We start from the raw sequence: 127,822 nt of genomic DNA, 5'->3' as shown, positions 1-127,822 counted from the left end.
AAAGTCTAGCGCGCACACGTCCTCCCTCGCCACCCGCCTTCCCTCTGACTCTCTCTCTCTCTGTCTTTCGCTACTTTCGCCTCCCTCGCCCTTCTCTCCGGTTTCACGGATCAGCGGAGAGAGCAATTACATCAGCGTCGGTCTGGCGGTGTGGAGATGAAGCGCTGCGTGGCTGTGGGCAAACACCTGGCCACGGTTAAAGGAGTCGGGGGGGGGGCAGATGTGCTGCAGGTTCTCTGGGCGTCTTTGAGGCCTTCCGGCGTGGAACACTGTTGTTATGATGTAGAGCGCTGAATCCCAATCGTGGGAACGGGCACGGTGTGCGCCTAAAACCAACCCTGTCACACGCAGTTAACGTTACGATCCGTCATAGCACAACTCTGCGCCGCCAAAGTTTCTGAGGCGATCCATTCCTTACCCGCGGAGTCACATCTATTTGCATTACAAACGAAAGGTCTTTGAAAGCACCAGTATAACATGCCATCTCCTATATGACTTCAAACCTGGCCTCAAAAACAAGAGAAAGTGCACGACGACACAACGGAAGGACGAAGAGGGGCCGCTCCCTGCAATCTGCCCCTGATGGTTATTCTGCTGCATTTTGAGGAGTAAAGGGGGGATAAAAAGAGTGGAAATAATGCAGAGGGTGGAGAAAACAGGAGAGAAAGAAATGAGGCTGCACCGGGAGGTCGCAGGTCTGCTCTTTACCCTCAGTCTAACCTCCGACAGACTTTAGACAGACATGTGGTTGCCATCTGGCCTGGCTCACCGTGCTGTTGCTGATTTATTCTTAAATGCTAGTTGGACTGCGCCTCTATGGGTGATTTAGCTTTATTTTATTTCCTTTAGCTCAAATGGGTTTGGCTCTTGTGTTAAAGTGTTACATTCAGCGAGGCTTTCTGACCACTAGGACGCATCGCCAATATGCCCGAGCTGGGCTAGGATCCAGGCCGTGACGACCTGAAGTTTTCAGATGACATCACGAGTCACAACAAGCTAAAATTCAGGTGTTTACATTCACTTTTATCTAGGTTTTAATCAGTGTAGCAGAACTTTACTCTGAGTGCTCCCTGCTGACCCCCCTGGTCATTCACTATCATGACAACCCTTCTTCAGCCTGGTCAAATAAGAATATCCAAATTCCTCCAAAAACTTTCCTTGAATAGAGTAGGTGGGTCTGCCTTGGTGCCCTTTCAGATTTCCCAGGATGAAAAAAAATCCTGCTAATAAAAGTTCCTTGGTGGAAAAGGTGCTGGTGCGAACTCTGATAGCTAATGTTTTCATTTGCAAAGTCAATTTTAATGGTTACACAAATCAAATGAATCTGCAAATCCATGACCTACTCAGACTCTCTATTGCAAAGGAAGACCTCTCCTACATTATTGGAGCACACAAACACCTAAAATAACCTGTAAAAACATTGTAAGGAACACCTTTTTTGGGATCCTGCAACTCATGAGCTACGTAGGATGTTGGAACTGATGAAACCAGACTTTGAGTGAAGTCTTTACTTGGTCATTATACACTCGATATCAAGAAAAAACACACAACTCCACCACGGAGGCTAAAGAAAGCAGTTATTTGGGGGGAAACTATGAGGTCATGCAGCCAGAAAGGCAAACAGAGAGCAGAGAGATGAATGACTCCTTAAAAACCACCATGGCCGATTATTCACCCGCTCATCGCAGCCGACCGAGGAGTCGGGTGTTCGGACCCGACGCAGAGCCACCTGTTGCACGCTGAGCTGTGCCGCCACCCGCTCGCCAATTAACAGCCAAATCAACCTAAACGGATTTCCGTTTGATAAATCTTTCATGATACCAGGGATTTTACACAAACGCACAGTCAACGGCGCTAATTTAAAGCAAATAGGAGGCTTGATTAAAAATTCCCCAGGCGTGGTGGTGCTGGTGGGGGGGGTAAATGCTTGAATAATTTATCAGATTTAATTGACGCGACTGTGGCGGTGTAAACAGAAATGTTTTGATGTCCGTAATACATTTTGACATGAAGATTTTTTTGGGGGGGGCAAACTGCCGCCTAAACAAACCTGCGAGTCTGAGGTGGTGGAAGAGGGACGCAAGCTTGTGTGTCGCAACGCTGGATGTAAAAATTACAGATTGCAATCATGTGTGCATGTGTAGGAGGGCAAGCTAAGCGGGGGGGGGGGGGGCACAATGACAGCAGGAGTTGGGGGGGCACCAAAGGACGATGAGAAACTGACCTGCATGGCATGTCTGGGCCCGCTGCCCTGTCCACTGGGCCCCTGGTAAACATCGCAGTTATCTGCAAACAAACAGAGTTTACCAATGACTACGAATGAATACATGAAGTTCTGATGGAATAACTGTGTTGCCCCCCCCCCCCCCTTTCCCCCCCAGCACCGTGAAGGCATCGCCACAATGATACAATGTACACTGAAATTCATGAATAGCCAACAAGAAGCACCCCCTTTGTTTGTAGGGGGTAATGTTGACTGAATTCTTAAAGGCATTATTTTGATTTGAGATGAGCGGGGGCTCATGGTAGCGTGTGTGTATGTGTGTGTGGTGGGGGGGGGGGCTACAAGATAGTCAGAGAATCATATGAGGAGGCTTGTGTAGAGGGAAAAGAGTGGACAGAGAGAAAGACAATTGGCTGGTAAGGATGGAATCACCATTCTGAATGTCATGGGAACAGACACTGAAGAAGAGTGTGTGTGTGTGTGTGTGTGTGTGTGTGTGTGTGTGTGTGTGTGCAGAGGTGGGTAGGATAAAAGGAGATAAACAGTTGCAGAGATGACAGGCTCACATCCACATGAAAATAAAAAGTCTGACGCAACAAAGCGAGATACAAAGATACACAGCAGAATCTGATGTCAGCAATCCAGACAGCAACTCAAAGTAACCCCGGCAGCCCGCAGGTACGCTGGGTAATTGGCACCGTTTGTTTCTTCCAACCCCTTCAATTTATACCCAACAATGACAATAAAAGTCTAAGCGAAACCCACACAATGCGAAAGGAGGAAAAAGGAGCTAGGAGCAACGCTGACGCCACAACAAATGCGTTTTTGACGCCCGACAAAAGTATCGCTTCCACATCAAAGCGGGCCTCACCTTTCGCAAAGGAAAACGGGGGCGAGGTAAGTGGAGGCCCTCGCTTTATTAACTCCCAATCAATAAACATGCGCTCCTCGGCGGGGTAATCAGGAAACGCCGGCGAATGGCCTGACAATGTATCAAAGCCGGTGCTCCGAGGCAACGGCGCCGACTCTAACAAGCATTTTATTACCAGTAGCTGTTACTGACATTAGTCAAAAACCAAAAGAGATAAAACAGAATAAGGAAAGCGGAGTGGCGGGAGGGGCCCCTCGGCCCCCTCGGCCCCCTCGGCTGAGACTATGTACCTCGCATGTTTGATAGCCGCACGCTTCCTCTTTGATATGACAATAAACAGTTAAACGCATCAAATGGGCAGTGGGATGTAAATATCGGGTCGGGGGAGGGGCGACGGACCGCTCCTACAGATTTGAAGCACGTTGGATTGATGTAGGTTTAAGTTTTTGGTATAAAAGTTAAAGCTCTTCTGTATCAAAGCTTTTGTTAGCCTTGAGGGAGCAAATAGAACCTTTGGAGCTCAGTAAAATGAAAATACAATCTTACAAGTGTTATTCAAAATCTGTACTTCTGTACAACAGAATTAACAAATTGGTTCAACACCAAATTCTCTACTTTTTTGGCTGCTGAAGTTTGAGTCTCTAAATTCAACAGACTTTCCTCGACTGTTGACCTTCAACCTTTAAAGAACAGTTTGGAAAACACATATTGGGACATTTTTTAGAGGTTAGCTCGTCTGTTAGCTCGTCTGTACTCCATATTATGACCCCCCGCCAAAATAAAGCTTGAACTAGTTGCCCTTTGTTAGTGAATGCAGATCTGGGGTTGTATGGAAGCTACGTTGCCTTTCCACATAGAAAATGGTGCAACTGCCAACATTTGCAAAATTAGAAGATTAGAGAAGAAGATGCAAACGATGGGGTTAGATGGAGATGCGCTGTGGCGACGCCGGAGGGGAACAGCCAAAAGTAGTGGAAGAGTCAGCACTTGGCTCGCTGAGCTTGCCTCAAATAGACTAGAAAAACAGGAAATCCTCAAAGAAAGAACCTAATTTTAGCCCAATTAAGCATATCGTCTACTTAAGTAATTGTGTTTATGGTTTTTCTTCTTCTGTCTAGGCCTGGAATGCTGCATCTCATTGTCTGGTGTTAGTGGTTGTTCGAGGCCAATTTTACACCGCAGCAGGTTAGCTAGGTGAGCTGTCAGCTAATTTGTTTGTTTCATTCTGAGGGCATAGCTGATATTAAAAGGAAACCACGAGCGGCGCGGCTACGGGAAAAGGAGGACGGAATGGGGGGAAAAGAGCACGGAAGGGGAGGGTGGGATGAGTTTACAAGCCCCAGGTACGGTGAATGAATGAGTGAGAGGATGCAGAAGGAGGCGGTGAGGGAGAGAAAGAGGGAGAGAAGAAAAAAAATCTAATCCAAATAATTTTCACCCCGTGGGCGTTTAAATGCAAATCACAGATCAAAGAGGTTTGGAATGGGAACGAGCGAGATTGGAAGAGAATATCATCAAGCCAGGGTTATATATGTATGTTCAGGATGTGAGACAGACACGCTGGACCCAGGTAATGGAGCTGACCTGCACTTGAACACCCCCCCCCACACACACACACACACACACACCACACACACACACAACCCTACTACGCCACCATTCCCTGCATGTACAGTAAACTGGAAACTACTGTCATTCTTTCCGGTTTCATAGTCCTGCCGTCAAATTGCGCTCTCACACGCATTGGCGCCACGCTGGCCCCCCCCAGGCCCCCCCCAGGCCCCCAAAACAACAACGTTCTTATGGCTTCACCTTCGCGCTGAAGAGGCTAAAGTCAGGGAGGAACTCCAAAGTCGCAGGACAACAAACAGAGACCTTGGCAGGGGGTGAACGGGGGGCGGGACGTCCAGACGATGTGACGCTTGACGGATGTGACTGGAAGAACGGGGAGAGTCGCCGCATTAATGTCTAATTAATGTCTGCCCCCCATTAATGTCTGATTAATCATTCAGGTCTGCCTCGCCCACCTGAAGCTGTCAGAACTTTTCTTGTGCTCCGACGTGAAGTGTGACAATGTTGTCATGCGCCAGACACTTTTGTCGCCTGCCTCGGACAGCGAACGCCAAAAGCCATTCATCAGCGATTGGTCGTCTGATTCTTTTGAGAAGATTATTGCGATTGTCGGGAGTTTGGGTAGCAACGGCCGACCCGCTACCTGAAATAAGCTAGAAAGCAGAACCCGACTGTTAGCTCTTGCGTTGGCCAGTCAACAGCCCTGATCGCCCAAAACCTGGAGGCCAGTCCCTTTTCTCCGAGGGCTCCTCGGGCGCCGCCTTCCTCCCCAAGCGTGGATTAGCGCTCCGCAGCACTTTGACTCTCACTGCACACAGAATTCCAAACACAGCCGGGGTTTCGGCGTGGGCCAAACAGGACCCGCCTCAACAACACCCCCCCCCCGCCCCCCCCCCCCCAGGTATTTGAATCCACAGTCCTCAACGCCTTCTCCTTCACAATCATGCATTCATCCTTCAGCTCCACCGTCAGCTTGTTATTGTCAGAAATCCTTCCTGCGCTCAATGTCACCTGCTTTGTAATCTGATTACTTTGCACCGGAATTAGTATGTATATTTAATGCATTTTTTTCTACCTCCTTTCTCCTCGCCGTCTTTTATTCTTTTTAAATCTTGATGAGTGATGTGGGGGAACAGGGACGGGGTGGGGTTGCTCTCCTTGCATGTCTGGCGGATATGCCAGGGCCGCGCTAATAAATGACAGCTGATTTATGCGTCTGTATTCTTTTATTTATAAAAAAAATACCAAGCGGGCTGATTTCTGATATTAATAATACAAGTGGATCCACTTTGATTAGGCTTCTGTGGAGAGCTGTGCATATTCAGCATTACAATTAAAGCCTCTGATGTGAAATAGGAATGACACGCTAATGAAGCGAGCTAGCGAGCCTGAACTGCGAGTGTCCAACAGCATTACGGCCCATCTCAGATGAAGAGTAATTATACCGGGAACACTGAAATGTCATTAAAAATCTTCAGTAAGTGATTTAACCCACCGTTCCTTGCTAATGCTACAGATTTCTTCGTGCCACAACCACCCTCACCACCCCAAGGTTGCTCTCTTTTTTTATTTTTAAGGCCCTTGTGTGATTCCAAGCTTCCCCATCGGAAGTTCTGTCAACGCAAAAACATCACCAGAATCTCTAAATGTTGAAAATTATGCGGCGAAACAGACGCGCGCCTGCATTGTTGTAATTTAATTGCAGAACTCAGTGGTGCCACCGGTGGTGGGTAATTGAAATCATTCCATTATAAATTCCATTATGAATTGGTAATTAAGGCCAGAGGTGATTACTGTGGATTTAAAATGATAGTCAGCTTTTTTTCCCCCTTTTTCCTATTTTCTTCTGGAGCGTAACCTCTGCAACCACCTGCACGAGATCCACCTCGAACACGTGAGAGGAGAAAGCAATACGCTGGAGATGTGTGTGGGGGGGGGGGTGATAAAGGCGAGGAACGTGTTGTTTCTAAGAGGATTTAGCTAATCTGATTCTTCTCATTCTGGTTTGATGTGCTCGTTGTTGTTGTCTTTCAAGCATCCAGGAAACAAACAATGAGATGAATCAGGGCAACATGTCGGATCCATTGTGGAGGCAAACGTGGGGCCGAGACGGTGAAAGAGGGGGCGTCTGATGCCTGTGTGCTTGTTAGATAACGCCACGGGCGAGAATTCATGAATATCAGCACTTTTTCACCATTTTGGGGGACTAATCCCGTGTTGCACTTGGAGAAATAAGCATTTCCCGTGCGTACGTTACGCCTGCGCCTCACATCCACGCCGTCTTTGTTGCTACCTTCACTTCAGGTCCCTCTGATGTAACGATGACTGAAGGTTTTATGTATCACCGACTTCCGTTGAAGTTGTGTATTGACGTGCGACAGCGTCTGGTGTGTTTGCGTCCAAACAAAGTGACCAACGGAACTCCGGCCTCATGGGAAAATTTGTCTTTTCCGACTGTTTTAATGCTTTTTTCCGTGCTTAAAACAATGAACCAAACCAGGAAACTTACCAGAAACACATCTTTGATGCCCTCTGGCACCTAAATTGGATACCGGCTGGGCAGTTGCAGCAGTGGGCGGTGGGAAGGGGGGTGGAGCCTAGTCGCCCGCCACCGAAGCCTCGTGCCGTGCCTCTGAGCTATGCAATTATTTTTTTGTGCCCAATATCAACTTGAGAGCAATGCAAATTATTTAAGACGCGCTTTTCAGGGCCCGCAATTATAATAATGATGATCTCAATTAGCGTTGCCATTGCCTCGGACTATTTAGCAGGCAATTTCGCAGCCTGGGGGCAGAGGGGTGTTCATGGGAGCTGACGTGTCGCATCGCTGGGTCAGGGAAAGACAGGAAGACAGAGAAGAAGAGGATGCACTAGTAATCAATAAATGGAGAGATCGGAGATGGTTCGGAGCTTGACCTAATTGGTCAGAGTTGATGAGGAGAGTTTGCGGGGAGGTTGAGGAACTGTCTGGCGTCCTGCTGCACTGGCTTATCAAGACGTTTGGGAGCACATCCAGTGGTGGTTCCTCAACCCTAAACCTACTTTACAGTTCTGGGTCAGCAATGGGAACTGAGAGCTACGCCATGCTAAACACAAAACCTCACCTCTCAGCTAACACTGGCAAGAACATGAATAAGGTTATTACCCAAAAACGAGGAACTATTGCCCCCCTGAAAAAGGGAAAACTCGTCCATTTTGAGTGCACTCTGTCTGGCAGTGTCTGATCTAGTGTACTGCACTGCCATAGTTTATTAGAGGAACTTGGCTCCCCCTGCACCATTCATGTGGAAAAGGCCTGCACCAGCAGCTACCCTTTCTTTTATTCATCACACTGTAAATAACTCCACTTTATGAAAAGCAGCCAGTGTGACTCACGGATACCTCTCTAACCACAAGCCATTATTATTTCATGGCTTTTGAAAGAAGGGTCTATAGCAGCCGCTCTCACACTTTAATGTCGGAGCTCCCTCTGATGTTGTGTAGTACACAGCGGCCCTTGTTGCGCTCCGTATGCGATCCCTCACTTGAATTCACAAACACTTCCAAGTGCATAAATAGCGCGGAGGAGGAGCGCCTCGCGAGCTAGCTAATGCTCCGGAACGCCATTGCTGAGGAGATAACAGGAGCCTGCCATGGCTGGTGCCTGGGACTGTCTGTCTGCGAGCCTTTATGAAAAATGCTGTTGTTTTCTGACCTCTCATGGGACATCATATGGTGGGGGGGGGGGGGGGGGGGAGAACATGCATCAGTGTTAGGAATAAATGACCAGTGGACATGACTCAAAGAGTCCCGCAACGTCTCTGGGCACCCTTTGGAACGTGTCGAAGGCTGTCGGCATACAGACGAGCTAATGGGCAACCTATTGGTCATGGTGGATTCCGTTTGAATCTCAATGAGGGCGTCGGCGTGCCGCTGCTCCATGACCGACAAGGTGTGGTAGGCCCGCCGGAGCTGATTTAGCCACGAGGGCCATCACAGCGTTTTTACCAGTCAATATACGTCCATCTTTTTTTTTTTTTTGGTGAAACGAATTTTATATCTGTGTTTCTGGAGGGCGGAGAGGAAAAACTGGGGGAATTTCTTGCTAATGCTAATGAGCAGGTGTTTTTTTTTGGATTAGCCTGATTTATTAACCGAGTTTGAAAAGCAACTTTGAAGATGAGCAGCAACAAAACACTGGTGCTTTATACTGGGAACTCCATACTGGGATGTGTTTATACATGAAAGCAGTGGGCTTGAGTCATGCAAAGGCTAAACCCATTACAGGTCCAGAGGGCTGTCCCGCTCCTCTAAACAAGACTCTAGGTGCTGCTAGCTGGAACAAAGCCTTGTAACATATACATTAATCTTTAATTGTTTTTTTTCTCCCCAGCACTTTCTTTCACGTCTCTGAAGTAGCAGCCTGGAACGTTAAAAGTGTAATGCCGGCTAGATTTCCATGGCAGCGCCTTTGTAGAATAAAAGATATATGGGGAAAACACTCTCTGATGCTGGAGGTAGACAGCTGCTTTTCAAATTTCCAAGTTTTGGTCCTTTATTTTATTCAGCAGTGAAATGCCATGAATACAGAAAATAATGTCTGTTACAATTCTCAACCATGACCTTCTAACGTCGGAGAACTTTGAACATATGGACACAGTACACGGTAATGAAAAGTACTCGAAAATAAGGAGAAATTAAAGTTGTTGGATCTCGAGCGAAAGGAAATGGAACGGAAATAAGGTCACCAATTACATAAACATATGTTTGCTACAGTCCCGATTTACTGTATACATAGGGGGGATCATATTCCCAATTATTAGAGGATAGCCGTAGAAAGGATACATGACTCAACTGCCAGACATAATGCTTCATAAAGTATGCACAGAGGTACAAGCAATAAATACACACAGTAGGTAAAGCCTTACAGCTAAGCAAAGCAGATGCAGAAAAAGCAGGTTTGCTATTCTTAGCGAGCAATGAGAGAGAAACAGTAAAAATTCAGGTAAGTCAGAAAAGAAACACTTAAGTTTTTTTTTCCTCTTAGAAAAAAGTCTGGTAAATTTATGGGTCCACCAACATGTTTTTTTTCTTTTTTTTTTACATAAGTATGCACAGTTATCAAAATACAGACAAAATCAACCCAGAAAAAATCCAGACAATCCTAGAATCTAGTGGAGGAGCAGATCGCAGTTCTGGAGGTCTTTCTGGTATTATGTGCAAGCAACTATTTTAGACTTTTCTTTTTTGACTTAATTTATACAAAACCCATGCAAATCTACAGGTAATATGCATTCTGTGGCTGACAGGTTTTATCCCTCCCGATACAGCATCTCTGAGGTAACGGACTCCTATGCATCGGACGTCCATTTGGGCTGTCCTCCCCGTGGGTTTTTTTTCTTTCTTTTTTTTTGTTGGTTCATGTTTCCAGTCCACCAAATGAGTTTTAGACATGCATTTTTTTTTAAAAATAAAAAAACCACAATATTCCCTTACAGGTAATCTATACATCATCATTCTACAAATGTTTGAGGACAACCTATTACAATGCAAATCTTCCGTATCTTGACGCGGGGGGGAGGGGAGGGGGGGTGTAAACGTCGGTTTGAAGCCACGTCCAATGAGACAAGCGCGGTAAAGTGTAACAGCTCTTGTATTCTAATAACTCGTGCAATCTGTCGTAATTGTTCGGAATTTCCTGTGCAGAGGTAGAAGCCTTTTTTTTGGGTAAGTGGGAGACCCCCTATTTTTTAAAAGATGATGTTCTCCTTATTTGGTGTCATGAGATTATTAAGAACGCCATTTTCCTGTTTTTGCTGACTCAGCTACGTATTGAAGGGATACGCTTTGCTCCTGTGTGTGTTGCGTTCGTACGACCTGCAGGTGGAGCTCTGTCCAGCTCTTTGACGTTGGCACAGTGTCTCCACTTTGGTCAAAGCCAAGCAGACTCGCTGCTGGCGGGACAAATTTCTGGAGAACGCCAACGGGAACGCTCGATGTGGGTGGTTTATCCCATACAAGAGGAGGCAGAATTTTGTGTAACTTTGGTTTACTGAAAACAGAAATGACTCTTAAAGCGACGACATTTTTTCTTAATGACATTTAGCTGCGAGGGGAACGCCAGGAAGCGTCTGGTTCGGAAGCGACCGACCGGAGCTTAAAGCAAACATCACCTAGGAGCGGCTAATTTTCACCTTCTGTGATGGCTATTATTATTTGCTTTTTAAACTAAGCCACTTCATTTCATACCACCTTGAAATCATGACTTACCAGTATTTGGCTTCACTAGATATTCTTGTTTGGTTAGCGGTGTTTTCAGTTTTTCGGATTCGACGCGGCATCGGAAACAAGACGTGACGTTAATCGGACGCTCTCGCTTAGAACAACCACGTTACCACCAGGTTAGAAATCAAAGGTAGAAAAGAACTGAAAGGAAAAACACTCCCGATGTATCAAAAATAAAATCACGACAACACACGTGTTTTCTGCACGTCCACTGAGCACACAAACGTTTTGGTCATTAATCCATTTGTACAGTTAGCTGCTCTCTACCGGTCAAATCGCCACAAAATACCTGCAGTTTATAGCTCCTTTGTTACCAACAGTATGCCGGGTGAAAGGCAACAAAGGAAAAAGATTTGACGTTCCATAAGTTACCAAATTAAGCTAGCTAGCTCCCCCCTCTCTCTTTGTACGCGGGGCTGGATGAAACAATCCCAGAGGTCATTCAAAAGGTAGTCTGAGGAACAAAAGCGTCTCTTTGTACGAGTTTAAAGTGGCAGGAGGGCCGAGAGGCTCCTGTCCGTGAACTATTGGCCATTGCTAGTGTTGGCTTTGGTTTCTAGCTGTCGCCTGTGACTGGTTTGCAGGTAGACAAAGCTTTCGAACGAGGAGGTAAAAGCAGAAGAGCGAGAAGGAGATCAAGCAGAAATGCATTTGTTTTGTAAAATGGTGCTTCACACTAACTGGGGTTTTCTTCCCTAACTGAATTTACAGTTTCTTCTACGTTGAACCACAAACAGATATCAGATGGATTCTATTTTTTTAGGATTTTTTTTTGTCCCCTGTTTGGATAGTTTTGGTACCGCGGTTCTGTTTTTGGGAGTCGGGGGAGGGGGGGGTGGCATTTACAGTCCATGGTGTCTGAAAATGATGCTTTGAAATCAAGAATGGCCTTTAAAGAAGCTGAAACAATAAGAATAGTAATTATAATACTGGTTCGTAATTGCAACATACAGGCAGTGACACGAATTTCTGAGACTACTCCTGTGCAAAATGGGAACAGAGCAACAACTCGACTTGAACCAGCAATCGTCTCTAGACGTCAGCAACTACTGATGGGGGAGGGGGGGGTTATTCACAAACATAAAATGTCTCTCTTTTTGGCAGTATATGAGCCTGCTAGCTTTCAACAGAACACGAGCTGCTTGGTTGTGTCCTGTCGTTTCCTCCGTCGTCACTCTAGTGTTCGTGGCTGCGCCATCATTGAAAGAGTGTTGGGGGGGGGGGGGGTTTGTTGGTTTTTTTTTTAGTCAGACATCTCACGCCTGTCAGGTTCGGGGATCCCAAAGGGCTGCAACAAAGAGTTCCTCTGCACTGGGCCTCCGGTCAGATGCATGCTCAATAAATAGTCCGAGTGGTGAAAGGTGTGGAGTGGTTTTTATTTTCGAGTCTCGCAGGACGTCCGTGTGGGAGAAACAGTGCGGCTGGGCGATGGGATACGCTGGACCAAAAACCGAGGCTAGTCACTCCAGGTCCTCCGATAAGTTCCCTTCCTCTAGCTCCCGGTCGTCGTCCAGCTCCGGACTGTGATTGGCCGTCGTCACGAGCGACATGGGGCAGTCATCGTCATCCATGTTAAGTGGCTCCTCCTTCACGTGAACGGGCGGCCTGTGGCACAACCACATAGATATCATAGTTGTTAAATGGGAAATTTGTTTCAATTAACGCGCTAATTTCGTTAGCTCCTTGAAATGGCGGTAGGAGAAAAATTTGGAGGGGAAAAAGGGTTCAGGCCAGGACAGATAAACATGCTGTTGCATCAAAAAAAAAGGTGACAACATCCATTACATGCATTATCTACAAGCCTCGCGTTGGTGAGACGCTAATTTGACACGATGCCTCACGTCTACTGTAAGAAAAGTGCATGAAAATTGCATGAAAAACACGGCCGTGTAAGGCAGATAAGCCGCGATGTTCCAGACATGTTTGGCATTTAAAAGTTTACTGATGACACCAGGTTGAAATACATGAAAAAGGCAAAAGAAGGGGGGGGGGGGGGGGGGACAGGCCACATGATAAATAATGGAGAATTTCTCATCCCTGAGCCCCCTGGAGCAAAGGCAGAGGAGAGGCTTTTTTATCTAGTTAATAGAAAGCGCAGCTACTCGTTAATATGCAGGGGCTGTGCGTGTCGCTCCTCAAGAGGAAAAACCGGCAGCTAGGTTCTGCCATTAATCAACTTCAGCCCGGCAGTTGGCTCGGACACCATGATCCATGTTTTTAACTCTAAATGGATGAATATCTTCAGCCGCTGTCAATAAGCGGCGATGCTTCTCGCCTCAGAACAACAGAAGAAGCGGGCGGCTTTTTTTTTTTTTTTAAAAGTGTCGGCAACTAACAAGAATAATAACGCTGTCACGCACAAACAAGGCGTAACACGATCCGGGGGCCCCGAGTCGGGAAGAGGGGTTTTGTACCGCGATGATAAATCTGACAAAACCTAATTATTCCTGACACATCGGATGCATCGGTAAAATCCCACCAGACTCCGAACGAGGGGAGAGAGGGAGACTTATCAAGTGGTGGTACGTTAGGACTCGTCTCGTAGCCTCTCTCCTGGGCCGCCTTCATCAGTGGGGGGGAGGGGGGGGTGGCTTTGAATTTGAAAAGAATTTTTAAAAGGTACAGATGGCTTTAATATTCAGAGCCAAATACTGTAAATTAATATTCTGGTGGGATGAAGAAGACACATGAATATTTCCTCCAGATTGATGGAGGTTACAGAAACACACACACACACACACACACACACACACACACACACAAATAAGTGAATATGATAATATTTGTTAACAATGTAAAATATGATGCCTGATGATTTTTGTGAATTATTTGTGATTAAAATATTTTTTTGTGTCCTTTTAATTCAAAATCTTGTGAACACCTCATATTATTATATTTGTTTATTTAGGGTTTTAGTGATTCACACAACGTATTATGTGAATTATATTAAAATAAAGAGATGAATAGATTGAACACACCCTGTCATGTGATACTGGTATTAATAAATACGCTCAGTCAGTCCAGGTCTATTCAAATCATCATGGATTAGTCACTAAAGTAGGCCAGCGAGCACTTGAACGCACCGTGACCTGGGTGAATGTGTGAAAGGCCTCTGCTGATGCTTCCGTACGCGGCTCGTTGTTGTTTGTGCGTCTTTAGAGGAGGAAATATGCAGAGCCACACTCCCGGAGCCGCTTTCTGACGCTTTATTAAAAATATGTGGATGAACCATTTAGTGCTTAATGGCCGGCTGCTATTATTGAGTCGATCAGGAGTCAACGCCGGACTTTGCGGTGTAATAAATATGAGGCGCTCCGTGTGTGTGTGTGCGTGTGTGTGTGTGTGCTCTCGAGATGCCCGCTCTCACATCAATAGAAGATTAGCACCGGCAATCATGCTGAGGTATGTCAGGGATGCAAATAAGGTCATTAGTCCACAGGTCTAATGGTAGATTCAAGGTGTGTGGAAGGGGGGGGGGCATGAGAGATGCAGCACAGAGAGGAAACAGAGGTGGGGGGGTGGGGGGCAGGGGACAATCAAAGGAATTCATAATGCCTCACTATGATTCATTAGCTAACACCAAAGCTGGGCGGTCACCGTCAGACAGCACAAGATGGAGCCGATACTCGCTCCCATTAAAAAGGTTTGTTTTTTTATTTTCAACGGTCATTTTCAGTTTTAAAATTGTTTGCAAAGAATGCTGCGGTTTTACCCCCTCCTGGGCCGCAGTAACGCTTTTTAAGTGCAGCCCTGAGGGCGTACACGAGTGGCCTGCATATGCATACGCACACGCACACGCACCGCGGCCTGAGGCGATCCGGTCCGCGGTTAAGCAGACGGCATTAACCTCTGGACGTGGCGGGGATGGAGCGCTCCGTCTAATTGCCGGATAGCTTTGGCCGTGCCGGAGTTCTCTCCTGAGGAAGTCCTTTCAAGGTGATGTACTATTTAGTTTGGTGCTACAAACCACTCTATTATTTAAACAACATCGTGGAGGCAAAAAAAAAAAGGACGGAAAAACACATTTCTTCCATTTTGAGCTTGTCGTGGTGTGTGAGGGCGGGCTGGGGGGGTGGGGGCCCAACGCGTCTCCGCGGCCATTTCTGTCTGCGTCAAGGTGGCGAGGCTGGGGGAAACAGCAAAGCGAGTGGAAAACACGGCAGTCGGCGCTGTCCGGTTACTGAAAGTTAGATGAGCTGGGGGAGCGCCAAGACTGGGATTCTGTCAAGATTTGCCCCACTTATCGCCCCATTTCAGAGAGGGGTAAACACGTCCAAATACAGGAGCGTATGGACGTGCGTCTGCGGCTGACCTCACGCTCACGTGGAGCCTGAGTGCAGTGTTTGTCCATGACAGAAGCCACGCCCACTCTGATGGACAGCATGGCGAGCCAGCGGCGTGTAATTCCTGTTTGTGTAACCCCCTCGCGTGCTACCGTCGGACTCTCCCGCTCCAGACCCCCTTTTCCCCGACATCAATTTTTAAAAATGATGTCTTTCCCTCACAGCTCCATTATACCAGAAATAGGAAATAGAGATTTTTAACGTAATTAATGCTACACGTGTTCAATATTAATGGAGAAGGCCGTGCATAAAATATGGCAGCTAACGCCCTGTAACGCAGACAGTGCTGTAATTAAAGACTAAAGTAGAATCGGGACTATTTATAGGACTGAACTAACTCAAACACCGGTGTCATTGACCAAGGCAAAGGAGCCGAGTCATGATATGATAGTGGCGACAAATGGAACCTTGCCCCCCGGGTCAGGGGATACCGAAGAAGACTGTGGATTAAATATCAGCCAATTAAACCAACAAAGGGCAAAAGGACAGTGAGCGGAGGTTTGGTATGTGCTTGGATTCCTCGACAGCATCAATAAAGGAGTTATTATCTGCTTATAACAGAAACGTAACGTTTTTCCATGCAGATATTCTAAAGGTGGCGGAACTCACATGTGTGCAGATGGGGAATATCCAGGGCTGCCGTGTCCATTGGTGTCCAAGTGGTCAAGGGATCCGTTCAGCTCCTCGTGGGCCGACTGCATCAGCATCGGCGGGCTGCCGCTCAGCATGCCGGGGGGGCTGCCGCCCAGCAGGCCGGGGGGCTGCCGCCCAGCAGGCCGGACGCGTCTCCGCCCAGGAGGCCGTGACAGCTGCCTCCCATCGGGCCCGTGGAGCCGCTGTTCATGAGGCCGGGGGTCCCCAGCAAGGGAAGGGAGGTCTCCGCCAGGGCGGCCTGGAGATGGAGGAGGTGGGGGCGGGGGCAGGTAAGAGGGGCAGGGGGACGTGACAGAGGAGAAAATGAAAATCTTAATAATTATCCAAGCTCGGTGGTGTTTCATTCTGATGGGGGCTATTTTCGCCCCCGTTACACCTTGCAGACATCCACGTCCCGCCAGCTGCCATTCATGTGCTCATGTGTGGTTTGGCTGGTTACCCCCCCCCCTCCCTTCCAGGGCGGAAGAAAAAAACTTTACCTCAAAATAATAAAAAACTCCTGACACTTTTGCCTGCTGAGCATTAAAGTTATATACAGTGATTAAATTTTTAAAGTTTTTTGCCATGAGCACCTCGCCAGCGTACACTATGAAGCCAAATCATTTATGACAGCTTAGATAAATATTAATGCACGTGCCCCCTGCATTTGCACATGCCTCTATCAATCCAGCCGGCCTGGCCGAAAGAGGGGAAAGACGGAGGGAAAGAGGGAGGAGGAGGTGCTTCTTGGGTTGACCACACGGTGGCCTTCTGAGGCTGAGGGCGCAAAGGGAAGTGAGGGACAAAAAGAAGGGGAAGAAAAACTTGTTTCTATGAGCGTGGGGCGCTAACGTGAGCCGCTATTGTCCTCGCTAACCATACGCTGGTCACTCGGCGGTTAAGTCCTGCCAGTCGGTCAGAGTGGGTGCGGGTTCCTACCTGTAAGCTGGCATTTAGCGCCGTTCCGTAGCCGAGACTGGAGGGCAGGTTCTTGACGAGCGAAGGGCTTCTGGAAAATCACAAAACAGGACGTGTCAAACGTGGAACGCAAAAAAAAAGAAGGCGGAGGACGGGCAGCGGGTCCTCACCCCGTGATCTTCTGCGACCGGCGCTTCTGGTACTCCACCTCGTCCACCGTCCACACCGCCCCCTTCACGTTCTCCACCCGCACGAAGCACTTGTGCAGGCTGAGGTTGTGGCGCACGGCGTTCTGCGGGTCAGAGGGACGCGGTGAAACATTCATCCGACTGTCCAGAATAAGGCAGTCGGGGGGGGGGGGGGGGGGGGGGGGTTGATTTTTTCCCCCCTTTCCTTTCTTGAATTTAAAAGGAAATTCTTAACATTCACGCATCATTGATTTAATTAGTAAAAACTGAGTGAGAGTGAATGCTCTTACAAGTCCTGCGCACAGTACATATCAATCAGAGTAAGTAGGCTAAAAGGAGGTAATCAGCATAGCGAATGGCTTATGGTGGTGACAGAAGTGGTAATGGCGGCCTTGATAATGGTGATGTCAGTAACCCTCTCCGCTCACGAAAGGCATTCCTCTTAATGGACACATCGGTTTAAAGATGACAGTAGCGCCAGAAGAAAGAGCGTCATCAGGAGGCCGCCCCCCCCCCCCCCCCCGCGGTGTTTCAGCACGCGCGCCGATAAGCAGGATTAAGGTGAGCTGTATCTGACATCTATATGTCCCAATAATCTGCATGTGGTGTCAAACGCGTGCTTACATGACACAATTATCTCTCAAACGTATGATGGAAAGTGTGTTTAAATTCAAACCGGGCGGGTCTGTCAGTAAGGCGCCTTAGTTTATTACAAAGGGGAGAAGGATGTATTAAAAATAGGTCCTCTTATATTAATATGACAATAATTAAAACATGCATCAGACTCTACAAATAATAACCTTGGTTTTAATATCCCTACCTCTCATATTTATCACCTCCCTGAGCGTGGTGTGTACTGCTTTTTCTCCAAGAAAAAAGGATTCTGGGAAAAAAAAACCTCATAAGCAGATCTAGCATCTGACCTGAAAATCCCAGGATTTGATTGATCTTAATGCCCATGGCTCTGAATATGATAATTTTAATATTAATGAGCAAATGAGCAGTTTTATTATGCATGCTATATAGTTAGAACTAATAAGCTTCTGGGTGAGCGAAAAAGAGAGAGTGTGTGTGTGTGTGTGTGTGTGTGTGTGTGTGTTGGGGGCTGATGAGACTGAGATATTAAACTACCTTTCATTTCTTTCTCTCCTTTTTTAAACATACATTCTCTCTGTTAATCAAATGATGTGCTGGTTGCTGATCAGCGTTGAGAAGGGGGTGGATGTAAATAGATCGCCATGGTTATCGTGCAGGCTTGGAGACATGGAGCTATTTCTGATGTCAGTGCGCCACCGCTGCCATTCTAGCTCAGCAACAATGGAACGTTTTTTTTTTAATAACCAAGATAATAATAACCACTTCTTTGAAAGCGCCCGCTTGGCGATGAGACCTGTGAACGTAGCTTGCGTAACTTCATTACGCGGCAAAAATGTGGCCGCTGTCGCTAACAAACTGGAAAAGGATGCCGGTCTTCCTGCGCGCCCTCCTGAATTGGTGATCACACACTCTTGAGCTCATTTGCATCCCAAATCCAAATTAATTCACTTTGCTAAATCTAGTGCCGTCCCAGACTTTGCATGCTGATGAACGGCTGCTCGGAGGTTTTCCCTCCAGTCCTCCGAGCGGCCACAAAAGCAAAAGGTGGCGACATTTGAGGGGGCCGGAGGATTATAAAAAAGAGATATTCTTTATCAGCGCTTCGACACACTTCTGGCTGTTCTGTGTGGGGGAGACAAACATAAATGCGGGGACAGAGAGGACGGATACACAAACGGGCCCTTTAGAATGGAGAAATAAAGGGAGCTCCTTCCACGCGTGACATGCCGATTCTCACTTTCTTCCACATGAACACACCCTTAACCCTCTCTTTGACGCAGCTCATCTGCATGCGCGCTCCTGTCTGTCCCCCCCCCAGCCGCGAGCTGGTTAACAGACATTTTTCCCCTCCTTTTAATTAACCAATGATATGCGAGAGAAGGTGGATGCCGGGGTGGGAGGTGGGGTGTCTCTCTCAACAAAAGATGCTGATGATGGAGTGGCTGCTGTATAATTAGGGCGTCAGAGCACCTCTCCTCTCCACGCCAAGCCTCCGCTATTAATTGCACAGAATTAGAAAACGATATCTGGTGCAGAATAATTCTCTCGGCCGTCACTTCCAAACAGAAAAAGCCAAAATGGTGGAGAAGGGAAAAAAGCAACAGAGGAGATAAAAGACACCCCTGAGATGATAAACAGGAAGACGTGAGGAGGAGGGGGAGACGGGGGGGGCGTCGAGGTTACCTTCCAGGTGGCGGCGTTGCGTCTGAAATAGGCGAACGTGCGCGTGAACCAGCTGTAGATTTCATTAAGGGTTAACTGGTGTTCGGCAGAGTCGATGATAGCCTGGAATGAGATGACATCAAAGAACGCTTTACTAAGGAGGCCGCGCCACTCACGGGCGCCGTGCACGCGCCGCCGGATTGTGCGAGCCGCCGTGATTCATGCCGCAATTAATTTTAATCTAATCAGGCAAAGTTAATTTATTTCCCACTCACCTGTCTTATGAGGGTTGCATAAGTAAACGGCGGCCTGACATCTGCGTTCTTATAAAACTCGTAGTTTGGGGCGATCTCTGGAAAAATAAATACTGTGTCACCACCTGAAATAATTGGCAAATTTTTATTCCTTCAGGTAGTGAATTTGCTCAAGGTTTCATCAAAATCAAAAATGGGAGGAGAAACAGTGGGAGGGGGGGTGAGAGAGAGAGAGGGGGGGGCAGCAAATCAGCATTTTCCATGTCTAACAAAATGCATTTTTAATTAATCTTTCTCATGAGAGATCTTAAACACTAATACATCCATAAAATGAGATCTGTGTAGTTAGTTAAGGGTGAAGTTGAATAATTTATGCGTCTTCACACTAAACACAGAGCGTAAATACAAACATCAAAGACCGAGCGTTTAAAATGCAAAGCTTAATACACGGAACGTCTTAATGTAATAAATATTGTATTTTCTTCCCACTGTTATTTGAACTTAATTAACAGTCATTTAATATTGATGCACAGAGGAATTTCTTGTCTATTTACATAAAGAGTGATTAAACACAGGCTTGCTTTTATAAACCGAGCAGATGTCAGACGCTGGAAAGGCTGCGGTCATGTGTGTTTATGTCAGTGTTTAGTGTGTGTGTGTGTGTGTGTGAGAGACAAGAAAGCCATTATAGGCTGAGTGCTTTTAATGCAGGAGTACTCACACAGAAATTTGCTTTTTCAACATTATGTTAAACACGAAGACATGTCGGTAAAAAAGTCAACAAGTTTCTAAATTGAATTTTAATCAAAGTCAAATCTGCAGGTGTGCCTCAAATTCACAAATATTCATCTCGCTTTGAGCTGAATTCTCCAAGAACATAAAGTCGTGTGTGTGTGTGTGTGTGTGTGTGTGTGTGTGTGTGCTGAGTAGTTGGTCCTACCTGACGACAGAGGCATGGAGTATTTGTCAGAGTGGCGTCTGCGCATGGCCCCCATGCTGGGGACGTTGGCTCCTCCCAGTACTGACGGCACCTGGGGCATGGCGGCCATGGGCGTGATGGGAGCCGTCGGCGTGGTGGGGGTCTGAGGTAAGTTGGGGGGAGACGCTGGGGGCAGGTTCTTGGACATGGTGACGCTGGACACCAGATTGAGCTGGAGGAGGACAGAGAGACACGGGTAAGACAGTGATAAAGTAGCGTGGGGGGTGGGGGGGGGTTAGTTTGCGGTTTCCCCGACAGAGCCGAGCGTCTGCTCTCCTCCTCTTTAACACAGCTGTGTTTCCACTAACAAGGCTCGTGGAGAGGAGCCAGCCCATCTCCGCTAATTACAACCACCAAATTGTATCATAAGAATTCTAATTAGAACACGCTGTTGGAGATTATTCCACGATCAGCCTCCGCGCTATCCTGACTCCCATCTCGCTTTATCTCTCCATCGCGCCCGCCCTCCCAAACCGCCCTTCCTAACCTCCCACTTCTACCCATCATTCCCGCCCGCGATCCTCTCGCACTTCCTGCTTTTGTTCCGACTGGAGCTCGCCGGGGTGCTCGTCTCCCTCGACGTCAGGGACCCACGTTACGCCGCCATTACCTCTGGCGCCCATGCCAACCGCGATCGCTAATTGTCCGGCACCCCCCCACCCCGACCCCCCCACCCGCTGCCGCCACCTTTGCCTTCGCTTCAAATCTCAAGTGAGAGGCTCTAACCGACTGGAAAATTCCTCGCTGACCTTTTAGTCCCTCTGCTAATTTAGCTGGAATGGTAATGACATTGTTACATATTCACACCAAATTGCCTTAATTGTGAGTCCACGAGTGGAATGCTCCCGTTTGTGGATTTAAAAAAAAATGCCCGGAAAGATGGAAGGGAAACGAGGGAGACGGAGGAGGGAGGCTGAGAGAGGAAGGTAGCGGCGTTCATTGGGGGCATGTGTTGATAAATATGGCGAAATGTCAAATTTGAGAGACTTGAGGGTTTTTTGGGGGATAATTATATTCCCACTTAGCTGAAACGAGCTGCTACGTGATGGGCTGGGACCAACCTGGACACGTGCACTCTCTCTCTCTCTGTTTATTCACAAATTACATTTATATTATTAAAACACAACGATAATGTAAAAGATGCATTATTATTCTCATAAATTGAGGCCTCCAGCCACTCGTGTGACATATTTCCAGCATTAGCAGGTTAGCATCGACTAAAACGACGCCGCTGGCTGAATGGGGCTACTTGTCTCCCTTTTGCACATGCACACAAGCACAAATATTATCCCAATCATAACGTTACCCCCTTCTCAACAAAAAAGCGGGGGAGTCTTAAAACGGAGGATTTAACTGTTCATTTAAGGATTCTGTCTGAATTGCCCCCACCATCAAATGCAATTAGCTGCTCTTTCATGTGTGCTTTATGTAATGCAATACATCATTAGCATCATTCATTCATATTCAGGCGTGGATTATGGGCTGCGAGTTCTTTATTGGACGAGAAGGATCGGGCTGCTGGAGTTTTGAAGATTAAGAGAAAAGCCCCAAAAAAGGAGATAGAGAATCAGAGTGTGTTGGATCAGTCAAAGAAGGAGTTTGATTCCTGATGGAATCACGAGATAATGACGCTATCTCGTGGTTATCTGCACGCGATGAGGATGAAAATGACTCTTCCTCTAAACAACCTAAACCCCTCCCAAGAAAATATGGTTATTTTTCCGCAAACGGCCCCGTACAGGAGGGCGTGGGAGCCGCCCCGGCTTCATCCTGGGTATTTACACCAACATCGCCCCATCTTCGGCTGTAATTCCCAGGTGTTTGCTGCTGAAATGACACCTCGTCTCCCTCATCATACTCCTGCCACATCACCAGCATCCAACAGGTTGTTGTGGCCATTATATCCATCACAAAGAAATGACGGCATTTACCTGAAGGACTCCGACACCTAACACACTTTCCAAACTCTATTGTCCTCTCACGCGGCGGCAGATCTAACTCCATATTACAATACGCCCCCCCCCCCCCTCGCCTTCTCATTTTCTACTGCCTGTAAGTGGCGGCTTGGGGGCTTCATTCGTAGCCGGGCTTGTTTACGGCAGCGGGAGCAATATGCACTCACGGGTTTGGGAGATGACTTGGGTTCTGAGGGACGCATGTGCAAGTGGGCCATCATCGCCTGAAGACGCTCGCGCTCTTTGGAAAGCTGTTGGAAGAAGGAGAGAGCATGTTAGGAGTAGATTAGGAGCGGGGGGGGGGGGGGGGGGGGCTGTGGGGGAGGAGGGGGGTGCAGACAGGTCAGACAAAACAAATAGCCCCTCATCTTTTTGTCAATACCAAAATTTAGGTCGGCCAAGCTCTGACAGTAACAAGGTAGTTAGGCCATAAATGAGGAGGTCCTGAGCGTCTCAAAGTCCTGTGGACTCTGTTAGGGGGGACGGGGCCCAGCCAGCAGCTGCCGAGAGGTGAAGGGGTCGTCTAAACAAGGTGCTGGCTGGCCCCGCCTCCCCGGTCCAGTTAGCGGCCCCTGGCCATCGCCTATCATCAATCTAATTCGCTGGAAGTGACAGGGACCAGGAGAAAGCCTCAGCACCCGCCCGGCAACCCTAACACACACACACACACACACACACACGTAGCAAAGGTCCGAACACAGAGAAACAGACAGGGCGTGGACGCTCAGACGCCGAGCTGGACCTCATTACGAGTGACGGGTTGTGCGAGCGAAAAAAGAGAGGGAGAGAGAGAGAGAGATGGTGAGAGTGAAAGGAAGGAGGAGACAGGACAGACAACACAAGTGCGCCGCTGTAATTGGTCACACTGGAAAGCACAAGAGTCCGCTGGAACAGAAAGCAACTTTATTCCCCACGTTCAGACAGACAACGGCGTAATTGTGCGGGAGGACTTTGGAGAGAGTTTTTCTTTTTTAACGTGCTTGGCGAGTGTTGTTTAAAGAGACTATATGTATGTATTTGTTGCTAACAGGACAGGGGGGGGGCTGTGGCCGGTGCTAAGTAATAATGCCGCTCAATCAGTGGCCTCATTATCTAGCCAGCATGACTTCTTAATAAGGTCACGCTCCACCTACTGAAAATAGTTCCCTCCTTTTGAGCTTTCTTCAGGTGCAAAGTGCAGTTAATTAACACGGCAGACCGGGAGAGATGCACTAGCTATTAATTGGGAAGGGGGGGGGGAAGAAAGCAGAGAAAATAAAGCACATGCTTAATTCAATTAAAACAATCATAATGGCTTTGGTTGTAAGGCACGAGGATTCTTTTGTTTGGAGGCTTTGTTGAATTCAGTAGGTCCTGCTCGTCTGGAACTACTAAGCCGACCACCGTCGAGGCCTTTCCATCACTCAAACTACTTTCAGAAAACAAAGTTTCGACAATGCGAGAGAAGGGAGTCACCGGCGGAGTAAATGGGACAATGGGGAGCGACTTTGTTGCCGCTCCTGAGGAGCCGAGGGGGCAAAAACTTACTTGGATTTCCAGTTGCTGCACGACTTGCATCTGGACTCGACACTGGGCCGTGCTCCTGTCATCCAGGGCGTGTTCACTGTTTAGGTGTCTGCAGGAAGAGGGAACAAAAAACATCAATATTAAACCTGAAATGATCTCTACAGGTTGATAATTGTAGTATCAACGAGGTGGGTGGGGGGGGTGTAATAATGATAATAATTCTATACTGGGACTGTTATCTATAGAATACAGTCAGGAGCCATTGTTCCACTGTGAAATGAGGTAATTAGAAGTAACATGATGGTGTGTGTTGCCATGTTTAGCATGACAATAGAGGTGCGTCAGTTGAGATGGCTAACTTCAGTGGCACCCCCCCCCTTCCTCGAGCGCGCCGCATTCTTTTGAGAATAAAAGATGCTAGCCCAGCAGAACGGCTTTGTCTCGTCCGTTTACTAAAAACAATACGCACAATTTAACACCGGCAACATTTGACACACAAAAGCTGCTCTTCGACTGAAGGTGCATTATCCTGCCGGCAGACGCATTAAACGTATCTGCTGTGTTCGCCTCATTAGAAGGAAAAAAGGGCTGCCAGACAGCCGTAACAGTCAATGAGGGTTTTTGTCTTGATTGGATTTTGTCTGTAAGACACAAAAGAGCCTCACCATTAGGATGGACCTTTATTCCCCGTAAAGCACACGTATGCAGATGCGCACACAAATATGGAGATGGGGGGGGGGGGGGGGGGGGGGGGGGGTTCTAAAGTGTTGTGATGCTGGGTAATGAGCCTCTATCCAAATGATCATTGGTGACAAACTCACAAAGCAAGCTTTGAGGACGCATGCTTATGAAATGCCAGAGCTGCCACTTTATCTCCAGTAATTATAGGTTAGCTTGCAGACCCTTCAGTGATCATTTACAGCGCTGCCTCTGGTGCAGTAGAGGGAGTTTAAAATCTCCCTTCACAGGGAAGATCGCGCAGGGTGCAGGTTCTTGTCCCCAAACCTCTGATTTCTTGTTTATCTGTGGGGGGGGGGGCTCCCCTTTTCTGCCAATCAACGGCTGAGCGGGACCCGTGTAATTACAGCACCTTTCAATTACGCCGCGCGCAGTTTTTAAAACCATTCCATTCTCATTTCTAACAATTTCAGGGCTAATGCTAGGATTCTTTTTTTTCCATTATAAAGCAAGAACGGGGTAGCATTAGGGCAGCAGTAGTGGGAGGATGGTGGGATGGATGAGGGATAGCGGTGCAGAGGGGAGGGACACACTGGCGGGGTTCTCCAGCCTGGTGCCTAATTGCTGTTTCAGAATGCACATGCAAAGAGGGGGCATTACATTAATCATTTAATCATGTCCCTTGCAGGATGAGGGAACTAATGTTGCAAATACCCTTTTCATTCCACTGCCCATAATGCTATCTTATGCGCTTGATGTATGGCATATGTCATGAATTACAGCTGCTTCAAAAGCGCGGCTCGGTCCGCTCGCCGTCCCTGAAGATACCTCATTACAAAAAGAGAGAGGGACAGAGGAGTGTGTGTGTGTGTTGGGGGGGGGGGGGGTCCTTTATGAAGTTTTCCCTCTCGTTGACAAGCAGCTTGTATTGCTTTTATTTTGTATTTCGGTTGCAGTTGGCGTGTCCTTACGACGGCACCTCCCATTGGTCACCCCCTCCCGCACCAAAACAACCCCCGCTCGCAGACACACATGCTCTTCCCCTTTGCTGGCTGGTTAGCAAGGTGATTACAGGCAGATTACTACACGCGTTTATGAAATATTCAAATGGAAGCATGTCCCACTGTGCATTAATAATGCCCCACAAAGACAAAGGGGGTGCGGGGGGACAGATGGGAGACAGAAAGAACCCCTACACTATAGGTGGAATTCTGAAACCAGCTGAAAGTGTTTGTGTTTACTGCCCAGGCCTCATTGCAGAGGAATATCGATCCCTTGGAAAGGGAATAGTCCATGTGATGGAGGCAGATCAGAGGAAGAAAAAAAAAAGAAATCAGAGCAAATAACTGCTAGTCAAGAGAGCGGTAAATAGGAGATGGAGGGGGGGGGGGATTGGAACAATAAGGTCTCAAAGGTTTTCCCTCACAGCTGTATATATGAATATGTATAGGCCGTCAACATCCACCGAGGGCCTGATAATAAATCTAGTCATGGCGGCATGCTAGCATCCTGCTAATGGCAGCAACTGGAAGTCAAAGTTGGGCCTGATGCACTAATATAAGGATCATAAACACTTCAGCTGGGTCAAACTAATGCTAACCAAGCATCAGCAGCCATACGTGATGACTGTATGCCCACACGTGTGCACAAACAAGCACGCGTGCACAGAGATGCAAACTTCCCCCATGGTGCATCAGTAATGGCCTCCATTTTAAAGGTCTTGTCACTGTGCGGAGGGAATCTCAGCGATCCGGGGGGCCAAGGGTCTGCCTGATCTGACGACGAGCGTGGGCGCGCGAGCGTGTGTATGTTAAATGGCAAAAAAATAAATAAAAATCTGGTAGCTGCCTTGTGGGTTTAATTAGCAGAGGGTTACAGACGCCAGCGCTCAGGTTAGTGCCATTTTAACATGGAGGCCGCCTCCCTGCCAGTAACAAGGAGAGCAGCTCGCTGGTGGAGTTAAGGACGTGTTGTTTGTCCAAGTGTGGCCCTTTATCTTTGTATCGCAGGCTTCAGTGCACGAACACGGCTAATATTCGGCTCCCCCTTCTCACACGAACTCAAATGGATGCAAACTCAACCGGCGCTTCCTGTAATATCATCTGGTTTTGAACTTCACAGGAGCTAATTCGGGGTGCCAGCCACCTTGCGGCTACCTTTTCCAGGTGAAAACACTTGAAAGCAAAGTGAGGAGCTATTAAATGCTGATCCTGACAAGTTTCTTCATGCGACAAAACAATAGATGACTAAACGTGTCACCGCCGCTGAGCTGAGCTCCTACGGTGAGCTGCGAGATCCCCCCCACACACACCCACACCCACACACACGCCCGACTACCTGAACATCTAAACTGTCATCTAAATCCGACACCTGCTTTATGTAACCCCGTTTAGACTCTGTCTGGATGTGTGTGCATGCGAATGTTGCGTGTGAAGCCGACTGGCGTCTCAGGAAAAACATGAAAGGACTCCGTGTGACACCGACAATCGCTGCTCCCGGGCACGCCACTGAGCAGCCATCTTTGCTCTGATGAACAGCCTCCTTTGTTGGCGCCTGTTCTTACGCGCTGCCTGGGTTACGGTGCAGACCCAGACGCCGACTCGCAGCCGCACGCGTGTCTGGAATCCCGTCTTCTTGCTTTCAAGTTCCAAATCCACCTTTGTTCCTCTTTTTCTTCGCATCCATGCGTCCTTTTGGATTGGCTTGACAGCTTACCGTGCGAATGTAGCCCCTCGCCCAAAAATACCCAGCTAAGCAAGACGCAAGTTTGACTCCGTGTTAGCGGAGCGCGCGGCGCCCAGGGCGGCCGAGGACGTCTTCTTTAAGGAAGTGCAGTGGAGATCAGGAAGCCTCCTAATCCGACACACGCTTGCCAGGTCACAGGCACATTTGTTTCCCGAGCTGCAGGGTAAACTCCTCCGCCTGGCCCGGAGCGCGTGGCCCAGGCCCGGACGGCGCCCTGCATGCGGCAAACTGGCTTTCCATAAGCACTGCTTTTAAAATCAGAGCGGCCGATTATGCCAGATGATGCCGACGGACGCGTCCTCTGTGGGCGCTGACATTGGGTATTCCGGGCTGTAGTCGTGGCACGCGCTCACCTCGGATACGTTCGCATCCAATAACAGCTGCTGCGATTGTGCGCGTGTTGATGGAGTGTGAAAATCTGTGTCTCAAAGAGTGATAAACTGTTTATTAACGTCATTTCACTCCGCAGACACACCTTTATTAGTTTTAATTTGCGAGCTGCTGTTGAATTAGCAGACGCCTGACCTAAATTGTACAGTAGCCCCCCCCCCACGGGTGGACTACTTTCTTCTTATTCTTTTTTTTTTTTAACTTTGTGCAACTTATTACAGTCACCGCCAGAGAGAAATGCATAATTTGGAGAAATGCAGCGGAACAATGCGCTGATTTCAGAGTTTATGCGAATTCACATGGACATTAACAGTCCCTGAAAAACACTCACCAGATTGTTATTTCACAGTTAATTACAAATCTAATTAGAATATTCAAATTAAAGCTTTCCTTTTCTTCTCTGGTGCGAGCAGGGAGCCAGGAAGAGAGAGAGTCAGAGAGAGAGAGAGAGAGAGGAGAGAGAGAGAGAGAGGTGGGTGAGTGGCAATGTGATAACCTGTAATCGGCAGTGCTGCAAACACCTTCTTCCTTTGATGTCCCCTCACTAACATCCAGGCAACAAAGCCGGCCAATTACAAATGAGCTAATTAACTAAATTGTTGATGGAGCATGAAGAGTTCATTCGCTCTGGTGCCTGCACCATGACAACAGTGAATGGGGGGCCTTTGTCGTGGAGGTAAGTGTGCGGCCGTGCGGGCTGCCATTAGCTTTTTTTTGTTTTGTTTTTTCCACAAACCTATCAGCCCCCCCACGCCAGAGGTGATTCATTACAGGTTGGATCCTGTCACCCGCCTGTCTCCAAGGTCAAAACGTGGCTTCTGAAAGGAAGCGCTGACAAACTTTGGTGCATTTCACGCTCAGGGGGCCCCAATAGAGAGTTAGATGCAAATGTGAGAGGACAACGTCCCCCTGGGGGACATCGGTGCACGTGTCTTACTTCAAAAACTGTCCAAAGTCCTCGCAGAGCTTCTCACAGCCGGGCCACTTGCACACTCCATGACCGTACAACGGATGGGTCCCTCCACTTTCTTCATGTAGAGAACTGAAACAGAGGAAGGGCGGCATATTTAGAGGACTTCTAGTGTGTGTGTGTGTGTATGGGGGGGGGTCAACAGGAACACACTAACACATCTGCATTAGTAAATTAACGCAGGGCCACAATATGCATCCAATAAGAGAGGGTTTGCAACTCTATCTTTATCGCCACCCATCCCCTTCCTGTATGGGGGGGGGGGCTTTCAAGTAAACATTAAAAATTCCAGACAGCCATATAATTTTCATCAGGAGATTAATACTCTGAGTAACTTCGGCTCACGGAGGAGGAGCGAGAGCGCGGCGCCGCTGCCATTTCTCAAATGGCGGCCAAATAAGTTACGACCCTGCCTAGACAGCACATCCTATTAAAGATGACAGTTTAACCTTTAGGCTCAACGCTGGCACGTACGATCTGTGTGAGGGGACACGTGTGTGGTCGCTGAGCTCGTGTGTGTGTGTGTGTGTGTGTGTGTGTGTGTGTTGTGCTGGCAGAGCTCACACTGTGTTTTACAGAGGGGCTTCCCCCACATCGATCCACGCCGTGTTAGTAAGCAGCACTCCTGACAATACTCCATGTTCGATCATTATGAGACGCCACACCCCCCCTCGGGACACAGACGGATAACGTCTTTTTCCTCCCCTACTTTGCTTCCTCTCCTCTTGTTCCCTTCCCTCTCGGCTTCTCCCTCCGTCTTTCTTCTAAAGGTATCTTTTTCAAGCCTCCTTTTAGTGGTACTGGAGAGATAGCATCTACTTTAAACCAATTACACAGCACTTCCACCTCTTCTAAGTCTGTGCCGAGCATTTCCACACACACACACACACACACACACACACACACACACACACACACACACATACACACACGCACACACACACAGCTACACTAAGTCCTTATTATAATATCGCCCAAGACAAGCCTTTGAATAATGCATGGGCCAGATACGCAGATATGTGAGCAGTCGGTGCGTTTCGTGCCGGGCGCCTTTATAAAAGACGGCGTTACAAAGACAAACATCCCGCAAACAAGGCATCGCATATTCTGTTTACATGACAAACAAGCAAGGTGATTTTCAAAAGGGGGGGGGGTGAAAACACTAAATACTTAATGTACGAGGAGGTTAGCTTGTCTTGCGTGGCAGACAGGATTGTTGGAAGTGCAGCTTCTCGCTTCTGTTTGATATCTGTGTGCAGGCTGAGCGCGCTCGCTGGCACGTGCGCCCCCCTGGGAGAGCAGGGGCTCCGTTTTTAACATTACAAAGATGCTAATAAATTACAGAACAAATAAACAAAAGATCCGACTGTCCCCTGTTGCAACAAACACTCGTTTACCTCTCTCGCTCTCGTTCCCGCTCCCTCTCTCGCTCTCTTCTGTGGTTGAGGATGGGGGACTGTCCGTTGGCGATGGAATGGTGCGAGAGGGGCGGCGATGCTTTGGCGGGATTGGAGGAGGAGGTAGTTGAAGAAGAGTTGTTGGTGGACAGGTCCAGGCCGCCGCCGTTGCCGCCGCCCGTGCTGCCGCTGCTGTTGTGCTTGATGCCATTGTCTTCCATGCCGTGCCCGTTTCCGCCGGTCACGTCTTTCCACAGCTGCTGGAGCTCGGCGGGACTCAGACCGGCTGCCAAGCACAGACGAGTGAAGGAAAGAGGTGAGACAAAACTTCATGCCTTGTGCTCAGGACACAACGATCTTCCCGCGTTGCTTCACTGACGCTCGTTTTTTTCCTTCCACCTTTGCCGGATTTTCATTAACCTTCCGTCCGATCGCTCTTTCAAGTTCACTTCTCAAAAAGACATGATGAAACACAAATGACGGCGCGTTTTCTGTCTCGCTAACTAACCCGTCCCTTTCTTTTCCTTTTTGATCGCCGCCATTTTGGAGATAAACAACAAACAGGTGTTTACTGGGTTCACAGAGAGAAAATGGAGCATCTTCTCATTCCCTCTCTCTCTCTTTCCTTCATTTCCTCTATGTCTGGCTATCACTGAGGACGGCAAACAACAATAACAAACAGCACAGAGGAAGGAAGAAGTGAGGCTGGGGAACAGGGGAATACTGAGAAGGAAAGAAAAACAACAAAGACGGGCAGAGCTAAACGAGATAAACACAAAAACGAAAGCCCCGATCAGATGAGGAGAGAGAAAGGAAAGACAATATACCACAACTAAAGACGCGGTGAGGAGAACACACAATAAGATGAAGGCAGATACAGTCAGAGATAACATAGAAGGAAAGGGTCCAAACCAAAGACGTCCCCCATGACATCCTCCCCCCTTACCTGGCGGTTGCAGGGTCTGTCCGGGCAGGGCGGCCTGGCCGGGTGCAGGCCCGGGCAGCGAGAGCAGGCCCTGCCGCTGCATGTTGAGCAGGTGCTGCTGCTGCTGGAGCTGCTGCATCTGCAGGAGCTGCTGCTGGAAGACGAGCTGCTGGGCGGCCAGCTGCTGCTGCTGCTGTTGCTATAGCGAGAGGACGAGGAAGAGGGGAGCAAGAAGAGGAGACAGGAGAGGAGGGGAGAGAAGATTACAGGCGAATTGACAGCGGGGGGGGGCACAACGCAACTCTGTTGGTCAAAGTGGGCATTGGAATCCTCCGTGACCTCAGCCAACCTCTCTGGGTCTCCTCTGTCTCTGCATCTCTTTGTGTGTGTTGGAGTCTGCGAGCACGCATAAACAGACACAAAGCTGTCCGGATACAGCGGCTCTGGAGCCTGCCAGACACACGGACGGCAATTGTGTACGATACTAAGCCTCTAGCATAATCCCCCATCCCACAACCCCCTCCACCGCCACTGATAGCTAATTGTCTCGCCTTCATTGACGATCTGTTACAGGCGGCTGTGGCAAGAGGGAGATGGCAAGCCTTAGAGTGAATGCACACACACACACACAAAGCAAAGTAACACACATGCGCTCACAAAGGTAGTGTCATTTCTGTCCCAGGGCCAGACAGGTGATTGTGTAAGCTCTGTGCAACACTGGGAATAACAACAAAATGAAAAAACATCAAGCTCACTCAGCCCGGGAGTGAATCTGTAGCCAGAAAAGCTGCTGCCAAACAGTGGGCTGTTATAAGTGCACACAGAATCACTAATAATACAGCTAATAATTGTCTGTAAGTGCACATTATTGGGATGGATGGAATAAATTCATGTTTCCCAGTCTGGAACATTTTATCAGTTCTTTCCCCTTTTTTGTCCTGCTCACACGATGACATGTTTACTTGTCTCTGCATGCTTGGAGACCTGGACGGGGGGGGGGCTGGGTGGTGGGGGGTAAAACTTGTGATGCGCTCACTGGAAAACAGGCGGCATAATGGAGTGATGGAGGGAGGTAGTTTGTCTCCCTCCACCCCCTCCTTGCACAGCCTCGAGAGAAATAAGGGAGCAATTTCTATTCCATATTTGATGGTGGGGCCTCTGAAAAACTCGATTCGCAAATCCAAACAGAAACAAAGCCACCGGGAGGTCAGCGGCGGTTTCCTGCCGGGGTAGCATAATGGGCTGCTTGAGCAGACACTGACAAAGAGAGAAACAATAATAACAAAAAAGAGGCGTGCGTCTTGGTGTGGTACCTCTTTTCTGATCAATTTAACCGTCTGGATGTGGCCCTGCACGACCCATGAGGGGCCAAACCTTGTGCGGCGCACGCATGGCTACGCAAATGTGGCTACGGATCTTAAATTCTGCGTCAGACGGGAGGAGACGGCGCCGCGTCTGACGTCCGGCTGCCTGTCACCTTGATTTATGGCCGTCTTCAGCTGCAAATTTAGCCGCGCATGGAATCAATTCATTAACGGGCTGGATCAACAAGCCTTTTGTCTCCGGTTTCCAGGGCATCGCCAGCGTTGTTGGGGTTCCTTTATGCTGAAAGGCAGCGGGCGCCATCAGCGCCATGAGCAGAGCTTGAACAGTTCACGACTGATCGCGAGAGGACACGCACACTTCACACCTGAGGGGTCGCAGGACTGATCTCAAAGCGTACCTCTTTGACTTGCTTGCCGGGGTGTTGCTGCTGGAGAAGCTGCAGATGAAGCTGCTCCTGCTGCTTCTTATAAAACTCCTGCAGATGTTGCTGCAGACACACAGGATTAAAAAACCATGAATGTCCAGATGTGTAACATTGCCCCCTATATAATAATACAGGAATGATAATAATGATAATCCAGATGTTGCTGCACTTCTGTCTATCTTCTATCAATCTTGACATTTATGTCTTTACTGCGTCTCACTGTCCTCTCCATTTGGACATTTAACCGTCCCAAAGCTCCTGAATGTGGTAACAATTCATCACATTGAGGACGTATTTGGCAGCCAGAGAGCGCCAGCTTCCTGAAATAACCCAAATGATCATATTTTTCTATAAGTAACTGATTCTTTCAGCACTCGTTCAATGGCAGCTATTTATGTGACACTTTCTTTATGTCCTGTAAACCTTAGGTGGCTTTCATGGTCTAGCCCTCAGACTGAGCAGGTTTGCTGCTACCATTAAAATAATCACATTAAATATTAATGGCAGCTATTGGGGGGGAAACTGTTGATTTCAGATGATTAATAGTCTATGTGAGGGATCTTACTCGTGATTACCTTTTCTCCAACACCGACCACGTAGCTCTTATAGCGCTGGTGCACGCGAAACAAATTAACTAAAAGCCCTCCTTACAGGCTGAAACCTAAAGTCTGACTCGCCTTAATGAAGAGGGATATTCAGAACAACTGACATCCTTAATTAAACAATTCCCCATCCCTTAATCAAATCTTTGAATGAGAAACGCATTTCAACTTTGACACCCGACTCTGCTGAGTGTGTCCTCCTCCTCCAGCTGATTCCCAACATTACATCATCCGTCGCCCATCGTTCAGCTCCTCGTGCTCAATCCAGAGTGCGCCCCGCTCCCCGGTGGACACTTGTCAGGGAATTGAACCAACGACACACCGGAGACGGTTAATTAGAGGTGACGTGAACGAGTTCGTCAATTTCAGACGCCTCTCTGTAAGCGTGTCAAGGACAAAAAGGCCGTGGACGCGTGTGGTACAAGCTTCAGGCAGGGGCGGGGGGCGGGGGGGATCGTGATGCCTCAAATTAGTTGCGACTTAACGAGGTAATAACGTTGATTGTAGGCACATATATTGAGTTTGTGCGGAGGAGGTGGGTAACAGGTCAACAACACGTGCGGGCGGTTTGCGTACCTGCTGCAACATGACGGCCTGCTGCTGCTGGAGCAACGCCTGCAGCTGCTGAGGCGAGAGGACCTGCTGCTGAAGGATCTGCTGCATCTGCTGCGGCGTGATCACCTGAGGACTCATCATGGCCACCGACACTGGAACCTGGGACACGCAGAGGGAGAGGGTGAAAACTGGCGCCGACGGAGCCGCGGCATGACGGGCAGAAGAAAAGACAAATAAGACTAAATTGGAAGAAAACGGATCATTAGAGATGAGTGTCAGGCCTTGTGGCGCTGATCTACTGGGAGTTCGGTAATTGGTAACGGTGAGGCAGGGAGAGCAGGACTCTCATGGCCACCGTGCTTGGCAGCCTAGAGGAGATGCTGAAGGACAGATGGGTGCTGTGCCTTTGTGTTGCTCCTCTTATTTGCTCTGCCTTCGCCCCACTGGGAAAACTAAGAGATTTAAATAGACATAGACCTTAATTAGCAGGACCCTTGAACTACCCTACTTCAGCGCTGCCGTTGTGAAACAGTGCAAACATGTGCATTTCAGGAAAATGTGCTAAACCTACGGTGATGAGGAGGAAGGAGTTTGTGGTGGATCATGCCTGGCAGGTTGGGAGGGTGGGGGGGGTCTAGCTTATACAATATCTTGTCAAAGAGAACTTAAAAAACACGCTCGTTGTATGTGAGGTGACGCCAATGAACAGGGGTGTCAACGACTGAACGGAGGCTAACGGCACCGTTTCCTGCGCAACCTTTTCAAATCGTTTACCCCGATGCCGAATGTACTTCTGGACGGGAAAGAAAGATTCTTGACAGACAGGTGAGGCCGCGATAGGACAATTAAAATATCAACCCGCACCTTCACGGACGCTAATTGCGACGGTATCAAGCGTAGAGCTTCCTTGACAGTAGCCGGTCTATATGGTGTGTCAAGGGGCCAATAAGACATCCCTGTCCTCATTGCCAGCTAATCAAGCGGCCTTGATTACTTTCCATGCATGTCTCTCCTCTCTCGCTGCTTCTCCCTCTTCCTCTCTGTCAGGCCTTGACACGTCCTTGTTTGGCTCTCCTCTCCTCGACGCCCACCCCCCACCCCGAGTTTTCCCCCCTCTTTGATTAGCCGAGACATTTGCATGGTCACTACACATTTTTCATTTTAGAAGTCATTATGCATTAGTGGCTCCTGATCGCCCGCCTTGACTAATCCTGATGAACTGAAAATCACAGCTGAAGGTCAACTTCCAGCCGGCCCCGCCGCACATTCATATTCATATTCAAACAAATCCTGCCTCCATTGTTCATTAGGGTCTTAGAGAGAAGAGACTCCATCTGAGGTGGGAGAGGTGGAGGAGGCGGAGGATGTTGTGGTACAGCGCTTTTCTTCTCCAGGCGCCTCTGTGCACGGGTGCAAGGAGGAGATGCATTCGCAGCGAGTGAAGCGCCGAACAAAAGACGTCAAAAGTTGCAAATTACACCGTCCATGTGCAATTATGCAAATGCTCTGCTTACAACTTCAATGTTATTAACCCTTAAAGGTACATTTGTTAGGTAAGTAATTACCCCTGCAGTCACTCCTGGTTTTTTTGTGGTGGATGCCGGGACAATGAGACACGCGCAGACCGAGAAACAACACGAGTGATGCTGTCATTAAGGCTATTAATTGGAGATGCTTCGGTTCACAAAAGAGATGCAGGATTAGACGTGGAGGACTTAACATGAACGGGGCTTTACCCAGAAAACATCAAATTTCCCGCAACGCATCGATTCGCTTTAAAGAGATAAGAACCTGAAGTCTGAGGGACAGAAGCTGCTGTGTGAAGAGAATAGAGAGAGGACGTGGCCTATGTCCATTGTGAACCGCGGCACAATGGCAATTCCAGCATTTAACGGCATGCTTTTCTGCTTGACGTATCAGAGGCTCCAAGATGAAAGAAGATAAGTAATTGCTCTCCTGGTTCTTATTCTTCACTGACAACCCATAAATTTAATTTTACACACACGTTCATTTACATTTTCGAGTATATGACATGATAATTGCAGGAATATAACACCTCCATTTTGTCGGATGCTGCACAAGGCCGTGATTGACGGGAGTGGTGAATTGGAAGGAGCAGGAGGCTGAATTGCCTCTCGCAGAAGCGATTTTGCCACGGAGGGACAAAATTAATGAGCATTTACTCCACGATGGCAGGGACGTAAACATCCACACGCTGCAGGTCGATGCTCTTTGATGGAAAACCTGTTAATGGTACTTAGCACTGTATTCCGGGTGGCTAACACCCGTCTTCCTTCGGCTACTTTGTCTAAACGCACCTCCAGCAATTACCTCCACTTCAGCGTGTGGTGCTTTATCTTCACCGCGACAAGTTTTTATGAGCAACCTCGAATTATTTAAAGTGGCAGACGAGCGCTGTATCAGAGTTCAAACTTAAACAATTAAAGCCGTCCAGTAGAGAAGAATTCCTTTTGTTCCCTTCTCTTCCATACAATTCACTTAGCAGTAATAAGCCGGGGAAGGGGGTGGTGCTGATTGGATGTCGCGTGTGGGGCTCGGGGTGGGGGTGTTATCAACGTTGGAGGTTGTTCTTGTTGCACTGGACAGGCGACTAAGCTGTTGGAGAAAGTGGTACAGATAAATGCAGTGAGGAACGGAAGGGTCCAAGACAGTAATTAGTGTGGATCCTTGGCAGGGAGAGTCGCCGCTAATTAAGCCACTAGCTTCAATTTACCCTGAGATAGAGAGAGAAAGGAGGGAAAAAGTCCATCCCCAACATCGTCCCCTACTTCGTCTCAATCTCCTAAATATGCCCAGGGGACACTGGGCCTAAAAAAAGACGAAGACCCCCCCCTGGACTTCTGACCTCTTGGCTCCCTTTGCTCATTTACTATCCAATTACTGTCAAATATGGACGCGCCATTATCGATAGCTGGTGCTCTCCACTCGAGGGCCACCGAGGCTACGGGGCCACTGACACGGCCCTCTGAAGTTCAAGTGTGCGGCCCCCAGGAAGCACATCCCCGTGTTTACGCTGCCGAATACTTGCACGCGTGAGGCGCGCTCAGAGTTTCATCTTTGGGAGATCAATATTCCAGATTGTCAGAAGTGAAGCTAAGTGGATTAGTGAATGTTTTTTTTCAATCAATTTCCGCAGCAGTTTGGCAGCAGTGCATGTGAGGGGTAATTTATCATAACATAAAGACCCATCATGTAAAAGTATCTCTGAAAAACCCTGAGGTGATTAGGATAAGCTTACCATTTCCATATTGATTTCTATCTGCGCGTAACTATTGATTGGAGGGGCTGAGCGATACAAATAACTTCACTCTCATCATTAGCCGTGACACCGTACGAGTGCTTTCAATTAATAACCGCAAATTTGGTTCAAATATCATCAAAAGTACCCCAGCTCAGAGTACACCTGTAGTAGCTGGATCACCTCCATCATTAAACGGTCGACATTCCTCAGGACCGAGGCCTCCCTGTGGATGCAGTGCTTTTTAGAAGTGCACAGAGAGGGAACTTTACTGAAAAGTGCACAAGGAAGAGTGCTGAAATAGAAAGAAAGTGAGGGAGAGGTGGTGGGGGGGGGGGGGGGGGGTGAGGCTTTTCTCTGATGTTGCAGGTAATACGGCCTCCGCTGGATCAGCCTCTTCATCAGTGACACACAGTAAATTACAAGTGCTTCAAGCAGCTCAGTGAATTATAGTTCATCACTTGGATACCCCCCCCCCCATCACCACCGGGGCCCGGGCGTATCAGATCTGCCGGTTAGGATCCAATTAACACCCTGGCCGGAATCATCTGATTGCATGTGTAAGGGCTGGTATAACTCGTTTATTGCACCCATGTATCTTCTGTCACAAGGTAAATTTGTTGCTGCAACATCAAAGGTCTGAGCTCCTTCTTCTCTCTTTTTTTGCTATCCTTCCCTCGCTCTCACTTTCTCTTGATCCTACACCTAACTCAGCTTCCTCGCCTCGGGGTTGCATTTCAACTTCTTTTGCATCACAATGATGAACCGGCTCTGTCCTCGCAATTTAGCAATCTTGTCCTGTAGGTGTTGTAAATGCAGGGAGGAAAAAAGAGGGAGGTGGGGTGGAAGTGTGTGGGGGGAGAGCTTGTTTTCTGGTTACAAAAGCAGCAACCAAGTGTGTTTGAGTTAAAATGTGCTGACGCCTTTTTCCCCCCCTCACTCTAAGAGTCAACACAAGTTTTTCTCATGAATAACATAATACCCCCCCCCCCCCCCCTTTTCCTCCCCCGTAGAGATAATTTTCTCTATTTTCAGATGCAACCAGAGGGGATGCACTGGAAAGATATATTCAGAAATGTAAATGCGAGTTAACGTCCTTTAGCCATGCGCGCTGCAGTCTGCTAACCTGTACTCTCACCTAGCGTTGCAGCCCTTTTTCCCTGCATGTGGGTGCGTTCCAGATGAAAGGAAGTAAGCAGACGAGTGAATGGCGCCGCTGAAGGGACCCTGGCTCAGTGCTGCGTGGCTCTGACCTTTAAAAGTGCAATACTTCCGCGGAACAATCCGCAAGCTGGAGCGCTATGAGTAAGTAAGGCTAAGCTCACGTCTGCAGTGATACACAAACCCACTGTGAAACGCAAAAACGCATTAAAAAGATGGTGAAAAGGAGCGTTAATGTGGAGCAGGGGTAGAAATTCACCCCCCCACAAGCTTCTAAAGACCCGTCCTGACACATGGAGACGGTGGCTGTAACAGACCTGGCAGACTTTTCCCCCTCTTGACCCCTTGAACACACTAACGCTTAAACCTTGCACCTCTTTTTTTTTAAATGTAAGAGTCTCAGTCTTCTGTTTAAACTTCCAAAGTCACTTCCAGCGACTTCCAAGTCGTAGCGTTCGCGCTGCTACGAGACGCAATGTGTTGGCGTGCGAGCGGGCGAAACAACTGTCAGACCGGTAGGCCGCAGTAATCCTCTCCGCCTCTCCTTGTCCGCGTTTCTTTATTTGTATTCCAAATGTCAGTGTATAAATGGCTTTCGGCGTGAGGTGTGTGTGTGTGTGGTGTGTGTGTGTGTGTGTGTGTGGGGGGGGGGTATTGCCAAAGAGAAGGAGGAGAGCAAGGGATGCGAGGAGCAGCAGGGAAACGGCACTGGCACGACAGGGTGTTTGTGTGCCTTGGGAGAGCCGTGGAAGCAGCACGGTGAAGGCAGGGGGATTTACAGGGAGAAATAGGTGTTTATTGAGTGCTCCCGTGGGCTTACTGTGTAATAATAGACCTGTCACATTACGCAAATGCAGAGAAGCAGCTTGTGTGTGTTTGTGAGCGTGTTTGTGGGGCTGTTTTTTTAATACACGGGCGCATGTGTGTTAGTTGCAGAGCGGGGCGCTTCTGCTTCATCAACTACTTAGGAGCAGTGATGAGCGTGCGGATAAAATTAGTCAGGCGAGAGCCTTTAGTCGCTAATACGCGTAATTAAAACTGCAAGCTGAGGCACTTAGATGCTTGTGTACTAAATAATTTACATGCCATGATCTATGGATCATTTCCCTCTCTTAAATACCAAAGACGGGAGAACGGGAGGGGGGAAACGAGAGCGGCGGAGGATTTATCAGTATCTCTACCATAAGCAGGATGTCATGGTAATACTAATCCTTTTCCCCACTTTCTGCTACGCTAATCATACAAGGGGATCAATCTGCTTCGTTCCCCCGGTGGAAAAAAACGCAGCTTGACTGCTGCAGACTCTTATCAAGCCGCGACGCTGACAACAAACTCAAACTGTACCCCGACTGGCCTTACAAGCGAGGTAAATAAGGCAACTTCATTAGCGAAGCTCCCACCAGACGTGAATACAGTCAACCTCCGATAAAAGTGGAATAAATGGAATAATGGGCGGGAAAAACCAAGGCTTTTTAATCAAGAGAGGTTCTGCAGCTGGCGGGCTGATATTTGCACAATGGAGTCGGCATCTAAAATGTCATTCAAGGAGTGAATTCAAGGGCGCGCGGTAGCATCTTCCCACAGGAGGAGGGGTGATCTTGAGCCAGAGCGCATCCTGTTTATGCCGCCCTGCGTGGAAACTTTTCAGAACAGGTGAGGGAGCTCATAAAACCTGGATCAACAGACGGATTAGTCGGGGAGCAGGAGGACATCCTTCCTGAATCATATTGATTCATGCTGCCACCATAAAGAAAGGATGCAGTAAGCAAATGTAAATATTCAATATTTACCATCTGCTGGTGTTATTAGAGGCGGGGGCCTCACGGTTATCATGCACCCACACTGTTCTCTTTCAATATTGTTCTTCCTGCCATGTATGGATCGTCCTCACTGACTATGCAGGCATCTGTAGACCGGGCTTGTTTGCTTAAACCCATTCCCTTTAGCATACAGAAACAGAAATGCCATTCCCAAGCAACAAGCTACCTATAGCATCTATTTAAGTTTCCTCAGTCAATTCTAAAACTGTTTATTTATAATTCTGATCATTTTAACACCCTTGGCGTTGTTGAATTCAATTTCCTCTTGAACTTAAAAGAGTCTGAGCCAACCTCATCTCTTTACCAGCACGTAATTAGCAAATCAGGGGTGTGACACCGGCTGTAGGTGTCGCATGTTACGGCTGTGTAGGGAAATATCAATGGGTGAGCTTAATGTCAATTTCCCTTACATGGATGAGATGCTGGGCCTCTAATGAGGCAAACCGCTGCTCCTTGTCAGTACACAAGTGGAAGACGCAAACTCCCACGCCTCAATTTCAATCAGCGTTAAAACAGAAACGCGTATATAATGACAATAACCCACCGCTGGTGAAAGCGCGGCTTTATTAAGACGAAAGTAAAGAGTGCGAGAAAGACAGAGGGTTGCAGAAAATGTGTTAGTGTATGTGTGTGTGTGTGCGTGCGCAACATTCACTGCGTGTGACCTTTTCCAATTTACCAACTCCAGAAATTGACAGCCTCACAAATCAATAAGGCAAATTAGTGTTGAGAGGTGGAAACCAAAGGCAGTTAAAATTAGCTGTTGTCGTAAGCTATAGCGCTCAGGCAAGTAATAACCAGCAGAGGAGAGTCCAGAGGTTAAATAGCACTTGAGCCGATTAGTCAAATCCAGAGGAGTTAATTATTGTCCAGTTTTATGGCTTTTACTATTGTATTTGCACCCTCTGAGGATGCTGCCTTCTGTTTCTATTGCTGTCATATGATGCCGATTCTCCGGGGGAAAGGCCGGTCCAGCTTTAGGATTCCAGTAGCAAGTGCCAGGATTGCACCGACAAATCAAACACACTCGTGGAACAGAGGAAATCTTCCTTTTGGAGGAGCATGTATTATGGATGGACTTAAAGAGATTAGACAGGGAGCTGCTTTACCTGCAGTGGACGCTGCTTGTCCTGGCTCTTTGGAGATTTCAGGCCACTGCCTGGCTGCTGCAAGAGTAATTGCCTCGCTGCTTGTAGGGCCTGAGAAGAAAAGAGCACAAGACAAAAGGGTGATGTATAAAACAGGGAGGGGGGGAGAGCAGAAAAAAGTGGAAATCAACTGGAGATTCTTCACATTTTCAGGGAGAACATCATCGGCGCTTTTACACCCTGAACGCCTCGCTGGGATTCGGTTTTAACAAGTCACGAGTTATGATTGAGAATAAACACAGCTTGTGCAGAGTGCCCAGCAGAAGAGGATGGAGAGAGCAGTGAGGCTGGAAATAAAAAAGAAAGAAACAGGCGGTAGATCCAGTCGAATTGACCTGTCTAGTGTGTGCTCAACCCACTTCTCTCTGCAAATTACTGCTACATTTGCATATTCATAATATCAATTTGAAGCCGCGGCGGCACCATGTGAAGTGTCCCCAGCAGCTGTAATTAAAGTTGACAAAAATCAACATTAAATTACATTCTGAGAGAATTAACAAGCTATGTGTTACAGAGCGCAGATGAGGTCGCCCGTAGAAAGACGTCCACAAAAACAGCCGACGGAAACAACCAGGGACTCTGTGGAGCTGGCGGAGCAGCTGAACACGATTGTGCGTCAACGCACAATACAACCAGATCACCGAGTGTTGCTTTTTTTGGTGGGGGGGTGACAAAAAACAGGGTGGCCGGTAGGAGGAGATGCCAGAGATCAACGATAAAACAACGTGACACTTCCTTCGCAAACGAGGGTGCTCATTTCACTTTCTGTGCTTGCCAGTATCCATGACAACTGCTGCCTTGACAGGGCGTGCATATGGCGCAGCTCTGCCAGCTGGTGGGAACAATGTTTGAACTAGTACATTGTGATCCAGAGCAAACAAGAAAGGACAAGAGAGAGAGACAGAGAGAGAGACAGAGAGAGAGACAGAGAGAGAGAGAGGAGGAAAAGTTGCTGTGTCTTAACCCCTCAGGGGTCGCAGCCACCCCCCTGATCAATTATGAAAAGACAGAGGTGGCGTGGAGGGGTCTGTCTGTCTGTCTGTCTGTCTGGCTGCTCTGGAGGAGCCAGGCTGAACCCAAGTAAACAAACACATTATACCAGTACTGGCCTCTAAACGCATTGATCCGTCTCCTTGGTAAGAGGAGCCCAGTCGCCATTGGCTGATGTAGCAAGTGTGCACACGAGCCAAGCCAGCTTTGAAAACCCAAACACCAGCACCTGCACCAGCAGCTCATCTTAAAATAGAACCCCCCCCCCCCAAAAAAAGATCTAATAATGCCTGCTGTGTTCAGAAAGACAAAACAAATTCCTTGGATGCAGCCAATTGCGTTGCTAATTGCGGCGCGGGGCCTAATTAATTTTACCATGATTGGTATTTCAAAGTAATTATAAGGTTTACTGAGTGCTGCACGCAGTCTTTGAGGGTGGTGTGTGTGTCTGTGTGTGTGTGTGGGGGGGGTGCTTGATGAGCGTGACCCGATGTCGCAGGAGGAAAATGTTTATCCGCGTGCGAATCAATAAAGACTCTCAAGTCTCTCGATAAATTCAAGACAGATTGTGGGAGAAGAGATGGCACGATGGGTAAATAAACCCCTGGGGAGTGTCGGGGTGGGTGTGCACAGGGTTTAAGAGAAAAAGAGCACTTTGCAAACACCACACACACCTCTGTCAACACTGGCCAAACTTTTCCAGCGTGCCTGAAACTGTCTGTCAACCCCTCCCTGCAGGTCGGCGTAGCCGTGTTTTTCTGTCCGCTGCGGTATGTGGAAGGCATGGCGGCTGAAACTGTGTGTTGTGTGTGTGTGTGTGTGTGGGGGGGGAAATCCCCTTCCTTTCACTTACACTGCCTCTGAGTATTCAACCATTAGAGTAAAAAGCATCAATTTGTGCCACCCCCTATCCCACTTCACACAGATGGCAAGCCGAGGCCCATCTCAACGTGTGGGGGGGGGGGGGTGTGTGAGGAAAAGTGCAAAATGCCAGGGGGAGTCATCAAAAGTTTGCTGGAGAGCCGGTGGAGAGGACAAAAAATGCAGACGAGTGCAAGCGCACCATCTATTTAACCTGGGTTGCTATGCAAGAAAAAATGACATCCCTCCCGTCTATTAATGCAAACATTGTATAAAAAAAACAGCACAATGTGACACATTCTTCGGAATGGGAGCGAAAGCCAGACAGATAGAGAGGAGGGGGGGGGGGCTGGGCCCTGCTATATAAATAACAAGACACTCAGAGGCATATTTGATGTTGATATCCATCTCTGAGGTTGGAAAAGGAGGAACAAAAACAAGAAGGAGGGAAAATAATACACCGGGCGACCGAGACCGCGACACGGGGATCCTTATGAAAATAAGATTCAGCCCAAATGGATCTGCTGTAATTGGTTTCAGATAGTGAGGTCAGGAGAAAGGCGATACAGGCGACTATTATGCGAAACGGACTGAGAAACAAGAATGTTTACACAGGCATTCCTCTGCTACATTAATAGGCATGCAGAGATCGCCCGGGAGAGAGGAGAGAGGGAGTGAGAAGAGACCGACAGAGGTAAAGAGGGGGGAATCGCATCCATTCATCCCTCCCCTCCTGCTCTCCTCCATTCTCTCTCCATCCCGGTGTTTAGACTTCACACAGAATGGGGGTAATAAGGAACACCTTCCACAATGTCCCTTTGTAAGGAGCATGCAAAGATCTTAAACAAGCATGAAATACATTAGCAGGCCTCCAGCCCAACCATTGCAAATCTCCAGATTGCTCACTGCGTGCGTGGAGGGGGGGGGGGGATAAGCCATCTGCCAAGAATGTCAGTCTTTCAAATCCACCTGGAGACCGCACAATATCCAGCCATGACATTGGAATTGGATATATGTGAAGGGCTGTGACATGATGTTTGGTGAGTGCAGATCGCTTCCTGCCTCAGGTCACACCGGGGGCTGTTGTTATTAGGGGGGGAAAGGCAGATATTGGAATGATGACACGGATATGAAATGCCCTCAACAGATGTCCCTTCACGGCTACGGCGAGAGGAGGAGGAGGAGGAGGGATTGTAAACACGCGCCGTCGATCGCTGATCAATAAGAAATGGTTTGTGCCGCCGTCGCCGTCTGGCTGTGATGTGCAGAGCAGATGTTTTGCCTGTTGCTTGTTGGGGGTAAAGGCTGTTGTTCAACACCAGGCTGTCGACCAGAACAGCTCCAGTTATGCTGACAGCACTGACAACCACCCACTCACACACACACACACACACACACACACACACACCCACACACACACACACACAGCACTGCAGCAAGCTTATCTATCTTTGCTTCCAGGGAAACACAGGCACAGGCACAAAAGGAAGTGTGTGTGTGTGTGTGTGTGTGTGTGTGTGTGTGTGTGTGTGTGGGATGGGGGGGCAACATTTTATCAAACTGGAAAAGAGTTGCAGGACAAGACACGAACAGTTTAAGCTGAGTAAACAAACACGGCTGATTGGAACGAGGCGGAGGAGACGGAGCTGACACCAGAATATTTACACCCTATCTTCTCAGGGGCAAGATGGATGGATGGATGGATGGATGGATGGATGGATGGATGGATATGGGATTGCTGAAGAGGACTGACAAAAGAGAAGTGGACAAGGATGAGACGTCAAACACATCAGCTGCATATAAAAACGAGGACAGTGTGAGTGAGACACGCTGGGAAGGGAAGTTCTTCAGCTCGTCTGTATATAGATTTGCAGACACAAAAACGAAGAGAGCAGAGTTTTTAGGAATGAGGACCATCTATCTCCAGAAACGTACACACAAGTGGGCAATCCTCTTTTAAAGGTCACAACTGGTGATGCTGCATACGCACTGTCCTCAGCAACTTAGCAACATTAGCAGGAAAATAAAAAATAAGCCGACAGACCATCAATATAATAGGTTGCAGTTTATCTATGCCGGGGTTTTCATTGTTTACTGTAGTCAACATTGTGTTTTTCCCCCAATATTTTGTTATAGTTGAAGCGTGTTAATAGCTTTTCATTAAAAAAGTATAACTCTTGCAGAAACAAAAGATGAATTAATTCATTAATTACTTAAGTTGCAACAGTCGACTTTCCAAAAAGGGCAAATGTCTCCACACATAGATCTGCTGTGTTTATGTGTTTAAACAAGTCAAAACCAGCCACTTCCTGGTCATTCCACAGCTCGACTCAAGGCTCCCTCCCTAATATGGGTCATCTGCTACTAATAAAGTGAGGACGGGCAGCAAACAGGTCACCGAAATTTGACAATTCCCAACTGAAACTTTCAGTTGATTTATCCAGAGGTGCGTTAAGGAGAAACTAGGAAGGACTGTTCCCAAAAAAAAAGGTGTGTGGGGGGGAGAATTTGGAAAGAATGTGTAGACGCAATGAGCATTTTAATGTACGACTCAATAAATCAACAGCGAATAGAGGAGGGGGCAAGGGGTCTGTGGGGAATCTGCTAACGTGGGCCTCAGGATGAAGGCAGAACCAGCCGGCAGAACAATGGGCTTCTGTGTGCTGCCTCTATCTCTCTCTCTTTCTGCAGCTTCAGCTTCTTCCCATCCAGGTACACACAGAAGTGGGTTATTCATTAGACAACACGCTTTGTGCTTATTTGCAGCTGAGGTTGGAAAGAGGTCCGTGTTGACAACTCTCTCCTCTCCCTCTCATCTCATCTCACATTATTCATTTCTCTCCCCTCCAACATCTATCTTTCTCCCTCTGCTCTCCCACATCTCACCCTTTTGTTTATTGATTCTCTAGATTAAGAATTCCTTGGGTGGAGGACTGTAACACACAAGCATCAAATTATTTTGGGGGTGAGCTTATTTGCCTTTCCCTTGCATCTATTTGGCCTGTGTCTGTAGACAATTATGCCTTCCCAGGCCCAGACTCAGGTGCTAATAATGAAGGACAAATAGAATCATATGTGTAAACTTCCCCCACTGATGAAAATTTATATTAACTTTCTGCCACAGTAAACAGAGCTGCATAGCTACACCCTCCCGGGAGGATTGACAAAATGAATTTGCTCACTTCTACCCCGGCAAAGGAGGCTCGTACCACGGGAAAGTGTGGCGGGGGGGTGGGGGGTTCACCTCTGTTATTTTCCTTTTGACAAAGACAAAAAGGGTCTGCTTTGCTCACCATAGATGAATTGAGTGTGATTAGATCTGCCGAGGAGAGCCCATGTCATAGACCTGCACCAGCAGCGGTTCAGAACTTGGTCCTGCTGTTTGTTAACCTTAACACCAGTTTTTTGGGGTGGGGGGGGGGTTCAATCCAAATATATTTAGACAGCCTAAAGGAAAGGAAAACTGCTGTGCATCTTAATTATGAGGCTCACAGTGATATACAGTTAGAACTGGCTACAGGCAACAATCGCAGAGTTCCTCGTTGGTAGAAGCCGAGCTGACTCCGGACAGTAGTTAGTTCCTAATGTCTTCCATATAAAATTTTGATTGCCTGGACTACTCATAGGTCCACTTGGCACCACCAGACCTTTCATTGATGACTACAAACATTGATGTTTCAGAGACTTGTGCATTAAATAATCCCTCTCAAAGGTTTTCCACAACTAAAATCATGTATAATCATGTAAAAACTTGCTTCTTTCTTAAACTAATCTGATTTATTTATTTTTTAAATGACCACTCATGAGTATAGAACTTGTGTCAAAATGGAACTACTCAAATAGACACCTCCAGGATTTCCAGCCCTCTCTACCGCTTCTCCCTGCAGGATGTTCTACAGTCTTCGCTTTGACCTGTGGTGAACCAGATAAGGTGACAGGAGGCCCATTCAGCCAGGTTTGTTATCTACAGCTGCTCTAAGAGACGTCCTTTAGGAGGAGACAACTGAGTGCCACCATAATATATTATCACAAAGAGGCCAGAGGAAGAAGAGCAGAGACAGAGAGAAGAGGCAGTTGGGTGACTCTGTGTGTGTGTGTGTGTGTTTGTGTGTGTTATCCTTCAGAGTGGGCCATAATATGAATTCCATCTACAAACTGGGGACCTTTTTGGAAGTGAGGACAAACCTCCACACTATTTAGGGGTTTAGTTGTGATGGTCGGGGTTACAGTAAGGGACTGGGGTCTGTGATATGCCAATGAGAGTCCTCACACAGACACAAGTAAAACCACGTGTGTGTTTGTGCAGGATGCGGACGAGCATTCACGTATGAAAAGTGAAAGTATGCACTTTCAGAGATGTGACACTGTACCCCGCAGCCACACACAAACACAAATTCTTTCTTCTGTGCCGCTTGATTTCCTCTTCAGGTGATTATTATCCGTCTCCTTTTCACAGTTCTGGCCGAGTGGTCGCACAGCTGGATGAATACCCGATATGAAATGTTGCTTTCAGGCGGAGGTGGTTCATTTGGAATACATGGTTTCGGGGCTTAGTGGGAGAAGACACCTGGCACAAATACAAAACAAGCTTGATGTCTCTATGGCACATAAAAAAAGTAAAAAAAGCTATACGTCTACATTTTTCCAACTCTCACTAGTGCAAGCACAGACTGAAGTGGTTTGTCATGGAGCTTGTGTCGGACTGTGTTGACAAGGCCTTATTTAGAGGCTTTTACTCCAAACACATGGCCAGAGGCGACTGGCAAACTGACGGAGGCTCTGGAGAACAAGCAGCCTCGGCGGGACGGCTTGTTTTCTAGCAGGCTGCCGATACAGATGGATGCTGCTCGAGAATGTGCTGACAAAGATGTGCCTGCACTTGAAAGAGGCGCGCAAACAAGAAAGCAGGCAGAGGGTGGTAAATAAACGGCCGCTGCGCCCTGAGAAGGCGTATTTGGGCTCCAGTGAATTGCTGATACAGACACAGCCAAGTTTACGGCAACCTTTAAGAAGGAAAACAAGCCCCCCCACAAAAATGGCTGAAAAGTCAGTGCCTGTGTGCGCACGAAAACGAGCCCGTGCACCAGCTCTGGAGTCACAGGTCAACAGTACGACTTCAGGTTAAGTGCCGACTCTAATTACCCCGAACTGGGGGTGGATGAGAGGAGGCGCTGACCTTAGATGCGAATGACCTCACCGCAGCAAAAACACACCCGCGCCACACACGTGCAAATCCTCTTGATTTTTTTTAAAGTTCTAAATATTGACACAACACAGGTTCCGTTCATCCTCCCAGGTTCATAACTCAATAAACCATCATGGCATCTCGTCAAACCTATACGTTTTTCCTTATGTAATCCATCCCAACCGAGCTCCTCCGTCTCCATTTTCTCTTTTCTCCCAGCTTTGTGCGCCTGCAGTTGTCTTGTGAATATTCCAATTACAGAGGTGTGTGTTTGACCTTTACGTCCCATGGAAGATATAGTTATCTGCCTTCCACCCTGACACTCGGCGCCTATCAATCAGCGTTGCAGCCCTTCATACTTGCCAGAAAAGGCCTAGACTGAGCCGGGTACGCATGTGTGTCCAATGTGCACGTGCGCGTGGAGAGCCGGAATGGGATTGAGGAGTTATGAGGGGAAAAAAAAGAGCCATTTTATATATATATTTTTAAATCTGCCACGAGCCTGACTGAGCTTTCAACAAACAAAGCCTTTTTCCCAGCAGCATCCCGTGTCACGCTTCCGAGGACAGGAAAGCGTGAGCGGAGTCATACTTCTTTAGTTTCATTCTGATTCCCCGCCCTTTTGCAAAGGGCTAATCTACATCTTTCATTGAATCAAGAATGGAAATTCACAAGAAATGCTTCTTTTTCAATTTCATGCTGAAGTAGCTCAAGTTAGTGGATGTAATTTCTCCTAACAAGAAAATTTATCACTCTGTCGCACACTTACTGTGGCTCTGCCAGAAAAAGGACCCCATTTCGTCTGGTTTTTTTTTCCGTTAGCTTTGATAAATGTGCCAAAAGCATGATCACTCCCTTCATAACGCTCAATACCAGTAGGGAGCAATTACAGGACTTATTATTAAAAAAAAAAAAACACAAAACCTCTGGCTCAAATTTGAATGAAAGATAAATGACATATCATTTAGGAATGTGAGGGCATTAGAAAATTAAGCCAGGACAAAGCTAAGAGAGGGATGGAATATGCAGGACCCTAACTTTCAGTTTAAAACTACTATGACAAGAGTAATAATGCACATAAGCCAAGCATATCCATTTAAAATAGGTCTAAATTCCATGTATTTGCTGTCAATCGGATGAGGACCAAACAGGTGAACGCATTTCTGAAACAATACCATGCATGGCCAAACTGTGCAGGCTAATGTATATTTATCATGTAAACCTCTGATAAATGCATATGCAGAAACAATCAAATCTTCCGGCTTTCAATTGGAGGATTTTGCACCACGGACTCAAGCGTGAAACAAATATCAGCTTAGCGCCAAGTCGAGCATGAAGCGCCGCGCCTGGCGCTGGAGGCGTGTTCTGCATATGCTGATGGGCCTCGCTTTTATCGGGGCGGAACAAGCAGCTTTCCGGTGCTATCGCTGATCAATTCTTGGGAATTGAGTCGCCCGGCGTGGGTAAACAGCCGCAGTTAGGGCTTGATGAGGAATGGCAGGCTGCAACACAGCCCGTCTGTTACTCTGGAGGAGACTCAGAACTTCAGACCTCATTATATACTATAGATTCTGTGCTGGGAATCTCCTTGATGGTTGTTTCCCCTATTAACATACATTGTAGAATATAGCAAGAACTTGATAGAGATGCCACAGCACCTTAAAACCCGAGCACGTGGCTGACCTTGGCTGATGCGCTCTGAAATCCAGCAGCTTCTGTTTAAAAGCCTGCAGTGAAGAGAGCCAAAGCCAGCACTAAGTGATGTGTCAGTCAGTTCTCCTGTTTGGAGCCTTCAATTCCCTGCGGCCTGAGCGTATTTACACCATTTGAATGAAAAGCTGTGAGTAGGGGAGGACTGAGAAGCTCTTACATTCTGTTACATATGTATACAGTGTTTGGAGGAGCGACCCTCCCCTCCCTCCTCACGCCGAAGTGGCACAACTACAAACAACTTGGGAGGATGGAGCCATTTATACACTCAAAAATGGGTCAGGGATGAAGGTAATCGGAGCGGCGTTAACAAGTGTAACGCACTCACACACAAACCTGACGATACCTAAAACCATGGACGCATTAGAAAGCTGGTGACATCCATGATGCCGCTGTTTTGGTAGCCGTCTTCACCAGATTTTAGTTTAAGCAGAGAGGGGAGAGGAGAAAGGGGGGGTTTCACACAACAAACCATCAGGCATGCGTCTCAGAGTCTGATTTGTTACTATTCATGGCTAAAGCAGAGAGGAACTGTAATACTAGACATGCTTGTTAAATTCACAACACTCCAAAGCTGCCTTCTAGCAAATCCTGTCTTTTGGTTGTCAGCTTAAGACACCCCGGCATATGCATATGTAGGATTTTTAAGCTCTGTTAAATGGATAGGGGTGTCGTGGCCTATCAAATGACTGTAAGCTACTTGCCTTTTTTTTTTTAGAGGAGTGGGGGGGGTTTAGGGTGAAAGAGCCCAAACAGGCAAACAGGAAGGCGCTACCTCTAGGAATGGGACGCACCCTTCACACATAAGACTTCCAGTTCTCCTGTTAACGCCATATTAGAGGCAAACAGAGTCATTTACGCGCGTGTTTTCAGACGGTGGCTGACAGCAACAGTCCACGGCGCCACATTAACGGCTGCCGCTCAGTTTAAGCCGACGGCAGGGGAGTGGCAACAGGCGGTGACAGAATACCTGTTTTCGATTGTGGTGGTCGTGAAAGATGAGACGCCATTCAGCGCCGCAGCTGTTAGCAAATAAATTATTGTGCAGGGTATTGAGCTGAAGCAATTGCCTGGGCAGGCCACTCAAAGGAGGCCCGGGTGTGTGTTTTTGTGTGTACGCGTGCTTGTGTATATGCCGCTGTGCCCACGCAAGTCGACTTATAGATCCAGTGCCATTTATTTCCCCGAGCTGGAGAGGGGCAGTTAGGGAGGCGTAAAAGGAAATGAGTTGTGAAGTGGCCATTGATCCTGGTGTGCTGGCGACAGTAGAACCACTGGCCACATTGTGCGAGACCGCCTGGCCGCCTCTTATTTACAGTGAGGCGCTTAACCCAAGTCCAGTTCATTTATCACTGGGCTAATGTGCGAAAACAATGTGTCAGGTCGCCCAACAGGTCAGAATCGGAACAGCTTCCATTCAAAAGCAACAGCATTAAACTGCAGGTGGGCTTCCACCTGGTTTTATGCTTTATATTCTGCATAAATCAAAGCATTTTGAGGTATCACGCCAATGGTTTTTCCACCTTCACCAGTCGACCGAACTGCTTCTTCCACAGCTCAGCTGGTTGAGCATAAAATAGCCATAAGTGTTTATTTCCGACAGATTTCACTCCGTCTCCCTCGCGCTCGCCGTCGCTCAATCTCCTCCATCCCATTCTCCTCATCTCTTTCAAGCCTTAGAGCTTGACATTTCACCGTGCTCTCGGGGGACTCCCGCACAAAATGGAGTTACTGGGAGAGTACCACTGTAAATTCCAGGAGGCCACATGTAATGTGTCTTAAACATAGATGGACGGTCCTGGTTTGGAGGAAGAGATAGAGGGGAGAGAAAGAGGCGGAGGCGGTACAGATAATAGAATCATATTGTGTTTTGTCTGGGGAAGAGTGAGCAAACAGTAGCCATGCTGTCATTCACACCCTATATCTTAGTGTCATCACAAAGAGAGAAACCACAGGGCCTATATGTCACACGTCTGTATGTACTATTCTGCTGGGACACAGCGGGGTTAGAAATGGAGGGATGGCATTTGTTGTAAATAAGTCAGGCACGGGGCTGGCTGGTAGACAGCCGCCTTCACGCTGAAAAGGGGAAATAATTTTACAGAGAGATACAGAGCGCGCTGCTTTTCTCATGCTTCCATAACCTCTACAGAAGAACCTTATCTTCACACGGATGACGATGGTTAACAAAAGGCCCCCTTTATGAAATGTTTCATATTTCAGCCCAGCTCTGGCTCCTGTCCTGGGAGGTGATTGATGCGTCAGGCCCGGGCTGGTGTCTTATTTACACAGTTGAGTGGGGCAATCTCAGGCCTGAAAGATAAACCTAATGAGCTTCTTTGTGTAAGAGTGCAAATGAGAAACACCATCCACCCCCCTCCTTCCCCTTTCCATCCAAAGGGACAGTCTGGGTGATTAGGCCTTTAAATTATCCTCAAGGGCAAAGCCCAGATTTGCATCTTAGGTGTGTGTGTGTGTAAGTGTGTGTGTGCGCACGCGCGCGCCTGTGTGTGTGTTTTGGGAAGTAGGCAGGTGAAGGGCAGAAAGATGCTTCAGGCTTGTTTGAGAGGTGAATCAGTATTTTAAATATGAATCCACAACAAACAACAAACTCCAGCTGCTGTATGAGGGAGGCCAGCTAATGAGTCTGTCAAATGAGTACACACACACACACACACACACACACACACACACACACACACACACACACACACACACACACAGACACATTTGTCATTTTGTCCTTTGTCTGTCGGCCAACTTTCTCCCTAATGATTTTCATTTTGGGGAGAATTTCATTTGCCCCTAAACCCTAAATATCACCCGTCACTGGCTGTCAGATTGCTCCTCCTGTCTTTCCTCCAGCTAAACAGCGAGGAAGGCAGGTTAATTGCTGTCATTCTCAAGTCGGACCGCTCGTGTAGCGGCAGGGCCGGCCCCTGACGCAAGATGGCACCTTGGCGTCCTTATTGTAATCCAAGTCAAAAATGCTGCAGCCGCCCAAATGAGCTGGGATGGTTGCGCTTTTGCTTCGTCATATGCGTTCCTAAGCAGGTTACTGATGCTCAAGCCTCCCTCTACGCAACGGGAGTGTCCAGGACTCAGTGTCGGGCTGAATCAGCTGACCAGGTCATGGTAGATAAGCCAGGCTGCTCAGAAAGGAAAGCACACGCCTGCCGTGGGGCAGTAGTCCTGACTATTGGCTCATCAATCCCACCGATAACCCCGGCAGGATTAAACCCGCAGACCACTGTAATCAACTAACAGCCTCATTACGGGACATTATGGTATAGATCCAAAGATCAATGCATAGCTCTCCTGTACAAGACCGTGTAGCAGCAGCTGATATTAAAATATAAGCCGGTGATAAATTGATGGTAATATGAAGTCAGCACAATTCTTTTTTTTTTAAACAATAGGGCTTTTATACTGATCATTTTAACATAGTAATTAAGGTTGTGCAACATTCATCACTGGCCCCGATACGTATCTGCAGCTGGCAAATTGCAATCAGATACAGTGGCTATCTAATCTGTGATCTCAAATCAAATTAGGTCTATTTAGACAACCTTGGGAATGAGGGTGATGAAACCCCGGCAGAAATTAGGGGTTGAAAATTCAATTGTGACACAGTAGTTATTATTCAGACGCACAGATAAGCCAACGTGCGGCTGTCACGCTGAACACAGCGACCTGCGCGACGCCGTTTCCGCGTGGATTTTTCGAGAAACGGCGAAAAACGAGAAAAAGAAGAAACCATCCGGATGTCAATAGAAGGTGTAACTTCATTGTGATCCGCGTCCGATAACCCCTCGGCTGATTCGGGGGTGACGAGAACGTGAGATGCTGCTTTTCTAATTATAGCTGCAGGTGGTATTTTGGAGCTGCTGGGTAATGGCAGAACCCAGAGGGACGGTGGAGAATTCATCAGTGCTTATTATTAATCATCCCCGCAGCAGCATGATGAGAGGCTGGAGCTCCTATACCCACCGGACCACTCAATGTCATTCCAAATATGGGTGGAAAATTACACCCAACAGCCTTCCTCCGAACGGGGCTGTGAGCAAACACGGACTTGATTTGATTTCAGCGTGAGCGCAGGTGAGAGGGCGGGGTTAAAGATCGACACAGGCGCTCCATTTCTTGCGCAACAATATGGCTTCGTTCGTTAAAGAGGAGAGAGAGCTCCGTGAAGCCTTTTTCCCTCAGAAGAGATGTGGACTGAACGCACCACAGGAAGTGTGTGTGAAGTTAACGGCGTAAGGCCGCCGTTCTTTAAAAAGCCTCCAGAGACCTGTTAGCCGGACTGCTCATTTCAATGTGTCTGTCTCTGCCGGTCTGCGGAAAGGCCCGAACCGGCCTCTTTACTAGGCTCGCACTGTCAAGAACCCGCCCACTTCCTCACAGCCCCCCATCGCCCCCCCCTCCCAACAACCATCTTATGCTAGGCTACTTTTTTTGCAGGCCTGGGATGTCTGTCGTTATTTTTTGGCATTTTCCAAATGTAGCTGCTGCATTTGCATGACTTGACTAACCAGAGTGCTCCAGTGAAACAGCAGCCACCGGCTGGGCCCCCCCAGGATGGGCGCCTACCTCTGACGGGGGAGTGTGTGTAGTCACAGAGAGACCCTGACCCAACTGACCAGAGGCTCAGCTGCTTCAGAAAGCACATGCACACGCACGCACATGAAAATTCCCATCCGACGCATCATTACAAACCGGCGGCTCCCCCCCCCCCCATCATCTACCCTAAAGCATGGCCCCCTGACCTCGTCTCCCACTGCTCTTTTGGGGAACTGTCAAAGCCATCATTCACCGTGAAAAGACACGAGAGACACTTGACTCTTTTGCTCAGCTGGTGACTGACTTTCACCCCCTCCCACACACACACACACACACACACACACACACACACACACACACACACACACACACACAGAGCAAATCACCCACATTCCACTCACTCGAGGGCTGGTGCAGCAAAAACACATGAAGGATTTTTAAAAAAGGACAAAAGTGGACGGAGAGTAGAGCAGAAAAGAGAGAAGAGCAAACATGCTTCTAAAGACGACGACATCCCAGCGGTGTTATTGATGTATCCATCTGGGGGAACATGTCTGTGGTTGCTGTGCTGCTGCTGCTGTGGTCAGACCTCCAGGAGCCGTGCACCAGTCTCCAACCAGTGCCGAGTTAGGAGGCCCTCTGGTGGATCCAGCGCCGCTATGACATACACAAAGACCGGTCCGTGCGACTCCGCACTCACTTTCACAGTTCTTCAGGCGTCTCGCACAGCCGCACGTACACACACACACCCACACAAACACACCCTGGCGTGACTAATACGAGCTTTTGTTGAAACTAAAACAGGGCCCGAGCATTGCAAAAAGCTGCCAGGAACAGACTTTGATCGCTCTGTCCGAGCGGTGAAGCTGGAGAGAAGCTGAAAGCTTCACCGGCGAAAGAGAGGCAAACGGCGATTCATCCAAAACAGCGTTCGCGGAAATATACATAGAAAATCAAACATTTTAATGTCACTCCTGGCTAATTGTTTTTTTTTTTTTCTAAAAAAAAAGCCCCGGCGCTGCTTGAAGAGAGCAGAGCGGAAGAGAGCCGGAGAGAGAGAGAGAGAAAGCGAGGGAGAGAGCATGGCAGAGAGAGAGAGTGAGAGAGAGAGAGCGAGCGAGAGAGACGGGGAGAAACACAACTTACCTGCTGTTGTTGCAGATGCAGCAGCTCGACTGTGCTTACTTCGCTGCTCGTGTCACCAGCGCTTGATCTCCCATCTCTACTGCCAGCCTCTAATTGGCTGCTGCTTAGGGTGCTCATTCCATTTTGACTCATTGAACTGTTGCTTATTGTCTCTGTGGCCGACTCCTGCATCATCATGATTTAAAACCTAGAAGTGATTAAGAGGCACCAGTTAGGGCTCTTCTTCTCACAATTCCCCCCTTTTCCCTCCTATTTTTTTTTTGTGCAAAGCTTCCATTATCAAGCCCTCAATCCCCCTCTGCAAATTAAAGCATTTAAAGAAGAGGGAGGGGGGAAGAGAAGAAGGGGGGATGCAGGAGGAGCAATTATGCATTCATTGTGTAAATGAAGCAATACAAAGAGATACACGTCCTGGCGCTATTTGAAATGGGAGGGGGGTGACCAAACGTGGTAAATGTTTCCTCTACTAAAATTTAAAGCATTTCTCTTTATTTTTAATCAGGGTTGCTTCTTAAATAAAAATGTAACTCTGATAAATTAAGCGTGTGATGGACAATAAACATAATTTCCCCTCTAAACTGAGGAGGAGACACACAGAAACACAGACAATCCCGCGCTGGCCGTGTGTAAGCTTTATTTTTAGAGTGTGTGGGATCTGAATGAAGTTGCTTAATGACGCAAGGCTAATTACGCAAAATTAAAATTTGGTGGCGGAGAGAAGTGGGAGGGACTGAAACCGCACGGCAGCGTCGCGGATTTGGCTTTAATGGCACGTACACATTTATGTTTAAACACATAAATAAAGAAAAGGCACAGCTGTAAATAAACGCAAATTTTTAACATTTGTAATCCCCCCTTTTTCTTTTCCTGCGTCAGTTTAATGAAATCAGTCAAAGGGAGGCAGGAGAAGCAAAGAAGGTGGGGGGGGGGATAAAAATCTATCAGGAATATCACTAATGATTGTGCTAAAAACAGCATAAATTATGCATATTACCTCCTCTCTCTCTCCAGTAATAAATGTTTTATCATTTCTCCCGCTCATTTAATGCTGGCTACCTTCACTGGGGGCACAGAGGAGCCCCGGCGACGTCAGCCCACACTTAAACCGCTCCTCGCAACACACGGCTAAAAAACAAAATAAAAAACACCCACGCAGCCGCGGGCGAGTGAGCGCAGCTTCGGCGGTGAACGCAACATTTTGCAGACGTGCACACATGTCATTCGCCGTGTGTGTTTGACGAGGGGGCAGACACAGGACAGGTCTTAAAGGATGTCCACAGCCAGGATAAACAGGATCCAGTCGGAGAGAACAAACAGGGCTGAGCTGTTACACAGAGCAGGGCGACAGCTGCCCGGGACACGAGTAAATAGGAAGAGGCCGGGACGAGGAGCGCTTGTGAACAAACAGGCCCCTGTTTAACGCTGCCCGCCCGCCGCCGACGGAGGAGAGGCGCACACAGAAGAGAGAGGGAAAGAGGGGAAGCGAAGAGCGAGCGAGGAGGTGACAGATAAAAAGAATGAGAGTGAAAGAGAGAAAAGAGGAGTGAGTGGGAGGGAGGGAGGAGGCTGGTGGAGGTGTGTGTGTGTGTGTGTGTGTGTGTGAGGGTGGGGGTGGTACTGGCACAATGTGACATCCAATCCGGTGATGAATCTCAGCATAAGAAACTCAAGGCTGCAGCCGAGATCAGCCGGCTAATAAGTATTCAAATTAGGCATAAATTTTACATGCCCGATGTTTAAAATATTCAGAGAAAGACTGTCTGATTGCCTTTACTACAATTTTATGAACATTTTAATGGAGCCAGGATTTCTTCTTCTTCTTTTTTTTTTTTTTTTTACAGCGTTCTCGCCCGGACCAGTGACGGATGCTGGAAAAAACTTGGAAGACGCGAGAGGAGAAACCCTTTGTTTTTCCTTTCAATACACGGTCCAAGTAAATTACGACTTTAATATTATACGTGAAATAAAAGTTGTTTGTTCCCGTGTTTATGCCATTAATGATGCCCAAATCATGAAAGCAGCAAAAAGAAAAAAAAAGGAAGTATAAACAGCAACAATAAGATCTCTGCTCCAAAGGAAAATCGGTCCGACTGCATCATAATGATAATGCAGATATATGCAAAGTCTATCCGGGAGATCAGATGGAGCTTTAACCTTAACGACAGCGGTGAGATAAATTAATTAGCCATCTAAAGGCAGCATTCAAATCTGCCAATTAGAATGTCAATTAGAAACACAGCCAGGCTGCAGTGATGAGCGGCGACCGAGCCGCTGATCTGACTGTGGGGGTGATGGACTTGTCACAGATCCACGTGCACGTGTGCGGTTCAAGTGTGACTGACAGCGACAGTGCTCGGCACCTCGGGGTGTGACTGTATAGACGCGTGTGTGTGTGTGTGTGCCACCAGCCCGTAAGCCTCTCCCCCCCCGAGGGGCAGTGGCCGTGACCCCAACTCAGCCTGTTCTACATCAACTGGGTGGGATGCTGCACCCCCCCCCCATAGAATAAGAGAATCAGCTGGGGCCCCTCATCCTGATCTCTGTCACCACAGACGCAGCCGTCTCGTCCTCACGTGTGTTTGACGTTTCAACCTGCTATTTGATGCCATGTCCTGTACCCGTGATCCTCTGATGGGGGTAAAGTTAGACTGCTAATTATCCCGATCAGAAGGGGGGGGGGTCTATATAGATGTATGTCTGCAGAGAGTGATGGTGATGCAGGGAGAGGCTGCGCTCCCCAAACCTGCCGCTGCTGATCACTGCCGGCTTCCACGTTTCCATCACGGCGGATTCCTGGGAACGGAACAAAATTTCCTGAAGAGCAAAGACAATTTCCAGCTCCAGCTTTGGTCCGTTCCTCCTGCAGCCCCCGCACCCTCGCTTTGCTAGTCGCCCTCAGCGTTAACAAATATTCACTTCTGAATCCCGCGCCACGCAATCCGACTCCCTCATCAGGTGCAAAAGTGGCCCGACGATGGCCTGAGACAGGAAAACAGCTTCTCTCCTTCTGAAAAGTGACGCAAAATAGGTGCAAACAGGATCACACATGCACACACACACACACACGCACACACACACACAGCAAAAGCACACCTATCATTAACAGGAAAGAAGCAGTCCTCCATCTTTGTTTGTGAGCCCTAAAAGCCCTTAATGTAGCCTCATTACCTGGCCTGTCTCCCATTCTATCATGTGCAGTAAACACACACTATGACACTGCCATCCATCTAGGGGGACTACACAAATGTCTGGGGAACGCACACACACACAGACACACACACACACACACGCTGATCCATCTCTTCTTTACTATAAATACGCTATAAAAAAACCACACAACAAAGACCCAAAAATATTTTTCAAAAAGTACCTTCGTTTCCCACTCGCATTTCAGACGAGCGCGTGGAATCCTTTTGGGCCGCCGGATCAAAAATAATAATCGAAGAGAATAACAGAAATTACATTTCACAGTCTGCTGGCTCCTCACAGCTCTGTGATCAAGTTGAGATATGGTCACCATTTAAAATAATCACCGATTCTTTGCTCGAGTGAAACTAATTCATCATTGCCATAAGTTACTCTGCATACAAAATAAAGAAGTAACTGGCCAAGGGCTCACATGTCCAATACGTCAAATTGCTTAATAAATCAAAATGCCACATATGTGCTGACTTAAAAAAAAGAAAGAAAGTGCTTTCAACTGCTGGGGAGTGAAACAGGAAGTTAGCCAGGAAGCCTGCGTGGATTCACACGGGTCGTACAACAGATTTATTTGATTGTGATCATAGGATTGTTTGTACTCGGGCGTGTTTTTCTCATATCTTCTGGTTGCCGACTGTCACGGCACACGACACCACGAGCAGTTTATTACAGCCCTTCAGATTCCAGTGAGGGCGTTTGGATTTAGAGAGGGAAAAAAAGAGGGAACAGCCACTTGGAGAGCTACGTTTGACAAAACCCAGTCGCCCAGATTAAGGAAGGTAGGCCAGGCTGTCGGGCTTTAGAATTAAAAGCTTCCTTTTTGGCAGTAAAGGGCTACCATAAAAGAGCATTAATGACTGCTCCTTATAAACCTGTGTATGCTAATGGTTTCTGCTCTCAGATAGAGGAATTTCAAAAGTGTTTCACATGTGAATTAAGATTGCTTTGGGAAAAAAAAGGAAAGGGGGGGGCAGAAGAAATCATATTTACAACATCAGGAGTGGGGCCGAATGAATAGAGATGAATGCGAATAATGGACTTTGCTTTCTTTTTTTTCTCCCCGGGATTACCATTATTCAAAGCAACAGGAATCAAAGGTGGTTATCTCCCGTCCAACGAGGAAAACCTCCGTCGGGTTTCAATTTTTTCATTTGAGCCGACAATAAATCGCAGCTCTGTGGTGGGAGACATTCAGACGGCCATGTTCCGAACGTCATTCCCTTTATTTGCAATGAGGAGATGGGACAGAATAAGATAATAGAGGGACTATGTGGCGTGGAGTGTTTGTGGAGTATCGAGAAGGTAAAAAGTGTGTGTTCGATTGTGCGGTCTGCACAATGTCTCCATGTAAGAGGGAGAATAAAAAGCCAGCAGTTAAATATGACAGAAAATAAAGTTAAAATCCTCAAAAGAGGATATTTATTTCCATCTGAATCCCATTTATAATAGTAATAATAAAAATAATTTAAACAGCGAAATATCTCCCAGCTCTGACGCACAACCTGGCAGGAAAATGGGAGAAGAGGAAGTGGACGTGCTACCCCTCCGATGCCTGATTCTGCTGATGCAGGAGACAGCCCCCGCCACCGCGGGCGAGCCAGACGGTGACGAAAGCCGATCAGTCAACTCTCATTTGCATATTTGCCAATTGCATTAATTAACTCGGCCCACCTAATCAGGGCTAATTGACCTATAAAGAGGGGAGGCCTCATTGTCTCATCCAATCATCTTTACCGAGAGCAGAGGAGGCTCGTGCAGGCGACTTCTGAACTGTATTTATAGACCTCGGGGAAGAAAAGGACGTTCCTCTCGTGATCGGTGGCGAGCCGCTCGGACAGGGAGCTGGGAAAACCTGGATAAAATCTTTGCAGCGGCCCCTTCAAGGCGAGAGGGGAGATATCAGAGTAGATAATGACAGTCGGATGGCCCGACTCGCAGCGCGGCGCATCCAGCGGACAGGCGCGGGGAGCCGGCCGCGGCCGCCACGGAGACATAGTTCATTGTGACGTTTCCAGTTATTTCTGGCTGATTAGGGTCATTATGTCTCCAGCTCTGATTTATGTTGTCATTCTCCCCTCGCTGTCCTGCATCGATAGATCTTAATGAATTGGTAAATAAGGGCGAAGATTGCGGTTGACAACACCGCAACATTTCTCATTCATTGCAGACAAGATTTATGTAACCAATTAGGAGCATAACAGGAGGGGGGGACTGGTCAGGAGGAAAAAAAATAATCTTTCCACGGGAAAATTACCAAAGTCTAACCCGTGACAAAATAGATAATGGCTCGTCTTTAACGTGGGCTTAGTCACCCTTTCTTCCTGCCGGGTGGGGGCTCAAACACCGCGACCCTTCGTTTTGTTACAGGAATAATATTTTGTCTTCCGCCGCAGCATTAAGCATCAAACGCTCCGATATGAAAATATTAGAATTTAAAAATAAACAAAAACAAAACATTTCCTTAATTTTCCATGAATTTCTTAGAGGACAAAAGAAAGTCTCTTTCATTAAAATATAATAAATAGAAATAGATAAAAGCGCGGATCATCAATCGTCAGGCGACGGGGCCGGGACGACCCAAAGGGCAGCAGCGAAGGTGGAGAATGAAAGCAGAGTGATTCGGGAGCAGCTCCTCTCCCTTCCAGCACATGCAAATGAGCCGGCGCTGTTTAACTGCATCATTTATGTGGATAATAGCGGCATCATCATTACGGGAACTCAAATTAAATTACATCACAATTAGCATAACAAAGTGATCGGTTCAACTTTCAAAACAAATAACGTGGCGCTGCTAATGAACGGTGTTAATTGGCCGGCGTGCATTCTAAATAAAACATGTAGGTAAACACATCTTTTAGTTAAACAATTCTAAAATTAATTTTCTCTCCATTTGTAGGAAGGGAAAATTAAAACAGGCAGGGGAGGGGGGGGGGGATCTCCTCAAAACTGGATATTGCCAGGGGGATTTGTAAGCTGAAATATAAAATGTGTAGCATTTAATTTTATTGCGCTAAAGAAGCTATTATGCAGCAGACTCTGGAGAACAATGTAAATTATCTGCCTTCAAAATGGAGTTTGGCCAATTCTCCATGTGAACTAATCACATAGCTCATTATGCATTAGGGTATTAAATTATGAAGAGGAGTCCCCTTCGCATTCCTGCACAAAGCCCTATGAAATGTTAATAATACAGCCACAATAGCCCAATAGCGTGCCTCGCTCCCCCTCATCAATATTTAAGTAAACAAATTATCCCTCTCGCCTTTGATAATTAGTGCTTCACCGATGATCGGTCTTGTGACCTCTCGACACTTCAAATCAAACATCGGTGCCACCGAGACGTCGCTCGCTCCAAAAAACAAACAAACACACACAAAAAAAAAACGCACATTCGTGAGAGACGGATAAAAAGTTTAACTGCAGTTCTGGTCGGGCTGAAAATAATACAGGACCGACTCACGCGAAGGGGGGAAAATTCCACACTGGCTGACTTCACACGCACAGAACAACACTGGGGTGCACATGCACGCGCGCCCACGCACGCGCGCGCACGCCGAGCCATTCATCAGCACTAATTAAGCAGCAGATTAACAGAGCCTGTAGAGCGGAGCAGCGCGGTGACACGGTGGGACAAACCAGCAGGGGACGGTGAGGAGACGCAGACCGGCAATAAAACAAAACCATTAAAACCAGCAAAGAGCCCGGAGTCAACTGGAGATGACACGGGAATGACGGGCGGATGGATGGATGGATGGATGGATGGATGGAGGGGTGGATGGACGGATGGATGGAGGGATGGAAAGTGCCTGGCTTTTTTTTTTCCTTTTTTTTTTTTTTTTACCTGAAGGTGAGGAGTGCCCGAGAAGTTGACCGGAGAACAGAGCGCTCGCCTCCACCACCTCCGAGGGTGTGTTGCCACGGCCACAAGTCGACTGGTGTCACCCCGTAGAGAGGAAACACTATCTGTGTCATCACTTCTGCTGTGTTTATGGGGGATGGCATCATAAACAAGCCAACCCCCCCACCCCCCACCCCCCCAACTACCACCACTGCCAGCCGCCACCCAGCCCCCGCCCCGGCTCCCCCCTGCTCCCTCTCCTCTCTCACCACCAGCGCCGTGCCATTCATGCATGCTTAAATCACCCTCGCCCCATTAAAAAAAAAAAAAAGGAAGCCCGGACGCCTTTCCTGACAATTATTCTATCATTTCTGGTTGACACCGGGCCCCCCCGTGTGGGTCGGACAAGCAGGCCCGTGAGGAGAGGCTCGTCTTGGGGGGGATGGGGGGGATGGAGAGAGTAAGAGAGGGGACAGTGGAGGGTGCCTGTGTGTGTGTGTGTGTGTGTGTGTGTGAATGGAAAGGGGGGAGTGTACAAAATGGAAATTTATGACAGAGACACGGCAGCTTCTTTCTCTCTCCACGCTGGAAATAATTAGACCATCATTTCTCATGCCTGCCGCCGCCGAAATATATCACAATTAATGGAAAACAGTACTTATCATTTCACTCCTAATTTTAATGAAAACGAGAGACGTCTTAATTATCCTGTTGGTTTCTCTCTCTTTTTAATTTACGGTGCAACCTTCAGCTTCAGTGACGCTGATTCCCATCGTTTGCGATTGAGCGGCGCGCACGCAGAGCGCTTTGGCCCGTGTGTGCAGGGTGTAGGTAGGTAGTCAAGTGTGTGTGGGTGGGTCCTACGCGTGGACGAGAAAGTGTGTGTGAGGAGATCCTCACACGGGGAGTGCTGTCTTCCAGCAGGGTGCCGCGGTCTATCCCGCCGCATCCCGGCTCTGGGTGCAGTTTCTGCTGCCCTCGCTCAGATCGTTTGTCGGTCCTAAGGCTCTCTCTCCCAAGTGTGCGATCAAACACACACACACACACACACCCACGCACACACACATGCAATGCTGGGCTGGCTCTCTACCCCTCTCTCTATGCAGCGCTGTGGAAGACGAGAGGGGAAGCGGGACTGGAGGACGCGGCTAAAAGAGGTGCTTTTCACCGCAGAGGTATGTGTCGTGGGCTTTATTCTAGCGCAGCTCCGCGCGCTTCTATTCAGCTCTTTTTGTGTTTATGTCAGTGTGTGTGTGTGTGTGTGTGTGTGTGTAAAGAGGCTGAATGGGATTAGCGAGGGCTGAGCGGCGGTCGGCTGCCTCCGCGCCGCCGCTCCGGCAGAGTGTGTGGCGCTCTTAACGACAATCAGTCCGATCGCAGCCGTAGCGTCGAAAAAAGACGTTCTGCATCCAAGAGAGTCTTAAATAGTCCCTGACAGAGGATGGAAGGAAAGAGTGACAGATAAAATGACCTACCTTTTAAACAATGAGTGTGATATCCACTCTCCTCGGTAAGAAGCATTTGAAGAAGTATTCTCAGAAGCCTGGAAGCATCAGTGTGTGTCAGAAATGAAAAGAAAGAGGGGGGAAATGCCACAGAGCGTAAAAAAAGAAGGGGAAAAGTCGGGAGAAACTAGCTTGACGGTTACTCTCAAAGACATCAGCAGAAAAGTATTTATGGCAGTATTTACAGTAGCGAGAGGGGAGAGCACCTCTGCCTGGTCACGTCTGAGAGACAGTTGCCGTTTCACTGCCGCCTAATTAAAACAAGTCCGGCAGCCCTGCTGGATTGTTTTGACGCCTGAGGACCAATAGTACACAAAAAAACCAGTGGCTTGGTTGGAGGGGTAGGGGGGCTGGTCATGGGGAGTGGAGAGGAGGGGGTGGAGGGTTGCGAGAAGTGGCAAAGGAATGGTGCGCGTGTGTGTGTGTGTGTGAGTGTGTGTAGGGGGTGGGTGGGGGGGTTCAGAAGAGGCATTTTGTGGAGGAATCTAAAAAGGGGAGACCACAAAGGTTGAGAGGTGGGGAGACCTCCACACACTCACTGAACACTGAAATCTTTTAGTTTTAAATACTTTTCAACGGGGAAGAAAAAGAGGAAAAAAAGACAGCAACACGGCTGCTAGTAGCAGCTCTGTTGATAAAAAAGGCAAATTTTCTGCACAAACGGGGCGTCAGACAGACAAACCAGCCTCCCCCGGTTAATCCCAGTTTCCCCTCTGCCGTCCCGCCGAGAGCCGAAGAGCGGATCCAAGTTAGGCTGATCCGCGCCAAGTGCGACGGATCAACATGTTACTGTAAACAACGCACAACAAGCAAATGAGCTGGAACGTTCAGGGTTAATGGTGTTTGCCGATCCTTTTGTCATTTTTTTAAATTCCCTCCTCTCTCTCTCCCCCCCCCTCTCTCTCTCCCTCACATGCCACAGATGTTTTCCTTTGTCGCTCCAACAAACAGGAATCCACTGGCGAGGAGAGAGCCGCGATCTTCCCCAGGAGAGAGGAGTACAAAGCCAAGTCTGCTTACAGCAGATGCAGAAAGCGAGTCCATCTGCCACCGGCTCCTTCTGCCACATGGGCCTTTCATACAAAAGGACGTTTATTTATTCATTATTTCTCTAAACATCTGCCCCATTTCATTTCGGCGCGCAGCGTCACGCAAATGCAACTGAAATTAAATTTGCATCCATACGCCGACCGATGACGGCATGCGGGAGCCGCAGCATGGGGTTAGCAACTTTTATGCTTTAAGGAAAGGCCCCCCCAAGGGAAGCGTGACAGATTTATTTAAGAAAAGACGATGCCCCTAACGCGGGGTAAAGACCACTTGAACTTGTAGCTCTGAGCAATGCACCAGTGTGATTTAACGGCCTCTGAATTATCTCCCAGGCTCCGCTGGAGCATATTTCAGCTGAATGATATCATTATTTAGAGACCAACACAGACCAAAAGATGCAGCAATTTCATTAGTGTCAACTGTCTGCGCTCCCGGGCGAGGAGGGTAAACACCAGACAGTCGTGGCAGAGAGACTAAGAGATGGTGAAAGCTCGGGCGAGTGAGCAGAGGGAAAAGCACAGGCGAGACAGCCAAACGGGGCTAGCATTAAACTACTGCTAATTGCTTTTAGCGTCCATATTACTACGCCAGGAATTTCTCCAGGAGCCTCCAGCCAGTTAGCTTCCCTGCAACAAGAGGCCCCCGGCTTTTGAAATATTCCCCTCACTTGTGGGATTTCCACCCTTATTTCTACGCATTTGTGACATCTCTCCCTCCTCCCTTCAGGTGTTTATCCCCTGCGTGTTTCGCTTCCTCTGCTTTCCGCCGCCAAGGTCAACAGAGACAAACGGGCCCACCAGCGTCTTGATGTGGCGGCAGGAGAGCAGTGAAGAGAGAAGGATGGTGGTGGTGGGGGGGGGGGTGCGATGTGGTGGCAGCTGGTCGCTAACACTAGCGGGGAGCGGCGCCTCGCGGAAGTCAATCTACGAGGGCGACGGATGGCATCGAGCGTCGCTGCTGCTCTCCTGCGCACAGTAGTTTACGTGCATACACACGCGGGAAGAAGCCCTAACGATTAATTTTCAATTAAAGTGCGTCGCCTCTGGGGCATTTAACAGAGGCAAGCACCCGTCACACAGGAGGTTCCCCCTGTCAGCTCTGCCAACATCACTTCGCCAGGCCACCATAAAGTGCATGCACTGCCAAAAGGTCTGCCAATCAGCAGACGCCCGTCCTCCAGTCACGTGACTCCTTCCATTAACCCTTTAATAACCATTATTAAAGAACCTGCACGCTGAGGATAAAAATTAAAGGTGGAATTAATTCCCGCATGACCTTTTGAAAGACACAGCAAGCAAATGAGGATCACAAAGCAGAGGGGGGGGATGCAACTACTCGATTCGGGGCCGTCCAGTTACTGGCGAGGGGGTCAACTTGACTATCGTCCCGCATTATTACATCACAGTTGCACGAATGTTTCACAAGCACGCTTCATAAACCACTTTGTCCTCCCTGCAACTAAATAAAGAAATAATTATAAAGTAAACAGGAATGAAGGAGCTGGAGCCTTTTGGGCCACGTTGATGACGGAATATGGCCGGAGAGTAGAGACCACTTTGGTCTGGTGATTATATAAGTGGTTGGAAGGCAGCACCATTTTAATATACTGTACTTAAGCACCAGGGGTATCCATGGCAACTTCCTCGGTGCGGCGTATTCAGAAAATCCCTAATGAAATGCCTGTTAAGTGGCTGATAATGACAGTGTCCAAATATATTTGCATATGTATTTTACTGGAAAAGTGAAATAAGTGAATCAAAGTGGGGGGGTGGGTGATTTTTGTTATTCAAATAATTTATTTGTTGTTTGGGGGGGGGGGGGAATCAATTTTTTATTATTACTGCCAAAAGAGTCTGATGATAAAAACTGTATTATTACGCAGTAAAAACTGACTCCTTATACAACGTATACATGGAAAATAAATATAGGGGTGATGGGTGTGAATCCAGGCCTCATTGCCTTCCTTTTGGAGTCTCCACATGTGATTTCCATTTGCTGCTTTGGATCCCTGCCCAACAGGACATCCCCGAGAGAGTGTTTGCCTGACTCAATATCAACAGCCCGGGTAAGCAGCCAGGGGTGGGGGTCCCTCTGGCCGAGTCCTGCCCCAGGTTCCCTATTGAAAATAAACCACTGTGCATTCGCTTGGACCCAGAAATATCAACATGCGCCGCGAGAAACCACGTACAGCACTCAGCGGCGATCCACTGGCGCCTCTCCAAAGCTTACTGATACCTGCGCCTCCCCTCCAGCTGCTTCTGCCGCCGCCGCACACAGACAGCAGGCGGGCGAGCATTAAAGTATACATTACAGCTGAAAAATAAAAAGAGATCGAAATGACAGAAGTCAGACAGTTCAAGCTGACCGGGCCTCTTGAAACGAAGGAGCTGGCAGACTAGCGACAGACACTCGAGGTTAAATTGGCCCTCCTGTGCCCCCCCTCACCACCGCCACCACAGCTGCTACCACCGTCTCAACCACCACGTCCAGAAAAAGGCTTTTCTTCAAAAGTGCATTTGAATTCAACAAGTTGTCGAAATCAAAGGCTCGGCAGAAGCGGGCAACTTTAAACAAGCAAGCGCTCACAGCAGTTTACCTGTTAGGGCATAAAAGAGCCGGGCTGTGGGTGTTATCATATAGTCAAATTGGATGGTATATAAATAACAACCTTCGCTGCCAGAGGGAGGTTTTTTTTATTGGTCACGCCATTAAGATGGCACACCAGTGAGAGGAAAAGAGATACAATAGCCACATTCTGATTTCCTCTAAGGGGAGAACCTGAAACCAATTTATGAAACTGATCCGTGGTGTCTGCGGATGGCACAGCTGCAGGTCGGTCCTTTCCAGATCCACATCGGCGCGGGTGGTACGGCAGTAAGACGGACTGGCCATCAGAACGGCACGGCGCTGTTTGATATTCCTCGTCAGGGGGCAAAACCAGAAATTGTGTTGTGAATTCTTGCGATAAGAGCGGGAAAAGTTCCACAGCAACTTTCAGGGAGATGGGGAATTGTCTTCGGGCTTCTGCTCCCATTACCTCGGCCTTTTGACTCCAGCGCTGACACGGAGGGTATCCATTCATGACTGAAACGCTACTCGGCTACGAACCCGTAACACCTAAAAAACCCCGCTGACCAAATTAATTCGGGAAAACTGCATTCCAGCTAAGAATAATAAACTAATTATAAAGACATTTTAAACTCCTCTCTTCTCTCCACCACGACTAATTCAAACCTAATTTTTACTGGCCACTAATTTGAGGTTGAAGGGTGGGCGGGCGGGCGGGGTGGTGGAGGTGGTGGGAGGGGGTAGGAATTACATCTGGAGATAATTCATTGTGTGGAACTAAGCCCAGTGGAAGCTACGATATCTCCCTCCAGCCCCGCTCGAAAAAAAAGAAAGGAAAAAGAGACAGGCTATAGTGTTTGGTCAAGTAGGACCCAGATAACAAAACTGTTTTCATTGTGCTGTCACCAGCCAGGACAGGATATATGTGCCTCAGAGGCCGAGGCAGACGCTGATAAATAAGACAGAGATGGAGGGAAAAAGCCCCAGGAAATGTGGGACTTCTTACAGACAGCTGCACTGCTTCACAATTTAGTAAATAGTCCAAGATGTGGACTTTAAAGCGGGGCGAGGGAGAGGAGGGGATGTTAGGGGAGGGGGGGGATTAATTTTGACCCTACAGTTGGGTGTTGTGCCTGCTCTGAGGGCTCAGACTTTATGTGCTCAATTCCCTCTCAAATGACCAGCTACAGCTGGAGTGACTAAGTGTGTCGAGTAATAAACTGCACACTTTCCCAATGATCAGCACTTTCAAAGCACCTGGTATCAATTTTAGCAGGACCATCGAGAACCTACACAAAGCTGAGTGTTTGTCAGCAGGACGCAGAACCGGAGAGGCTTTTTTTGTGAGGTGGGGGGGATAGAAAAGTTTGGCGGCCAAAGTGCGGGAAGCAAAAAACATCCCTGCGCGACAGGGAACTTTGCCTCGGTCCCCTTCGGAACCCATCAGCCTTCACGCGCCAAATGTGTTTTTCCAAATGAAAATAAAAGCCGGACTGGTCTGAGGCAGCCACGCTGCGGAATATGAGATCAAATAAAGGCTTCTGCGGAGGCTGAAAGGGGGAGAAAAAAATGAAATAGCTTCTGAGGAGAGATGTACCGAGTAATAAAATTACCCCTTTATATCTTCCTAAACAGCAGCCGTTCCCGCGGAGTGGGCGAGGACCTCGCCGTGGTCAAAGACAAGTGCGCGAGCTGCAATTTTTCCCTTCAGGAAAGATTCCCCGATACATTTCTTCAGGATCGCAATTTCCCCAAGAAGGAGAAAACTATTTCAGCAACAAGTTAAGCGGAACTTTGGAAGCTCGGCTTCGATGATGTGCCGGCGCACGCCGTCATTGAAAGGTATGTTCCATTAAACCGGAACAGCAAGGAAACTCATAAGCTTTTCAATGAGTTCCGAGTAGGCTGAAATGTTCCGACGGACGCTTGTATTCCGAACGGTCGATTTGGGGGCTGACCATGATGTCACCGCTTGAAATTGGTTAGCCGCTGCGGCTAGACGAGCGCTATTCCATTTGGCATTGGGAGAAATTTACAACAAAATTATAACCCCACTTAGAGCTGAGCGATTGATTTGTATCCTGAAAAACTGGTCACAATAATACAGACGATTTCCAGCCGTAGCGGAAGGTGAATAATAATGGACGTTTGCAATTGGAGAGAATACATTATAATTCATTATACAGTAGCTATTAAATCTTCAGTAAAATGCTTTAGTACAGGGATTGAGCCACTTATCAGACCTACTCACTGCCTTTAAAAGCCGTCCACGCTCAGTACAGAGTGGCAAAAAAGCAATCGCTGATGACTTTGAAAATAGGGCGAGATGTACAATTTATCAAAACAGAGAGGGCCAGCGGGGAATTCGGTGAATCAACAGTCCTAAGTATTTGTTCAGGAATCAGAGGAGAAAGGGAAACTGCAATTCAGAGGAATTAAAGGAAAAGTCACCCCGCTTTTAAAAGTCACCAACATTTTTTAAATAATTTGGGTTGCGATCAACCGTTTTTAAGTGTCACCTAACAGGAGGTTAATCAAAGAAAAGTGAACCAATAATTTGCTGATGCAAAGAAACAAAAAAAGAAGCAGTCTTGCCATGTTGTCTTTAGTTCTGGAATCCAATTAAGTAGTTTACGCCACCTCGCGATTAAGCGCCAAGACAAAATAAAAACTTTATTTCTGGTGACAACGGAGAGCAGACTCATTAGAGAGAGCTGTCAAAATAGTGCACGGAGCGTGCACCGGGGGTGCTCGGAGAATGTGTCACGCCATCGTCACAGGTGATTCAAATTTCCCAAAAAAAAAAAAACCCGCTCCCAATTACGGTCGGAGGCGAGATTGGAAATCTTGTGCAGGTTGGGAAACTTGGTAAACTTCCTGTGTGTGTGCTGCTGTTTGCCCCTGTCAGAGCCTGTTGCCGTGTGTTTAGCGAGACGAATGGCGGAGGGGGGGGGGGGGGGGGGCGCATTGGTGTCAGCTTTAAAGCGCCCGTCAGCCTCCTGTGAGACGTCTCCCTGTGCATTCAGCTCCGGACCTCCCCAAACAAACAGAGGGGCTCCACATCAAATACATAGCGGGGCAGTTAGGTAATCGTCTCCTTTGTTCGCCCTCCTGAGCCTCGGTGACTAACCTCAATCTCTCACCCCCGAGCTGACAGCGTGCACCGCCGCCGAGCCTGTAGGAATGATAGATGAGGAAGAATGACTTGGGGATGGGGGGGTGGATAAACATGTTACGATTCCGGAGAAACTTGTTGATAACGGGACCGGCTTAAAAGAGAGGGTGAAGAGGAGAGGAGGTGGAGGGGAGCATAAGGGCTCTTTGTTTTCAGGACGGGACAAATCTGAGGTTTCCTTTTGGATATTCAATATCCTGCAAGGTACAAAACAGAGTTACAGTGGGCTAGTGTCTGGGACTGAGGGGAAGGGGGGGAAGGGGGGGCGCAAAAGGCTCGGCGAGTGTGTCCATGGATGCTTGCATGCTTCTTAGCGAGTTGCTGTGTGGCTTTGCGTGAGTTGCTTCCACCAGAATCTGGGAAATCAATCAATCCGTGAAAAAAAAAACCTCCTGTGCCAGATGTGGCAAAAAAAATAACGGGAGGAGGGAGAGACTTCAAAAGGGCCCGCTTGTATTCCGAACTATAAGGGTCCAAACAGTATAAAACCATTGTTACAGAATTTATCACAAATGAATAAAGCTGTCAAAATGCTACCTGCTCCACTTTGAATTCCCTGCTTGTTATTTTAGGAGGCTTCTCCGAGGCGAAAGCACGTCAAATCTGCAAGTACGTAAACGTCTCGCTCTGAAACACATCTCCACTGTTTACTTAACAAGTTGCCAAGGGGGATGAAACACAAATGTTTCATTAGCAGGTGACTTCTTTAAAAAAGAATAGAATTCCTTTTCGCAGGTCCTCTCTGCGACATGTAGGCACGCGTACACACACACAGGGTGAAATTAAAAATGCAGCGCTGGCTATGGGGAGCTGAACTTTTCACACCTTTCAAAGCCACAAAATTGGATGGTTTTGTGGTTGTGCAGCTGCTGCCGCTCCGCGCTAATGCAAGGCGGTGTCATATGAAAAATATTCCTCTCCCTAAACCACAGGGCCGGTCATTAATGAAACACAGGCCGCGCACTGAGGTCATGCAGAGTCTAGATTTCAGCAGCCACACTTAAAAACCGTTCAGAGAGAATAGAGAAACATGAACACAAATCAGATTCCAGCTCCAAGGACGGGGAAAATAAATAAATAGAGAAAGGCATTGGCCCCTCTCACATTTTCCCCCCAGCGCTCTGCAAACAACCGTCGACTGCAGCTCAGAAACAGCTCACAATGAGAGCAGACTAAACAATCTGGTCCCGGCCAAGGAAAATGCTAAGCAACTCCGCACACAGGATGTCTCACCCTAATTGCCAACTATCAAATCTCACAATGGAATCCATCCATTTGGCCAAATCTTCGCTGTGCACTTGGCGGTATCGTTTTATTTGTTGTTTTTGTTTGTTTTTGGAATGTGTCAACCTTTCTCATTGTTGGCTTCTTTTTTATTTTAAAGAAAAGCTTGTTTTTTTTGGGGGGGGGGGGGGGTCAGACTTACTGGGGTTAACGGTGATTGAGGACAGTAAAAGGACAACTGATCCGAGCCAAAGTCCAAGACGGACAGACTGTGTACTGGAGGTGGGCTTGTGAGCACAACTGGAGCCTTGGGACTGGTATAAGACACACCATTAACAGGAAGGACCGGGCTTTACACAGGAAGCGAACGGGTGGACTCTTTCATCCGCCATGTGGCATTGTATTTTCTAGCCAGTCAAATCCACGCTCGCCGAGACCTCAAGACTTCAAACGGCCAAAATAGCAGCACGTTCATGAAACAGAACAGAGCTACTGGGAATTAAAGAAGGGTAAAAAAAGAAGAGGGGATGAACACAAACACAAAAGGTAGCGGGCCTCAACAGCAAATGGTAAAATTAACATTTTAGCAGTCTCTCGCTTTCATGTAGGTCTCAGCAGAACTTTTATTTTTTGGGGGGGTAGAAGAAGAGGGACTGTGGTGCTGGTAGGACGCAGAGGTGAGGAAGGCATCTGGAAAAGGGGGGGAAGAGCAATACTGGCTTCCTGCTTCTGATGGCCCACCTCTATGAAAAATTAACTAGGGCTGTTTGGCGGGTCTCCCCTCTCTCACATGCGCCCTAATCTTAGTTATGGAAACATCGCCTCGGTAATTTATACTCCACAGAACACCTGGTGATGAAAGGAGAAATATATCCCAGCTTTTCTTTCCTCCCTTCAAGTATACGGACCATCCCTTTGATGTTTCCAACCTTTTACCGTCCATCCGACCCCCCCCTCCCCTCCACATTATATAAGCATGTACTGTACCGTTGGGTTGCCTGTCAGATTCAGCTTCGACTGCCGGTCCAGTAGAGACGTTATCGCCCAAAGCTTCCCTCATAAAGACGCAAACAATGGCCGGCCTCTCTCATTTCCAACCCTGTCCAATGGAGCGTCTCAGTAGTACCCATTAATTTGGACACAGTTCTGGCTAAATTACATGTGTTCCACCTCTGTGACATTTTAAATGCAATTAAAAGCTGGTTATGCGCGTGTGCGCGGACTTCCCTGCGATGAAGGGAAACAACCGACGTGATTAACATGCAAACGAGCTCATGCTGGCAGACTAGATTGGGGTTTGAAAACCTCAATTACTTTTGTGTGATTATCTATTTACCAGTACACAGATTTCCATTTCTCATCTCCAGTTGAGGCCCCCCATCCCCCCCACACACGAGCCTCAATTATACGAGGCACACCTTTATTTATGATGTGCGCGGCGCTGCAACACAAGCTGGAGGTATTTTTCACTGTGATGTATTGCATCTTTACGGGCTGCTCATGAGACGGGGCCGTCAGACCAATGCTTCATAGTGCTGAACCATTTGCTCCCCCCCCCAATTCATCCATCCAACTCCTATTTAAACTAAGTTTAACTCCTGCTGCCCATTAGACAGCGTAGGACGTAATGGTCAAATTGTGACCATTTATCCCTTTCAACTTAATTTATACATCTGCACTTTTTAATAATCTGGAAACCATAACAGCACAGAGGAGAAGGGGCATTAAAATGCACCGTTTGTGTGTTTATGAGGGTGCGGGACGGGAAATATTATCTGGAGACTAATTGCTGGTGCATCAAGTGGTGAATGAGAGTAGGTGTGGATTCAAAGGAACTCTCAGCATCGTCTTGTTGATGCGATTATTCAAGCAACGCCTGACGGCACAGGAGAAACGTACGTTAATGAATCTGCAGGGCTGTAATATCGACATCAAATATACATTCAAAAGAGGGAATATTAAAAAGGGCCAATAGGAATAAAAACAATCACCCGAATGGAGTCGAGCTGCACTTCTAACGATGTTGTGCGAGCTTTATTTATTTCATTTTATCGCTGTTTCTGTCTGTTTCCCCCAGTGCCCGGGGACAGGAAGGGGAGAGGCGCACGTCTCCGTGCCCCAGCGAGGGTGCCCGGCATACATAAAACATGCCCTGTTGCTTCTGGGGGAGCAAAAAGGAAAACAGTGCCATCAAGTGAGATTTCCGAGGATTCCTTGGCAGATCCTCCTCAAAAGCAAAAAGGGGTGGGAAAAAATACACTCAAGGTGCAACGTCAGGGACAAAGGAAGCCTTCGCTGGTATCGGGAGTCAGTCAAGGCCTGGCGGTGAGGTCTGCATGGATGTGGCAGCAGCATATTGAGTCGGGAAAACTGGAATTGTGAGCAAAAGAGAGGGTGGGAGGGGGAGCTTTGATAATAGTAGATAATGGACAATTAACTTGGGCTGGTAGTGCCAGCTGCAGTGAATAGCGGCTCATGGTCCCTGATCGCCACTCAGCCACATTCACGTTGGGAATAGAGGCGATATCAAGCTGCAGGGCCTCAGAGGTGTACACGCTGCATTAGCAATCTCCACAATGCCTTCAAACAAAGCGGGACACCAACAAAGTGTCCCGAAGTGCAAACGCAAGCACTGCGTGGAAGAGCGGGGGGGCGTGCAGGATGCCGTAACCTTGTCTTTTGTTACGTGTCCTTTAACCATCAAAATAAACCCAGCGGCCAGAACCGTTTTGTGGACATGGGAATTAGCATAAGTGAAACTATTTTAAAGCTAAATGCATAAATAAATTAGCCAGTGTCACTGCTGCTGTGGGTATCAGGAAGTGTATTTAACTGCCCCTCCTCCCTCACTAAATAAAAAAAAAAAAAAAAAATCAACACACACACATGCACACACACACACACCTTCACCCCCTTCAAGCTTCAGCTAAATCTATTGATCTGTGAAACAGGGGGACCCAGGGGAGGCAATTCACTTAATATCATACATCTAATGATGAGATGAATAACGATGATGCCATTTGGTAATTAAACGTCTTACAAACCATTTAACTGACTGCGCGTCAGGCGGGGTCGCTGGAGGTCGGAATGATTGTTTTTCCCACTTTTTTTCCAAACTAGGCGACGTACGCCAGAGGTAGGAGCTGCGGAACGCAACACAACGGCGACAACACGCTAATGATTGTTAGCAGCCGCGGCGACTAATCCCCAACGCCGCCAGGACTTTGAAGGGAAAACAGTTTGAGGACAGCAGAGGAAAAAGGAACACAAACATCACGTTTGAGCTCGACTTTCTTTATATAGAAATCTCATTAGCTCCCCTGTGAGAGTCCAGCAACAATAAGAGACAAGTGAAATAAATAGGCCTTTATTTACCTCTCAATGTGAGTAAAGGATCTTTATAGAGATATGTAAATATTTTAGTGACGGATGCAGCCCAACACGAGGTGTGAGGGCCAGTTTACTGTCAACATACTCAGCCATAATGCCCACAGAGGCAATAATGACCAAATATTGCTGCGTCAGCGTGTTGGTGTACGTACATGCACGCTGGGACGGTTTATGAGTTGGTAAAACACATAAATGTCTCATCACTTTGCCTCTCCTTGCCATTCTAGCAGGGCTGCCATTCTATATCTGCACATTCAGGCAGCAGAGGGGTGTCGTCCTGGCTCCTTATTGAATGATAGCTGGTAAACATTGTCATTCCGAAGAGGGACAGTATTAAAGCTCGATTCAGCCATTGAGGGGGAACAGCGTGCGGAAAGGGGCCAGAACAATAGCCCAATGGAGGACAGTATCACAAGGGTCCAATGTCTGCTGTGATGAATATGTGGAAGATTATAACCTATTCCGTCATTTCCATAATGTAAAATTCTCTTTCTTCTTTCGGGCCTGCTGCCTATTCACTAAATAAATGAGAAAACTATCACCCGCGCAGAAATATTCAACAAAAGGCGAAGAGTGGATGGCGGCTGAGTTTTGAATGACCCCCGTGCCTTTGATAAGGCGGGCGCTCTCTGGACACGCTGGGAGGCAGCGAAGTGAGCGGGACCTGGTCGGGTATTTGTCACGAGGCACAATGCAAATGTATTACTATGTTACCTATACCACTTTATGACACAGAATGGAGCCGTGGCGAGTACAAGGAGAGTCTTTTCCGACAGCAGGTAGAAACGTGAATAGGGTGTTCTATCAACCATTGAGACGTGTTAGCGCTCTAAACTGGGGGCTCAGCAAGTGGACGCTGGCTCTAAAGCCCCTCGGCAAAGGGAAAAAAATTAGCCCTGAAATTCAACTAATATGTGGAGTCGCCGAGAAGTCGCTCCCACACAAAAAAAGGGTTTGATATGCAGTGAAAAGAAGAATAGAGGTTAGAGGAGTTGAAATGACCTGGCTACCTTTGACTTTTCGGGGACTTTTCCGAGCAGTTTTGGTGCGAATTCCAGATGAAAAGCCGCGTCCTGTACCCTAACCCTCATCCCGCGTGTGCTCTCAGCTAACAAGATACGTAGCTACTAGACCCTAAAATCCATCTCTTGCTGTTCAAGAGTTTCTTTTAAAAAAACATTAAACCTCTGAAATTGCACAGACATACAGCCGGCGCCTCGGGACGCCCGGCACCTCGGCGGCCGTCCCCTTCCAGCGTGTGCGTCTGTTTGCGTGGGTGCACCATCTGCGCGACCGCCGCGCTTATTCCCGGGACATCTCCCAGCCCAGTTTATTTACTTTATCTGCAATATAATGCTCCGCTGAGCGTTAGCAACTTTCACACACAGGTTTCAACCGGCAAGGTGGGTGCACGTCTGAGCGTGGGTGTTTGCGATCAGCCAGGTGCAGAGAAGAGATGGACACCAGACGGGGGGCAGATTTAGACCACGGACAGTGGGCAGTATTGGATTTACTAAATAAAGGAGAGGTGGAATGGAAATGGGGCGAAACAAAAGTAGAGAAAGTCAGGAGAGAGACACAAGGTGTTCTCCCTGGGTGACGTGGAGCAGCTCTCGTTCAATAAACACAGGTGAGCAGCTCGACGGGCCAGGACGGCCGGGCTGACTGACAGCCGAGAGCACTCACCGACCGCCGGCTTTATGTTACATGACATGAGCAGTGCAACTCAAACTGACAAAGAGAAGCTGCCCGAGCCGCTCCGAGTGGAGACGGGAGAGGTGGTGGGATCCGGGCGAAGCGGCGCCCGTGCGCGAAGTTGCAAAGGCTAATTTGAAAGGAAATACACTTTCGGGCCGGACCGAGGCGACGGCGCTACCCTTCACAGGTGAGCGGGAGAAGGGAACACCTTTGTGCTTCACTTGGGTGGGAGAAAGTGAGGATCTGTTGGTGGTAATGGGGGATGGGGGGGGGTGAAATGTATGCTGTGTGCCGAGCGAATCTTTTCCACATGACGGGCCTCGGGCTGTTTTTGTCAACTGCACTCTTGAGCAGCGAGGAGTCAGGTAGTGTGACCACATGATTGCCCAAGAGGCACCGTGGTGAGGGAGGGGGGGGGGGGGGGGGCAGAAGGGGGGGGAGAGAGAGAGAGAGGAGGGAGAGAGAGGGAGAGGGATCAGGGGGCCGGGGACAAGACCGATGCAGCACGCATGATGAGGTGTAATCACAAACCCCATTCAGAGTGCAGTGGAGTTTGTCAACATACACACATTCACATTCCACTGTCTGTCAACTCCCTGACCCAAATCAAGCACCCAACACACACACACATACACACACACAGACACACACACAGTTCTCCAACCAGGTAGCAACAACTGTGCTGCCTGGGCTTGCGGTTTGTGGTGGGGAAGTCGGATTGTGAGCTCTTGTTGTTTTCACTGCCGCCTGTATCCCTTTTCAACCCGCGATCAAGTGATCGTTTGGAACAAAGGACTCGGCTCCCGGCCTTCCCAATAAAAGCCTTTTGGCAGCGGCTCGAAAACTCTGACAGCAATTTTACGAACGTCTCATCAAAGACGATAAACGCGTGTCCCTTTCGTAACAGAAATCTTTATGGAAGGTCGGAACCCCTCGTCAAGTCGAAACACAACACACGTTTATGCTTTTCTGAGTTACGGCTTTGCCAAAATCTCATTAAAATACAAAGTTACACACGAGCCCGCGCTCAAAACCTACTGATGCTGTTAAAAGGCGGTTCATAGAAGCCAATTTATGTGCACAGAATACAATAAATAGCCCTATTTAGCATGTTTGTTGCACCATTTGCACTAAAAATCAGGTGATTTGTGGCAGCTCGGTGCAGACTGACATACTGTAACCTGCCGACATAAATAGAGATCAGAGGGGTTAAGAGTGTGGGCCCAGTTCAGGCCGTAACCACAATATCCTATAAACACTGGACTGTGAAGGGCTAATATAAACTTGAGAACTATGTGTGCAGGCTGGAAAATGAGGCCGGGTGACAGTTTGGTGATAACACGATAGTTCAATCTGTCAAGACAATCAGAATTTAGACCCGGGGAGAAGAATGCGCCGCTGTGTGGGACCGATTCATTGGACACGATCACCTGCGAGCGAAGCCGCTTGTAATTCTTCCCACCTGAAACGGGGAGTTCAGGCCCGTGTCAGGCCGCTCTGATGTCACGCCCGCGTCCGCTTGGGTTTCACAATAATCTCCGGCTCTTGGAAAAATGCCACTGAGGCCGCACTCAAACCTTTTCTCCAATTAAACCGCTCGAATAAGAACAACACGGGGGAACTTCAGAGCCGCTCCTGTTGGTGGAAATGACGGCGACTGGATTTGGAATCAGAATCCGCGTTGAAGTTTGAATCAGTCACGGGCTCCACGTATTTTTCCACAAAGCTTTTTTGTTTTTACCCCATCTTATACAACAAAGGAAGGAGGCAAAAACGAGGCGCCTGGAAGGATCAATAGAGTCATTCAGCCTCTTTATCGTCTCCTTAAGGAATGATGGCAATACTCCTTCTAAGCCTCCTCATCACCCTGCTTCTCTCCATTCTCATGGCAACTGTGGATTCTGGACAAACACTCTCCACACAATCTCTTTTCTCTGCTCTCAGGGGCCTAATCTCCACATCTCCACGTCCGACACACGACACGTCTACGGAGAACCATCTGAAACGTCCATGGAGTTCAAAGACCGTTGGGCTCTCCACCCCATCTCCTCCGTCGCACCCAATAGTTGGAATCAGCGCTTTCGTTTGATATGAACTGAAGATCCGCGCGTGACGACTGACCACTTTAAGAATAAAGTACCCAACCTCATTAGCTCAAGATGCAAAGTTGGACACTTCTCAAACTTTTCTCCTGTCTATGTGCGAAGATCCTGGGGAACGAGCGTCAACGGAAGGAAGAGAGGGACGGACGGGAGAGCAAACCTTTGATGAGTAAGACTTTTTTTGTTAAGCGATGGGGCTTAACTTTAAAATATTCCGGGTGGCAGTGAATGGGGGATTGACCAGTGGCCCTGATCTCAACCACACACTGGGGCACTGGGGTTAATGGTGGATAAAGATTAGGAAAATAAAGAGGGGGTTGCTTCGCCTGATCTCCATCCACCCCCACCGTCCACCCTGCCGTGTTCACCTTCTCCACCAATTCCAGATCAGCGAGACAATGGAGGCTGCCAGTGGGGAAGGATCCCAGTCGCTTTGATTTCTCCTCCAACCCCCTCGACTGCTCTGAGTGCCCAGGGTAAAGACCCGTTTGCCCACTCGGGGACGACAGTTAGCGGGCTCAGAGAAACCATTTGAGGGTTGGAAACGGAGCGGTCTCTGATCTGAAATCAATTTCGAAACTGGAAATGCGAGCAGAGGACGGCTGGGCTTGAAGAGCTTCTCTAAGTCAAAGAGGAGTTTAATTGCCGGCGATTTTGTATAGGTCCACACTGGAAGTGTAGCTTGACACGTTGGGGCAATTTAACTTTTTTCCCCCGCCATGATCAGAAGGGCTTTTTATGGCCAGCAGATAGGCAGTAAGAGTTCATCTTTGAAGATGTAAGAGCGTACGAGACAAATTAAGAACTAATATTTAAATCTCTTTTAGGTAGGAGAGGAAATATGGACTCTGCTTCAATTCGGGAAGACGAGACCTCTGTCTTCGCAAATCAGCTGCGCTCATTTCTGCATCATATCCGTCACGTTGCGGCCAATTGTAAATAAGAGCCTGTTTACGTTCTTGGCTTTGACAGTGAGGAACAGCTGGCGTTTATGAGCGGCGCGGCTCGTTACGGGCGATGCGCTTATCTGTGCATGCGAGGACAGGAAAAAGTGCTTCCACTTACCCGTTCAGTTTATAGTGTGTGTTGTCTGCTTTTTCCTACGGGCACTGTGTGTGCATACTTCATCCTGACAAAAAAAAAAGGGGGGGGGATTGTGTTTAGACTGAAAACATGAGCATGGCTATGAACAAGGCAGTGTTATTGCCCTCTTGCTCCTAGTGGGTGAAATCAAACCGGCCACGCTGACTCCCCTCTGTCCACATTATTCCCTCATGTTGGGCTGCAAATCTCAATTGGCATGAAATAAATACAGAAAGCCCCGATGTCCACGCTGGCGCACATTTGTCCGCCACAAACGCATATCATAACTTCTAAGTTGGAGTAGATTGAAAATCCTTGGGGTGTGAAAACCAAAGAGGCACAACTGAGAGGTTGCCCAGTGGAGGGGGAATTCTATCAAGGTGGACAAGATGAAGATTTGTTACATTTGAGCAGGGGAACGGGGGCCCCTTGACCTCCACTCCAATCACCAAAAGGCAGCAGGGCCACCAAAGAGGAAAGTTACAGGTTGGTGTGTCAATAAAAACCTCTTGGCGTTATGAAAACAGTCAGATTTCGAAGATGAAAACTCGACTGTACGGACGCCACTGGCGCCAATTGACTGTCCAGGTGGAGGAATCGTTGACGGACGACACGAAGGGCCCGTGTTCAAACACTCACCCTTGGGGACAGAACTTGCTGCTGTTGTCTGTCACAGGTATGGAGAGAATCCAGCGATGTCAGCTGTCTGGAAAGAGAAGAAAACACACAAAGTGTCGCGTGAGTCCAAAGCTGGAAAAAACAAATTGTTTTGTTTGTTGCATCTGTGAATTGAGGGCCAGCAGGAAGACGTGTGGACAATCCCGCTTCTGTGCCTCTCATTGGAGTTAACAAGCGGTGCAACATGAAGCGTGCATGTGTTGATGCACTCATCTGCCGCCTTAGCGATTGCGCAATTGCTAAGGGTAGCATGGAGCGACCATGAGGTTTTAATGTTAATGGCAGGAGAGAACAAAAAACAGAACAATTGCTGCCATTTTTATTTGTCTTGACCAAACTTTGCAAACTTGAAGAGCAGATTAAGTACGCTCAGCGCTCTAGTTGGGAGTTTTAACCGCGATTTAGATATGAAAGGCCAGTTCTGCTCCCTCCCGCCCCATTATTTACCGGTGCATATACCTCCAGGCTGCGCACATGTCATATTTTATTCACTGAAAAAGCATTAGGATGTCTATTGGGCTGTATGACCTCCAATTCACGGGGATTTACAAATACCACACATAGCCAAATATAAACCCAGCCGATAAATTCTATCAACTTATAAATATGGCAAATGCATTCAAGTATTCATGAAGGCCTAAGAATGCTATAGGCTGGTATTTACATAAAGCACTCGTGCACTAAGTCAAGATAAACTATTTAAGACCCAGACTACAAATACCTCCACACAGCAGAAGAAGGAGTGTCCTGCCATGAAAGAGGACATTATGCTAACAAGTCAGATTACTGTACACAATAACTTTATCTTAAAAGTAAATACCATCCTTGCTGTTGAAATGGGAGGGGGGGGGGGACATTATGGAAAGTCACTGGCAATATTTCTGTGGGGACCAAATGCTCCTTATCAGCGTTCGTCGAGCAATTCAGGCCCGCCCGAAGAAAGATGAGTCTTCAAACTCATTCTATTCATGGTCAGACGTGTAATTACCCTCAGCTCACAGTCTAGACGGAACCGCTTTCACAGTATTTAAGACCCCCTATGCAACGAGCGGACGCCGGCTCCGACCACCGAGCCCCGCGCGTTTAAATCTGCCGGCAGATAAATTAGCAAAGAATGCAATAAAACAGACACAATGAGGGGAACTTTATCCTCCCTGCTGCTAAATGAGATTTCTTTGAAATGCAGATCAGTGGCTCTAGATTAGTGAATTTTAGCTGCTGTCAACATCATAACAAAATACAAATGCGATTGTTCGCCGCTGCCTTATCTCCTTGCTTCCATCTGTTGGCTGGTTATTTACTCCCCCTGATTTACTATGCAGATCTAAATAAGTCGCATCAAAAGGAGGGCTTACTGCACAATGCCTTCTTAAGCTTCTACATCAAGGTATTTGAAAAACCGGTAGTCACATGAAAAGGCTGCCCATCAAAGGCACATCTCTAATGAACTCTCCCCATATCAGAGGGGGCTTGTGGGGCCTGGCTTAAATGCCGTCTGTGTGGGGAGAGAGGAGCAGAACTACAAATCAGACCTACCACACCATGGCAGAGGAGAGGAAGGAGGGGAGGAGGTCGAACCAAGGAGGGGGAGACAAGAAAGGAGGAGTTATCCTCACTTATCAGATCAGATTAGCCCAGCGCAGGCAGAACTCTGAGGTCTTCCCATCCATCCTACCCTTACAGTAGGTCCAAGCTGGGGAGGGGACTTTTGAAAAACACTCAATTAGACCAGTACAGTACACTAGATCAGATTAGGCCTGGGGGGAAAAATGGAAACTTGGCATGCTATTTGACTACAAATAGAGTTTTAATCTTTGTCTTTCAATGTCAAACCCGTTTTTTTTTTTTTTAATTTATACATATAAATACGCATCTAAATGAAAAGCAAATCCAATCCACACCCATTCTCAGCAGGTCTGACGGCAGCTTTGGTGTTCTAAACAGAGCTTTTGCATTACGCTCCCACAATAACCTTCAATTTCATGGTGCATTTGTTGCATTCCGTGCACGGGATGGATTACAACTGACAATCTCAAGACTTACGGGGGAAAATAAACCTGCATGGAGAGATCATGATCTTATCCCCCCTGCGCCGCCATCATCGCCGCTATCGCCGGGCATTGCAGCGGCGTGTCTGCGTGAAGGGGAGACCCCCACCAACATGCACGCAGTTTACCAGCGGACAATTAGCCCCGGAGCAAAAGCAGACCCGGCAATGGCACATGTGGTTAAGAGGCGAGCGCTGCGGGAGACCACCAGATGATGAAGGGGACGAGGGGGAGAGTAGAGCACGCGGCTTAAGGGGGTGTGTGGAGGGAGGGCTGCTTGTGGCAGACGCGCGTGTGCCAGGTCTGGGCTACTGGGTGTTGTTCTCCATCATTCGCTTGTCTTTTATGGACTCGCCGAACAAAGACGGCTGAAGGGGGAGCAGCTCCCGTTCCCCAGCTCCAACCGAACGGGAAACGTAGGAGCCCGGTCAGATTTAGCCATAATGTGAAGGCATCCGACCCGACTTCTTGTTCCCTCCCCTCGCTCCGCCTGGAGCGCCTCTCTGCGGAGCTGCATGCCAACTGGGACCGGTGCCAGTCGCATTTGCAACCACGAGGGACCCCGGCCTTTTCGGCCTGCCTAATGAAACGACAAAACAACAGATTTGCATACACAGAAACAGGTGTTGTAACAGGTTTGACTCCCGTTGACCTAGGCGATGTCAAAGAGTGAAAAAGCAAAAAGGGGGGAGGTGGGGGAAGTTTATGACCAACAGCTGCACAGAGGTATTTAGGCTCTAATGGGCACTCGAGTTTGCACCATCTGCCCTGCTGCTCGCCAGAAGTGACGATCTAAATTAAAAACCACTCATCAAACGTCATAAAAATAAACCATTGTTTTGCTGCCTCCATATGTTGTGTGTATGTGTGTGTGTGTGTGTGGAGGGGAAGGGGGGGTACGGTAGCTGTGATCCAGGGAAAATCCAGTGAGCCGCACGGTAGCTTGTAATTACCCCTCGCACCGATCCGCTGTCTTCAGACCAGAGCCGTGCGTCATCCTGCACATTATCCAACTCCATCCTCGCCACAATACAGAGGAGCAAAGCTAACAGAGCCAGCGTGGTGAAAACACCGTCAGCGTTTAGAGGGGGATTAAGGGGTTGCTGTCCGAGAGTGCGAACCGGGTGTTAAAGGAGATAAAATATCTGTGCGCTGGACTCCCTTGTAACCAGAGAACTGCCGTCTCTGTCTTCCTGCGAACCTCATGAAACAAAATTAAAAACGATGCATTTCTGGAAATGTCAAACGTCTCCTCGCCGCACGATGATGACAATCACGTCCTGACCCAAAGGGCTCGACTGGAAGCATTCCTTTTGTCCTTTACTCAAAGACAGAGCCACTACTGCCACCACAAACCCCACTGCCCGCCAGCCAGCCCCCACCCCCCCTTTCATGTTTTCCCCCTCCTGTTTTTATTTAGAAGAGCGGGACAGAAGGAACAAACCTGAGACAGTCGTGACCCTGCGCCAGTGTTGGAACTTGGTCTAGAGCAACGCCGGCAGAAGGCTGCACCATATGCCCCCAGCCCCGAGCTGGATGCTCTTTCTGCAGCCTAATGTGCCTGTCAAAAACTATTACCATCTCCCCCCCCCATTTACACACACATTTTATTGCCCGCCATTTGAAATAAACATTCTTCCTGTTTTCTCTTATTGTCTCCCTGTTTTGAGAGGACTGGACATCCAGATACAGGATAACCTTTGTTTTTGGGAATCTGAACTCACCATCAATGGGATGTTTCAATGTGGTTATTATTCACATTCACGTTCATTAAATGTTCCAGCGTGAGAGAGGCTTGTGTTTGCTTAAAACGTGGCCACAATGGCCTCAACTTAGCTTCCGTTAGCCTCCGTCCTGTCTCGCATGACATTTCTCTGGTTGTGAGTGACAGGCTGAATGCGGTCTGAGCAACAGCGACCTTGCCTTTTATCACAAGTGACCCCGTGTCTTTAATTCAGGGCAAGACCCCGAAACCTGACACATTTTTTTTTCACACCACGTCATCCGACCGTGGCGCGAATAAAAGCCGTTGTATCTTGGCACCAGCAATTGTTGGGAAAGAAAAAAAGCCCAAAACAAGTTCTGTGGTCACATTTGGTGCACCGCTGCGATCTAAACGAGCACACAACTGCCTAAATAAACAGTGACAGGTCAGTCAGTGTTAAAGGCCAAGCTCAGAGCCAGCCCAGCAGGGGGTGCTGTTAACGACCATGTGGAGACCACGTTGTCAAAAGGCAAAAGGAAACGCCAAGAATCGTTGGGTTTTTTTTTTTGTACACAACTTTAAAATTAACATGGTGTTCGCAAACGAAACATTTGTTTTGTAACTCGGCGCGTCCCTCACGGCCACGCGAGCCAACAGCTACTTCGACGAGTCGGGTTGTCTATTCGTGCTTTGCGATGACGCAAGGTGTTCGCAAAACGATTTTGGCGAGCGGTATTCACCACCTGGCTGTTTTGACAAGAAATGATGCAGTTTGACTTCGCTGAAAACGTCACAAAAGCCCAAGGAGTGGATAAAACAAACGGGCGGATGGAGATTTTCCCTAATTTGTAAGGGTGGCCTGCGATCCGCTTCATAATCCTCCTGCCATGACCCCACCCTCCAAACCAGAGTCACAACATTTCTCACTCGAGGCGGCGTCGAGCCGGGCCTGAGAAGTTACCCAGAGCGGAACTAAAAAAGTCTGAGCTGTCTCAAGGCTCAACTTGGCCACACAAAACACTATTACCGTGATGTGGATAATTACAGTGCAAGAGGTGGGGGGGTGGGGGGTGGCCTCTTAAGCATGTAGCGCACGCTTTTATCAACAGGAGTCAATCTTTCCCAGTCTGACAGCTTGCAGCATGATTCCGGTAAACAAATACTTTTGCGCGGCACAAAAGTGCCTTTAAAGGCCAAAACTGTCAACACAAATTCCACTCTTACTGGGAGAAGGGGGGGGGGGGGGGCTGACATGGGAAGGAGAGGCTTGATCACTTCTGGTTGCTTTAACTTGCACGTCCGTTGTCATGGAAACGCTTCCACGAACTTAGCGTGGATTCGACCTGAACGTTCGGCGTTTAATTGCTTTTAATCTCAGCAGAACGAAGAGTATATGAAAACACGTGGGACAGGTGAACGGCAAGAAAGCCAGGCGCCCCCTATACGTTTCACCACCCCAAATATTTTAGTTTTGCTCACTTCTACCCCACATGCCGCCACACCTCAAGGGTTGAGGGAGCGGCGTGTTTCATTACCAAGGTGCTGGGGGATGGGAGGGGGGGTGCAGCTGGGTTCAAGAACTGATCTGAAAAAGTCAGCAAACGTTTTGAATCGGTGCAATGTGCGAAAAAAAAAAAAAAAAAAAAAAAGAAAAAAGGCCGACAGCCTGGACTTACCGTTGCACCGGTCGGCTGTCACAATCACAGAAACGTGTGCAAACTTTTCTCACGGCTTTCCCGACCATTCACCCCAGATAAACACCAAAACAGTAATCGGGCATCGACCGGCGTCCACGAGGCTGAAAGCCGACTCTTAATTTTGATGAGTGATTGAAATGTACGACAGGGTATACGCATTAATCCTGCGGAGGACATTCATTTTCCCATTACCATAATGTAGAGCGCGACCGCCAGATGATAAATGCGGCAATCAAAATGGATGCAGGGAGCGGGGAGAGTCGGGGCATTAAGGGCACGGCTCCCGACCACGTCAGCAGAAAGACGAGGCGGATTTGAGGAGGGAAAATCGCAAAAGCAACAAGTAAACAAAAGGAAAACATTTCAAACATCTGCCGGAGAAGTTCAACAAAGGTGCTTATTGTGCACTGTCGCTGACACGTTTCACGAGGGGCATTTACTGCCGCCTGGCCTTTGAAGAGCCAGAGCTGCTGAGTGAGGGGATGGTTGGGGGGTGGGGGGGGGGGGACCGGCCCACACCTGCATAACTGAGGAGGGAACACCTGTGCACCCCGCGGCTTCAGTAGGGAGGGTCGATCTGGCTAATCCAGGGGTGAAAGCTGATCAGAGCACAGGCCCGGAGAGTCGGTTTCCACCATATTTTGTTAGCCTTTGAAAAAAATTAGCTATTGATTTTGTTTGGGGGGGGGGGTAGCGTTTCTAAGAGTGACCTGGAGGAACAAAGATTGTTCGGCGCTTTTTAGTGTTTAGTTTCATTCGTGGGGGTTTGAGGATAATCGTTGCAAAAACTCCTCGAGCTGCCCCGTTTGTTTTTGGACATCAGCAAAAAAAAGATAATTAAAAAATAATAATAAATTGGAAGAAGCTGCACGGTAAGGTGTTGACAGTCATTGCTTAATTTAAGGGTCAAGCAGGACATTTAATTGTTTACCTAAATTTTTGCATTATTTATAAAAATTGTTGGCATGTGATAACAGTAGCTGAAATACAGCAGTAATTTTATGTAAGTTATGAGATTCAATTCTCATTAAAAGTTGAATTATACATGATTGATGTTCTGGTTTTATTGACCATTCAATCACGAATAAATCAAAGCAAAAGCGATATTTAAATAAAACGGATACATAATAAATTTAAAGAAACTCCCGAATTAAATAGAAGGATATTTTAAATAAGGCTAATAGGATTTAGTAAAACATAAATCGTCATTTAAAAGTTGTTTAAACACTAACGCAAACAGCTTTTCACGATGACGCAGATATTAAATGATTCGGTTTAAGGAATTAAATTAAGCTTCATGTTCCTGGCTGCTGTCAAGACGGGTCAAGGAGAAAAAGGTCGAACACCAGGTGAAACTAATTAAAAAACACAGCTCGGCAATAAAACAAAGGAATATTAATAAGAAAATAACTGCAAACGTGGAAACCGCGTTGTTTGGAGCCAACGCAGGAGCGGGACTAACTTATGTCTTAATTCAACTGCGGACAGCGTAGTTTTTAAAAAAAGAAAGAAGTCGCGAAGAAATAAGCTCACGGGCAGGAGAAAAACTTACCGCAGGGAAACTGTCGGGTATCTCTCTCTTTTTTTTATGGACCTCTTTTTCTGCCACGCCAGGTGAGAAGTCGCCGTCCTCTAAACAGCCGCGCAGGTCTTCACACGTGACCGTCCAACTTCACCATCGCGGAGGGAACCGGACAACAAGCCGCGGGAGTAAATAAAACAGCTCGAATATTCCTCCGCTGGGCACCGCTGTCCGACTCGCGCGGACACACATGCATGCATACACGCGCGGTCTCGTGCTGTCTCCTGCCGACGCCGCCGTTATTACTAATGCAACGCGGGCTGGAAAAGCGGTACACCGAGTCCTGTTTGAATGACGCGCAGCGGAGAAGACTCGGCTTGTTTTCTTTTTCCCCCCCACTCACGCATCAAGCTGTATCCCAGCAAGCAAGTATATTTGGGACTAGAAAACCCCCCGGGGGGAGGCACTTGCTTGGTGCGTGTGTGTGCGTCTGAGTGTGTGTGTGTGTGTGTGTGTGTGAGTGTGTTGTTATTTTGGGGGCGTGTGACGTCATCCGCACGGCGAACAAATGTTTTCCAAAAGTTTGTTTCATGCGGTTCCGACCACGCAGCCGTCGCCGGTGTTGCGGGGATGGAACCTGTGAACGTGCAGCCGCGTGATGGACGTTATCAGAAGGTCGCTTTACATGTGACAATAAATGGTCTGGATTAAAATCACGCACGACTTGGCCATTTTTTCCCCTGATTTCCCCGATATCCGTCCACCGAACACGTGTTAAGATGATGCTATGAGTTATTTTCTGTCTATTTTAGCCGATTTCTAACATTCTGTTGCATCGCCACCCCTGTTCACGTCTCGCACTTTTCATCAGTGCATTTTAATTTATAGATCTCGACCCTAATCAAGACTGTCCAAATATGGAACCTAAATTCAGTTGTTGTCAGAGATTCAACAATTATTTAAATGATTTAAACTTGTTTTTCAACAGATAGCAGATTTCTCTTGTGTCGTATTAGCTATAGTCGTATAATTGCGGATGTATTTGGACCAGCAGGTTTTTCCAATGTTGCTTTTATTTTTCCTTTAAACTGATGAAGCATTTGCGTTCAGCTAAAGAAAGGGTGGAGAGGTTAGGTTTTAAAATCTGAAGCCTTGCTCTCGTGATTTATTTTCTCACTTCAATATTGTATTTTCATGTTAAAATTCCTGAACTGACAATGGATGTGATTACACGTTTATTTTCAAGGCAATAAAAGAGAAATATGCGCAATTGTTGATGTGTCATATGCCATATTTTTTTCTTATAATTATTTCTTATAATCGTTTTTGTCAATGATATTATTTATGGCATTTCCTGCAGAAATTGTCACATTGCGTGTAAAATATCGTTAAAAACATTTTTAAACAAAAAACAAATTTCTTCTATTTCACGGTGTTTTTTTGTGGGAGTTGATATGAGAAACGTAGGAGGTGTTAATCACAAAACAGTTGTTCAGGTTGTTGTGATTCAGTCTATTTCAGAGACACTTCGACTGATAAAATCCAAAACATATATTATAAAGAGGAAAAACAAGTATTAAGAAGTTGTGGAGCGCTGCTACCACCTACTGGCCAATTTATTTATTTTCTTTTTTTTCCCCCAAAAATAAAATAACGTAAACACCAATAGTGCAACTTTACACTTCAATATTTCGCGAATGATTATGAACACAATCTGCACATGCGGGCGTTATAATAAGGGAAGAAGTTTATTCCGTTGCCTCAGCTGACTGTTGGACTGTGGTCATATGGTGCCATCTGTTGACGTAGATTCGATATTCACGTTGCCTTAAATCGGATATTAGATCGGAAGTTGACATTATTCGGCTCCCGTTATCACAGCACTAAACCGATTAAAACTCCAAGCCTGGATACAGTAATTAAAGCTGACAGGAGTTTATAACCTTGTGTTCAAAGTTGCGCATGAAGATTCTGCGAATGTACTTCTGTGTTTGGTGTATTTGTGTGACGTTTTAGAGGATTTTTAAGAAGCAGGAAACCCCATAAACAACATCCGGAGAACGAAATCCTGGTCTGCATCTCTTGCATTAACCTGAATCACCGATTTTTAAAATGGTACAAACAAGCACACTGAGTTATAGATTTTATTTTTAATTGAAAGTATGACCAGAAGATGGCGGTAGCCGAAAAGCAGAAGTTTATTCTGAAACAGGAGGGCACCTTTGTGTGTATGCCTACAGAAGCCTATCCAAGCAATTTATCGTGCTAAATTTGAATTAAAAAGGGGAAACATGTATGCAGACTTTATCTTTTTAATCAACCAAACATTTTTATAGGTAAAAGTGAAAGGCACATAAGATCTGTGTAAAACCTGTTGAATAGCTGCTAATATCATAGAATAATGAAACATTTGTCTACAATATTGATTTAATATGTAAAATAGAAAATATTGATTTGTGATTAACATAAATGCAGCAAACAGGTTGTGTGGGGGCTGCTGGGAGGATAAATAGCCTGTCCCAGTCTAGTTTTATGTGTCCTATTAATAGTCTTGGCTCACACTTGTAACGTTAGGCTGTAACCAAACTCCATCTGTCAAGTCACGTCCTCTCCCTGCTTGCGGACCTACAGTATCGCTGCAGCCAGGCTTGGGGCACTCTGTCTTGGCCAGACAGACGGCAGGACGGGCAGACGTCTGCCTCTCAGACTGTTGTGCGTCATGGAGGCTCTGTGCATCCAACCCTGGGAGAAAGATGGGGCGATCATGGAGAAGGACCTGGAAGAGCAGGCAGTGGAGGCCTTGTCTCCAGTAGACTCTGCCACCGATGAGGACGAGGACGAGGACGAGGAGCCGGAGCCTCCGCCAGTCCCTCGGAGGAAGGTTTCGTTCGCCGACGCCTTTGGCCTCAACCTGGTATCAGTGAAGGAGTTTGACAATGCCGACAGCACCGAAGCCTATGAGAACCCCCCTGCAGGAAGAGAGCTGTCCCAGTCTCTGGAGGAGTTCTCCATGTCCTGTCTGTTCACGCTTCCCTCCTCTCGAGAGGAGCTCGACCAGAAGCTCAGGGAGCAGACGGTGGAGCTGGAAAGCATCCAGCTCCTTCCGGGGACCACCACCGTCCGTGGAAACATCAGGGTGGTCAACCTGTGTTACACCAAGTTCGTTCATGTCCGGATGAGCCTGGATCGCTGGGTCACCCACTTTGACCTGTTAGCGAATTACGTGCCCGGTTCCAGTGACTTGACGACAGACAGGTTTGCCTTCACGTACACCCTGGTTCCTCCGCTGGAGGCAGAGGGGACCAGACTGGAGCTCTGCTTGCGCTATGAAACACCGCTGGGCACCTTCTGGGCCAACAACAAGGGAATGAACTACGTGCTGTTCTTCTCCAAAAAGGCACCAGTCAATGGACCTCAGGTGCAAGAAGAGGGCAAGAGCAAGAGAAGCTGCCTCAGAGCCAGCCGGTGAGAGAGAGACTCATATCAATCAGTGCAGTTTAATGGTTCAGTTAAAAAAAACAGCTTATTACTCTAAATGAGGGTGGGGGGAACTTGTAAAATGAGATCCACAGTTTGATTTGTAAAGCATTTGGTGTTAGGAGGGAATCTGGGTGTTGTTTCTGTACGGAACCCTCTGCCTGCTTATGTAACATCTCATTATAAACCACAGGAGGCCGAGTGCAGAAGGAAAGGCCGCCGAGCCCAGTAAAACACCAACAGGTTTCGTAGGTGCGTATAGAGATACGTGCACCAGCAGGCGCCTGCTTTTGGGTGACCGTCTTGCTTGTTTTTATCTTTTTTAGAGGTAGCACGGAAAGCAGAGAAGGACCGAGAGGCGGCCGAGAAAGCGAAGCTGCAGTTCTTGTCATACCAGAAATCTTTGGTGAGGCTTCTTCATTTTTGGAGAAAAGTCAACAGAAATTAACACTGGATATACGCTCGGAGATTGTGTGACTGCATTGGTACCATAGCTTATAGCTTGGATGTCTTGGCTAAGCACCTGCTAAACCGCTCGCTGAGTCAGCTAACCTGTTTTTACCGAGCATAGTCAACAAATAAACGTGCATGATGACGATACAAACAAGCACCTCTGCACACTGTGAGCTTGCAATTAGCGCTGCCATATCATTTACATAACGTTCCTTAAATGCGTAATAAATGGGATACTGTGTTTTTTATGTTGTTGAAAACTCTGATAGAAGATATAATGATGCAAATTCAACAAGGTGACTTGTAGATGAAGTTATTAGATATAAAATAGGGGTTTAAAGTAGTAGTAAAACGTCCAAAGAGTCCATTAAATATCGAAGTGCTTCGCAGTTCTTTCAAGGAGGTACTGACCTTAGCGACAAATAAACGCTTTGCTGGTATTTCAGGCATTGACGCTTGGCCTGACCTTTGACCTTTGACCTGTTTAACAGGTGGAGAGTGTAAAAAGCCGACGCAGAGAAACCCGCTTGGCCTGCGTGCAGGATTTCATGTCTCAACAAAGGCACCATTTCCCAAAGGTCCAATCGCAGGAAGTTGATCGGCCACTGCCGAATATGTGGAACGGCCCTGGCGGCCTTCTTGACAAAGGCCAGACGAGTCCGCGGGTGCTCACGTACCACGAGATTCCTCTGCTCACTCTGGACTGGAATAGTGCCAAAACCTGCACGTGGGGGAGCGCGCAAGCAGATGACCTCTGTAATGGAAGAGCAAATACCTCAGTGGAGGCATCTGCATACAGTAGAGGCGGGACGCCTTGTCGTGATACACGTGGAAACCTCCCAAACGTTAAAGGCGAATCTTCTGACATCAAAGCCTCGGTTTGCGACGTTTGGCAGGCGTTTCTGAATGGGTCCAGCTGTGGTGAGCATTCTGGGGTGTTAGAGTCAGAATGGCTGCAGACAGCCACATCGTTGTCCCCCTTAAACAATCCCAAAACAGCCAGCAAGCATTCTTGTCAGCTGCCTGGCCTTGTCTTAAACCCCCAGCCAGAAGGAGCTTGTGTCAGCAGCCCCGGAGATGACAGGTCAGAGACAAAGTTCCAAACAGATACTTGGCAGGAATTTGGTCTCAAAGGGGCAAAGCATGTGTCCAAAGGTCCTGCTGACAGATCAGATGAGAGTCAGAAGATCATGCACGAGCAAGCGGGAGGAGGAAGAATAGAAAGAATGGGTGAAGAGTCTTGTACGCCACTAACAGCTGACTTAGAACCCAGCTCAGGGGGCTCAGAGTCAACAGAAATGCCAGAGACGCTGGAGTCCAAGACAACCAGCATCATTGACAAGATCTCAAGAAAGAATGAAAGTCTTTTTTCAAGGCCCATGGTGTCCAGGACAGATGAAATCTGTCCAATCAGAGCCGACAGTTTGCAACGGACCCAAGTTATAGCAAGTACAGTTAAATCAGAGGGATCTACAAATGAAAGTGCAGTGACAGGTGCAGCGGTGGAGATGGATGATGGTCCCAGCCAAGAACAAGGGAGTCTGACTGGTGAAGGGTTGGAAATAATCCAGCAAAGTGATGAAAGACAGCAGCATGGTGGAGAAGCTTTACAACTCCACAGAGGAGGCCGCAACATGTTACCAGAAGCAACCCAGAAAGAGGAAGAGGACTCACAAACTGGCACAGAAGGACGATGTCCAACTTCTGATGGAACAACCAAGGACCAACAAGAGGTCAACCCGGTAACGCAAGAAAGACGAACTGTGGTATCACAGGAAAGGCACAAGGTCCCTCAAGATGATGGTGAGACAATCGGACTTTTACCCAACCTGAATACTGCAGATGTGGAGGGAAGAAGATGGCTGCTTTCCCAGGACAACATGGAATCTCAGGAGGACATGAGCAACAATACCATCCCAAAAGAGACTTATACTCTTAGACAACCTGAGACATCTGGAAGGATGGAGGATGGTGTGAATCTGAGGGCGACAATCACGGAGCTGAAAATAGAAGAGCAGGAGGAGCTAAGGGGTAAGGCAGGGGTCCCTCAGGGTGAAGACGAGGACAGATTGACTCAACTGGAAGAAGGAGAGCTGTCAGCAGAAGCTGTGAGCACCTCAAGTGCCGAGTATAAAGGAACAAAAGACACGGTTGCACTAAATGTGACGGAGTCAGAATTGAAAAAAGCGGTCATAGAAAAGTTTGGGGAAGATCTGTTCTGGGCCATTTGGGAAGAGGTGTTCAAGACCTCTAGGAAGGACCTCAGTGTTGATGGGAAGGTGGACGACCTGGACAATCTGCCCACGGCAACACAAGCAGTTCTCCGGAAAGGGTTGAGTTCAGGTGTGTTTTCCCTGACTGAACTGCACCCACTTCCCAGCTGGCACCTGGAGCGGCCCCTCCCTCAGGAAATCACCTCCACACAACAAATCTACCCGCCTGCAGAACCGCAGACGAGCTTAGGTCTGAGCGCTCTTCTCTGTGGAGGCCTCGTGCTGACAGCGGCGGAGAATGGACGATCACCGACGGACTCGTCCGAAAGAGCGACTAGCAGACAGGAAAGTCGCCCCCAAGTAAGGGAAGAACAGGAAGTTGCGTTTAGGGACAGTTTTAGTCCGACGGAGCCACTACCTTCTGAAAAATTGAAGCAGCCAGATAGTCTGACGTGGTGGAGCGTCTTCTACCTCCTCAGTCACGTCACCAGACTCTCGGTCTTCTCAGGCTTTGCCGTCGGGTTGTTTTTCTATTTCTTCCTGTGTGATTTCCCAGCATTCTTTGCGCTCTACATGTTTTCACTTTGCTGCTGGTTTTACAAGTGGAAGAGAGGGGAAACGGCAAACACCGAAGAGATGCTGGGGTGGCCTGATCCATGTGTCAAGACAGGAGAAATGCTTTGAAACAAGACTTTTGTGTCACTCTAGTTTTAATGAAAAATAAATCAAAGGCTAATCAACCATAATTTCATCTGTACCATAAATGCTACGTGTAGGAGAAATGTCTTTGGTTTTAGTTTATATTTTATATTTTGTTGTCTTTTTCCTATTGTTTAGCTCTAACAGGAATTTGCACCGTGATTCATAACATGATCGGGTTTTTGACAGTTTTGGAACAGCTTCTAACCTCATAGAATCAACTATTCTAACTAGGCTAGCTTAAACACTGGGAGTGTATCGGAAGCTAGGCTAAAGTCTTCCCATAAGACTTTTTAAGATCTCGACACGCTTTGTGGTCACATTCTGGAACACATTAGTACAGGCTAGCGAAATACTGTATTTGCTGTGTATTCTGAGACAGCGTGAACAATACTCCGTATGCTGTGTGTATATTTGCTGTGTTTTACGGGCCCAACGTCACTTTGCATCGCATTGAACGGAACAAAGTCAGTCATGTATCTGCGTGACTCATGCGGATGAAAGGGTGCGGCTGATCATGTGACGATTTGATGTGAGAGGTTTTGAAGCAGCGAGCAAAAATAAACTTCTGAAACTGCTTCCGTCTCGCCGTCGAACATTTGTTGTTGTGAATTACAAATGTTTTGCATCTGATTTAGGGGTGAATGCTGCTCCAGGAATACGGAGTGGGCGGATGTACGGTGCTTCTTGATATATTCATATGTGTCCCCTGGGTTTCTCAGCTCATCTGTCTGTCTGCAGCATGTCTGCATCTCCATTTACTGATGTGAAAACCAGTCCTGGCTGACTGTTTATTATAAAGCTTATGTTGTTTTCATAGCACGACAGCACTATAGAGACGTTCACTTCGGCAGGGAAGTCTCACAATGTAAGCAATAAAGCGGAAGGAGTGAAGCTGAAGTCACCTGATCCTGCCCGAGGTATGCTGACCTTTTGTAAACTGGCTCCATTTCCATGCTGGCACCTTTAACAAAGTGGCCAAAAGCCAGTATTTTTGGCATGGGAGGCCACCCTTCACCGTGTTCTGTGCTGAGGAGGCGCACTAATGTATTTTAGGGACACTCTGTGCTTATTTTCCTGCAAAACTTTGCAGTCATTTTTTAAAATGAGGAACAGCTATGATATAATTCTGCTAATCTCAGGTTGTTGAGACCAGGCTCCGCACCTTGTGATGCGAGTGATTGAAGAAACAAGAGCCAAGCATCCCACGCAGAGGTGCTTCTTGTTCCCGTCTCCCCTTACGGGTCGCTGTGGCTACGTGAGTATGTGAAGACAGAGAGGCAGCAAACTATAATAAGGACTGCAGCGTCATGTGAGAGGGTGCTCTGCCATCAGAGCTTTAGCAGAATAAGTTATTGCTTTGGCCTTTTGTCAGGTGGGGGTGGGACAAAGAGAAATTAGAGACAACAGTAATTCCTTTTAGTTGTAATTAACTGCTGTGAAACCAACGATAAAATAGACTCACTGCACTTGAGTGAGTTTGCAAAACTGTTTTGGACCATTTACTATTGTGTATACGTGTTTATATGGAGTTTTCCACCATTAGAATTTATTTCATACAACTATAACTCGCCTTTTCCCCTTCTGAAAAAATATGATTTAAGGCCAAAATTCTGTTTTTGACCAAAAATGTGTCGGAAGAAAGTGAGGAGTAGCAACATTAACGTGTAATGGCGAGTTCCGACCGGTAGGTGGCGACGCGGCACCGCTTTTTAAAGAATCCTCCGAAATTGGTCCAAACTAAAGGTTTTAACATTTGAAATAGCACAAGCAACGTGCCATCACCTCACGCACGCATTTTCTCCCAATCTGCTTAACCCCAAACACAGAAACATGACCGCCGCTACACTCCCCCTATCTCTCCCCTTGTAGCTAAAAATCACGGTGCAGTGATGTGCACAGACAGGGGGGACAAGAGGGTGCATGAGGACATGTTACATGAGTGCATGTGAGAGCAAAACAAAATAAAAAAATAAATGTAGGCAGAGCTGTGCTGTAGACCCTCAGGGCAACAGAAGCATTCTGCTGACAGATTGGAGACCTGACAGTCTGCATCGTCCACACTCCGCATGTCCACCACTTTTTTACTCGCCCACGTCCCGACCGTCGCTTCACAACCCCCCCTCGACCTTTAACCTTACCTACCCTCGGCGACTCGACAGCCCCAGATGTCTGCCGGCTCTCTTGTCGCCGTGGCAGCCGGGCTTTTTCCGCGATGTCACTTGACATTTGGAAGCCGTTTGTGTGGCTTGTTGTGTGCAGGACGTCCTCATTCAGCAATTGCAGTGTAGTGAGCACTCGAGGACTCGTATCAGACAGAGACGTGTCCTTTTTAACACTAAACCATGAGACAGGGCTGATTAACCGAGTCTGTATATCAGTCTGCCCACAATCATTAAAGGCAACTATGTTTAAAGCAAAAAATCCCCTCAAATGACACATTTTTTTGGAGCTAGCATGGGTGCTAGCATGCGTGCTAGCATGTGTTTGTCATGTTTCATGTTCTAATGCTTTGAAGTCGCTCATTACCGCGTCCATGTTTCTCTTGCATTTTCAGCTGTGGCATTACGAGATGACAGAGCTGTTTGTCATCCTCGTCGCTGCCGGCCGGGTCCATTTCATCACGTCGAGGAGGTGTGAGGAGAGAAAGACGAGGAAGAGGAGGAGGAGGAGGAAGAGGAGGTATGGATAATGCAGTGATGAGGAAAGCTGCGTCGCGTGAAGGTTCTGTCAGCTGCGGTCTCGGAGGAGGAAGCAAACCCCTGCGCCGTCCGGCAAGTCAGCCGGCTAATACAAGGAGGCATGCTATTCCTGAGAAAATGTCCCTTTGGTGTCCAATTTGGACCGCGGCGCTGAAAGGCAAGCATTTGTTCTCTGCAAATAAGTGTCCCGGCATCATGTTTTAAATCATAAATAACTTTAAATGGATCAGGGATAAGACAAACTAAACTCTAGCGACTAAATGGCCACAAACTGTTAGCAGACACACGTCGGTGAAACTCAAGGTGTCGGAAATCGGAGCCACTTCCTGTTTCCAGCACAAGAGGTTCAGTAGAGAAAGTGTTTTCCAGGTGTTTGATGTTCCATGTATGCCGCATGCATTCATCCTGCGCCCCATAGTGATGTCATCACGGGGTAAGGTGCAGCACCAGTGGGGGGCATTTTAGCATGTACCCACTCACTCTACCTGTCTTTCATGTGGAGGGAAAGGTCATACCCTGAACAGCTTCTTCCTGTTTCCAATAGCTTTTTTCAACAGTGCTTTTTCCCTTTCCCTTACATACCACCCCCACCCGTACCCCCAGGCTGCGTTCCATACAAATGGAGCACTGTTGTGAATTCCAAATTGCGCTTGTGCTTCCACAAACAGCAGTCGTGTCTCTTTGCTCTCGCTGGCAGCCACTTCCTCCCATTCCTGCGTGCTGAGCCCACTTCCCCTCGTCCCGCCTCTCACCTCGGCTGCCCTCGTCACCCCCACCCCCCCCCCCCCACCACCACCACCACCACACCACCACCATCTCCCTCTCCTTCCGTTATAAAGCTCCGCCGTAATCCTGTTGACTTGCGACGCTCAACCTACTGTAAGCGCCCCTGGAGATGCACGCACAGGCTAACGGCGCGTCATTGATGAGAATAAAACACCGATGGGCACAGGGGATTTGAGGGGGATTACGAGGAGGGGGGGGGGGGGGGGACATGAGCGTGATGGAGGGATGTAACGACAGAAATAATTTATGAGGAGCTGCAGGAAATGTGGTAAAGAATAGACGGGAACAGGCGGGAGGAGAGGAAGTTCATTTATAGCTGAATCGAGAGGACGAGAATGATAATAAATGGGATTTGCAAAATGAGAAGGATGGACGAGGACAGGTGAGACACAACAGGAAGAGACATGTCTCTTTATTGGCTCTGAGTTGTTGGAAACATCCAAGACATTTACCCCCCCCACCCAGATTTAAGGTTTCTTCCTGTTCCCGGCCTCTGTCGCTTGCTCAGCTCTGATACTTGACAGGAACAGAAGTCATATCATCAAGTTGAAGTGGATTGAACCCCCCCACATCTCAGTCTTTTTCAGAAATGTGTAACAGTTCTCTTTCTCACCCCCATCCCGCCATCGCCCATCTCTCCGCTAACAAGGAGCGTAAAGGCGGACAGATGCGTTGTGGCTCAGCAGCTTCCAGGCCTGGGAAATGTGAGAGGAAAACGGGGAGAGAAAGGCCGGAATGGATGTAGAATTAAGTAAGGGGGGGGGGGGGCAGCTTCATTCAACTGCTTTTTACAGCGATTGATTTTAGTTTGAGTGGCAGGCCAGAGGAAACAGCACCTCAGCCTGCTGCTGTCAGCTTATGCGAATAACTGCCCCCCCCTTCTCTGACATCCCTGCCTTTTCTTTTCCCCTGTCCACGCAAATGCCCCTCCCCGGTGGAGACGTGCACGGCTGAGCTCCACCGCCGTCTCCCAGCGTTCACGCCGAGCTTGAGCTCCCCGTGACCTTTGGTGAACTCTTTCTCCCGTCTTATCGGGCGTCCAGTGAGGGTTGGAGCATCTTAATGAGGAGGATCGCCCTTGGAAGGCAGAGAGCTGTATTAAAAATAGCAGGGGGGCAACAACAAAAACGTACTGTAAAGAAAGTGAAGGATGTGAAAGTGGCCCAGCCCCTCATCACTCAGAGAAGCATCACAGCTGCTCGGCGTTGGCGGCTGCCTGTGCACCTTGTCGGCAGGCAGAGCAAAAGGGGGCGGAGAGCGAAAGCGGCTTACAGCGGGACTGCTGTGTTGCCATGGCAACTGTCTTTGCATTGAATCGATAGAAAGGAGATTTCTTGGGTTTGGTACACTTTTCCCCCTCTCTTTCCTCCTGCCGGCTTTAAAAGCTTTTGTGCATCCACGGCGTGTAAAACCGTTCCGTCAAGTGCGCTCGAGGACGTAAAACTACCGAAATACCGCGGGTGCGGACAAATTTGGGAGGCTTGGAGAGTCAAATCTCACCGTCACCAGATTTCCACCTGCAGGCAGAGGAAAAATTGGGTTAAATCACGTATGCTGCAAATGTGCTCGAGGTTTTCTCGTAATGGAAATGGAGGTTGCGACTCTTGACAACTCGTTGGGTTGCCTGAGGTTAGTGAGGTCACCTCTCGAAACCTCAACGAGGCATCGGCCTTCTTTTCCATTTTATTCCTATTTCTGATGTCGTGGTTATGATTAAAGCACGAGGCTTTGATCAAACGTGCCTTTGGAGCAAAGGCAAATATCAGACAGAGAAAATTTCGGTATCATAAAGTGTCGCTGGACTGGACAGAAAGAACGCCGCCGGGTGCAGTACGACGGTGATTATCCGCAGCGGACGCTTGATCGCTGGGAATGAGCATGCGTTAAGTGCCAATGCAAGATGTGAGGCAAACGCTCCAGAGTACCTCATGATTAGCGCAGCAGGCTCTGCGAAGCCCTCGCCATGGCAACAGATTAGTTTTGCAGGAAAACGCGTTGTACCTTTGCTTGTTTTCGTAAAAGTGCTACGTAATGACGGCCACGTGAAGAGCACAGTGACAGTTTTAGTCCAATTATGCTCAGGAGTATGTTTTAGTTCCCCGCGAGCGCGGAAAAATTGCTAACACCTGGCATTTTTAACGTCTGGAACTTTTCGGAAATTGGATCGTTGACGAAAAAAAAAATCACAGAGTGAGACAGGACACTTAGGGTAAACAGAGTTCATACAGTTATTTAAAAAAGGAAAAAAAAACTTCCGGAAATTCGAAATGCACGCCGCATCGGCCAGGGCCCAGCAGCGGTTTCTCTCAGCACCATAAATCCCCTGATGGTGAGCTTATGAAGTCCAGTGTATCGAATTTCCGCCACAGCTTCCGCGGCTTCAAAACCAAAGAGGATCCTAGTTTTAAATAAAGACCCCAAACCCAGATAGATTGCTGGCATTAAATAATCATCCGAACACCTCAAGTCATCTGAGGACACCACTTCCCGGGTTGCTGCTATTGGTCGGAGAAGACAAAATTTAGCATCAAGGTGAGGACATTGATGTCGCTAATCCCACCTTTGAGCACGTGCAACGGGGTACTTTCCATCCACGTCGGTGGGTTCAGCTCAGTTCAGCACACCAGCCAGTGTGATAGTGGTAAGCTGCTGGCGTGACGAGCGGCTGAGCGCGTGAATACATGAGGACGTGGTCACACTGTGGTAGAGACACTTATGGAACACTCGCTTATCTCCAAGATTAGCAAGAAACAGTGTATTTTTTGTAATGTGCGCTCTTATGAAATCTGCCTTCCTCCCTGCTTCCTTTGTCGTCTCTCTCTCTGCCCTCATTTTGGGGATGGGGAGGCGGGGATTCCATTTCAACCAACGAGCCTCTGCACCGCTCGAGGGAGAGAGAGAGAGTGAGGGCTTCTTCCACGTACCAGGCAACGCCAGAATGTGGCGAGCACTCAGCCAATGGCAGCTCAAGGAGGAGAAACTGTGCTGAGGGGTTTCCACGAATACTCGCAACCTTCCGTACACCAACAGTACCCCCCTCCCCCCCTCCCCTTCCTTCCTTTGAAATGAAAGTCAGATGGCTAATAAACATGGCCGAACGCTCGGCGCATCTGTAATTGGTCCGTTTCTGAGGATTCACCCACACGGGCAGCAGATGCAAGACAAAAATACACACATGGATACACACAGGCACGTTCAGGGGGGCAAATCAAACGCTCCACTTTGATGTGTATTTTTCATGTATATATGTTTATATATATATATATGTGATTAAGTGCGCAAAATTAGAGTCAATCCCATGATTTTCACATTAGAACATTTCAGAAACAATTAGCAGCGCTGTCGACTGCACGTACAGTGCACGTCTACTCACTTGTGCTGTATCACCACAGAGCAGCCGGGAGCTCTCCTGGACCCCCGCCACCCCCTACATCTGCAGCTGCCCTCCGTGCCAAGTATCAACCTGATTTACTGCTCTCCGTGTTTTTGCGCAATTACTCGCCAGCTTAGCTCCATTGGACATTATGTTCTGCGTATCAGACAGTGCGTCCCGTAGCCGCGCTGTCACTTTCCGCGGTGAGGGCGGAGGACGATATTTCAGACTGTTTGGAGTCACCAGAAGCGCATCAGATCCGTCCAATCAGGGCTACTGCAGTCAAAGAATAGCAGAATCCCATTAGCATCACTCTGCTATGGCTCTAGCCCTTCCATATACCTACACGGAGACGCAGTTTACAACACTATAAAGAAATTGGTAGCTTGGTAGCTTGTTAGCATTTAAAATGCTGGTTGACTTTAGCTGGTCAGTTTGCGTTGTTGACACCTCTTTGGGCACCTTCAGGTGCCGGAACGTAACAGGTGGGGAGAGCGTCCGGCATTAGATGCAACGCGAGCAGGCGAGCACACAATGGGTTTGAGTTTTGGCGAGTGAGGACGTTTGATGTGAGTCGCGGGCAGGGGGTCGGCCCGGCTGCTGCGAGAAGCAGCACACTTAGATCATTAATCAGACTCGACGGCACAGCGGGCAGAAGGCGAGCCAGGGGAGGGTCCTAATGCATGCAAATGTATACTTGTTTTGGGGGCAGGTTGAGTCAAGGACAGAACCGAGCCGGCAACGGGAAGAGAGAGAGCACCTATTCATTCGACTGTAGTCCAATTGCAGCTGAGGCATGAATGTAGTCTAAACCAACGTGACAGTGGAGGGAAGGTAAAACGGGAACAACCGTGCCAGAGGATGTCCCTCGCTGCGATATGGAATCACAGAGCACATCAGCAGCTACATCAACTCTTTTTAGGTGACTGGATTTGTAATATAAGCTCCTTGTGTGTAGATATCCTTGAACATATGGCAAATGTATGATTGGCTGTCGTCTGAGGGCACGGTTTAGTATTCAGCCCTTCCATGTTCAGCTCATTGCCGGAGCCTCATTCGGTGCTGAGATTGTAACCTTGGTGGAGATAACCTTCCGCAACTTTTTCGGAGGAATCTTACACTTAAGGGGCTTAGGAGTACGAACTGAAAGAGAGAAAGAGAGATCACTAGCAGGGGTTGTCAGGTTCATTTAGAGTGAAAGAGATATAAAAGTAGGTCTCTCTGTTTTGGAGGAAGCAAGCTAGGTTCCATGAGCCGGAGCCTTAGTGGATTGATGGCTTAGCATATCCTTTATGATGAAGCTGCTTTATTTGTTGTGTATTATATTGCACACTAAATCTGACCTCTTTACTAATCCAACCCTGCAGGCAGTGGGCCGCCACTGGACTGCACCTGTGGACCAGACTCAGTCAAGGACACAGAGCGTTGCGAGGCCCGACGAGGTTGTCATTGCAGAAGGTTCGCTAAGCAAGTAAAACGGCTGTGGTTAGCAATTTAGCTGATTTCACACATTTCACAGTCATGGAACAGCCAATCAATCAATCGGCTACGTAAAAGTGACGTGTGGCTTGCAGAGGTATCGGTTAACAGAAATCAAGGTTTCACCCTCTTTTCCCCAGACAGATTGAAGGACAGATGGAAGAATGAAAAGATGGAGTGAGCAAGCAATTGTCTTACTCCTGCAAACAGGCCAGTGAAGGAAAGTCCCTGCAGAGCAGAGCTCTTTCAAGGTTGTGTCCTGCTCTGATATCCACCTGTGTGTGTGTGTGTGTGTGTGTGTGTGTGTGTGTGTGTGTGTGTGTGTGTAGGGTTGGGGTTACACATTTAACTGTGATGTTAAGGATTAGGACCTTTCAAATTTCAAAGCTTTCCTCTTCGGTTACAATCATAAAATCCCGGCTCTTTATTTCGATTCAATGCAGACAAAAGAAAAAATAAACTTGTTTCAGTGCATCTGCAATGTTAAAACTTCAGACTTTTCGTTGAAAACATGATTAAAATAGATGATCCGATCCGCTGTTCCTGTCTGTTTAGGTTGCCAAATGACATCTCCGATCAAGGGAGGGGGGGGGATGAACAAATAAAGGAAGCCATATGTGTGAAATCCTGTTTTCTGATTCGTGCAGGAGAGCTTACAAACAAAGCAGACGGGGCTAACGTATGGAACGTTATTTCGGTACGCGGGGAATATATCTGGCAGGCGGAGATGGCAGGTCGTGCAAAAACAGGCTGGAGAAAAATTAATAACAGAAGTTCCTGATGGGGGAAAAAATGTTTCCGTGCTTTGTTTAGTGCAACAAAAAAATCCTCTCCTGCTGTTGGTTTGTCGGGATTATGTTACGAAATCCTTGACATCACACCTCCCTCTCTCGTTGGGTTCCGTGCACGGTGCTAGAGAACCTCTAGCCCGGCAGATAAAGGGGGAAATGCAACCACACAGAGAAGAATGTTAGCACGCACAGCTCCAACACCGACAGCAGGGCGACCCTGGCCTCAGCCTGGAGAAGGAATTACGTAATGCGCTGACCTTGGTGAGACGTTTTAAATGAATTGAAAGGGTGAAGCCGAGTCACGGAGAAACGCACATCATAGTTCTCGTTTTTGTGGGGCAAAAAAAGCCCATTGAAGGCCCTTTTTTTTCTCCCCAACTGGGGTTCATCCATCCATCCGGTTAGGCACTGCAGACATGAATCAAGACCCCAAATGCAGACACACACGACTGGGCGAGGTTGAAAATCAAATTTACTGAAGACCCGGTTCAGAACAAAGCCGAAAGGTGCTGGAAGCAGACAAACACGGTGGAGCCAGGCTGTACCACAGGTGGATAACGACTAATTGGCGTTGAGTGGAGAGTGGACCAGGCAGGTGTGGAGGGCTGACTGGAGATCAGTCTCAGGTGTGTTTCGATCGCCCGACGGGGGAGAGTCAGGAAGCTGCTCTGTCCAGCCTGAGAACAGACAGACAGGAAACAGACAAGACACAGAAGGGGAGGGGGAGGGGGGAACACTTGGGGCTCCTAACACATCCATCCATCCCTCCCTCCATCCCTCCCTCCATCCATCCATCCATCCATCCAGCCAGCCAGCCAGCAGCCAGCCAGCCAGCCAACGAGCCACCCACCCAGCCAGCCAGCCAGCCAGCCAGCCAGCCATCCATCCAGCCAGCCAGCCATCCAGCCAGCCATCCAGCCAGCCATCCAGCCAGCCATCCATCCAGCCAGCCAGCCAGCAGCCAGCCAGCCAGCAGCCAGCAGCCAGCCAGCCAGCCAGCAGCCAGCCAGCCAGCCAGCCATCCATCCAGCCAGCCAGCCAGCCAGCAGCCAGCCAGCCAGCCATCCATCCATCCATCTAACCATCCATCCATCCATCAATCTAACCATCCATCATCCATCCATCCATCATCCCTCCCTCCCTCCATCCATCCATCCCTCCCTCCCTCCCTCCACCCACCCCTCCCTCCCTCCATCCATCCATCCATCCATCCATCATCCATCCATCTAACATCCATCCATCCATCATCCATCCATCTAACCATCCATCCATCCATCATCCATCCATCTAACCATCCATCATCCATCATCCATCCATCCATCCATCCATCCATCCATCCATCCATCCATCCATCCATCCATCTAACCATCCATCCATCCATCCATCCATCCATCCATCCATCCATCGTGGGGGCAGAACCTTAAGTAGAGTGTCACCTTTTTGTCAGGCTCTTTTGGGAAATCCCAAGCGTCCCTTAAGTCCTCCTCGAGGCTTCCTTCCAGTGGGCTGTGGCAAGGAGGTGTCCATGGAGGCGTCCTAACCTGCTCTACCCTGAGCACTCCCATGATGATCAACCCTCTCCCCTTGTCTCTAAGCAGAGTCCAGCTATCCAGCAACAACCTTCATCCCTGATCTGGTCCTTTAGGTTGCTACCCACAGCTCGTTGCCATAGGAGAGAGTCGGAGTTTACAGCAGCTGCTAAATCAAGAGCTGAATGGACTGAAGCAAAATTCTCATCACTGCCGATGCGGCATTGATCCGCTTGTCTATGTCCCGCTCGTGAACCAGGCCCCAAGATCCCTTGGACCCCTTGACTCGGGGCTGACGCCCATCCCTGTCCTGTGCTCATTAACTGTAGCAGACATCAGCGGAGTCGTCACACTGATCGGGGTATCTAAAGTGTAAGTTGGTTTTTTCAGTGTCAGACTACAGAACTTCCCACTTCACATTGTCAAGCAATTTTGTCCTCGTGTCGGATTTGCATTTACACACCACACGAGCGAGTCCAGGTCAAAAACGTGGACGTGACTCTGAGAAGACTCCTGATGGACTGGGCTCGTTGACAGAGTGCATCGGTCCGAAATGCTGCAGTGCACAACGTGCAAATAGCATTTTTATGATGCTGGCACAGAACTGAGCGCTTTGCTCAGATTGATTCGGTTTTTATAGCGTACGTTGTGCAGAGAGAGAAAATGCACGCTCATGCAACCGCTCTTCATCTTCCCACTAAGGGGATCTATATTCATTGTGAATACAGAAACAAGGATGTCTGTTTTTGTCAGTGTAACCTCCTCTTATTCCCTCCCTCTGCCACATAACCATGTTAGTGTCCACAGTGGAGGCTAAGGGCAGGCTGCTGCAGGCAGTGCTGGTGTGGATTCTATTTTAACCAGTTCTGCAAGGCAGAAAATCCACATGCAGCATCGGACGTCTGAACTATTTACTGTCCACACGTCAGCATCTGTATCGACCGAGTTGCCGTGACATGGATGAGTGACAGTTGAGGGGAAGGTTTTGTATAAAAAAAGCCTGACAGAACCCTTGAGACTTCGTCTCAAGTGGGAATTAAAGAACAGCATCACCTGAATGATTTATCGGCTTCGAGAATGCCATTTTAAAGCCTCCTCGTTGAGGAGGACATTCAGCTAAAACTAGGAAACCGCTATCCGCGTTAGCTTTGCGACTAACAGACTGAGACTACTTATACACAGTCCATATACAGTATATGTTTATCTCCCTTAAGGCCATTTTAGAGTCTTAAATACATCCATGTCTGTGACAGATAATCTGCCCTGCTTAAGCAGTCTTAAGGATGGGTTTTAAGCAGCCGTGTGGCGACACACTTCTGCCCTGAGCCTTGAATGCTGCAAAAAAGGAGGCCATTCTTCAGAGCTCAATGAAGAGCCACAATAACTATGAATCAGTGGAACTATTCGTATATTAACGGGGTGAATTCCAGTGGCCGCGTGGGGGAGATTTGTCAGCCACGTACCTGCTTGGTGCTGCCAGTGGCTGCACGGATCCACCGAGCGTGCTGGTGGCGTGCTTGACCTGCCTGCCTGGAGAAAGGACAGACGTAAGCTTAAAATACCTCCCGGGCTTGACGGAGCTGCTCCAGCTGCACTCTGTAATTACCAGCAGTGCAATCAGCGGATTCGTTAATTTCCCCTGACTGACGGCTCAATCACAAAAACCCGCACTTGTGCCACTTCAATAAGTAAATGGAACTGACGTTCTGAGGCGTTCTGAGGCGTTCTGAGGCGTTCTTTAGCCGATCAGAGCGCATGTTGTCATGAACACACAGTCACACAAATAAAGAAACCACTGAGAGAAAGTCCATCATGCATAAGCTCAGTTTGACAACATAAAACGACACAAAGTGGATGCAGAATCCACCAAAGCTCCTGCTGAAGGTATTGATTTAAGTGAAAACTAATGAAAATAAGCATCAAACAAGGAGCTGATTGTATTAGTCATTAGTCCAGGTCACTTAACTGACTCTTTATGGCTGTAATCTCAGGTGATCCCATACAGAAATGGTGATATTTGGGGTCCAGAGAACCCAAAACAAGAGGATATCAAACACACACAGGACAATTCAAGGACAGGGTAAAATAAATATAGCAGCCTCTATCAGATAAATAGCAATAAGTCCATTTTTCTCCTCCTCTCACTCGGGAGGCCTTTCACTGGAGCTATTCTCTAGTCCTGCTCGTGCACGCTTTAAAAAAAATCAAAAATGAAAAGGATACACCCCATGGGAGCAGAGGAATGAAAAGCCTGTACGAATCAATGAGGCGAGCATAACTTAACATCACTCCATGCAGGGACGGCGGCTCCCACCAGGGCCGTAGCCGACTGCCGGAGACATTCAGAAACGTGGCATAACGCACACTGTTGTTTGTATCATGGATACATTTGATATAGATCTCTGTAGGGGCTGTAGCGAACAGCCGGGACCCCTACCTGTGAGGATGCACGAACGCGGCAGAGCTTGAGAGCTAACCGCTAACACCACCGAACAAACCAGCGTGTAAAAACAATGTAAAGTCACTGATTTTAAACACAAGTCACTCTTTTACTTTGTTTTTTGCTAATTTTTTGCTGTGTCTTTGGAATGCTGGTGCTATGTGGCTAATATTAGCGCAGGGACATGCACATATTTACAGTCTTAGACTAGCCTTCTGTCGTGAGGAATAAAGTCTGATTCGGGGTTTTTGTAATCTCCACCGAGGCTAAAACAGCCTGCAGCCGACGCTGCTCAGCCCTCTAAGCTGTGGTCACCGCTTTGCCATTCATCTTATTTACAATCAATAGGATGTAATTGATTTCTATTTCGCTGCAGTGAGCTGCTTCCTTCTTCCTTTAATAGCTGCTCTCTGTTAGCCTTCTTATATTATTTGTGTGTGTGTGGGTGCTGACAGAATTTAGGATTAAGATGGATCAAATATTTTTGTCAGTTCTAAGCAGAATTGTGGGTAAAAAATAGGAACAGGAAGAAAGGGACACATGCTAGATGATGTATGCTCTCCTGGAGTGACCCCCATATAAGCCTGGTCCTGTTCCAGGTTTCTCCCTGGTAAAAGCCACTGTTACTTGTGTGGAGGGTTATGAAAATCAACATCCTGTTGTCTATTTTACAGGTGACGCATGCAGCGCCTGATGAGGGGGAGGGGGACATTCCCACCACAATGGGGAACGCCTCGAGCTATCCATCTCCGGTTCATATACACGTGCGCGGATATTCGTGCGCCATGAATAACGGTGATGACAGTGGCAGGAAAAGTGGATCGCCTACAGTAAATCAGCGCTGTGCCGTTTCTCAGCTCTTCCCAACCATCAATTTTGTCGCCCGTTGGTAAAACAGATGCAAAAGAAATTAGCTGGTTTGAGAAAATAACTCCTTCATGCGCACACAAACACACACTCTCTCTCTCTGACACACACACACACACACACACACACACACACACACACACACACCAAGGTATTAATGAAGACTTGATACATGAAAGATATAAGAGTTTGTGAAGTCGGGCTTTTTTCCCACCCAGAGATGATTTATTTTAGATTTGGTTCAGATGTTTTGTAATAAATCACTCGGAGTGTTGTCGTCATTGTTTTGTGATGTTTCAATTTTAAGAACACACTGTGATGTGCTGTGGTTCTACGCTGTTATTTTTTTTTGTATTTGTGCAGTTGCCTGGCCATCATGGATCCCACCACTGCTCAGGTTCTGGGCTCAAAAACTTGGGCGCTAACACATGAAGTTGAATTTGGTTGATAAGAGGCCCCACGTTTACTGGATTCCACTTGATCTCCAAAGGTCTTCTTTATCCAAAAACTTCTTGAGGTTCGACCTATGCACACAACTATGTAGCCTTCATCAAGAGGTGATGCTAAAACAATGCTAACTCAATGTTATCATCAGGGACCGCTGACTATTCGGTACCGTGCCAGTTGTGGCTTGGGCGCCTCATGTTGCTGACCATGGCTGAAGTATCCTCAAAATAAAAGCTAATGCTGCTAGCTGGTAACAACACAAAAGAAACGCTGGTATGTTTTAAAGAATTTGCCTGCTGGATTGGGACGCTTAAAAAAAGGGTCGCTAATCAAAAGCTGGTCTAAACTTACCCGCGGGATTGTGCTTATCTTTATTCTCCTCTGACAAATCCTTAAGGGCGATATTTAAACAGCACTTTGGATTTATGCCCTACCTTCCAGGGAGTCATTAATTCCCATTAATTCAAGTAAATGGTTTTGCAGAAAGTGGAACTCTCTGGAGATAGGAAATCAATCACAGAAGATACTTTTTTTCCTGGGCAGCTGAAACCAAGCACTTGGCACTGGATAACTCGGAAAACATGAAAAGAGGAGAATTCTCTCTTAAACCATCAGCAATTCGAATGGACTGAGTGGGAAGTTTATACCGAACCACAACGCCGACATATGAGGTGATGTAATTGTGGGAAAAGATCTGCGTGTTACAATGAAACAGGACAACTGAAGGGACTGATTAATGCGTTACACAACTGTTACTAACACTCAGATGTGTGATTGTCGAGGATCCGCCCTCACAATCGCACCGAGCCCGGTGCGAGTAAATAATTACGCTTTATTTTGCTGTATTTTTGTGATCTTTTTAAGACATCCCACATCTCAGCGAGCCGTTGACTCACTCCAGAGACCCCCGCTGCTCCTTCTGTCGTTTTCCTGCTGTTGAGTCTAGCCCTCTTCATGGCTTCAGAGTCTTGTCCCCCACCATAAAGGACAGGAAAATTCGTCTGTCATGTCCCCCCCCCGTCTCCCTCTCTTGATACAATTCATTACAGGCGACACACCGAGCGCCTATAAAAGCCGCGGTCGCTTTAAAGGGTCAGCTTTTCGGTGTTTTCTGAGAAACCAATTTCGGAACATAATTAATCTTCGGGGGAGATGTTTGTGTGCCGGCTGGTAAAGGTGGAAAGGAACAGAAAATAGATGAATCTTATATAATCACAGACTTCATTAGAGCTTTAAACATTTGCGGAGGCTTGAATCGGGCTTAGCTCTTGACGAACAAGCTTTAAAACAATACAGGATCTGAGGATCTCATCCTGGTAGCAAACAGGGGTCAGGCTGGAGGCGGGGGGGTGGCCGACATAATTCTCCCCGTTGAGCCTCACCTGCTCCCACACCTGCCTCTCATTGGCTCAAGCTCTCAGTATTTAACTCTGGTTCTCCGCCAGTTGTAGTTCCGTCCTCTGTGGTAACTAGTCTGTAGTGGCACCTTCAAGAGAAACCTTTGAAGGTGTTCGGTAATTCCTGTTTTCATTTGTCTGTCCATCCTGTCTGGAGACGTCCCCCCTGGAAAATTGGACGAAGCGCCTCGAACCGCCTTTTAGCGCGTGGCTACAGCGTCGACGCGCGTCGGATAGATTTGCAGATATGACTCAGAAAGGCGGGTTCATCAATAATGCTGTATATGCTAATACAACCGCGGTGGTTGGGTCTGTTTAGACGGATGCCCTCATCAAATTAGATCACAGTCTGGAGCAGAGTCAGGAGCTGCTTCTGAAACCCCTCTTGATCCACCTGAAAAGCTCAGGTGGATGTCTTTTTTTAATCCTCTTTGGAAATGTGAAGCATTTGAGCTGTAACTTAACTGGGACAGACCACAGGCAACCGGTGTTTTACTGGAGAGATATGCAACAAGACCCTTCTGGGGATCTGTGTTTGAAAGGATGGGACCTTTTTGCAGCTCTTTTCTGGAGCGTAACAAGCAAAAAGAACACGTCCCTGTTTGTCACTTTGCTTGGAGCAGCAGGTACAGATAGCAGCATTGCAGGGTCAATATTTTAGTTGGACTAGAGTGCTCTAATTAAATTACAACCAAACAGTTCCAAGAGAACAGGCGGGGAGACACAAAGCCTGTAATCCCCCCTCCGATCCCCCTCTTCTGCAGGCCAATCTCTTGACACAGGCAAGAAATCACCCTGATTTTTCACTGCAACATGACAGATTTGAGGCAACTTATGTGTTTCAGGGGAACAAGGGTTATCCTGAGGTCCAGGAGGGATGTAATTCTCTCCCTGTCAGAGCTGAAAAGGTGAAAAATGTGCATTAACGTGTTTCCCAGCCTTGTGAGCCTGTGTCTTTCACCCCTCCTGATCTGACCTCATCTAACCATTTTCCCATTGAAGCGTGTCAACACACGTTTGTCTTCTGAGGGGACATGAGGCTGCAGACAGGGGCTGTTGATGAGGCTGACTGATGTGTCTGCTGTGTTGGCAGAAGGACACATGAGGAACACACAGGGGAGCAATGTCACAGCTCTCCTTTCAATGGGTTTCACAGGCTGTTTCACATTGATTTCATCTGAAACTTTAAGGTTCAAAGGGATGAAATCCCATTTGAGATCAACTATGCCTGTTTTATAAGAGGAAAATGAAAACATCCTGCAGGCGCGGCTGGAATAAAGCTGCTCTGTGATTGGCTGAGCGGACCCGGAAGTCTGCTCGCCCTGAGCGTCATCTGACTCTGACGCTGCGCTTCCCGAACTGCTGACAGCAGCAACATGGCTCCCAAACTTGAACTTCCAAATGCCACAGCAATCATGTGGCTCGTCCTTTTCTCGCTTATCCGCCCGGTGGAGGCGAACGACGCGGGGAACGCTTTGGCTCTGGTCGCGATCATCGTCGTCTCCATGGTGGGCGTCTGCGCCTGCCTCGGCTGGTACGCGCGCAGGCGGAACGGACAGCTGTGAGGCAGACTCTGCGGGCTGGGTGCCTGTACCCCGATGCTGCCCTCCACCGCTATATTCACTGTCCGGAACCAACCTGGCACAAGATATGCGCCATTGTGACTGATTAAAAAAACGTGCCTTTAATGGGATAAACGCGAAGAGCGATGCGGATTCATTGAAGGGGGCGGGGAAAAGCATCCAGGAAGTCCGAACACAGGAACTGTTGCCCTGCTGAAATGTCAGTCCTGCCTCGATAAAAGACTGATATTTTCCTCGTAACACTGAAAACTGTGCATATCATTTTTTCGTATCCGGAGCCACCAAAGTGGGGTGGTTTGAAAAAGGGTTTTGTTTTAATGCGCGACGTTGTTTCCTGGCAGTAATCAAAACTTTCCGGTTTGCATGATTGACAGACGTGCTGTCCAATCACGTTTCTCCGTCTCTTCACGCGCTCTAAACTACCGCTTTGTTACAAGTTTTTAAAGAATATTATTTGACATATTTTACATATATATACATTTCTGTATATTTTGTACCTAAGCATTAAAATGCATTAGCTCATAAAACCAGTTAAGTGTTTTTTCTGAGTTTAACTCTCCTTTTCAAAACTCTGACAATTAAAGCTGATGAATCTGGTATTGATTTTGACTTTTAACGAAAAATATCCATTAAAACCAATTTGTTGAAAGAATCAGTCAGTCAGATGAATACAGTGGGACTATAAATGCAAGTAATATCAAAATAAAAGTCCATTTTGATTTTTCACAGTGCTGAATTTGAATTTAGACTAATTACAGAGGATGCTGTAGGTGTTTACAGAGTTGTTTTATAAACCAAAAAGTGAGTGATTTCCCATCAAACATGGAAAAGTGTTCCCTTGAATGTGTCTGGAAGGCAGTGGGAGTCAAACAAACCCTTCCGTGCCATGTCCAGCACGCAGGCTGCTGCCCTCGGATGTATTAAACCTGCACGTTACAGTTTCCATACCTGAAAGTTGTTTCCAGCTGTGGATGGATTTCCATTTTACAGCTTTGGCGGGTGCAAGACGCACAAGTCAGATTCTGTGTTCACTTGTTACAAGGCCTGTGACATCACGGCCCTTCATACATGGCCGAGAAATCAAACCCCATGAATTTCTCATGGCGCTCGTGCGGAATGAACAACAGCGCACAAAGTGCTTGTCAATTATGCATATACAGTGCAGGGGAAGTCATTTTAGCTCCAGGTGACTGAGGCTGCCTGATTTAACCCTTCGCTTTGTAGGTAATGTCAAACATTTTGGATTGAAACATGCATGAGCGCAAAGAAAGGCAGACGTGTTGCTCTGCTGGACTCCAATCAGTAAGACAAGAGAATATCAGTATGATCGGAATGACGCGGGCTGCGTTAATTTGGATCAAAAGTACGCATCTTGTGACGCAATTACTGGCATCCACATCCGGTGTGTTTGAGAAGAATGCATATAGAAATAGGTCTGAGGCAGCACGGGATGATATAGATGTATTTTAATTGATGTTGTGGAGTGACGCGTTCACGGTCAGTGGCGGCACCACCGAGCAGATGTGGAGGGGAGAGAAAAGAGAGAGAGGGAGAGAAAAAGAGAGAGAGAGGGAGAGAGAGAGAGGGAGGGAGGGAGGGAGAGAGAGAACCGCTGCTGCAACACGAGACAAGACGCGTCTTGGATCACAAATAGGGATGCAGAGCGCATGCGCAGTGGGCTCCCGTTTACTGTAGGATATTCACCGTGGAGGAAAAAAAGAGGGGGGGCAAGCAACTAATCAGGCTTTTTTTTGGGCAGCAAATAAACCCGAGTAGAGCAATGTAAATAACGTCCAGAAGGGAAGCGACATTGGATTATCAACAGGTAGGATTTTGATTGATCCCAAATCGACTGTTCGCCTCTCGGGTTCTTCCTCCGGTTTTCCCTTCTTTCTCTCTCTCTTTTTTTTTCTTTTGCTTTGTGCGGCGCGTTCTGTGTCGGCGGCTGCGATTCTGGGCAAGTCTACAACGGGGACTCGGGGAAATGGTTCTCTAGTCTGACGGACGCAAGGAGCCGCTTTTTGCAGAGGACCGAGAATGATATAACGCGGCTTCAATCTTCTCTCTTTTTTTTTTTTTTAAATTAAATGGGTCGGATTCACAAACGCGCGTAAAAATCCTCGACAATGAAAAACGTAAGTACCCAGCAAAAACGCCAGCCAGTCTGTGTAACACCGAAGGCTGTGTCATTTTCTCCCCCTCAGACGATGAAAATGGCTTCATGAGTGTGTTGATTATTAGCTGCTGGCGTGTTTTTGTCACTTCCGAGCATCCTTTGCCAGTTCATCCCACTGATAATCACGGCGGCGCATTAACAAGGAGAATTCGATCAAAACTGCGGTTCGGCTGTCAGCCGTGCACAACCGACGATCTGGCGCAATAAACATCGCGATCCGAACACCTTGATCCAGTTAACCTTCAGACAGAACCGCTTTACGCACAAGGCGCTGTTAGTATTTAATCCAAGGCGGGTCGTATCCTCTGATGTTTAGGGTGTGATCGCAGTTATTTGGGAAGGCTGTGCGCGTCTGGAATCGTCCAGATTTTTTTTTTTTGAGTCCAAAAAGGGGGGGTTGATGTTTATAAAATGCGTCTGTTTCCGATAAACGATTGACTGCCGTGACGATCCCCACTGAAGTGTCAGGGATGGGGAGATCTCGTGGCGCTCCAGAGGGTGCGCTTGAAAACAATGCAGCTGTTGACTGTGTTGACTGGATGCTGATGGGTTGGTTTTTTTTTCTTCCTGTAGGTGTGATGAGACAAAGGAACAAAGAATGCCTTAGAGGAGAGGTTGCCTATATGCCTGGAAACCTCTTCAAAGCACACTGCCAAATGGATCTAACGCCTCCCCCTGCCGCCTCTAGATCATGATACTTGGCTGAAGCTATACCGCTATCTTTATGATCCCTTCTCCATCTATGGCGAACTATAGCCATGCAGGGGACCACACCATCTTGCAGAATGTCTCTCCTCTCGCCACGTTCCTCAAACTGACCTCTCTGGGCTTCATCATCGGCGTCGGTGTGGTCGGAAACCTCCTGATCTCCATCCTGCTGGTCAAAGATAAGAGCTTGCACCGAGCGCCCTACTATTTCCTGCTGGACCTGTGCGCCTCGGACATCCTTCGATCTGCCATTTGCTTCCCGTTTGTCTTCACCTCCGTCAAGAATGGATCTGTGTGGACGTACAGCACGCTGACCTGCAAGGTGATTGCCTTCCTGGGCGTGCTCTCCTGTTTTCACACGGCTTTTATGCTGTTCTGTGTTAGCGTCACGCGCTACCTGGCCATAGCGCACCACCGTTTCTACACCAAAAGGCTGACCTTCTGGACCTGCCTGGCCGTCATCTGCATGGTTTGGACGTTGTCGGTAGCAATGGCGTTCCCGCCGGTGTTAGACGTGGGGACATACTCTTTTATCCCGGAGGAGGATCAGTGCACATTCCAGCACCGCTCCTTCAGGGTTAACGACTCCTTGGGCTTCATGCTCCTCCTGGCTCTCATCCTTCTCGCCACACAGCTGGTTTACCTCAAGCTCATCTTTTTCGTCCACGACCGCCGGAAGATGAAGCCTGTCCAGTTTGTGCCTGCTGTTAGCCAAAACTGGACATTCCACGGGCCGGGCGCCAGCGGGCAGGCCGCCGCCAACTGGCTGGCTGGATTCGGGCGAGGCCCCACCCCGCCTACTCTGCTGGGCATCCGGCAGAACAGCAACGCGGCGGGCCGCAGGCGACTTCTGGTACTGGATGAGTTTAAAACGGAGAAGAGGATTAGTAGGATGTTCTACATCATGACGTTTTTCTTCCTGGCGCTGTGGGGGCCCTATTTGGTTGCCTGCTACTGGCGGGTATTTGCGAGGGGCCTGCTGGTCCCCAGGGGCTACCTGACAGCAGCCGTGTGGATGAGCTTTGCCCAGGCCGGGGTCAATCCTTTCATCTGCATTTTCTCCAACCGGGAGCTCCGGCGTTGCTTCAGCACCACGCTCCTGTACTGCAGAAAATCCAGGTTACCAAGGGAACCCTACTGCGTTATATGAAGGTTTTGCTGTGGTTTTTTCTCTCATGTGTCTATTCCCCTGATTGATCTGGGCTTACTCCCATTGTACAGAGCTCTCTTTGTCTTTTTTATCTTTTCTCTCCATTCTCGTTATTTTTCTCCTGCTCCTCCTCGCTAGCTCATTTTCTTCAGCGATCGAAGATCGAAGGAATCGGAAGGTTCCATCGCATTGAATACAATAAGGAGGCTGAAAAGAACGGGAGGCGTGGCCGTGTTCGTTCTAGACATTTCGGAAGGCCGCGCTGTTTCAGAGGAGCAAAAAAATAAAAAAAGAGGAAAAAAAAACTTAAAAAATCGACAAAAGAGTAAAAACAAAACCGATTCGCTTTGGATATTTTGAAACGTTTCTTTGTGAGGTGTGAAATTCATGATTATGTAAAGAAAAAAAGAACAGGAAAAAAAGCAAAGAAACGATACCTCTCCAGGAATCACCGGAAATGTTTTGCATTTTAGGAGTTGCACTAAAAAGAAGATGTAAAGATGCCGTTTTTCTTTGGTGAACGGTTGCCGGTTGCAGTGCAAGGACAACCTACCCCCCCCCCCCACCACTCCCGACCAATGCTTTAATTTGCAACAGACTACACAACCGCTGTAAGTAAAGCAAAACTTGGTGACTGTTGGAATCCACCATCACCTGAGGAGAAAAATGGTTTTGATGTAAGTGATATCTTTTTCATTTAGTGGGTGGGGCTTTTGGGGCAGGGTGGGTGGGGCTTGGGGCAGGGTGGGTGGGGCTTAGTTATAGTGGGATGGGCAAAAATGTGGCTTTTTTTTCTTTGAAGCTGCAAGCTAAAACTAGTTCTTTCTCGTAGTTTTACCGCCCATCAGACCCTGATGTTATGTTCTTGTCACTTTCTTTACCGAGAAAGCGGAACAGAAAGAATATCGAGACTCAAAAAGGACACTGAGGAAGTAGTTCAATGTTCCACCAACTATCACGACGTTCCAGTACTACCGATGCCACTCCAGGTGTTCTTGCCTTAATGATTACGATGTTGTCACTGTCAATATTTCGTTCGTGTCACTCCCTCCTAGAAAGCTCATCTTTCTGTTTTTTTCCAGTTCCTCTTCCCTTTTTAAGGGGGGTGGGGGTGGGGGGGTCACACCAACATGAAGTGCATGTTCATTTTCCAAAGCTGGTCCCACTCCCCGTGAATATCACAGGCCATACACCGAGCAGCCCAGTCTGATCCCGCCATGATTCCACATGCACGCGCGCGTGCGTTTTCGTGGACGCTTGGATCGTCACTTCAGACCAGAGCCTTAGTATGAAATCTTGCACAATTTGTAAAAAATGTAAAAGAGAGAAAAAAAACAACAACACACATTTAAGGCACACCTTCTCGTTTCTACTTTCCCTACATTTGCTCTCTACTGATTGTTTTCAATGACTTTCTTTCTTCTCTTGTGGCCATTTTAATATTTATTCTGTATTCTTTTTTGTATATTATAGATAGATTGTGCGTAAGTATGTGAGTCTTTCATTTCTGAAGTCCCGAATGTGAGTACAGTTTCAGTTAGGACTGCATTTGCTGAAAGTTACCTGTGTAATCTGTTGCTTTTTTCGAAAATAAAAAGTCTCCATTTTACAACGTTTGTTATTTTCTTTTAATGCCCAGCGGTGGGGCGGAGCTCCGACAGGAAGGGTTGGTGTATCCGAGGCGGTGTGACTGGGTCAGGGCCGTTGTTGGTTACTGGGGTGAAACTTGCAAATGATGAAGGGGGGCAGGTTTGCTAAAGTTGCGCTGTGAACGTGTTAAAGTTTGCTTTTTTTTAAAAAAAAAAGAATGCAGTCAGCTCTTTAAACCTGGAACTTCTTCATGTTGAAATATTTCTAGTGTTTCAAACAGATTTGCAGGTTTGATTCTAATTTTGTAAGGAGGCGATGATTCCTTCCTTTAACCTCCTCCGGCTCTGTTGCCTTTTACCCCATGTTGGGCGAGAACCTCGCATTTCTGTCTGCGACATCTCCAAATGTCCTTATTATGCATTGAGATTACCAGCTGCCTGCATCATTTCTGTGCATGCTAACAGGCTTGTTATGGGAGCGTGAATGATTTCTGTTCTTTCTCCCTTGAACGCGGCCTGTTCTGTCATCCCGTCCAATCGGAACGGAGGGTGATCTGTGTCGCTGACGTGTGTTTGGCATGTAATGGAGATCATCTCTCTCCAATGGAAAAACTCCACCTTGCACTGTGTTAAAGGGGAATTCCACTGGAATTCAGATGCAATATATATGCAGCCCCCACTCCCACCCCTCCACCCTGGATTAATGAATACCCTGTAGCCACAAATGACCTAGTGGGTTTTTCTCTTCTTTTTTTTTAAGGTCACATTGACATGCGGCAGCAGTGTAAATGGAAATGAGAGCTCGGAAAATGTGAACACATGAATAAATATTCTGTTAGGTTAAAAAAAAAATGCAAATATACCATTCTTGAATGACTACTGTGTCTCAAGGACAAAAAAAACAGCACTTTTGTTGAATAATAGAATATTTCTCTGAGGATAATAAACGCCATCACAACTCCCCCCTAAATTAAGTGGAATTTCTCTGTAAAGGCGTAAATATAAAATGTCAACCTGTGCATAACATGCTTCTAACTACCTATTTATGTTCCTGCTTCATTCCATTCACGTGTAATGCTGTTGTTTTTATTATGCTACTCAGTAATGGCAGCAGCCCAGGTGTGGTGCTGCTAAGCAGTCCTGGTAATTACATGTGGTGCTGCAGGGTCCACTGATGAGAAATCCCCATTGGGGGACACGTTTTTGTTGGGAGGACCTTGACTTTGCGCAGTTTTGTTCGGATCACAGCCGCGTTGGATGAAACGGTCCGGCCTCAGTGCGTATCGTGGTCGTGTGGTGTTGAAGACATCACCTGGGACCCGAGAGAGGCCCGTTGGTGAGCGCTGGCCCCTGTTCTTGCTCCTTGTCCGGGAGGATCTGACGGGCAGGGAGGGTTGGTTCTGGCACAGGCGGGCCACCTTTCATGTCGGGATGTCGAGCAACATACTGTTGGTAATCAAAGCAATTAGGACGTGGCACTCATCCGTACCGCCCCGCTGTGGCTGCTTCCTGCCGCCTGCATTTAGATCGTCAAGGAGGAGAAGAAACGTTTTTGCAGGGCGAGGTTTTTTACCCAGTGATCAGACGAGTTTCCTATTGGCTTTTGGCTGCAGATGAATAATCCAACCCTCCCTAATTCCATGTCACTCTCCTCGTATCCGCACAAAGAATTCCGGCTTTTAATGGACTGCCAGTGGCTGTGGAATGAAAGCTCCCTGATTGGCTGTGTATAATTTGAATAAACACCATCTGTTTTTATGAACATTCGATCCATAATTTTTAACGTCAGCCTCTCCTCTCCAACGCTTTTCTATCTGTGTAATGCACACGGAACGTTAATTAAAGTGCAGCCCTGGCCTCCGCCAAGAAGCGTTTCCGATATGAAATGCTGCCTGGGACGAAATGAAGTGGAGGACTCAATCTTCTGACGAGCTGCTCGGGAAATAAAAGAACTGCTTCCCGTCTTGGCATCTGCATATTTGTGCGGACCGCTTGAGAACAGAGCCGGAAATGAAACGGTTCGATTGGCCTCTGCGTCGGCTCTCCGGGGCCTTCATTTTGTTCTGTGGAGCGACGTTGACTTAAAATGCCCTTTCTTAGACTTCCCCTCGGGTCATTTGGGTAAATTCCTTTGTTTTTGTCCTCCGTAATCTGTCCTCAGTCACAGGTCGTTTAGATCCGCCCGTGTTCTAAAACGGCCCGTATTAGACGGATCCAGCTGCAGGTTCTGCCACACGGTTAATAACCACCGGCGTGCAGAGCTGCAGCAGCATCCCTCTAATGGCTTTAATGGCATCTTCAGGAATAATGTGCCACAGCAATTTGTTCACGTCCAGAATGAGCGATAATTTAAGCACCGCAAACCTGCAAGTGTGTGTTTGTGTGACGCTGCAACAGTCCAAATAGCTTTATGAACATTTTCCAATTAAGGTCTCTTTACGATGTATAATTGCTGATTTTCTCCTCAAAAATGAAGCTCGGGATGTCCAGATATGCTGTTGCATCACTTTTTCTGCATCAAAAATGAATATTTGATTCCCTAAGCCGAGCTCATTTATAAGTTAGCCTACATTTAAAGTTATTAGTATTAAAAAGTGATGCTGGGGGTTTACCTATGATGTCACTGGCTAATATTGGCCTAGCACGAAGAATGATTTAATATTAAGACGATGATGTAGATTTGTGTGTTCCCTTCCATCAACCACCTCTCCCACCTCCTCCTGCGGACCTCTCCTATAAAGAATACTTTAAATATTAACTAATTGAACTGGGGAGGAGGCTTCAAAGGTTCTGTCCTGCATATTTAAATGTTTCCTTCACTCTTTAATCTCTCTGGCGGGATTGTTTCTCTGGAAAATTGCTAGCAGCTTTCCCCCTCATTTTTGCGTAGTTTGAGGGATATTTTTGGTACCACAGCTGTGGGCACCGGAAGTTATCTCTGGGCTATGCTTGAGGTTTCTGTCACATGTTCTGTGCACTGTCTTCAGCTGCTAGCTAATGGATGCTGTTTTGGTTCTAGGGACGGATCTCGTAATGAAATGCAGTGTCGTGGGTTTTTATCATTTCAAGGTGAGAGGACTGACCCTCGCTAACACCGTGGAGTGTCCAACGGTGACACACTGCTCCCTAAACCCTTTTAAATCCGGCAAAATATCTTGTTTGTCTCAGCTGTGCAAAAGCATAATGCGTCATGTTTCACCAGGTTACGAAGGGGACCTTTTCTTTACAAGAGTCTCATCTGCCCCGTTGCTTAGCAACTAGCCCCAGCCAAGAGATAATCCTTCACCACTATGTACTAATTATTATTTACAGGTGATGGTGGGTCAGTTTTGTTGAATGGAGCCAGGTAGGGAGTTCTAAAAGTTCACCATCTACAGTATATTGATGTAAATGGATGCCAAAAAGGTTCCTTTGCATGGTTCTGTGCACTGCAAAAGAGGCCAGACTTAGCTCAAAAGTAGAACAGGAACTCATTGTGGTCAGGTATGAGTTCGCCTTAGATGAACCCTGTGGAACGTCCTTCCAAGAACCTGGAACAAGCCCTCAAAAGAAAGAGACAACAATCAGTTTGTGGGTGGAAAGAGGTTCTTTTAAATCCCGTTTCTACAAGGAAATCGCCTAAATCGGATTCAGCGAAACCTCGCACCAATGCCGGTTTGTCCGATCATGTGTTGACATGGTTGATGAAGACGGAAACATGGGCCCAGTTTGTTTTGGAAGCTGTACAACAGGAAGTGTGTTTGGAAGCTGTTCAACACAATGTTTACACATGTTCATACATTTTTCATCCAACCCGCCGTCATGTTGCGCACACGCGTCGCTGCCACGTTTTCATCTCGGGTGGGGTTATCGCGCCAACGCAGACGTACGCGTTAACAGAAAACACCTGCAGGATTGAGCTTTTCCAGAGGAAGGTAGCAACTGCGGCGACGGTCGGAATGTTCAGAGCCCAGGTCGGGATGTAAGCTTGCGTAACCTCTGTTTCTTTGCCGTTAAATCCTCTCGGCTGTTTCGGGAGTCGAGAGTAAACACGTCCACCCCCTCCACTTGCGCCGCTAAGACTCGGGATGAGTGACAGAGCTGGGGATAGATCTCAATTGGTGGGTTAGTGCTTAAGCAAACATGCGCAAAGTTGGAATCTGAGTGCTGGTCGGGAGCAAATCCTCCGGCGAGGATTACCCATGTCTTTCATGCTAGATTAAAGGGTCCCATGATACCCTGCAGCGTTGTCCCAGCCGTGATTAGGGAACCGCCGGGCCGGACAACAAACTACCACCTCTGTCTTCTTTTGTTTTCGGTGACTCCCTCCTTGATAGTGAAGACGACTTAATTTTGACTGGGCTGACCAATCAGCAGCCTGCTAGTCTGAGCGTGTGGAGATAATCATCTTATTCACCAGGCGTTGCCCACGCACACACGCCGGCGTGAGCACCCGGAGAGTCTGAAAAGAGACGTGCGCTACATCGCAGTCAGCAGAGTGGAGCAGGAATATCTGGGTCACATGAAATCGTGTGTTGTGATGGTTTTTTAGCACGTTGTTCCGATGTTAGCGAACGTAAATTAGACCGAAAACTATCCGCCACTGCAAAACATTTTTGTAAAACAGAGGGAGGCCAATCTCGAGCTTATGGAAGGCTTTCAGAGTATTACGATTCCCAGCGAGGAGGCCGGGGATGACATATTTCCACCATGCAGTGTTTCTATAGGACAATCTGTTGTGCTGTAGTTGTAAACATGTCTGACAACACGCACACGGCGACAGATTCACGGGGTTTTTGAGCAGATTCTTCTGATCCATCTTTAGTCCCCTTTTTTTCTCTTGCCCGCACGGTAGCGTTTGGGAAAGCGTTTAGGGGTGTTTACGCAGGCGATTTGTTCCCTCTAATTCGGCGTGTTTCGGGATGAATCCAGCGGCTTTTGGAAGAGGGGGGAGGAGGGGCGTGCGAGGCACTTAATCCACCGTTTTCCTTGTATTCGGGCCTGTTCAGCACATTCTCCTCCCTCCCCCTCCGACTCCTTCCCTTCTTTATTTTTGGAAACATCTCATTCTCGTGAGTCAAGCCCGTCACGGTCGCAGAGCACTCCTGCTTCCTCCCCATCGCCCCCCTCGCCACGGAGTGGAAGATGGAGATTGAGGTTTCTTTACGTTCAAAGGCCGACGGACGGGCTCGGGTTCAAACCTCGCCGCCTTCACGCTCCATTTGCGGGGCGAAATCAGCGATATGATGCCGCCACATTCCTGGCATCCATCTTGATTTGAAGCGTGGCGGCGATGGCACCGTTGATCATCTCGGGGTGGATTGAACTCCGCTTCTATTGCACTTTTTCTTAGTGAATCCCAGTTTTTAAAAACCAAAACTTTTCTGATGGAAAAAAAAATGTAAAAAGAAGAAAAGCCAAGCTAACGTTGCAGCGTTAAAGGAATTTGACATTTTCATTCAAGAGTTTTATCAACACTTTTCAAATGTAGCCTTGAGTCGCTCAGAAAAATGGAAAAACAAGATATATTAACATGGTATACATGCAGTATATACGCAACTATTGTCCATTTTGGTCAGGCTGTCAATCATCTCCCTCGTAATTCTAATTCACGATACCCTCCTACACCTCCGCACTGTTTGTCACCCAAATCATGCAGATTGCTTAAATTGCATCGCCTAGCAACAGTCATTTATACAAAAAAACCTCACCCATTGCTTCTGTGCCTCATCACGTTTGCGGGAGTGTATCTAACACAGACAATGGCGGTGTTATCTGTTCGGCGCGTTGGCGGGGGGGTGATTCATCTCCTTTTACGTGCGCTAATTGCGGAGATAACCTGCAGTGACGAATCAAACCCTCTCTGCACTAAAGAGCATTCAGGAAATGCTTTTCTCTCCTCTGGAGGCTGTGGATGATGTTATTTAATGACCTCCCCCCCTCCTTTTTTTATTTTTGGTGTGGGGATATTGTAAACTTCTGTCCTCTTTTGGGGGAAAAGCAATTTCCTGAATGTCGGTGTCCAGTTTTCCTGTTGAAGAATTATTTTTGCTACACAGCTGTACCATGAAGGCTTCCTTCTCTGGGACTGATGAAGCTGCTGCAGCTTGGACGGAGCCACCATCTCTGCATCCACCTTTGCTGGCACCTGCGCTTTAACCACGGAAGATGGCGGAAATGTGTTTATAGCGTCGGGATGAAGAAACCTGCACTGTTCCGGTTGCTCATTATTTACATGTAAATCAATTCATCATCAGCATAACGGTGCATTTATGGATGAAATAACCCCCCCAAAGCACCGTTACTATAAAATTCTCGTCATCTCAAGCCTCCCAGACCATCTGATATTGTTTATTCAGTGTTTTTTGTCCCAGCTTTGCCTCAGAAACTGCGTCATTTATCAGCGTGACGTCTAGTTTAAGCACAGTGACCTGTACTTCGCGTCCCTTGTGATTTGTTTTTCGGTGTGGTTCCATCAGACATGGCCGCCGACCATGAACCAGCTGACAGGAAAAACAGCTTCCTCTTCATCTCTCGCTGCTCTTCGGCCTGAGATTAGTTCTTGGAAGATGCCGTTTTACAATTCTTTTTTTTTTTTTTTTTTGCCCCGAGCTCGGGAGATGAAAACAGCAAATGCTCAGGCTTCCACCCCCAACCTCTCTCTCTGCCTCTCACTCTCTCTCTCTGCCTCTCTCTCTCTCTCTGCCTCTCCAGACTTGTGACATTTATGAACTTTGTATGATGTTTTTAAAAATAAATCCTTAAAAGGGTTCTCTTGCCAGGATTTTTTTTTTATTTCTTCCCGGCCTTGCACACAAACAAGTCGTTCAAAGCTCTGAGGGTAGCGTGTTGTTAGCGTAGCAACCCTTTCACAGTTTGGGGGCATGGGGGGAGGCATCTTTTAACAAATCAGGTTGGCCTGGCATGCTAGCAGGCAAGCTCAGAAGGGGGAAAAAAATTAAAGAAAATGTAATCACTGAATTTTATAGTACAAAGGCTGCAAAACCAAAGAAAGATCTATTTTTGATAGCTCAGATAATTATACTACAATATTTCACAGCCATCAGACTAACACGAATGTGCAAAATGGTGGGTATCACTGAACACTTTCTCTACTCAAACGTAAGAAAAGAAAATGTTATAAATGCACACAGGCTAAATTTCTTCAGAATGTAAATGAACAAAAAGAAGGCAAAGGGCAGACGACAAGCAGACAAATTAAATCAGCATCTGGAGCGTCCAAATAAGAAATGCGCGACAAAACTCTTGCTGTCAATCACCCGCTGATCATATCTTGCGCCACGGCGCAGCGAAATGCCGGATTGGATTCCGTCCTCGGCGTGCTGCCAGGTTAATAGAGTCACGGAGAGGTTTGGGAGTGACAAGAATAGTTGTCGACCTCTGTTAGCTAAAACCGCTGCACTGACACTTGGACTTCACACAGTTTGCATTATGGATCACAGGGACCTGATTCCAAAGAGCTGATGGTGTTAAATCTTCCCACTTGTTTGATGCTAAATCCATTTATGGCATGAAAAATCTTAAAAGGAATATTTGCTGGACTTTCAAAGAAGACCTTTTGTTGTATGTTCCCTCAGTAATTAGCCAGATCCGCAGCTCCGTCGTGTTTCTGGGCTCAATTACATCGAAAATCTCGATAATTGGCTTCATTTATTCTAATGAACGCAGGGTCACTTCAGTGTTGGTAAAGCTAAAGCTAAAATTACACAAGTCATCAATTTTGGCGCCTTTCTTTTCAGATGGGTCAAATGCAAATGTTAGCAGGGAAGAACCAGAATGTCATAACTACCTTTTGAGAATTGTGTCGGCGTATATCTTCATTTTTATGTCACGTTGTAGCATGAGGCTAACACATCAAATGAAATCAAGGGGTAATGTACTAAACGTGCTGTTCTGAGGTGTCCCTTCATCAGATTTCTCTCAGAATTCGTATAAACGTATCTCTATAAGACATCATCACATTTGGAGATGGTGACGATCTTTTGTCTGAGCATTAGCTGTGCTAATCCAGTCATGCTATTGGGAGACAGAAGACAGTGTTGTAACAAACAAATGGCCTTCTTCCACAGGTCACGTGGGACCTTTGTACAGCAAAGTGAAGAAGCTATGATGAAGAAAACAGCAGGGTCTCTCTCTCTCTCTCTCTTTCTCACACAAATACACAAACACACACACACACATGGTTGCGTCTGAAGATTTGATCAACAAAAAGGAAAGTGAGTTACCTAAATTATATGCTAACAATGGCAATTTGCTCCTATTGTCTAAGACTGTCATCGGCCCTGCTGGGATTAACGTAGCGTTAGCCGCTCAGAATGCATTAGCAGGGTTACAGTCCATTAGTCCTGCACAAAACAGCTGTATTGTGAAAGACAATTTGCAAAGTGAAGACCAAATTAACATAAAATGCTGTATTAAAACGCTGCGGGGATTTGATTCGTAATATAATCAGTTTCATCAGCAGCTTTGCTCAGCAGCTGAGGGCCGCGACGCGCCACTGATATGATTACCTACTCATCCAGAGCCCTGATCCCATTGTTCCCTGACACGGAGGTGACCGGATAACACGCATAATAATGCAGCGCCGTCCTGCAGATGAAAGTGGCCGCGGTGAAAACATGTGCGCTAAGCGCGGGAAAGTTCGCAAACATCTGCCTGGGTCCATTTTCAGAAGTTCGTGCAGTGGTAGGGAGGGCGTCAGCTTGAGTCCTCAATACACTATATTGCCAAAAGTATTTGGCCACCCATCCAAATGATCAGAATCAGGTGTCCTAATCACTTGGCCCGGCCACAGGTGTATAGAATCAAGCACTGAGGCCTGGAGACTGTTTCTACAAACATTTGGGGAAGAATGGGCCGCTCTCAGGAGCTCAGTGAGTTCCAGCGTGGAACTGTCATAGGACGCCTTGCTCCTAAATATTCCAAAGTCAACTGTCGGCTTTATTATAAGAAAATGGAAGAGTTTGGGAACAACAGCAACTCAGCCAGGAAGCGGTCGGCCACGTAATCTGACAGAGGGGTCACGGATGCTGAAGCACATAGTGCAAAGAGGGCGCCGACTTTCTGCACAGTCAGTTGCTACAGAGCTCCAAACTTCATGTGACCTTCAAATTAGCCCACGTACAGAGAGCTTCATGGAATGGGACAATTCCATGCTGCCAGCCTTGTGGGACCAGTTTGGAGCGGGCCCCTTCCTCTTCCAACATGACTGTGCACCAGTGCACAAAGCAAGGTCCATAAAGACGTGGATGAGTCCTGACCTGAACCCGATAGAACACCTTTGGGATGAATTAGAGCGGAGACTGGGAGCCAGGCCTTCTCCACCAACATCAGTGTGTGACCTCACCAATGCGCTTTTGGAAGAATGGTCGAAAATTCCAATAAACACACTCTGCAACCTTGTGGACAGCCTTCCCAGAAGAGTTGAAGCTGTAATAGCTGCCAAAGGTGGGCCGACATCACATTGGACCCTATGGGTCAGAAATGGGATGGCACTTAAGTTCATATGTGAGTCAAGGCAGGTGGCCAAATACTTTTGGAAATGTAGTGTATATTCCCTTGAACAAGATCCAAGATCCCTTTTTGGCCCACAAGGGATCTGTTTTTAAGCTTAAAGCGCCAAACGGGGGAAGCGCTTGTCTTTGCACCCGTTGTTGCT

The 127,822-nt window shown here is 47.7% G+C and overlaps 3 protein-coding genes across 5 annotated transcripts; 2 read left to right on the top strand and 1 right to left on the bottom strand.

Moving 5' to 3' along the window:
• Positions 1–9,175: 9,175 nt before the first annotated feature.
• foxp2 (forkhead box P2) lies at positions 9,176–88,767 on the bottom strand. Its single transcript, XM_057022506.1, is given in 20 exon segments — positions 9,176–12,536; positions 15,884–16,037; positions 16,040–16,166; positions 16,847–16,916; positions 16,996–17,117; positions 19,294–19,395; positions 19,548–19,624; positions 20,467–20,677; positions 22,628–22,711; positions 23,988–24,075; positions 28,717–28,821; positions 30,147–30,432; positions 31,093–31,270; positions 32,795–32,884; positions 34,000–34,137; positions 41,328–41,417; positions 55,822–56,008; positions 80,638–80,701; positions 81,295–81,361; positions 88,336–88,767. Coding segments are annotated over 17 exon segments (2,244 nt in total). The 5' UTR covers positions 55,999–56,008; positions 80,638–80,701; positions 81,295–81,361; positions 88,336–88,767; the 3' UTR covers positions 9,176–12,391.
• A 2,156-nt stretch (positions 88,768–90,923) lies between these two features.
• On the top strand, positions 90,924–96,638 carry ppp1r3aa (protein phosphatase 1, regulatory subunit 3Aa). 2 transcript variants are annotated; one of them, XM_057022895.1, is made up of 5 exons: positions 90,924–91,770; positions 91,976–92,034; positions 92,109–92,188; positions 95,968–96,067; positions 96,290–96,638. In XM_057022895.1, the coding sequence occupies exons 1-5, from the start codon at positions 91,025–91,027 to the stop codon at positions 96,295–96,297; spliced, it is 993 nt and encodes a 330-aa protein (XP_056878875.1). In that variant the 5' UTR covers positions 90,924–91,024; the 3' UTR covers positions 96,298–96,638. The 2 variants fall into 2 exon arrangements, with proteins under 2 accessions (XP_056878875.1, XP_056878873.1); XM_057022893.1 differs by lacking the exons at positions 95,968–96,067; positions 96,290–96,638 and adding an exon at positions 92,727–95,725 and having other exon boundaries at positions 90,932–91,770.
• A 17,534-nt stretch (positions 96,639–114,172) lies between these two features.
• Positions 114,173–117,297, top strand: gpr85 (G protein-coupled receptor 85). 2 transcript variants are annotated; one of them, XM_057022548.1, is made up of 2 exons: positions 114,173–114,366; positions 115,291–117,297. In XM_057022548.1, exon 2 carries the CDS (start codon positions 115,442–115,444, stop codon positions 116,573–116,575), a length of 1,134 nt encoding a protein of 377 aa, XP_056878528.1. In that variant the 5' UTR covers positions 114,173–114,366; positions 115,291–115,441; the 3' UTR covers positions 116,576–117,297. The 2 variants fall into 2 exon arrangements, with proteins under 2 accessions (XP_056878528.1, XP_056878529.1); XM_057022549.1 differs by lacking the exon at positions 114,173–114,366 and adding an exon at positions 114,379–114,676.
• The last annotated feature ends 10,525 nt before the right edge of the window (positions 117,298–127,822 follow it).

This window comes from Takifugu flavidus, chromosome 22, assembly GCF_003711565.1.
Source record: "Takifugu flavidus isolate HTHZ2018 chromosome 22, ASM371156v2, whole genome shotgun sequence".
Taxonomy (NCBI): domain Eukaryota; kingdom Metazoa; phylum Chordata; class Actinopteri; order Tetraodontiformes; family Tetraodontidae; genus Takifugu; species Takifugu flavidus.
The sequence above is the reverse complement of the archived record's forward strand: the minus strand, read 5'-3'. Positions and strand labels throughout refer to the sequence as shown.

Excerpts from the sequence above, each read along its gene's own strand:
- ppp1r3aa (XM_057022893.1), top strand. The coding sequence starts at position 91,025 with ATGGAGGCTCTGTGCATCCAACCCTGGGAGAAAGATGGGGCGATCATG. Across the intron at positions 92,035-92,108 it reads AACACCAACAGGTTTCGTAG|AGGTAGCACGGAAAGCAGAG; the intron begins GTGCGTATAGAG and ends TATCTTTTTTAG. Across the intron at positions 92,189-92,726 it reads TGTCATACCAGAAATCTTTG|GTGGAGAGTGTAAAAAGCCG; the intron begins GTGAGGCTTCTT and ends CCTGTTTAACAG.
- gpr85 (XM_057022548.1), top strand. The coding sequence starts at position 115,442 with ATGATCCCTTCTCCATCTATGGCGAACTATAGCCATGCAGGGGACCAC.